Source organism: Mchenga conophoros, linkage group LG6, assembly GCF_057382185.1.
Source record: "Mchenga conophoros isolate Kocher_MC1m ecotype Shallow Benthic linkage group LG6, M_conophoros_male_GT1.1, whole genome shotgun sequence".
In the NCBI taxonomy this organism is placed as follows: Eukaryota; Metazoa; Chordata; class Actinopteri; order Cichliformes; family Cichlidae; genus Mchenga; species Mchenga conophoros.
In genome coordinates, this window is record NC_140531.1 from 36,578,842 (window position 1) to 36,710,631 (window position 131,790).

General features: G+C 39.3%; 4 protein-coding genes across 4 annotated transcripts; 3 read left to right on the forward strand and 1 right to left on the reverse strand.

Annotated features, from left to right (window-relative positions):
- Positions 1-13,743: 13,743 nt before the first annotated feature.
- LOC146573211 (neuronal acetylcholine receptor subunit non-alpha-3) lies at positions 13,744-26,869 on the forward strand. The gene is made up of 8 exons (XM_085277872.1): positions 13,744-14,229; positions 20,476-20,627; positions 22,034-22,078; positions 23,250-23,359; positions 23,503-24,016; positions 25,524-25,714; positions 25,867-26,083; positions 26,288-26,869. The coding sequence occupies exons 1-8, from the start codon at positions 14,154-14,156 to the stop codon at positions 26,420-26,422; spliced, it is 1,440 nt and encodes a 479-aa protein (XP_085133998.1). The 5' UTR covers positions 13,744-14,153; the 3' UTR covers positions 26,423-26,869.
- An 8,471-nt stretch (positions 26,870-35,340) lies between these two features.
- LOC146573212 (neuronal acetylcholine receptor subunit alpha-7-like) lies at positions 35,341-82,771 on the forward strand. The gene is made up of 10 exons (XM_085277871.1): positions 35,341-35,639; positions 43,864-44,003; positions 52,506-52,550; positions 58,120-58,229; positions 69,104-69,183; positions 70,285-70,452; positions 73,484-73,678; positions 74,217-74,303; positions 75,953-76,062; positions 76,866-82,771. The coding sequence occupies exons 1-10, from the start codon at positions 35,570-35,572 to the stop codon at positions 77,466-77,468; spliced, it is 1,608 nt and encodes a 535-aa protein (XP_085133997.1). The 5' UTR covers positions 35,341-35,569; the 3' UTR covers positions 77,469-82,771.
- Positions 82,772-95,670: 12,899 nt separating this feature from the next.
- On the reverse strand, positions 95,671-98,826 carry LOC146573213 (retrovirus-related Pol polyprotein from transposon 412). Its single transcript, XM_085278522.1, has one exon. It carries the CDS (start codon positions 98,824-98,826, stop codon positions 95,671-95,673), a length of 3,156 nt encoding a protein of 1,051 aa, XP_085134648.1.
- Positions 98,827-102,805: 3,979 nt separating this feature from the next.
- LOC146573214 (E3 SUMO-protein ligase ZBED1-like) lies at positions 102,806-105,355 on the forward strand. The gene is made up of 4 exons (XM_085278523.1): positions 102,806-102,915; positions 103,129-103,724; positions 104,349-104,698; positions 104,954-105,355. The coding sequence occupies exons 1-4, from the start codon at positions 102,806-102,808 to the stop codon at positions 105,353-105,355; spliced, it is 1,458 nt and encodes a 485-aa protein (XP_085134649.1).
- Positions 105,356-131,790: the final 26,435 nt, after the last annotated feature.

Here is a 131,790-nt window from a genome sequence, read left to right on the forward strand (position 1 = left end):
GCACTATATAAATCTGAGTTATTATTATTAATATTATTGTTATTGACAGTGCCATCATCCTTCAGGCTTTGGATTATCTCCTGGTCTTCTTTCTCCCTTTCAGTGTGACAATCTTTCTCTGTTTGTTCCTACTGGGTATCTTTCTCCTTTTCAAACTAATTATTCAGCTCTAGTCTGCAGCTAGCTCTTTTTGTAGACCACTGGTCATTTGCACTACCTATAGAGATCTAGGTGAACTCACCATGACAGGCAATATATTTTTCTGTATCCTGCATTTTAATCTTTGAAACCTCAATCTGGGTGCGCAGAGCCTCATTTACTGCCTGACTCTACTTTAGCTGCTTGGCCCACTTGTGAGAATGTAAAGAATGTGAATCTAATAGTACTATTATTGTTTTGACATGTGTCACCTTGTGAAATGCTTGGACTGGCATTCTGCCTGGAATATTTAAGGAAGTTGTGGTAAACATGAAAATATTTGAAAGTTCTCCTGCTTATTTCAGTTATTTTCTAATATTTTCACCTAAGTATAATATAAGCGCAAACAGCCACAGTCCACTAAGAGGCAGGACCCAAGATTAAATAATGTATGTTATCAAACCCCAAGTTTCTTACTAGTCAAGTGTTTGTTATATTTGTGGAATATCTATGGTATGACTGCCCATCCTTCTAATATTACTAGAGCCTTTGTAGCTGAATGGGAGAAAACCTCAAAAGAATCGATGCTGTTAACAATGCTGATTAATGAACATGATTTTGCATTGACATGTTCAACAATCACAATAAGATATAATATTTTCCATGCACCACATTTTGTTTGTGACATATTTTAAGTCTTTTAACTAGAAAGCAGGCACAACAAGCTCTACCCTAAACTGTACTTCACCAATTTCACTGATTTTCTGCATTGCTGTACAGGAATGTGTAAAGCACAACATTTCTATATAAGCATAATGCATGAGGGAACTTGCAGCACACTCACACTAACATGCAGCCTTACAAGAGATTTTGACTTACTCGAGTCTCTTCTGGTGCCATCAGAGCATGAAACACATGACCGTAGTTCAGAGGTTGCAGAAGCCTCAGTGAGGCCAGCAGCTAGGGACAGAGCTCTGGGCATGCAAAGGCTTGTCTGGAACATACTGTACATAGTGAGTGGCACAAAAAGATTGAACAAATGTTTATAGAGATTAACTAAGTGCTACAGAAAAATTAAAGATTATTTGGCCGGTATATTGTTTGCATATCTATGTTAAAGACATCATCCTTAGTGTTTAGATTTGCCTACAGTCAGTCAGATGCTCGTATTATGTTGTGCAAGGCTGTTATTGTTAAAGGATCGTGACCAAGTTGGATCTAGAGTTGATCTTTTTGTACACTGTCCAGCAAAACTATGTAACAAAATACAAACTTCAACTTATTCGTCACTAAGTACTTGTTCAATAACTTTTCTGACAGAAAAAAAGATTTAAAAAAAAACTATGTATTGTTGATAATAATCTAAATCAATCAAGAAATCAAGCAGACATTTTAATTAAACAAGCAAAATATACAAACACATGCATCCAAACAATCAAATGACTCATAGAACCACAAAGGCGATAAATGGCCAAAGGAGATAGGACAACAGCCTGAACTGCTCCCTGCGGTTGTATTCACGCAAAGTTCACTGAATTTTTTTAAATAAATGAGACAAAATGAGAGACAGAGGCAGGGCAGCTGGTGATGATGGAAACGTGGTGATATAAAGTTTTACTGCTATTGATTAACGTGATCATATTTATTTCTTCTTTTTGCATGTAAAAGAAAACATAATGCTATGTAAGGATTATAATGCGTCTTCATTTCCAAAAGTGGATGATTGGTTCAGAGAAAAATCATAGGTAAGCTTGATCTGCATTGTACTCCACACATGAGATCCATCGTTTTCCACTGTAAAAACAGATGTGCAGTAGGGCTGATATTTCAATGACTTCACATATTGAAGTAATTTCCTCACCATCCCCTTCCGTGGGCAGTGCTGCACCACTTCCACTTCTGACAACTTGCAGTTACACATTTGTATGAAGCTCACTCTATAGTATGTCAAAAAAAGGCCCCTTCCGCTTGACTTTCATTTGGGGGAAGAGTAAACGGTCACATGGAGCCAAATCTGGCCTGCAGGGTAGGTGGTTAAAAATTCTGGTTTTTAATGAACTGTGACACATCGTGGCCATGGTGAGATCACAAATCTGCACACGTAACTGCACATTTTCAGAAAGAAAATAAAGAGACTGCACTTTAAGGAATGCAGCAGTGTGCCAGTTTTAAAAATCTAACCCAATCTGACAACTTCTCAGCCTATAGGCTAGGCACATGACTTGCCACTGGTTCAAAATGTATATCTTTTAAGAAGACAGTGTTGATGAAGGTGGTGGGCAAATTTAATTTTGGTATCTTTTTATGGTTTTTATAGTCACAGTCAATTTACTTCCTTTGGAAATCTTACATATCTGTAAACACTTCTACTGAGCAGCTATTTCATCTAAATTATGTGACTTTATTTTATCACATAATTATGCCGCAGGTAACACTTCAAGCCTGTGCTTGTGTGGTTTCTCTGGATGTTAGTAACATTAAATATATGATGTTGTGCATGAAAAATAAAGGTAAAACATTGCGATTAAAGGAAATTTGAGTTGGCACATTGATCCTGTCACGGTCGTCAGTGACCCAGTGTTTTGGATATATTAAGGTTTGATTTCTGTTTTGTATTTCTAGCTCTTAGGTTTTGGTTCCTGTGCTCAGTGCTCCCTCTGTTTAGTGTCTGGTGGGTGTCTCTGTACGTGCCCTGGTCCCGCCTTTCCTGTCTAGTCATCCCTATCTTTATGTTTTTGATGTACAATATCTGTATCGTGTGTCTTAGTCTGTCTGTAAGTTCTGTCTGTGTGTTTCCTATTTTACTTTGAAGGTCCGTGTCTCAGGTTAGTGTATTATGTATCGCTTCCCTTGTCTCGTTTTGGCCAATTAGATTCAGGTGTGTCTCCCTCCTGTGCACCACTTCCTTGTTGCCGAGTGTGTGTATTTAGTGTCCGTGTCTGCTCCTACTCATCGTTGCATCGTACCCTCATGCTGTGTGTTTCCCAGTGTCTCCCCGTATACTTAGAATTCTCCCAGTTTAGTTTTGATATTGTTTTGTATTACTTCTGAGCCTGCAATAAAGCAGTGTTTTTGAGTTCACATTTTGCCTCTGTGAAGTCTGCGTTTGGGTCCTCCTCTCCTGCCTGCACACATCGATTCATGACAGATCCAGTGTAGTTGTTTGGGTTTTGTTAGTGTGAAGCACACTAACAAACCGCCCCTCTGGTCACAAGGAACAGTTGGCAGCACAGGAAATCAAACTCGAGATTTATGTTTCATTTTCAGTCTAGGTTTGCAAATTTCATGCACGTAGTGGTGGTTCTGGGAAAATGCCAGCTTTATCAGAAGCATTATCAGAAATCAAGAATTTGTCGCAGGAGCCTCATAATCTGTTTATCAAAGAAAGAAAAACGCTTTTAGCATGATGAAAATGGTCACAATCCAGTTTGTGATCAGGTCATAGCAACACAACAACATAATAGGCAGATATGATATGATTTGATATACAGAACATGCACAAATCCTCAGTTACTGATTTTTTTGTAAGGTGTCATGCATAAGTCAGTCACTCTTTGTGGACTCTGATGCAGTGTATTGAGTCATCTAGCCGCAAAGTATCAATAACCCATGCTTTGGAGCTGGCAATATTTTCAGGTTCGGTGCCATTTGATTTCCCTATTTGCATAAAATTTGATTTAGATTTAATTCATAACAGTTTAGCTCAATGCTTAAAGGCAGAAGAAAGAGAAATGAAAAACATTAATGGAGCAGCTTAACACACTACTATGAAGTGCCTTCTACAACAGGAAGCTCTTAGTAATGGAGGTCAAATGAAATTGGGATGTCAAGCAGAGTTGGAATTACATTGTGTGGGGTGATTCATGCTCTATCTTTCAGAGGGATTTGCAAAAGGGAATGGAGCTCAATCCTAATAGGAAATATTATGATGTGTAATACAAATTTACATCCAAGTCCCTCTAGAAATTTTTTCCTTTCTGTACAGTGCTGGCACATTAAATCATGGCACGACTTACTGAAAAGCCTGGTTGTGGGAATGTATGAAGCAAAGAAACCCTGAGCTAGGTTCAATGTGGCTGGTGCAATATTCATATACATAATTAGTTTTTTATGCTGCAAACGCTGCCAAGGATTTATGATATATGTGAAAGATTTTATTTTAGGAATAGTATGCAGAGGGCAGAAGAAGCATACTCGGTAAACTGTATGAGAGAGACGATGAAAGTGTTGAAAATTATGTAAAATGCTCTAAATTTACCATTGTAATAAAACATCTTCACCAATTGTAGCACTAAATCATGTTATCTGAGGCCTTACCGCTTTGAGAGTGATTGCTCACACTGATAGTTGGGCTGGTACTGAGCATAAAACAGCTCAGTTTCAGTTTTAAGTTCATTTTCAACAGTTGATTTAATCTTGCAAATATTACAGTAATGTGGTAATAAGTTGGAGATAGAAATACTGAACTATTCTTCAGTTCAGTTCAGTTTCTTGTGTCTATAATGCACACAAACACACATGCCTGTTGTTTACATAAACATGGATTCACACAAATACATGAGATCTCTGAGATCTTGATGCAGATGAAATAAAAATAAAAAAACATTACATTTCTATTTCTGAAGCTTCACAACACATGTTTTAAAATTGGCACTGACGTGTGTGTGGAAATCGTTCAACTTTTTTTTAGCTGCACTTATGAGGGCGTTGCTGACATTCCCTCTTTGAGAAAAGAGTTTGCTTGTGGGATACTGGAGGAGGAAAAGGGAAAAAAAGACAGAGATGTGGTCCATGGTAGCAGAGAGGTGTTCCTTTGATGGCTAGCGGAGGCAGGAAATCACAAGATTTAACGTTCGATGTTAAACTGCATAACTCTCACAGGCACACTTCAGACAGAGCAGTGGGAGGGAGATGTACAAAAACACTGTCTATTGGTGTTAGCAAAATTATATTATACTGCTGTTTCGTAATGGACAATTGCAAACCAATGAAACAGTTGTAGAGATTAAAAACTGCTGCTTCCAAATTAAGTAACTAGATAAAGTGCTTATCTTTGTTATTGTGTGATATGAAACTAAAATTCATTAGATTTCCTGAAACATGAGTTCAAATGAATGATTGTGTTATAACTCTACATCACGGTGGAGGAAATCTTCAGATTTTGTAGGCTATACAATGTGCACTTTATTTTTTTCCTTGTTGAGAAGTGACTCATTTGATTAACTAACTTGATCTATTTTGTACATTAGTGTATGTTTTAAAGATCACTATATATGTTTTATTATTTATATGGCTTTCTGTCAGCACCTGGTTACATCTGTTCTCGTGGTTTTAGTATGTTTGCTAGAGTCATGAGATAATCTGAAATCCTGATCTGAAACTTTCTGTATTGCTGGATTCCCCCTGCAGACCAACACCTCTGAGCACCTGTTTCTTTGTTTTTCTCAGTCTTATTAAGAACATGGAGAGGGTAGTTGATTATATCAGTTGGATTATGTGAGATGTTATTTTACATTTACAAATATACTCTTTCAGTAATTGTAAAATATTTTGAGTAACTGATGGCGAAATAATATGCTCATGTTACTGACTTGTAAATACTTTGCACTGTTTACACGTTTGTTTCTTTCAGGCATGTTCGTTAAGTCCCATGTTGGCCATATTAGGTTTTTTAGACCAACAACTTTTTTGGTTGCTACTTGGACACAATCTTCAAGTCTTAAATAAGTTTCTCATGTGACATGAAAGAAATCTAACTCAAGCCTCTTAATTACTACACAGTAAACACTCTGATGTTTCCCACTGAAAAACCTATTGAAGTGGCTTTACTAGAGAAGTACTTTATATTTTTAGCAAAACAACCAACAAGGCTGAAATGTTTATTAGTTTGATCTATATTTTTATTTTGGAATAATACTCACAAATGCTGTGAGTCTATGCAGAATAAACTATCCCGGGTAACAGTAAGTCCCAAAAAACTGCAGAAGAGCAAAGGGACTGCAAAAATCTCAACAATATGTCAGTCAAGCTGATTGGGTGACTGGTCTTATATAGAGGTAGGTGCAGTGGTATATGCATGGATATATACAGTGTATACAGTGAAGGCTAATGTATACTTACTTAAAAAGTCACTGATACAGTAGGCTATGTATCACTGGACATCTTGCAGTGTGAGACAGCAGACAGTCTTCCTCTTAGGCAACACAAGAAACAGCCATGAGTTTTGGGAGAAGTGCAGGATGAAATTTGTCAATGAGAAAAATAAACATCTGCCAGTACTTATACAGATGATTGCCACAAGCAGATGGGAGCTGAATCTCCAGAAGGAGATAATGCAACTGATTTAGTGTTAGGAACATTACACCAGCAAATGAGTGGGTGGTGAGAAATGGTAGAGGATTTCTTTAGATTTTGTAAGTTACAGCACTGTATAAAAGTAAAGTCAAGGTATTCCTGCACATAAATAACAATACACACCCTCAAAAAGCAATATATTTATTTACTTCAATTCACTATAATTAGCTGTCAGGGTTTGGGTATACCACCTACCAAAACACCAGTGCACCAATGATGAGTTTAAATATGTAGAGCAGAAAAGTAAGATATGAAGATTACAAAAGATTAAAATATGCACATATCAGAAGATCTGAGTAGCCTTGAATGTGGTTGATGCGTGTGTAAATATACTCTTTATTGCCAAAAGTATTCGCTCATTGTTCAGCTGCATATGAACTTGAGTATGTATATTGAAGGATGAAGTGACCCTTTGACTGTCAAACATTTTTGTCTAACTAAAGTACCTCTTAAGAAAATGTAAAAGCAACACAAGAAGACATGCAAAAACAGCCAACTACACACAAACCCACACACACCCACAAAGACAGTCACGCACACAACTAACAGGACAGGAGCTTGCAATAAGTAAAACCAAGACTGTCATTTCATCTCTAGCTCGCTGTCTCTTTTCTACAGAAGCTGTCACAAAAATATTCTAATAGAGAGACAGAGATCTGACTCAGTGCGACTCACTGTCTGCCTTCGTGGATGGTGTATACCTTGATATGTGTACGCATTTACACACACACATATGAACACAAACATACACACTCCTTCTGCTCTCCTACCACTAAAGTTGCCACAAAAATGTTCTGGATGGAGAGTTTAAGGTATGACTCAGTCAGACTCCTTCACTCTTCCTTATTTTTCTCTCTCTGCTCACTGCATTACGCACATGTATAACAAAGTGTTTATATACATATGTGTGTGTGTGTGTGTGTGTGTGTGTGTGTGTGTGTGTGTGTGTGTGTGTGTGTGTGTTCTCCTCCACACCCCTCTAGACACCCATGCAAGAAATGTTAAAGTTACATTGTAACAAATACCTTTACATCCGACTCACCTAGCCTGTATCCCTGTCACCATGTGACCTCTTTTGAAATTAATCTCTCTCTTTCTCTCTCTCTCTGTCACACACACAGACACACATACATGAATCCACACACAAAACCCCCATAATACCACCCTGAACGCTCCAGTATCTGAAACTTCTGAAGCCCTCTGGGTGGATAACTGTGGCAGCTATCAAAGAATAATGATTCACCAAGGCTCCCTTAATATATTCTTTTCTATATACTTTCCCACACACACCGTAGTACTGCATGTATGCTGAAAATAGAAAGTAGCACTTGATTTGTAGAGATTCAGACCAAGGAGTTTTGTATGATTAGTTTATCGACAGTATTGCATGTAGGGAATTCCACTTTAATATCTTGCATTAGAAGTTTTTGTTCCAGTAAGCAAACAGAGAATTTATAGTGAACACTTTGGGAAATAAACCTTGTTCGCTGTAAATCTATCTGGTAAGTCCTAGCAGATGTCATGACTGAAGCAATAAAATACGTATCAAAGAGTGTAGTGAACACCGCTTTTCATTTCAGCTTAAATAGCAGAGGCAGTGTAACACTTATTCTGAAATATAAAAAGAGGAAGAGAAGACACTCAGAGATGATCACTGTTATTATAAAAACGTTTCTCTTGCCTGCTTCTGTTCTCTGAAGAGCACTTTAATGAGATTGCTAATGTGTGGGTCATTAAAGAAACATTATGATGTCACAGCGCTCTCAGAGCACCATGCTGAGTCATTACTGACGACAAAAGATACAATTCTAAAATCTTTGCTCCAGAGCATACTGCAGATCACGTCAATTCATCCCCCTCATATCACCAAAATATATTTACCCTTTCAAAACAAAGAGTGCACAAGTTAGTTGCAAGGTGAGGCAGTGAATTAGACATAGTTTCCCATAAATTCCTACAAATCCTCAATCAGTATGATATGTGAAATGTGGGAAATGTATAATATGTAATATATTATGTTATATATTTTAAAAAATGAACTGAATAGAATAGAATAGAATAGAATAGAATAGAATAGGGTGATACAGCAGTGACAACAACCATTTGAGCAGATGTTGTCCCAAGCATCACACTGCCTGTATATGCACATAGTGAATCCTGCTGCCTTTTTTCCCCTTTTGTGATTCAGTTCAGACCACCTTCTTTCACTTATCCATGATCCATGTTTGAAGCTTACATTTAACATGTACACGTACATTTAGGCAGTGGATATGGATCCGTACAGCCTTCTACATGTAAAACTGCAACAATTCAAACAGTGCTATAAACAGTACTTTAGCCAGCCTTCTGTTTAGCTGCACATTTGCAAGCTGCTTTGCAACACATTGTGCTTTCCACATATGCGTGTGGTATGACACGAGTTCCTGGGAAATAACAATGTTCTATGACAATAGTGGTCCTCACAGAACTGCTGTTTTGGTGAAACATAGTCTCAGTCGTTCGGCCACCACAGTTAAACATCACTCTCATCTTTATGCTTACCCATTTTCTTTAGATTCATCTCTTTTAAGAACTCATTGTCACCTGTCAGATAACATATCCTGAGAGGTGCTACTGTCAAGAAGCAGGCTACTGTCAATCAACGTTACTGTATTTGTTTCACCTGTTGGTGATTTTAATGCGTGATTGGTGTGTGGTTAATGTTAGTACAAGTCTCCAGGGAATGAATGCTACATAATTTGATTACTTCCTGAGGGGAAAAAGCAAGTGTGAGAGTGCATCTGTGTATTTATGATCGTTTTTTCTTCCCTTTCTAATCTGTCCATGATTTTAACATCAGCTATAGGCCAACCAGACAACCTGTTTTATTCTCTGTGTGTGTATACTTCTTCCCCCTCCTGTGGCCCCAGCTTGTGTCAGGCAGTGGGCCCAGCAGGATTTTCCTTGCATTTCCATATCATTGATAATTGACTGGCTCAGGGAATGAAGGAGTGGAATGGCAGAGCAAATGCTTTCCTGCTACTGCAGCTGCTCCTGGCTGCCAGGGCAACTGGGGCAGAAAATCGGAGCTATCGCTTTGTCATAATCAACATTCTGGTTTCCAATCTACCCAAACCTATGTGTCTTCCATCCTTTCTTTTTTTCCTTGTCAAATAGACTTTTCCAGTGAAAAGCCTGTTCCTTTTAAGCACCTGAGCCTTCCTGTGCAAACATACTAAGTCCACCATCCCTTGCAGGAACCCTGAGTCTTTAGCACTAAAGAACTTTGTAAGTGGTTTTAGTGTTTGGGTCTTTAAAAACTGTGTCCCTTTTTTTGCATCTAAGATCTATTCTGTAAACTCAGTCTGGCAAGACCTTTTGCATGAGAAACAAATAGACAATTGCTGCTCTGTCATTAAAATAATTTCCATGTAGTATTCTGTTTTACATTTCTGAGACCAGGGAATTTATACTGGCATCACAATACACAACCTGACCATAGAATTACAAAAAAAAAAAAATGGATTTAGCATGTCTCAGAACATTTCTCTTTGATATTTACAACTCACCCTTTATTAGCCATTTAGTTCTTTCGCTTAATGTCCCACCTCCTATCCTTTTTTGTGTCTCATTTTTATCTCCATTAACAATAGCTACTGAGGAACGCTACTTCCTTCATTCAGCCACACTGGGTAATTGCTGGCGTGTGAGATTGTGCACCAGCCTTTCAATGTCACCCTTTTGCTTAAGTTTTTACTTGGATGCTTCTTTACCCCGTGTGTCTGTGTGTCCGTGGGTGAATATAGACCTCATGTTCAATTTTCAAAGATGAAACCCTATAAGTAATCTCAAGACAGAAAGAGTTATATGTGCATGAATTGCTAGTGATGTAGTCCAATACAAGTAGAAAATAAAAATAAGAAATGTCCTTAATATTTACTGTTTTATGAAAAAAAATATGAAAAGGTGGGGCAGTTCTATTACCTCATGCAACATGAAGTCATCATTAGGTCAGATTTTTCTATAGTGCTACTATGAGTCGGAGGCATGTTGGCATCAACAAAGGAGATGTCACGGTCTTTGGAAGCCTATTTGAAAACCATTTCATTTGTCACACTCTTTAGTGACTTCATTATGTGACTTTTGTGTTTTATGTACATTGAATGAAACATTAGTTACCATAAAACAAAAAAGCATAAATAAATAGAAAAAAATACATATAAAAAGGAGACATACAGAGATTTCTAGTTTTATTGATCCAGTTTGCTTAGGTGCAATGAATCTGGTTATAACCTGTTTGGTCAGATATTAAGCTAGCTAATGATGTGGAATAACTCTAAAAAGAATAGCTTATAGCTAAAACATACTCTAAGGTAATTTAATTCTTGGGCAAATTCAATATTTGCCCCCAAAACTCTAGAAGGAGCTTTTTTTTTTTTCTTTTTTTTTTGTCGATGTAAAGATAAAGAAAGAAACTCATGGGTACACAGCCAGGGGCAAATGTTCTTATTTTAACTCTCTTGCTGTTTGGAGTGAAAAGGTCACTGAACACACACCAAAGCGAAGCTGCTAAATGGATGTGAAAATGACTCCAGTTTGACAAAGAGGATTGATATTTGTTAGCGAATTTGTCTGTAAGTGTGAGTAGTCAGATATACATGCCGTGCATTAAGTTTTGGTCTATTACCTCTGGCTTAAAGGGCAGCACTGATTCCACGGTGACTTAGCAGTCAAGCAACATAAAGTGATATACTCATTCATAAGAAAAAAACATGTACTTAATGCATTGCAGTCAGGGATGAATACCATCATTTAATGTGATGGATTTTCCACTACAGTCAACCATTCATTTACTCATCAAAAGAGGGGAAGATAGAAATAACAGATATAAAGCTGATATTAAGCGACAGAGAAAAAAAAAGAAGAGAAAAAAACTGTGGACTCATCTGTGTATTCCAGATCCTCAAGAATTTTGATAATTTCTTGTATAATTAAGGCACAAACTGCTCTACCGACCTTCCCTCAGCACTCATGACCTTAATGTGAACTCATTTTCTTAATTAACTTGGATTGGGAGTGAATGAGACTAATTACTGAAGTAGTCTGCAATTTTAAGTCCATCCAGAATCTACATTTACAACCATCGTTGGATAACAAGACTCTAAAAGCATCCACTTTCAGTTTGTTTACATTGACACAGAAGAGGCATAGGTTGTTTGTGTGTTAGATAAACATGAAGGTTTTCCTTACTTGACAGGAATGTGTTTATCTATGTGTGTTTGAGACAGATAGGCTGGGCTGTCCCCCTGGGCAAATCTTGGCAATACCAGAGCAGTGATCAGGTGCTGGCATAAGATGGCATTTAATGAGACACACAAAGCCAACAAAAGCAGCCGAGTGGCAGATTTTCAAGCATGTGACCTGCATGTGTGTTTGTGTGTAGGTGCAGGATGATTCACCTTACAGTTCTTCTTCCAGCTGCTGTTAGCTCAAACTTAATTAGCAGAGAGAGTGGGATTCCATCTTCTTCACTAAATCGCCATGAGTTGTTTACGAGTCAACCGACTGCTCATTTGATTGCCTGCATAAATGACACAAAGCAAATGAATCTGAACTGTCTGCTCTGTGTCAGATGGGCTGGCTGCTGGCCTGTTGTGCCTCAATAAATCAACCCCATTCTTCACACTCTATTTGTTTTCTACTAGTTGTCTTTTAAACAGTGACACGATGCATTTTATATTACATATGAGAAAGGTAAAGTTGCTTGACCGATTGGGAAGCCTGGTCATTGTCAGTTGGTCAAATTCTCTGTCTGTTACACTGCTGACAACTGGTAGTGATGTGATTATAACTGAAGGCGATAGATATTTCTCAGTATCCAAATACTGTATGGAACATTTTAAAAATCGATAGTTAGATCATCTCATCTGCTCAGCTTGTACTGCAAGTAATTAGATAGATTGTGCTGCAGTAAGTGCTTTTCTCCTACTTTACCTTTTATAAGTGAAAGGTGATAGCTTTGGAATAAAAAAATACATAAAAATAATTGCGTGAGTATCTTCAGCCTTGTGGATTCAGGCTCTAATCAAGGTCTACGATGCCCACATACATTATAACCTCTAATCAGATTTAGTTTCAGGAAGTGATGTGCCAGAGTCTACAGCATAGTTCCAGTCACTGGATGCTTTTATCATCCCCTGCTCAGTGTATTTATATTATTATGATTGATTCCGTTTCTTTGTGTTATACAACCACACCCAGCCAAAAAGATCGGAGCACGGCATGCATATGTATATGGACATAACATGGCTTGCATAGCGTAAGTGTCTTTTTCTGTCTAGTCGAATGAATGAAGCATCAGTTCCGCTCTCTGATGAGTAATGATAATGCACTACCTATAAAACTGTGTAATGCGCTTCTTGGAAACTTACAGGTCACTGCTTCCTGAAAGATTATCTTAAGCCATTAATCATAAACCAAAGTGCTTCACCACATCAGCACTATTGCAAGTAAAGCAATAAGTACTGCAGTCCATCACAATTATTTGCTCCTTGTGTGAACATGTAACTTCAGAAGGGTTGAGGAAAGGAAAAAAAAGTGGGTCGCTTCAGCAGCTGGTGTGTATCTTAGCGTGTATCTTTTAAAGTTAGTCTTCTCATTATTAAATTCCTTCTTTGTTGTACTATTCCTGTCATGGCTTAGCAAGCAAACACTGTCTGTTAAAACTCAAACAGGATTTTATGTACTAGAAATTCAGCTCTGGAACAACCTACTTGGTATTTATTTCAAGTTTTGTGGTTTATATAACGTTTTTAGAGTTACCTTACTTGTTGAATATGCAAACCACCGCTCTTTCTTACACTTGCAATATTCGTGTAAGTGACGATGAAGTGCAGTCCGTGCAGCATGCCATCGCTTTGTGGTGGGGTAACAGATTCAAGCGAGCATCTCCCCACCACACTCATCACTGAATAAAACATGTAACAACCTGTAACTCTGAACTGGAGACAACACAGCCAAGTTTAATCTTCTTTTTCATTATGCTTTTTTTTTTTTTTTTTTTTGGCATCATTCGTATTTGACGAGTGTCGAATTGCACTGAGCTGCACTACTTTGGAATATTTAACATTAATAATAAGACCATGCATGTAATTTCCTAATCATAGAGGCTAGTACTGCTCACACAGAAATGTATTTTATTTTTTATTTCTTTATTTTTTTCTCTGATTGGGGACCAGATCTGTCCTCCCCCCTACATCCCACAGTATGACAAGCCAGCCCTCTTCTGTCCCGCCCTCAGCCCATCTCAGCTCGGGCAGGATCCATCTCTGCGACGGGACACGCACGAAAAGAAGGTGCAGAGAAACCCAACAGGCGACAGAACCAAGACAAGGAAAAAAACAAAACACACACACACACACACACACACACACACACACACACACACACACACACACACACACACACACACACACACACATATTCGACACAAGGTGGTGTTTCGCAGCGTGAAGGCGGTGCGTGTTGTACAAAGCCACCAACAACCGACCGTCCTTCATTATTTAAACTGCACATCACGGCGGTGACACTCCGGAGGTCCCACTTGGCTGCTGAGATGCATGCAGGGATGAACAGTCAGATAATTTGATCTTCGCTGTGGAAATATCCACTCGGTCTCGTTGATGACAGGAGGAAAGATGAAGTTTGCGGTTGCGGTGTTGTGGTTCTGCGTGGCTCTTGGGAAAGCTACGATGCAAGGTAAGAATCTGGAAACACTCGTCTTTAAACTGCTGAAGCTGCACAACTGTCAGGACAGAAAATCTAATTTGTACAAAACAAAAGCTCAAACTGACAGAAGATTGAGCAGGAGAATTGCGTCTAGTTAAATCGAAACACGTTATATCCTCAATATTCACACTAATTGGCTAACGTGCCACGGCTCTGCCCAGTGAGAAAGGTGTTTTAAAAAGAGGCGATCATGCTATGTAGTTTAAATATGATTATAGTTTTTAATCAGGGCGCAGGACAAAACGATGGGGTCAGGTGAAAGAGCATGTTTATGATTTATTAAAGAGTGAGTTCACAGCGCCCCCCCTTGGGATGTGTGACTAAGAATGGGCTTTATAACACTACAGTAGAACAATAAGGGACGGTATAAATACAATACATATTCACAGCAATGGGAGAGAAGAATTCCCTTACATAATAAAGCCGTGAGCGGGCTATGCCTCATAGAATTTGATATGAAATATATTGAGCAAAATACTGTGACACAGAGATGGCAGAACAGAAGTCCACGATCAAACTGCTGTCTCTTCTTCCTGCTGTCATGTGTGTGTGTGAGCGTGGGCAGATATTACTTTAACACGCAGACACAAATTAACAATCTAAAGTTGTTTATCTGTTTGTGTGTTTGTGCACATGCCTGTGTAAATCCACTTCATCTCAGTGGCCTTGACCTTTTGCCTTAATACTTCATGGTTTAGACGGACAAGGTGCTGGAAGCTTTCTTCAGAGATTTTGGCTCATACTGACATTATAGCATCTATTACATGCTGCAGATATGTCAGTTGCGCATCAAAAATGTGAATCTCCCATTCCATTATATAACAAAGGTGGAATGAGATCCGATGTATGAACTTTGTGACGTGGCACATTATCCTGCTGGAAGAAACCATCAGAAAATGGGTACACTGTGGCGATAGAGGTATGAATGCAGTCAGCAACAATGTTTAGGAAGGACATAGTGTTTAAATGATGCTCAAAGTGTGCCAAGAAAGTATATTATAAGATGCTCTTTGCATACTTTGGTTGTAATGAATGGTTAGTTGAGTTACTGTTGCTTTCCTGTCAGCTTGGCAGTTTTACTCTGAGAACTGCTGCTCACGGGATATTTTATCTTTTTCATACCATCCTCTGTAAACCTTCCCTGTAGATCAGCAGTTTCTGAACTACTCAGACCGGCCTGTCTGGCACCAACAGCCATGCCACATTTAGAGTCACTTAAATCACTTTTCATGGATAAGGGGAAATGCTGAAATTACCCCTCAGCATTCAAAGCTCGCTTCCTACTTTTCCATTATTATAACAATGAAAAGATAATACTTCATTAGTCCCCTAGTGGTTAAGTGATACAACCTGTAGTTTCTTTAAATATGATTCTTTAGTATGTGAATTACCCCCCCCCCCCCCGAAAATCCTAGTGATTACCATATATGTCATGAGTGACCTGGTGAATGTTAAGAGGTTCAGCTTGACTGTTTTTGCATAATTCTGTTGACACACAGACAGACCAATAAACATCAAAACCTCTGTCAACTTGCTGAGACTGAAACAGTGACAGTGGAGTTAGAATATAAAGTTAAAGTGTTGTTCATATGCACTGGTGTGTGACCAAAAAAGATGTTCCCCTCCAGTTTCCTTCTCTCATATTACCCCTCGCAGTGGTGCATCCTGCTGTCGCTCTATGTGAACAGATGGTAGTCACGTCAAGGTGATCATACCAGTTGTCACCCATGGGGTGCTTCAAATTGAGGAGGAGGCAGGGTGCATGTTTGCATGCTGGGTCACTCCTTTGTCTCTATCAATCATCAACAAATCTCTTTTACTCTCTCAGACACACACACACACACACACACACACACACACACACACACACACACACACACACACACACACACATTCGACCTAATGCATTATAATTTCCCCACAGAGACGCAACCGCATCCTTCCAACCATCACAGTGTGTGTGTTCTGATCAATACTTTCCTCTTTACCTTTGCTCAGTCAAATATGCACACACTCACATAGTGCAGGGTCAGTAAGCGTCTCTCTGAGGGAGGGCGTTGGCCCTTGTAGAGGAATCCATCCCTGTGGTGTTTGACTACAGGGGCTCCTGGGTTTTTGTTGATGAGAATCTCGAGATGGGCTGCTTCCTGTTGTGATGGGAGATAGATGGATTCAGCTGAGTGTGTTGTTGCCCCATTTCAAGTCTTTACAAACTGAGAGCGGATCTGATGCAATAGTAGGTAATCTGTCTGCATATGAACACAGCATGTGCTTTAACTTATGGCAGCACACCCAACAGAGAACAAGAGGAATCTAAAAATGAAAAAAATACACGGTATATTTGTGTCCATGCACACACACACACACACACACACACACACACACACACACATGCATGCACGCACACACACCCTTCACATTTTACCCACACTGTATTTTTTTTGTCCTTTGCATGTTTTTTCCCTCAATTGATGACCAATAACTATCAAATGTTTGCATAATTTTTTTAAAAAAAAAGCAAATTTATATCTGTTATATGTACAAACATTCAGAATGTTCATTCATATCCTTATAGATTCAATGGCAGCTTTGAGTCTGTACAGGTAAGTCTCTACAGGACATGTCTGAACTGGGGCAATTTATTGAAATACTTCCAAGGTGTTCTTCTCAGGCACCATTATATTAAATGGGAAGCATCTGTAAACTCTCATCTTTTAGTCTTTCTACAAATATTGCATAGGGTTAGGTTTAGACTCTTGGTAGGGTTAATGATGAGAAACCTGTCCTGAAGCCATGCAAGTGTTGACCTAGCTGGATGCTTCACTTCACTGTCATGCTTTAAGTTTCAGCATCACCACTTCATGAGGTATTTACATTTCAGAACTTCTTCAAGGACCTCTCTGCATTTGGCTGCAATCATTGCTATTCTTTCACCCATTTCTCTGTCCGTGACACAGAGACACATTCCTACAGTACAGTTAATTGCATGGATTGTACCCACCAGATAATGAGTAGGGATGGGAGTAGAAAACCATTTCCAGATTTTCTAATTAATCTGAATGATATGACTCCAAGCTTTTATTATTTTTACCAGTGCCAGCATGCATAGTCATATACAAGCCTTTCATTTTCCTCATTTTCTTTATTGTGTTCTGGCTCAGAGATGATTGATAAGGAATCAACAAGGGAGTCAATAAAGCATGGAGTGAGCTTGGAGCTTGGAGTTCTGCTGAAATAGTTCCGTTTGTCTTTCAGACCCACTCAGTCTGTTTCTTTTATAGATATTGCACAAATACAAGAAAGCAGTCCTACATATTAGCTTAATATGCATGTTGAAGGACATGTCCCGGTCAAAATGGACTCCAAGATTCTGCAGAGAATTACTAGAGGCCAATGTAATGAAATCTAGAGTAAGTATCTGGTTAGAAACCAAGTTTGTAAGACCAAATAAAATAAAAAGAGTTGACAGTCTCACAAGTCTCTTTTACTCAAGTGACTTCTGTCTAGGTATTCTACCATAAAAGCTTGAGCTGTTGAAAGCGTTGTCATTCTGGCAGGTTTTCTCTTCACTTCAGGACTTCTGAACTTTTGTTATTGCAACTGTCAGGTCTCTAGTCATCTTTCATTACAAGGCTGTTCTTGCTTGCTAAGTCATTTTGGCTCGAATTATTGTGGCCACTAGATCATTATTTACCATAGCCCTCCCAAAAAGCCAAAAACAGAATAAATTATTGCAGATTACATTTTAAATGCAATCTAAAATAAACCTAGTTTCCTATATTATTTATTAATAATTATATAAATAGGGATGCCCTTCTTATCTCCCTCTCCAGCTAAAATATTATATCACGACTGTATACCAAAATGTAGGACGAAAAGAAGATTGCATTGCTTAGCAGAGAGCAATGTCGCTGCATTAAGATGCAAGTGGAAGTGGGAGTTTGTTTTCTCACTTCTATCTTTTTTTCTGCCTGTTCTCATTCCCCTTGCCCCAGTTAGTGTACCCTTCTGTAGCAACCTCTCCCCTTCCCCCTGTTTCTGTCTCTCTTATATTCTAGAGGGAATTGCTTTGGGTCACTCTGTCTCACTCTTTCTCTTATCAGCACTCTCCACTCCTCTGCAGCATTCCTCTCATTTTAGAGGCTGTTGATTCAAACTTCTCTTTTCTGTCTATCAGCTTCTGTTGCAACACTACCATAGGCTGTGCCAAATATCGGGCTCTTATGCAGACAATTGCTCCAAGCTTTGAGCTGATAAAGCCACAGAGTTACTGTGGGAGGCTCTTGTGTGACTCTCAAGTACAAATACCACATAATGCTCTGAGCGTCCAATGGATGCTGCTGTCATTTGCATCTTACTTACACACAAAGAGTAGTTTTTTTCTACTCAGTCTAGGTTTCAAACTCATACATGTATATTTTAGCAAAGATGAACTAAACTGAAATTCACATCATAATCTTGCATGTTCTCCTCTATAACTGTTTACCTAAAAAAAAAAAAAACATCTCCCGGCTTGTTGAAATGAATGCACTGTTCCTTCATTGCACTGTTTCCTGTTCAGCATGAGCGTCACTCTTTAACTGGCTATTATGTCTTGTGCCTGACTGCACAAAGCGCTCTGAGCTCTTTTTGTTTCCCCTGGCGATTGTTCTGTCTGAGGTGATCATGTCAGTATGATCATCTTGTCAGCCTTGGGAGCTTAGATGCATTCGCTCGGCCATGACCAGCTGTCAGTCCGAGGCTGACTGTGTGTTCATGCCTGACTCTAAGGCCCTGACTTAATTTTTTATCCCACTTATTTTTGAGACTCCGGAGACATGTGGTAGAGCTCGTTCATGCATAACTTAAACATGTAAAACTTGGAAAAGTGTGACAGTTATGTGCAGATCTGTTTTGCACATGAATGTTGAGTGTATATGAGGTAAGTAGCCATTTGTTTAGAGGTTCAACTAGTTTTACTTTTAAGTAATGCACTTTATGATGTACAATCAGGTCAACAAAGTTTGGGCCTTTGACATTTTTATATATAATTTTGCCACCACAGTGGATTAATTCAGAGGGTCTCACACAAGTGTTAAATTAACTTGCTAGCCCATGACAGCCATTTTTACACATAGGCCTCTATTTTCAAAAGTAATTTGACAATTAAGGAAATAAAATATCTGGAAATGATTCCAAGTGCTAAACTTGCTATGACGTGTTAGTGTGTAAATGTGAACACTGTAAAAATGAAACCTGTTAAATATCATCATATTACCACCATCATTTTGAGCCTTACTAAGCTGCTAGTGTGGCGGTGTCTTATACAGTAAAAGGTTTGCACAGCTGCACAGTAATGAAACAGCATGTTAGAAGAGCAGCATTGAAAGCCACAATGGTCAAAAGAATGTGAAATCACTGAGTGTAAATGACCTTAATTTAGGTAAATAAAGAGCTGAGTTTAATCATTGTACTTACACACATCAAAAGGAGAGGGGGGGGGTCAAATGTTAAGTTCAGGTACAGTCTGTGTGAAATATGAGTAATTATTGTTGTATTGTATTGTATCTTTATTTGTTTCAGACATATAAAACAAAAAAACAATATATACACACTACATATATTTTCATTTACAGATACGAATATATATGTAGATATACACACACACACACGTATGTGTTCAGATAAACAAAAAAAATATATAATGAAATAAAACAAAATCGTCTGACATAATGTAACACTGTTTGGTCTGAAAAGGAGTAGGAAGAAGTATGAACATACTTATTAATTCCTACCCCTGCTCAACATCTTATTGATCCCACATAATTCACCTAATTCCCATCATCACATACTCCACACAATACACGAGGAGAACCTATATAAACATGGCTACCGTGATTGATATAATTTGGATATAATTTGATATTTTTATACATACAATGGGTGATCATCTTTATCGGTATCATATTCTTCCAAAATCAGTTTTCGAAGTATTTTCATGAACTTACTAATTCGTGAGCATTGCTGTAGATCTATAGTAAAACTATTCCACAGTTTTACCCCATAAATAGTGACACAAAAGGTTTATGTGATGTGTGTACTGATCTGCATTGATTCCAGAAGCACATCTATTCCTTTACAAGTGTGTGGCAGCTGCTCCTGCTTTTTACGACGTACAACAGTCTTACATTTTTCCTTTCTGGCCTTATCCCTACTACCTTCTCCCCCTCCTTCCAGTCCAGGAAGATTTTGTGTCGCTGGCAGAGTTGGAGGATTCTCTGCTGAGGAACCTTTTCAGAGGTTACCAGAAGTGGGTGCGGCCTGTTCAGCACGCCAATGACACCATCACTGTACGCTTTGGACTAAAGATCTCACAGCTGGTTGATGTGGTGAGGAAATAACATGCACATCCATAAACCTGCAGGAGGTATACAGTGTGTATAGTAATGCCAAGTTAGTTAAATTGCTCTATACATTGCCTCTGCTTGTTGACACTGCTTACTCTACCCAATATTTTTATATAATATTAGGTCACAATTACAAGGATTTGGGTAATTTTGTCAGTTGGTATTGATCAAATTCTTGAGCAAAGTAGATTCAGGTGAATACACAGCTGTGTCTGTGACTCTGCATAAATTAACATAGATTAATATGTAATATGGTTAATACAATCCTGTTATAATCGTCTGAGGAGAAATGGGTTATTCACAGGAACAAGAGAGAGGAGTGTGTGGAAATAAGAAAAGAGGAGAGACAGCAGCAGGAGAACTAGAAGATAGGTAAGCAAGGCAATAGACAGATGGAGCTTACAATAGGTGTAAATGTTATATATGGAGGTAAAAAACAAACTATTGTAGAGATGAAGCCTTCAGTGAGGATAAACAAGGAGAAGGGTGTCGAGAGGGATTTAAAGGACCTCAAAAGGAAGAGAGAGTAACAACAAAGAGAGAAGAAGAAAGACTAAAAGTGAAGTCCAAAGTGGACTTGTACATGCAGTGGGAGAGGAAGTAATGAGGCCATCAAGCTGAGAGGAATCAGATTTCATTTATTATTCACACAAGTATGTGCTCACAAAGCTGCTTGTCCCAAGTCTAAAGAGGGCAACAGTTTTACTACATCAGCATTTCACATTTGTACTTCTCCCTGAAAAGATAACATTTAGAAGAGTGCCATCTTCTGGTTTTCTGTCTAAACTGCAAATATTTATACCAAATTAATTAAATGTTGCAGTCAGGTATGCCTCACAAGCTCACGAGAGTAGACAAAATCGATTTCATAGATTTTCATCTTTCTTAATACTTTATACTTTTTCTGCTCTCAAACTCCACATGGAATGTATTCTGTCTTTGACCTTCTCCTGGTAATCCTCTACCACCCTCTCTAATGTGTTTTTATACAGTGGGTTTCATTATTTTGTATAGCACAAGATAGGAGTAAGATTGCAGGAATAGTAAACCATGTCTTTATTATATACTATTTTCCAAGTGAAAGTGTCATTTGGAGTAACCTATCTCTTTTTTTTTTTTTGTCCAATATTGTTTGTACTCAAAAGTGAGAAACTCTAAAATATGTGCGAGACCCCAAAAGCTGTTCCACTGCACTTATTAAGTAGGAAGCTGAAGAAGCAATTAACCCATCAACCTTTTTAGGCTTATGTCCTTTCTTCAATGCCACTCAGCTTTTTGTCTCCAGCTTTGGGTTTGCTGCTCACCTCCTCATTAGCTTCACTTATCATTTCAAGTAAGTAGATTTATAAATAATGAACTTGGTATTTTATTCTTTTTTTGTCTTGCAGGATGAAAAGAACCAGCTAATGACTACAAATGTTTGGCTCTGGCAGGTGAATACTAGCTCTACTGCTTACAAATTATAGGATCTTTAATTTTCAGTAAGCTAATTTTTACTGTTATTATTCACATTTTGATAAGGGTTTTTTTTGGTGTCCATGGACAAGAAGATATAAATGAATGAGACTACATGATTAAATAAAGGCATAAATGTACCATTGTGTATATATAAAATAATGATTATTATGGAGTAATTATCGATTTATTATTATTATTTTTAAAAGACAATAAAACTTGAGCACATGAATCTCAATAAAACATTTTCCATTTACGCATATTTCCAGAGGCACATTGTGAGGAGAGGCAAGAAATGTGCCCATCTTTAACACACTGTTAAATTTTGCTTTTGTATATTTTATTACATTTGGAGAGGTTCAAAGTCCATTTAAGAGGAGGCTGGATCCTGAATGACTGCACTACAGCAAGAGATGATCTTTTGAAACCTGTGTCGGACTCACGGAACAATACATCTCTGGCCTTGGTCAATAGTAAATTGGCTGACACAAGATGTATAATAGATAAAGATAATAAACATGCATAGATATATAATAGATGGGGGTAGCTTTAACCTTTACATACTGCTTTTGCCTTTTTTTTTTTATTTTCAGCCTTTCAGTAATAACCTTTTAATGATTCCCAATCCATCCTTTAAAATGTCTCACACTAGTGTTACTTTCTACAAGAGATATCAGACGTCAGATCAGCAAAAGAACAGCAAAAAAGTATTAAGAATTGGTCCCATTCTTATTACTGTTTACACCTGATTGTAAACATTACTTTATATCTGCCGCATTGTACAGTTTCTTTAGTGTTAATTATTCTAATTATAAATTATTTAGTAAAAATTCTGCGAGTGAGCTCTTGATAGAAATAGAAAGTCGTTTTTTTAAACCACAATGACAAGGGCAAAAAATAAATAATCTTAGATTGTATTTGCAAGTAAAATCACCAGTATACTTCTCCTTAAAAATAAGGAGAAGTATACTGGTGGAAAACATATTCTAGTGTCCGTTCCATTCCTGCTGAGCGAGCAGCCTGGTGATGTCCATGGTGCTGCGCATGGATGGTACCATGGACAGTACCATGTGTGCAGAAACTGCATGCACTTAGCTTGTAGGCTTAATGTATCAGTGGGTCATTGTGGTATTGTTTGTGTTTTTATAGGAGTGGGTTGATGTGAAGCTGAAGTGGAACCCTGATGATTATGGGGGCATTACCTCTATCAGAGTGCCTTCGGAGACAATATGGCTGCCTGATATTGTTCTGTATGAAAAGTGAGTTGCACAACACTCTACACACATTGGTACCACATTCTGAGGCATTGCTCAGTGGCTTTGTTTTTTGCCTCCCTTGCCTCACTTTTGTGACTTCAGCCTTTTTTCCTCTCTCTTTTCCATTTCTTTCCATTTTCTCCCAGTGCTGATGGTCGCTTTGAAGGTTCACTGATGACTAAAGCCATTGTGCGCTGGGATGGCACCATAACATGGACTCCACCCGCCAGCTATAAGTCGTCCTGCACCATGGATGTCACCTTCTTCCCCTTTGACCGACAGAACTGCTCCATGAAGTTCGGTTCCTGGACTTACGATGGAAATATGGTGGATCTTGTCCTGGTGGACCACTACGTGGATCGTAAAGACTTCTTTGATAATGGCGAATGGGAGATCCTCAATGCCACTGGAGTAAAGGGAAGTAGGAGGGATGGGGTTTACTGGTATCCATTTGTCACATACTCCTTCATCCTTAAAAGGTTGCCCTTGTTCTACACCCTCTTCCTCATCATCCCCTGCCTTGGCCTGTCCTTCCTTACTGTGCTGGTATTCTATTTGCCATCAGACGAAGGAGAGAAACTTTCACTTTCAACATCGGTGCTGGTATCGCTCACTGTGTTCCTGCTGGTCATAGAAGAAATTATCCCTTCATCCTCAAAGGTGGGTAATCTATGTCAGTGTTTCTCCATAGTCAAGTTTTTACTGGGCTATATTATGATTATTATTTATTTATTTTTGAATCCATTTTTCTTTCTTCTGTGTTCAGTTATCCTAACTACAATCTTAATTACAGCATGCTCTAATTAAAATGGAGCACAACCCCAACCTTCTCAATTACCTGCTGTTTGAACTGCATGTCAGCTCTATTAACCAAGCAGCAGAGAAAAACAAAAAAGCCTTCAGAAAAAACTACTTTCAAAGGCAATGACAGAATCAATGACTTTTCAGTCTGTAGCCCACTACGAGGCATATTTCATAGACTATTATAATGTTGCCTGAATGTTTTATTCAGGGTTAATATGTTATTACAGAGGATAGTTTAAACAAGAAGTAAGTAGAAATGCTATAAAAGTTCTTAAAATGTGTACCATGCTTTTTAAATGTATTAGACTAATTAGTATTTTTTTGCAAATGAATAAAATCTATATTTAACAAGCTTTGAAACACATCAGAAATGCACTTTGTTCATCATTAAATATTTTTAAAGCAATTTTTGTTAAATATAAACAAATTTCATCCATGACAGCAAAAAAAGAAAAAAAAGGCATGAAATTGTATTTTAAACATCTACACTGGCATCTTACAGTGTTAAACTATAGCTCTTCTCTGAAACATGTGGGTGGGTACAGTCTCTGCTTCATTAACAGCTCCTTGAATCTCCTGATAGAGTTGCTAAGGTGAAACGACTTATACATCTTGGAGTCTAGGAGGTACACTGAGTTATATGATGTCACGTAATTCCAGTCATTTAGTAGCCACGAGCCTGAGCAGAGGTCTTTTCAAACATAATGCACAAAAGACTTGTAATCTTCTGCAGAGTACATGAGAAAAAGTAAATTCTACCACAAGGAATCAAAAGAATTTATTTATGTTATATACAGTGCATCCTAAAAAGCCAGTGAAACAAACTCAGGTCTCTTAAACCACTACTACATGACATAAATTTTTCTTTAAATTTGGATAATATTCCAAATTTTGCTGATTAGTGAGTGGAGGAACTATCCTACAGTCTTGTTCATGAGTAATGATAATGGGGAAGTAACGGACAGATTGGGGCCACTGCTGCAGTTATATGGATGCTGCACCAGTCCAAAGTGGTGAAAAGATAGTTTAGGGGCGCTCTTGATTTACTGGTCGACCTGCGTCCACACCCTCACCTATGGTCACGAGCTTTGGTTAGTGATCGAAAGAATGACATTTACAGCTGGGGATGTCCTACTGGGGACGGACCCGGGGTAGACCCAGGATATACTTTGGTGCTCCCCTGGATAAGCTGGAGGAGGTAGCTGGAGGAGGTGGTTCGGGAGAGGGAGGTCTGGTATCTGCTTAGGCTGTTGCCACCTTGACAGAGCCCCAGATAAGTGGAAGAAAAAAGATAGCTGGATGGATGGAAGTATTACTGATGTTTGTACACAGCTGAATACCTGTCTCATCTTTACATTTACAGGTGATCCCACTAATTGGAGAGTACCTGCTCTTCATCATGATCTTTGTCACATTCTCCATTATTGTCACTGTCTTTGTGATTAACGTCCACCATCGCTCCTCTGCCACCTATCACCCCATGGCACCCTGGGTAAAGAGCCTCTTTCTTCAGAGACTGCCCAGACTCCTTTGCATGAGGGGACACACAGACAGGTAACAAAGATCAGCTTTAGTTAAACAAATATTAGTTAAGAGAGTTAGTTATAAAATTTCCAACTAACCTTCGAAGCCTAACAGTTTCAGTTAGCAGCTACACATGCAAAATAAAAGAAATAAAATAACAGATTTAGTGTCATTATCTGCAGATACCACTTCCCAGACATTGAGATGCTAAGCCCAGAGCTGAAGCCCCGTCGAGGTGCGGGTAGGAGGGGCGTTCCTGGGCACTGTGGCGGTCAGCAGAGAGGCCCCCATGGAGGGAAGGAGGATGAAAACCAAGCTTGGTTGGCAATGCTGGAGAAAGCCACAAATTCCGTTCGCTACATCAGCCGTCATATCAAAAAGGAGCACTTTATAAGAGAGGTGGGCGTGGCCAAACGGGAGACTAGATGTGGGACGAATTGGGTTGGATGCGTGTTACATCATCTGTTTACTGTTACAGAAGTGGCACAGAGTCATTTACATGTCCCTAATGAGGGATGTTTTACTGTGAAAAAAATGTTTGGCGCCAACACAGACTCACACCTGTGTACTTTTGTGTTTCTGTGTCTCTCTTTGTTTCATCAGGTTGTACAAGACTGGAAATTTGTGGCTCAGGTGCTGGACAGAATTTTCCTGTGGGCCTTCCTAACAGTGTCAATCCTGGGAACTATCCTTATCTTCACCCCTGCTTTGCAGATGTACCTCAGCACACCTTCATGAAGGCGCACACTCAAACTCATGAATACTATCCAACAGTTCGTTCTTGGTTTCCAGTCTGTCTTTAACTATGATTTATTGATAAAGCTCAATGAAACATTCATATTGTATCTTTCTATTGTAGAGACAAGCCCGGGCAACAAACTTTTACCTCCCTACAACATGGTTTGCAGCCTGTAATAACTACTGGAGACTGTAATGCTCTAGATGCAACTTGTCCTTTGCTGTGAAATGCATGTAGAGGGGTGCAGAGGAGTATAAGCAATAAACAGGTTAAGGTAGCGTGTATGATTTGAACATCTTTGTTTGTATAAATGTAAAAGTAATTATACATGCAACAAAATGCACAATGTCACTCCATGAATATTGAGCTGTTTTATGTGTCACATGCACTTTGTTGATTATTGTATGTTCTGTAATGATGATCAGAATAAAGAAAAAATTGAATACCACTATTTCTACGTCCTTTTTTGCGACACCCACACATGCTGAACAGGTAGAATAAAGTGTTAAATTGATATATATATAAATATGGTAAAATGATTAGTAGTAGTAATGATAATAATAATAATAAAAATAGATGTCTGGTACCCATAGTGTCCGCTAGATGGTAATCTAGCACTGTAAACTGCACCCAACAGCTTCAGTGTGCACTAGAATGTGTTATTGGTTGTAATGACACAGTATATACACTAAGTGGCAGCAGACATCCATTTTTTGTCACAAAGGCACACATGACGGTCTCTGCAGAACAGCAGTAGTCTTTGTTCAACAATGTGGTGGAATTAGCGTTGAGCAACAATGGCTGAGAAACAGTTTCTAAAAGGGTTCATTTTTTGCTTTCCAATTTGCCTACATAATAATGCAACAGATACAATTTACAATTTAAGACACTGTACATAGACTATAATAAGTTAGTAAAATAAAATCACTTGATATAATATAGAGGGATGTCTGATAGCTGCTTAGGGTGTTGCCACCTCGACAACACAGAGAGCCTCATTCTGACACTGTTGTGTCTCCCTTCCCAATTTAATGGCAAATGCAAGAGGGGATTCAAAGGATAAAACATGGACTAATATAAGAGATGTTTTCTTCTCTTATATTGTGCAAACCCTAGATAAGCAGGAGGAAAAGGATAGCTGGATGGATGGGTTGATGCCATGGTTTAGCATCAACCCTAGAGACCCCCTCACCCCCCAAGAAAAAATGGTGAGGTGCTGTGTCAGTCCTCATCAGATGAGCTCTGCACAAGGGCATATTATCATCACCATCGTCATCATTAGTAATTACACGAGGAGACAGTGACCTTAAATCTCCCCAGAACTTGTTCTCCCAGCTGACTGGGTGTGTATTTGAACCACCAACTGTAACTTTATAATGGTGGTAACTTTCTTACATTTTTAGTCACCCAGATGTTACAAGTGGCAGTCTAAGGCGATATCGTATTGTTGCGTGATTTGGCCTAGTTTTTGGAAGATGAGTTTGTTCTCTGACTTATTAAATATGACTGGGATGCTTAAGCAAGAGTCTCCCCTCTTTCCCCTGCACTTGAACAGTCTGACCTCAGCCCACTCTGCCATTATTCATAGCTACAGATCTGACTCAGGAAGACAGGTGTGTGTGTGTGTGACACAGATAGACTGTGACAGAGGAGGGTGCAAGCCCCTCAGGATTGCATACAAATAAACAAGCTTTCAGCTCTTTCAATGGAGAAAAATCTTTGACCGTATGCGAGACACCCAAAATATTTTGAACGGAGCTCTTCTTTCCAGCCAAAAACATATTTCATGTACTTGCTTTCTTTAGAGCTGCTGGGAAATTAATAATTCAAGACAACTAAACTGTATGAGAGGTGGCGTCAGTTATTTGTGTTTAAAAAACTGAAACCCACCAAAGCACTTTAAAATATACCTTTGTCTTTCCTTATTTTCTGTACTTCTGGATCTGCATGATATCACCAAAAGCAGATGACCTTAACATGGTCATTTTAAGCATATAGTTCTGGCTGTTAGCATTGCATCTCCAACCACTTGTTTAAATTTTCTATTTGCAAGGGACAGCCAATCTTAAAGCCAATGAGAAACGTGGCCAATCTTGTGGTAATAAAGGATTATTATCAACAATGAATCATGCAAAAAAAAAAAAAAAACCAACAATGGTGTGGGACTTGAGCAATTAATCCCAGGCTTGCTCTGTCCATGACACTGCCTGTGTTATGCACATTTTGAGTCAGTTTCTATGAATCTGAAACTGAATGGAAGTTCAGTGTATTGACTTGAAGTTGCTATTAGCAACACCAAATATTTATATCAATACGCTACGGCACATACCACAAATCATCACACCCATTTTACAGTTTATTGCTGTGGCATTAACATGGATGGCTTGTCACATCATACCCCCTTCTCTGGGCATACTGTCTACATCTATACTGCAAGTACCAAAACCTCGAAGAATATAGAAAATATAAAAAACAAAAAAAGCAGCATCAATAAATAGTAAAGGATGGATGATTGAAACATCATTTTTTGTTGTTATAATTTAGACAAATCATGTGAACAAAAGTTAACTGAAAAGAATAATAATGGATTGCATTTATATAGCACTTTTTGAGAACCTCAAAGCGCTTTACAATTCCACTATTCATTCACTCTCATATTCACACACTGGTAGAGGCAAGCTACAGTTGTAGCCACAGCTGCCCTGGGGCAGACTAACAGAAGCGAGGCTGCCATGTCGCGCCATCGGCCCCTCTGGCCATCACCAGTAGGCGGTGGGTGAAGTGTCTTGCCCAAGGACACAACGACCGAGACTGTCCAATCTGGGGCTCGAACCAGCAACCTTCCAATTACAAGACGAACTGCCAACTCTTGAGCCACGATCGCCACAGAAAAGAAGGCACGTAAAGGGTACTCAATATGCTTTATTCTAACTCCATATTATTATGATTATTGTCTTTGTTGAATAGCACATTGAATGATTTGTAGTTCCCTGCATGATCCTTTTTAACTTTTTTTATTGGCAACAGCTGAAGTCTGAGTTCATCCTTTGTCAGAAAGAAAGTGTTTGAGCTTGTCTCCCTTTTAGGAAAACCTCACTCTCAGCCAACTATCTTGTGATTGGCTGCCTGTCACAAACAGAAAGTTCTAAATGTCTGTGTTTAGGGAGAGCTCTGTGTCTCTGTCTTTGTCAGTATAGCTAATATTAAGGAAACTGGCTATACTAATACCACAAGACACAAGTTGAATAAGACAGAAAAACCCAGCTGAAAATGAGCAATTTGATAAGTTGTTTATACAAATGGTGAAAAACACATATGACGAAAAGTTTAGTTGATTAAATAAAAGTCAAAAATCTCTCATTTGATCCCAGGAGGAGACACAAATCTCTTGAGGGTTGCTTTAGTAAGGGCATCTGGCATAAAGAAAATTGCCAAATCAAATATGCAAAGCTACTCATGGTGATGACCCCTTGTAACAAAGGAAACAGCCAAAGGTAACTTTGACCATGTAGCAGAAAGCAAGGAACAGATTCATCTTAGTGGCAGAATTAACTCGTTAATGTTTACCAGGCAGTGTTTAACAAACTAATGATCTGACAGTCGACAAGAGGACAGGCAAGACTCTATAGCACAGATTTTACACAGGTGAAAGCAATCAGACACAAATCAATAAGCTAGGATGAAAATTGCCAAACAGGGAAATGAGAGAATGATAAACAAGTCTCACTTTTGTCCGCTGTGTTGGATAAATTACAAATGTCGGACATACATTCGTGGACACAGGTCACTTGGACTCACTAAAGTTGTCATGCAGTATTTTATATTCATAGGGATCCCGACTCGGTTCGTTCCATCTGAATGAACATTCATTGCTAAGCCAGACACCGTACAAGTAAAATTCAGCTTTACCTACCTTTATGTGTCAGGTATTTTCATTTCATTTCAAGGCAATAGGCACTGCTTTACTGTGAGACAGGTTTAGAAATACACGATTAAAGCTCTCGTTGAGAAACATTCATGGTTTCTTTTCTGCTTAGTACTGACTTGGGATATGCATAGTTTATTTTCTGTGACACCGACATACAATTCCAGTAGGAATGAAAAAGAAAAGATTGAAAAGGTGATCATAGAGGCACGCTAGGGAATTTCCTGGCATAAAGAAAGACTCAATTTTCAGCTTTATATCTGTTATCACCACTGGGAACTGCAGCTTATCTGAATGAAAAGGCAGAAACACACAAGGTTCTCTACAAGGTCAGTCTCACAACCATTCTTAATGGAACAATTCCAGGTTGTACATCACTGAGAAATTACAGGGTTGTTGCCCTGGCACTGTGGGTGAAAGTATTGGAAAAGACCTGTTCATCCATCCACTTGCTGACCTTATATTTTCATCACATCTACTGTGTGTGTGCATGTGTGTGTGTGTGTGTAAGTGTGTACACAAGCCTTGTGAATTCATGACATAAATTGTCAGTAGCACTTACAGCACTACGAAAAGCTTGTAAGGACTGCAAAACATACTCTATTGCACTCCTCAGCCTCTTCATTTAAAGGTGTGATCCTACCTTTCAAAGAAAACACAGACCTATTTCGACGTGACCTTTACCTTTCATGTCTTCTGTCATGAAAACTGACAGTCTGAGTGAAGGGCATTTGCTGTTTTCTGCTCACTGAGATATGAAAGTGAAGAAATTTATAGAAAAATCATGGCAACGAGGTAGGTTTCTCAAGAGGGGTTAGCTGTGAGAAGGTGAATAGGTTGCTATTAGTTATGGACTTCACACAGAGGTGTCATGATCTGTGTGTGCAGATCGTGTTGGAGAGAGGGTTCAAAAGCAGAAGCGTAGAGACAGGAGTGGACTTAACAAAAAGCAAGCCGTTTATTTAGGCTGGGAGAAAAACCAACAAGATTACAAAAGGCAAAAAGAGACACTTTACTAACTAAACAAAACACTAAGAACTGGACACATGGATACATGGAGTAACTGACACAATATATACACATGAGGGTGATTTAAGTGGAGACACATGGAAACATACGCAGGACAAATCAGGCATAAGGAGACAGGGGAAGCAAAAACTGAACACAATGCACATGACACAAAGGACTGCCAAAATAAAACAGGAAGTAACATGCAGACCAAGAGTCAGACAAGGACACACAGGCTTGACACCAAGACAGGGGTATACAAACATGGAAACACACAACAGACTGGGGAAGATAAAGGATGACAGAGAGGGAGAAGAACATGGAGACAGACACAGAGACATGACAAGGAGTAGACCATGACACAGAGGTACATTTACTCACTGTTAAATAAATCAGTACTAGATATGGAAAAGGTCATGCTAAAATGCTACATTCGTAAAAGAGATTGTCTGTGTGTGAAAGTCATTTATACAAAAATTAATATATTTAATTTCTAAAAGTATTTAGTGAGAAGTGATGTAAAGATAACTCATATTCATCGCATGTCCTTTGTAGAGTATTTCAGCAACTTTCAGTTCATTTTTTGTCGCCAAGGAGCAGTTAGGTTAGGTGTAATTAAAGTTTCTTCTACATGTGAATTTGCCCTTTCTAAACCACATTTCCAACTGTAACAAAGAAGGAAAACAAACAAACAAAAAAAACCTAATCTCTTCCACTCCGGGCAACAAATAGGATATTTTCCTTGGGAGTTAGTGAAGAACAAAACAGAGTGAGAAGGAGAGTGAGCACAGGAATTGCAAATTAATGTTTTTCCAGACCTGCTAAATATACACAAGTATTTGCTAACATGTTTGCTGTCTCTATTATTTAAGGTCTATTAAACTTGAAAAAGGTCAAAATGTAACTTTAAGAAGTAATTATGACATTTTTTTTTACCGGGTACATAAGATATAACAAAACATTTTCCTAATCCTGGATGGAAAAGATTTTATGGTTTATTAAGGTGCAATTAAAAAAATGAGAAAACAACAATGGGACCACTGGTCGTTTTAAGCAAATATGTTGATCGTGTTACGAAACAGTTGTATAAATAAACTCGTGAACCAGCTCTTGAGGTAAATATCCAGACTTTTAGCTGCTAAAGCTATAAGACACATGCAGGATTGTATTCAGTATGTGTTGTGTCTTCAGTGCAACCTGATTATTTACAGTGCAATGCATTTTAAAGAAACAGAATAGCACACAAATAGGAGCAGAGTACCAGTAACAAACCCTCCAGGCTCAGCCAAAGGGACCTGTGTTTAATTTGAGTTGATAGCACTCATCATATATGCACAGAACTGTGTCCAGATTGAAGCCTTAGGGAGACAGAAAGCGACGATGGGGAGGCATGGGAAGAAGGGAATTTTTTTACACTGTGGATAAGGCAATCCAGTGAGAGAGTGTGGTAAATAGTGAGAGCAAGAAAAACGCTGCAGGCTCTCTTGTAATGGTCTGAGGATATCACTGTATCTGATGTTCACATTCAGTGCTTCAAGAGTACAAAACAGAGACAAGCGGAAGCAGAGAGGAAGAAGACAGAGACTGCAGTTTGTTTAGGAAAAAAAGACAACATCACGCTTAAAGAGGGATTGAGTGGGAATAGCAGATTAGCAGCGGGAAAAAGAATGAAAAAAATTGGAGGACATGAGGGTGGGTGAAAGGGTGACTAAGAAGAAAAGAATAGGAAAGAAAGAACTATAATATAGTGAACGCAGGGGTAGCATAAATGACTAAGCTAACTGATGTGGAAACCAATCATATGTGCATCACACCAAACCAAACAACAACTTGAAAGGTCTCTATACAGGGTGGCAATGCTGCACGCAAGCTGCAACACAAAGTGCACGCACATGCAACCCAACACAACAGTCGTGCCATGCAAGGTGTGCTGCCTGTGCCCTGAAGATGTTATTCTCCCTACTGACAGCACCACACTGAAGCTCAGGCAACTGCCTCGTTAGAAGTAATTACGTGATGGAATATGCTTTAACAATTGGCCACATGCACCAGACTTACCTGACTGGACAGCTGCCATGCTGATTAAAGACATAACCAGTGGTGCATGCTGAAATGAAACTGTGTTCATCTAACCTAATTCATCATCTGCACCACTGCTGCAAAGACATGCCATGGATGATGTTCTTGGTATAAAATGTTGGTTAGTGACTAACACTAAAATTATTATTATTATTTTTAAATTAACATTGATTGGTAAAACAGGGAGAACCTTATTCTTCCAATCTAAAAAAGAGTAATGTGCAAGAAGGTATAACTGAGAGACCTAACACTGACACTCACTAGAACAAATCTAAATGAGCAGTGAACAATGAAAGCCAAGTAACTTTTGGTAGGTGCTGAGATACCTTTTTAAAGAATGTCTTAAAGACTCAGCATGGCTCCATGTGTGAGGAGTTAACAGAATCTACAGACCAGAATCATCCAAAAATATGTTGTAATAGATGTGTAATAACCTTGAAAAAACAAATGGAGTAAATTTTTTGGTCCCTGTCCTTCTTCATGGGGTCCATGATTTTGCACGAGAACAGTAGCCTAGAACAGACATCAATAATTACTCTACAGAGGATGGTTTGTGGTGGTTTTATTGACCAATGATCCTCCTCCAAGCTTGAAGTACAAGTCTAAGATGATTTTCAGGTGGTTGCGGTCTAAAACCTAACCCTCAGATTGCATTATTCATTGTACCTTGAAACAATGCTAACAAGTCTGCATATTCTTTGAAATTATTACTGACAATTTCAGAGTAAGTCATAGGGGAACAAAAGCCACATGATTCCACATGATCTGAGCCATGTCTGTTTTACTGTGAAATTCAATTTTCAAAAGGTTTCTGGGTTTTCATTCATGTACACATGTTTGTAGTCTTATTATTTTTAATGCATCAAAGCTCAAAGTCAACTTTGCCTCTCATTACCTTTATTTCCAACTCAAATTTCACTGTCTTCTTTTTGTCATTTCACAGATTACTTCAAAGGGGTCCCTCAGACATGTGTTGTATTGTGATGTAGAACGCTATGCTAATATGACCTTGCACCTACTTGTGCTATGGAGGACAATTTGAGACCTATGACAATGAAAGGGTAAAGATGGTGTAGGCATGGCCATTTGGAGCTAGACAGAACTTTATGGATACAGATATATAGACTGAATATAGACTGAATCACATTGAGAGCTACATAACTAGAAAGATCTATATTAAACTTAAAGCTTAAAGCATTTAAAGCTGTTTATTTGGCATTTATTTGGTAACACTCTATAAACAAAAAGTATTGCACAGTGAAGAACTAGTATTACCAAGAATCTCACAATTAAATTAGAATATTTAAGCTTTCCCCTGCCATGAAATACGCACAGTAATAATAATAAAAACAGCAGCGACATAGGTGCAATCTAAAAGTATTACTTTCTCAGTGGCAGGTTCCTGGCAAAGGAGCAGTGTGTTAGAAGAAATAAGGAGGAGCTGTAGGAAGTGTGACAAAAGGAGAAGATTTGGCTCTCTGCTCAATGTGTGCTCTTTTGTTTATTTGTTTCTCAGTTGTTTTAGATCCCTGTGGCATGCAGGAGGAGATCTTTTATTACACTGGGTGTGAAATCACGCTAAGCCGCTTAGTCAATCAATTACCAAAAAAAAGTGTGTAAAAAGTTTTTTTTAAAAGTTGGGTGGGGGCGTGCTGTCCTCTTTTGGAAATGTGTGCATGTTGAGATTATGCGTTCATCGGTTCCTTAGTCATCATCCATAAAGAAGATGAGGATGAGCCTGAAATGACTGGAGGGGACAAACCTTGACGAAGTATTGCGCAGCAGCAGCTAGCGGACAGGTGGCTGTCATCGTCACCGCACGCGCAATCGACCGGAAACGCGCGAGGGTCAGGCTCGAGACGTTTGATATAAAAATACGCGTGAGAGCAGCAGAAAGAGTACAAGAGAGCTGAATTCGATGTGACTTTTGAACAGACCCAAACGCAAAAAGACACGTTGGGTGTGTGCGTGCGTGCCCGCGCGTCTCCTCCAGCATCCGGCAAGGGGAAAGAGAGAGAGAGAGCGAGAGAGAAACAGAGCGAGAGAGAGCAGCACCAGCAGTCTGACAAAGCTGCACTCCCTCAAAGTTTGACATCTCCAGCGGCTACAGAAAGAGTTGTGCTCCGCCGCGACCATGGAGCCTCGGAAACGCACTGGTTTTGTACTGGTTGGAGTTTACCTGTGGGCAACATTCTGCTGTCAAGGTGGGTCACCGGAGCCTTCAGTCTATATTCTGTATGCGTGCGTGAAAAGATGGCCAAAAAGACCGAGAGAGGAGCAATGGATTGACATGTTTTAAGACAGACTTCGGATTACTTCGGATGTTTATCGGTCATGAGATTTGTATCCAGTGTGTTTAAAAAAGCCAAGCACATGAGTTGTACATACTGTAGAGACTTTTATAAAAATAATAATAATAATGCTTGATTATAATGTTAAGTCAGCGTGGTAATATCAGTCGTGTGGCTATATATTTGCGGTATATTATTATATGCGCAAAGAGTGAATCCCTAAAGATTGCCACGGTTAAAAGTGCTGTATTACTGGATTTCCATGCTTGCAGCGCATGGCTCAGTGGCTGCATGTGTCTGCGCGTACACGATAGTGAGTGAACCTTCTTTAATAGAGTGGCGACAGCTGGCCCACAATAAGGAGGGCGTCCCGGCGGTGATGCACGAATTTCATGGGGCCATTCATCCCTTCAGTGTAATCTGCAATTAAAGGATTGTTAAATGCGCGACAGTGGAACTGAGCAAGAGAACCCTCAGACGAGGTTAAAAGTCTATGTCTGAATCCCTCGTTTTATTCTGTCTTTGTGCAGTAGTCTTTTTTTTATTTTGATGCTGTTGAGAGGGTGCGGAGGTGGAGGGGGGTGTTGAACAGCCAGTTTCAAAAAGTGATTTCTTTACGTTTTAATTGCTCCAAGATTAATATCCCAACATGGTAGGACTTCAAGTAAGGAGGGTGCTGTATGCTTATGTGTCCTCTCAGCTTCTCCCAACAGGTTGCTTGCAGCTCTAAGAAGCCACATTGCTATTACAAAAGCAGGCAAACATACATTCTGTATAATAAAGTGGCTGGAGGAGGGGCATTTCCTGGAGAATGTTCAAGAGCAGTTTCTAAGAGACAAGTGTGAAGTTAAATGTTGTTCACGAGATGAGTCTGTGAATCTTCAAGGAAATTGTCTCGAGTGTAGTGCATCAAACCCTTTTCATTACTCAATGAATTAAGGGATTTGTCTTCTGAGCTCTACAATGCTGCACAAAACGTTGGTCATAATTGAAGGGGGATTTAAGCTGTCCTGAAATGAAAAGATGCTTATTCATTGATACTGGCACTTATTCCCAATGAATGAGCATCATTGAGTTGTTGTTGTTTTTTTTCTTAATAATGTGCATTTCTACCAGCAACACTGAGTCACACAGTCCTTTCAGATCATACAGTAGTTACTCTCAGTATAGTCTGTAAAATATGGCCAGGATCTAGTCCTTTCATAGCTCACTGAACATGATTATTTGCAGTGGACTTACCATAAAATTAAGGCTGCTAATGAGACAGTGTAGCATGATTGCTTATTATTCTGAAAAATCTATGTATACACCCTAAATGGGTAGCCATTTTTGTTGTTGTGTTTGACAACATTTAGGCATATGCAGCTGATTCAGAGTCGGCCATGATGAAAACAGTTCAAAGGACAATTTCTCTTTGAATAGTTAGATATAAATGATTAAGACTGAAAACAAAACTGGGATGACTCATGGGCCTGTGTTCAGAGTGACTCAGACAAATGTTAATGGCTGCTGAAAACTGAGTATTTGTCTGAATTTTGCAATTTTCAGTTTATTCTTCAGCCCACATCTTTCCTTTTTGAGTTGGGTTTAACTACCATACCATACCATCTTTATTTATGAAATACTTTAAAATAACCACAGCTTACACAAAGTGCTGTACATTAGAATTAAACAATAAACATACATAAGATATAAAAAACTATTAAAAAGTAAAAAAAATAAATAAAAGAAAAAAATACTACTTCATTTCAATTCTAGTATATCTACAGTATACAGCAGCAGCATCAAACCTGTTTCTAGGTTGATTAGCGCTGTTAAATTAAAAAAAAAAAAAAAAGAGTGGTACCTAGATGCTGACCATAGTGGAATAGTTAGCAGGCCATGAGACATTTCCCTCTGGACTTACTGGGGATCAGAATACAAAGTAAACTGTTGGTGGTCACACACCACGCCAAATGAAAAATGTTGGTCCTGGATGATAACATTTAAATCCCTCATTAGTTTTATTTTGAAAGTTTGTCTGTTTTATTTACAGGTTGTTACACCATCACCAAGTGGCTAGAAAAAAATTGATGCAGCTTTGACCTCCTAGGACCTGGCGTCCACATATGTGAACATCACATTTTGGGTTATTTAGACCAAAATACTCAATTTTGCTCTACAAGCGCCTGATATCCACTTACGAGGACATTATACTGCTACCGTTCTATCGAAATTTTAAACGAATATCCTCATATGTGGCTCTCATTTTTCTTAGAAAGAAAAATTAGGTAAAAAGAAAAAATCTTCTAATTCTTTGTTTTTACATTCATCGGGTCATCAGCCCAAATATCAAAGAGAAATTAAAAATGCATGCCATGGAAGAGTTCGGGTCTTAGGAGGTTAAAGAACATTTCTTATAATAAATAATGCAGATCCAATGCACAAATCAATGTTGCTTACAAAAAAAAAAGTATGAGACAACTTTTTTTTGGAATTATTAAATCATGTTTCTGTATTGACTAGAGCAATGGCAAAACCTCCTTAAAAACATATTTCCACTTCCCAGCAAAGTGACTTCATATTCTCAAGGAAACTTACTTGTAACACTCAGACACAGTTGGGCTGTCTTTCTTGCTTTTCAAATTCTGGATATGTATTGATCTTTTGCAGATGTTTGCAAACCATCTGCTTTAATGTGATTCGATTTTAAACTTGGCCAGCCTTCCTCGATGTTCAGACTCGCCAAGACTAATCAATATTTAATCTGTCTTTGTGGTGTGGTAATTGTCATGATATCTGTTCTTTAGTTGAATGGTATCTGCTTTCATGTACATTCCTTCATGTGCTTGCAGTTGTGATCCTAACTCTGTAGGAGTATTTAAGAGGAAAACTATAATAACACACACAGCAAAATGTACAATATTAATGTGTATTTCTACAATAAACACTGAAGTAAAATTAAATAAAACACCCAACAAGGAAAAACTGTTTGTGTTTGATCTACATATGTGTTATATGCTAGATATGTAGATATTTAGTTATACCAAAAATATGCTTCTGGGAAATAATAAAATCCTTCCATAAATTTTCTACTTACCCAGTTCATGGTTAAGTACAAGAGGAAGGATACACCCTCATCAGGTAGCTAACACAGTAAAACAGAAAATATTCATACTTGCATCTACAGCCAATTCAGAATCACCAATTAGCCTAACTCCAAACATGTCTTTGGACTGTTGGAGGAAGCTGCAGAGGAACACATAAGTCCACACAGAAAGGCCCTAGCCAGTCTGTGGATTTGAACCCAAGACCTTCTTGTTGTGAGGCAACATTGACCCAATACCACTAAAGTAAGTGCTCAGATACATTAGCAGGGAAGTGTAATATCACTACAACAGAATTCCAAAGGTCCACAAATTCCACTCAAAGGGAAAAAAAACTTTGATGTAGGAGAGTAATATGTGGAAGCATAATTTTTCACTTTAATGAGTTTTAGGTTTTGTTTTTTATTCACTGCTTAGTTTTGTATTTACTTACTGTTCGGTGCAGGAAAACCCTTTTACTTTCACAAAGTAACCACATTTAATTGTCTATTTTCTGGGTTACACAGAAGTGACAAGTAACACCCTATTTAATATGTGACTGGTCGCCTGACAAGAACTGACAGAAGAAAGGCAACCACTTGAACAAAGATATATTGAATACAAACCTATTTGTACAATGCCAAAAACAAATGTAATGTCTGATAACATGGAAATGCAGTTTGGGAGCACAAGTTTTAGAAGTCAGGGCTCAAAATGCGAGTGACAATTTTCTGGGCAGAGCTCATACCTCACAAGAAGGACCACTGATAGTTGGTATGAGGGCCTTTATTCCACCAGCTATCAGCTTTTTAAACAAGGTTCAATTTTCCCTGTCGGTTGTTGTAAACACTGACAACAGATTGTTTTCATTGCAATCTCGCTGACGGTCACACTTAAAGTGGTACAATGGTCTTTTATTCATTGTCCTGTGAATTTCACTTTTTACTACTCTGTGTAAACCAACCTACCTTTTGCAGGCATTAAAGATTGACTCTCCTCTGCTCAAGCCCGTCTTTGGCCTGCTGTCCTCAAGTGTCCCTTTTATTGCTGGAAGCCAAAAGCTGTTAGGGTTTCCCTTTGGCTGGCAAAAGCAATATGGTGTACAGTAAGATGAGAAACCCAGATAAGAATTTGCTTCAGGAAGTATAGTTTCATTTTTCCCCCAATATATTTTCAGTTTGTAAAACAAAGTTTTTAGTGTCGTTTAAGGAGCGAAGAATATGTGGTTTTCAGTTCAGCTATGGCAATTACAAGATTTTGGACACAATGACAGGAATAGATTTTGGGGCAAACTTTAGGAAATGACATGCTGTACTTAATTGCTGGATTTCCACCTTATGAATGTAATATGTAGATATTACATTCATAAGGTAGATCCAGCAGTTCTACTGTCAGCTGTGTTACTTTAAGCCTAATTTTAAGTACATGAAAATGAATAATGTCCAACATGCATCAGGTTTGTGTGTAACTGAGAGATTATGATTTGTTTTCTTTGCCAAGAAGAATGACAACAGTACAGATGCCAGTATGTGTAGTATTTTAAAGGCAGCATACAACTTCAAGGGTGAACCACTTATAAACTAAATTGTCTTTCTGTCTACTGCTGTAGAATCCAGACAATAAAAAAGAAAAAAAATATTTTCATTGCCGTTAACTACACTGTACTGGTATGTCCTGTGCATCTGTATCATTCAGTTCAGAATTAATTAATTAAAACTGAAAAAGAGCTACAGTTGCAATCTGGGTGATGGAAGTATGACTTGACGATGGAAAACTGGGGCAGAATCCTGTATGTCAGTGGCAGGACCTGAGGGTAAGATGAATATTTTGAGGATGTAGCTATTTGTGTAAAAAAAAAAATTGAGGATAAGACCACCCACAGAGCATGAGAAAATATTTCCCTAGCTTTTGCTTTTAAAAGCAAAACTAACCTAAAATATTTCTTATTTTAAGTTAATATTCTTTCCAAAGTGTTTTTTGGCATTGTTCTCTCAGTGGGTAATGATCGACTTTTTTGGACTGTATTTTTGGATTTATCGTGATAATAGAAGTAAACATCAGATCTAAAAATGTAATTCTGTAAAGATACTAAAAAAAACATATTTAAGGAATTATGAAGTTACCATAGAGAAAAATGAACAACATGACTTTTTTGAATCTTCAGCTAAAGCTTTGTAGCAGTTCAGGGAGGTTAATATACAACATAGACGTTTTACGCTCCTTGAAAACTGCTGCCTTTTAATTCTCCCTATGTTAAGAATTAACATAATTAATTAGATTTGTATGCTGCAGCAACACTAGAAAGAGTGTAAACATTATTAGATTACAATAATTAACACATGTACAACATCAAGCATTTCTAAGATCTTACTATAGGTTTTACTGTATGTGCAGTTGTGTATTTGAAGAAAAAGAAGGACAACAAAGAGGCATTTCATAACTTAAAGTGAGCATTATTTGTATTTTAGTCAACCAGTCAGCCTAGTAATCTCTCTAGTGTGTTCTGGAGAGATTAGATCTCCATTACATGACTGAAACACTTTACCTAGAAAGTGCCTAGGAGGCATCTTGGTCCGATGCTCAAACCACCTTAAATGGCTCCTTTTGATGTGGAGGAGTAGCAGCTCTACCAAACTCTCCACCCTTAGCTGTTCCTAGAAATTCTGTCCATAAATATTATGAACAGAATTGGTGGTAAACGGCAGACCAACAGGCACTGAGAACAAGATTTTTTGCTGCTAGTGCAAACTAAGCTCTCACTACAGTTGTGCAGGAAACAGAAACAATTACAAACAGCTACAGCTAAATAAACTATAGCCAATTATAACACACAATTTAGCTCGTGCTATGTTCAGGATCTTTGTTGCTTTTTAACACAACATTTTTCAGGGTTTTTCTTATAATGTAAATATGAACCTATAGTTTTGTTGTGGAGATTTCATGTTTGCAGGATGCCCATTCCTTGAAGGAGAAGCAACAGTCCTAAATGTTCTAAATTTGTAGATGGCATGCAGCTATTACCATTTCATTATTTTTCTGAAGTCTGCTTTCTTAAGTTTGCTGTACAATAACACATCGCAAGTACACACATACACATACGCATGATATTTCTGTCTTATTGTGAAGGTTTATAGCAAGACAGATTTCATTAATTGCCATGTTGACACCCATTTAGAGATGTATATTATTTGTAGTGGCTCTTTGACAGGTCTCTTTACTGTTCAGCTTGTTTTTTTCTTGGCTCACTTCATTTTACTGACTCTCAACATTTTTGCTGGCTGCCACTTTCAGCCATTATGCAGATTTCCTGTCACCCCAAGATTTAGGAGTGGCCTATCACTCGCCAACACCCTCACTCACAAATGAACAGCTAGATGCCTTTGTTTATTTTTGCCTCATTAGCTAATTAGTCATTCACTCAGTCATTGTCGGTGCACTCACGTCTTGGCTGTCACTTGGTAATTGCTGGAATATGTTAAGACAACATCTAATTTGGACATGGATCACTGGGGAGAGGCAGACTGAGACCTTTTCAACTGTGACTGAAAATGACACTGAAGTAGAGAAGTTTAGAAAATTATCTAATGTCATCCTTTAATGAGAGAAGCTGCTGCTCTAAGGTTTTGGGGAACTCAGAGAGACTGTGAGAGATATGCAACCAACCAGGAATCCTAAAATAAAATATATGAAGTCCATATATTCTTCCACCAATAACTCAAAAGAGCCAATCAGAAGCTTTAAAACAGCTGAAATGGGAAGCCAGTGTTGTTGTTCTGCAGAAGAAGGTATACACTTGATGTTCACATCTGTGTTGCGCACACATTTCTACATGTTAATATAGGAAGAACACAGTCAGGATTTTCATTGTATGTTGCATGGCATTTATTCAAATGCTATGGTAGGAGCCCGAAACAGTAATTATATTGGTACTCTGTATAATTTATGTCATTGTGACATAATCCAAAGTCACCAAACATTATTGAAGTTTTTTCATCAGATTTTTATGTCTTGGTGTTCACTGAACCTAAAGTTATGGCTCTCTTCCATTCGTTTTACCAGAGCCTTGATTGTGTAAATCCCCCCTTGTTCTATATTTATATCAGTTGCTGTCTTTTTCAAAAGCAACACTGCAAGGCATTATAGCACAAAATATTCACATATTCTAAATAATACAGCTGAACTGTGAGATTCAGATTAAAAATTCTAACAAGTATATAATAATGTTCAACACAGGTTTACTTCAGTTTAAGCTTTGACTGTAAAGACTAGTTTGATAACAATAGTGGGTTTTTTGTTTTTGTCTGGTTACACTAACAGATACACACTTAGAGCTGCAACCACCAGAGTCACACTTGAACACAAAAACTGTTTGAAATGTGGACTCAACAGCTGTGTGACATGACAGCTCCATCGATTTGACCATCCATCATCACTCTGCTTACCCTGCTCACCCTGCCTGCTGTGAAAGGGCCTTAACAGCAACTTGGTTAAAGTCACTGCTTTGACCGCCACTCAAAGTAATTATATTTCAAATTACGACAGCAGCACTGATAAAAAAGAATTTTAGCATTGTGGATGTGCGATACCCTCGTGGCTGCCTGGGCTTGCTTTTGCTTGAGGGACTGTGCTGTAATACTTGTAATTGTTCAGTGTAAACCTCTTGATGAGGCATAATGAATACAGGAGAGAAAAAAGGGAAACACAGTCAACACAATTAAAGTTCAATGATTTAATGTGCTCATCACATTCACCTTAGTGCGACTTAATCAGTATTTATTGCAGAATTTGACACTGCATGAACAATGTTGGTTGTAACTGCAATAACAGTGCTGATTAGATTTAATATGGGTGGAGTAACTGTTTGATTGTTTTATAAAGTTACTGGATTGAGTGAAAAAGAAAAAGGATGTGCACAGCAGAATTTAAATTGATCAGTTCCTTGCACCATTGTTCCTTTGGTTTCCTTTGCTAGTTCATTTTCCTCTTTTACCATAGGGCAAATCTGTACAAGTTAAAAAGTGAGTGACTATCTTGCTTCATTTTGGTTATAATTCTCAATTTATTCCCTGCAGTTTGTCATGGTGGAGTGTACCAGAGAAAGCTGTATCGTGATCTGATGGTAAACTACAATCGACTTGAGAGACCAGTCCAAAACGACTCTGCACCCATTGTGGTCGAACTCGGCCTCACTTTGCTACAGATTATTGATGTGGTGAGTCTGTGTGTGTTGTGAAGTGCCGAGAATATCTGAAGACAGTTGAAAGAGGATGAGGGTTTTTTTAAGACAAGTTGTACAGCAGCACACTGCCTGCAACAAACACTCATCTCGCAGCCAGTGGCACATAGAAGCCACTGCTGTTAGTTCAGTTTGAGAGGATGATTACTTTTACTGAAAACAACCTTGAGGTTTATTGCCTACCCTAATAACAGGATTACAAAAAGGTGTTGGTCTTCTAATAATGGTTCTTATCTCTTATTAGAATCAGAATACTTCATTAATCCCAATCCAAAATAATGAAAAATAACAGAATGGGGAAAAAAACAGGGGTAATAGCAACAGGCTGCATGCAGGTCGGTGCAAATGTGCTAAATATTTATCCCAAAAGATTGATTACGTGAATCTTTTCCAACTTATACTTGAAAATGAAGCAATAGCATTCCTTGATTAAATAAAAACGTTTTCTCATCTATTTGTCACTTTCTTTCCATACCTCCCTTGCCCAGCGTTATATGTGTTTTGGGCTTATAATGCTGTCTTACTTTGTGAAACTTGAGGCATGTCTTTTAGGCTTTTTTATATTGAAGGTATTTCATCTTTCTTTATGCATCTTTTGTACTTCTTTAAAACTGTGAAGTTGAATTTCAAACTATTATTCCCACAGTGTCAAACTCAGTCAAGGGGGAAAAATTAAAGATTGACATGCTGAAAATGCTAACCATATCCTAACTAAAGGCAGTATAGAGTGCCTCTCTAGAAATTCCTGTAGAAGGTTTTCAAGGTAAAACTTATCTACAGTGTCAAACACTGTCAGTTTTCAGTTTGTTGTTTTTGAAAACAACAATAAAGATCAAATATTGTAAGATATTTTAATTTCGTCTTCAGCTATTTTCTCTTTAAAGAACTCTGCTCTTCTATGCTATGCTAAATTGCTGCTTATATTTGTCACCAGAAATAGGAGAAATAACCTCTAAAACAGAGGTTAGAAGGTTTCATAATGGTGACTCAGCCTAAGAATATATTATTACTTGACAATTTTTAAAATTGTTTTGTCACCTCAAACACTTATTACCCCAAAGCATCATTATATTAAATTAGAGCTGATTAACAATGTCATCATGTCTTCCTAACTAGTCAACAAGCTAAGGCATATGGAAAAATATAATTCGAGTGCTCAACAGACAGATTTAGTTATTTTTGACTGCATATTTCGATCCCAGACAACATTTGCCAGCCTGAATACTTAATTAGCCACCTAACATTAGCTGGTTGCCACTCCTTTAAACACTTCCTGCACAACACAATACAATACCTGTGTTTGTCTTCTTCATTTTATGGATATCATTTGAAGTGGTACCCTGAGAGAAAAGCTTGACTTAAAGCATCCATTCTTATTTTTGTGTCCTACATTTTATACCCACAAACACACACCCATACACACACCATTTAGCTCAACAAGGCACAATCCTCCCTTTCTCTGACATTCTTCACTCTTTTTAATGTTAAACCCACAACTCTTAAATTGACACTTCTGTGGTTTGAGTAGATTTTCTGTCACATCTCATATTTTGCTCCTTCAGTGTTTGCTCTACACTCAGTCAAGTGTTTCCTCCTGTTCCCCATCTCATACACCTACTCTTGCACAAAAACACACAAACCTCCTGCCTTCTGGCCCTACCACACAGCCAGGGCACTCAACCAAAAAAGCCAAGCTGACACCCTGTCACTTCCCAGAGTCAGCCCTGTGACAAGACATGAGGTTTCCTCATGATAACTACATGGTGGTACAGTAAATCTCATACACTAGACTCCTATTCTAATTCTATTGTTAATATGAAGTCTCAAACAGCGCACACTAAAAACATTTTAATGCATTTTAGATCTTGAGCTTCCATATGGAGAATCAGAACCAAGCAGCTTCCACATGGAATCTCTGAAGAACTCGTCACATAGTTACATGACTACAAATTTCTTTTCTTTTAAAACTATTTTATAGTTATTGTAGTTTATGTTATGTAAATATGTATAGTGTGCATGTATGTGCATGTACACTGAACAAAAATATAAACGCAACACTTTTGTTTTTGCTCCCATTCCCCATGGGATGGACGTAGAGACCTAAAATTCATTCCAGATACACAATATAACCATCCCTCCCAAACAGTGGTCACAAATCAGTCCAAATGTGTGGTAGTGGGCACATCTGCTATATTGAGATAATCCATCCCACCTCACAGGTGTGCCACATCAGGATGCTGATCTGACATCATGAGTAGTGCACAGGTGTACCTCAGACTGCCCACAACAAAAGGCCACCCTGGAATGTGCAGTTTTGTCTCACAGCAAAATGCCACAGATGCCACAAGCAATGAGGGAGCGTGCAATTGGCATGCTGACAGCAGGAATGTCAACCAGATCTGTCGCCCGTGCATTGAATGTTCATTTCTCAACCATAAGCCGTCTCTACAGGCGTTTCAGAGAATATGGCAGCACATCCAACCGGCCTCACAACCGCAGACCTCGTGTAACCACACCAGCCCAGGACCTCCACATCCAGCAGGTTCACCTCCAAGATCGTCTGAGACCAGCCACCCAGACAGCTGCTGGAACAATTGGTTTGCACAACCAAACAATTTCTGCACAAACTGTCAGAAACCGTCTCAGGGACGCTCAACTGCATGCCCGTCGTCCTCATCGGGGCCTTGACCTGACTCCAGCTCGTCGCCGTAACAGACTTGTGTGGGCAAATGCTCACATTCGATGGCATCTGGCACGTTGGAGAGGTGTGCGCTTCACGGATGAATCATGGTTCACATTGTTCAGGGCAGATGGCAGCTGAGAATGTCCCAGTTCTTGCATGGCCAGCATACTCACCGGACATGTCACCCATTGAGCATGTTCGGGATGTGCTTGACCGGCGTATACGACAGCGTGTACCAGTTCCCACGAATATCCAACAACCTCGCACAGCCATTGAAGTGGAGTGGACCAACATTCCACAGGCCACAATTGACAATCTGATAGACTCCATGCGACGATGTGTTGCACTGCATGAGGCAAATGGTGGTCACACCAGATACTGACCGGTTCTGGGTCCCCAGACCCCCAATAGCGCAAAAAACTGCACATTCCAGGGTGGCCTTTTGTTGTGGGCAGTCTGAGGTACACCTGTGCACTACTCATGATGTCAGATCAGCATCCTGATGTGGCACACCTGTGAGGTGGGATGGATTATCTCAATATAGCAGATGTGCCCACTACCACACATTTGGACTGATTTGTGACCACTGTTTGGGAGGGATGGTTATATTGTGTATCTGGAATGAATTTTAGGTCTCTACGTCCATCCCATGGGGAATGGGAGCAAAAACAAAAGTGTTGCGTTTATATTTTTGTTCAGTGTATGTGCATGTATGTGTGTTTGTGTGTTGGTTGTTTATGTATTGTTGTGCTGTTAGATGGCTTGATAAATAATGAATAAGCTGGCAAAACCAGATGAATTAATGCTTACTGGGCATCTGTAAATAATGTAAACCTTGCTGTGTCTGTGTATATGTATGTGAGTATAATTGCAATGTGTGTGTAATATGGCCTTTGATTCCTCCATCTGCTCCTGGGTAACTCTCTAACCATGGAAATAGGGCAGGTTGATGCCCACTGGGTCCACTGCCATGAATAATGCCATACACAGACAGACTGATGGACAACTGGTAACCATATAGTTTAAAGTGCCACCATGTGTCTCATGCACCTTATTAGGAAACCAGTAAAGTTCATTGCAGATATGTAACAAAGTATATTTAATTGAGGACAACACATATATACCCTGTCATTCTTTTGAGTTTCTCTTTTACCTCTGAGTGAACAACTATGAATGAGAAATAAATATTTGCAATTTTACTTTACCGCACATTTATACTTGAATACTATAGGTGTTGCGTTCTTAACTGATTAGGGTTTTACATTAAAAAATAAATAAAATTAAAAAAAAAAAACATGTACTATGACATTATTATAAATTTAAATATGAAATCAAATAAATAATGAGCTCTAATCCGGCTATCAACATTAAATTTGCACAATCATCGTATTGCCTCAATGAAGATGATTCAGTGATAAAATATAACAGTCACAATTTTGATGTACCATGGCCAGTTCCACTGTTAAAAACTCATCTGCAGGATTTTTGCCAAAAACGCTTCATTGAAGACACATTCTCAACAAGTTTTTGTTATAAAAACATACTTTCACACAATGAGAATTTGCTGTGGTGATAATTTTAAAAAATATTAATACTAGTCATAAATGCTTAAGTAAACCATTTTGAATACTACTTCTTCAGTTGCCAAGTATGCTCATGCTACATTCAAAGTAAGATGGAAGTCTGTTTGCTTTGGGATAATAGTATTACTTAACAACTCTGGAGGAAGATTCTTGACTCTTGAGGAAGATTAAAATAGTCAGAAAAAATGCTTGTAACAGATGTTTCTTTGCACAAGAGCAGGCACTTCTTTGCTTCTGCTCATGTTTGATTCAATCAACCCTGAGATATAAAGTATCTGCAGAGAAATGCTCCTCTTTCAGATAAACTGATGCATTGCAGCAGAAGCATGACCGTATCCATTGACCTGTATATAAAAGAACGAATTTTCACTATTCTTTGTCCCGATGAAGCTCTATTATTCAAAGAAACTGATGGGAAATATAAAGTCAATGCAAGTACATGAAGCACAATAGAGTTTTCTAAGAAGATATTATTTATTTCAGATTTTAGAATTTGTTGTCTTCCCTGTTTGGTGATTCTCTATCTTTGAAATATTGATCCTTTCATCTGGATTGGAAGAAAAAGAGGTAGGAAGTTATCCTATTGTTCCAAGCTGGGGATATAACTGAATGAATTCCACAGATGAAATCCTCTTTCTGGGGGAAAATGCACATGAAGATTTCAAACAAAGAACTATTTCATATGTGTATTACATTTTTCAGCCTTGAATGCTATATCGCTTGCAGTGAAATACAGATAAAGAGCTGTTATTAAATGCAAGTGTCCATCAAGCACAGCCTACAAAAACCAATCACAGTAGATTTATGAAAAGATTAGAGTGTTTATAGCGGGTGTCACAGAGCTGATATTGCAGCTCAGTGAAATCTCACAAAACACCAAAAAAAGGGAGGTCAGCCACAAAATAGAGCAAAAACACAGCAACCTTAAAGCAAAGCCAGGTCTCCAAAACTGTACATTAGGTTGCACACCAGAGGGACATAAAATGTTTCTTTGTAATGTATACAATAGAAGGCTGTTCCATTTCAACTGTGGAGAAGGAAGCCTGTTTAAAAGAAGCAGAGATTAGAAAGGACAGGTGGAGATAAGATTGTAGTTTGGGGGGAGTTAGGGAGGAATTGAGGAGGCAGAGGGATAGGGGGATGTAAACTGTGAGAATCGATTTTCACTACAAAGAGAAGTAAAAGCAGTGCTTTGCTTGGCTTGTCGCTGATGACACAAAGTTAAACCTTTGGAAAACTGTGGTAGTTGATTATACATCCTGATAATCATGACGGAGAATGTTAATGAAATTCGATGTTGTATGGTGTGTGCTGCTACATTTACAATTTAGAATAAGAATAAAACTGGTAACTGTAAAAAAAAATCTCATTTACTTACATTGTTTTTTTTTAATTGAGGTGACCACAATCCTGAGTGTGTGTGTCTATGTATAGTAAGTATGTTCAGAATTTCCATTATATACCTATGTGAAAAAAAATCCTCTTTTTAGTGAAAGACTGAAAAAAAAACATGTAGAGACAGGGTAGCATAGTCTACAGAATTGTATTTTGTCAAGACCAGTATCCTACACATTATAACTTCCTTTTTTTGCGTATGACTTAGGTTTAGTTATGAATTCATGAATTCCTATGTAAGTGCATTTTCACAAATGCACTTGTGCCCTGACCTTTTTCAAGATATTACAGAATGTAGCTGCGTGTAAAAAAGCAAGTGTCCAACCTTATCAGATCAGATATTAGACAGTTTTGCCATCAGCCCCTTAGTAGAAAGTCTGTGTAATATATGATTGTACTGCATATGAGAATAGGTGAATCACTGCATGCATTTGCTTGCTCCTTGCAGGATTCTTTATATGCAAAATATGTTTTAATTGATTTATATTGGTAAACACAAGGACACGATTCTCTTCTTTGTCAGTTGCCTATTTTATATGGTATATTTACTTTAATTTACTTTAGTTCTAGTGTAAATGAGCATCTGTAAATGCTTTGTTAATACATTTATTGTGCCTTTTTATTGAAAATAGAAAATCATGGTTGCCAATATTAAGTGCACTGGCAGTAGCTTTTAAATTTTGAGTTAGATTTTGGAGGGCCAAGTGACAGGTATAATTTTCAACACGTCCTGTGATTGCCCTGGGGTGTCTCTCTGTTAGGATATGCCTGAAACACTTCACCTAGTAGGTGCCCAGTAGGCATCCTAGTCAGATCCCTGAACCACTTTAGCTGGATCCTTTGGATACTGAGAAGTAGCTGCTCTACTATGACCCCTTTCTGGCTGAGCTCCTCAACCAATCTCATAGTCTGAGCCCAGAGGAAACTCATGGCCATAGGTGAGAGTAGGAACATAGATTGTCTGGTAAGCTGGCAGCTTTCCTTTCACGCTCAAGTCACTCTTCACAACAAACAGATCTGTACAGCAGCCACGTCAGTGCTGACACTACAACAATCAGTCTGTCAGTCTCTGACTCCACTCTTGGGGTAACAACTCATCCTTCTAGGTGCATTACCCATTTCTGGCTGAGAACCATGGCCTCAGACTTGTTTTTGTTATATTTTAATCCTACAGAGAGGAGATCCTGAGGCCACCAAACCAGAAACCTTGCTCTACTTGCCTGCAAATAGAAAGTCTGTACACAAAAGTTGTGAACAGGATCAGTGACAAAGGACAGTTTTGCTCAAATAAAGGACTTAAAATACCCTCAAACATCCTCCAAAATTATTGTGAAGAATATGTCAACGCCTCTCTAAAACAATTTAATGGAAACATTATCAAAGTACTATTTACTGTTTGACTACCGTTTTTAGATTATACTATTAGGCAAGCAATATTCAACAGAGGGGATATATGTGACAGTGATTCATTTCTAGTATTTCAAATCTATTTAGCAGTAAAATATAGAATCAAAGTTTACAAGCTACTGTATACATCTTAAAGAAGGGTTTTCCTAACATCTCAATGAAAATCAAGAATCATTCCAAGCAAATATTTCAGTGTACACGTGGTCTCCCAACTAATGTTTAAAGATAGTCTTAAAAACATCTGAAGGTGACCTGTAAGGTCATATCTAACCATACTTCACCACTTGGACTGTTTCACAAAATAAGAAATCCTGAACATCCAGAGGGAGAAAAATAAAAGTAAAAGCGTGAAAGAGTCTGATAAGACAGAAAACTGTTCAGAAGCTTAGTTCTGACAAACAGAGAAAAATAGAGAGTACAGTAAATTGATTTCATGATTTTATCTCAGTAACTTTAAAGGGAAAGTTTTGAAAGGGTTGAAATAACTGTATTATTCCAGCTTCAGTCATGGGTAGAAGATAATGTGATAAGTCACTTCAATGAATCCATGAATGTTAAAAAGGGGCTATTCAATGAAGAAACACAGCACGAGATCATCCAGTTACCCACAAGCAGCTTGCAAGTGTTTCAGATCCAAGGCAGTGATAAAACATGAACCCAATGTATCAGTAATAACACAAGGAGCAAAATGTGCTGCTGTCATGTAGGATTTCACAAAACAGACTCTAGTTCATTCACATCTCAGTTTCCCCCCTGCATTGTTCCTGTCTCTCTTTATCCAATACTACTACTACTACTATTTCTTCTATGACTTGCTTTGTTGAAGCATCTCTGAAATCAGTTTTCTCTGAATATTTTTTGCATTTATTGCTCTCACTCTCATCTCACTACTTCTAGAATCATAAAAGAATCAACAGCCATCCTCTCTGTTTTTCTCCATCTGAACATTTGACCATGAGTTGGACTTTAGGAGCTTCTGTGTATTTATACTTTCACAATATGGATAGAAATGGCTGTATGCTCATCTCTTTCTTGAAAAGCACTCACCCTGTCTATTGTCAATGGAAATTGTTGCTTGACCCTGTTTCTTTATTATTTTTACTTCTGTTTAAAATATTGATATATGTTACTTCTTTGACGTGGCAATGGAAAAACCTTGTAAATAAGAGAATGCTGAAAAAGTACATCATTGTCATTCAGTTAGCCGGCAGCTCAGACTCGTATGAGATGCTGTTTGACTTCATTGCCAATCTGTCTCATTATTGTGCCTTATGTTTACCAGAATTGAATAATTTCTTTCTTTCTTTTTTTTTTACTCTTGCCCTGTAGAATATTGTCATTTACTATCTGCCTGCACCCATGTCAACTCACTGCTGATTATTCTCTCCGTCTCCTTTTGTTCCCCTCCAGGATGAAAAGAACCAAGTGTTGATAACAAATGCCTGGCTGCAGCTGGTACGTCTCACTTTTAAGTCCTTTTTTGTGTGATCACTGCACAATAATTGTCGTTTAGTATATTTTTGGAAGCCATATGTGGGCTGTGTCATTCATATTTTCAATAAGTGTACACATCTGACTGCTCTTGAAGGCATAGCACAAGCTACAACCAATAACCTTTTGTTTTTAACAAAAACAATTTCTGGGAACAAACAAGAAACAGCACGATGCAGTTTTATGGCAGACATCTTTAACTGCCAAGTATAAAGGAAAAATTATGTTAAGATGGATCACAAAGGATAATATGATATTATATAATATTTAATAATAGCATGGTATCATAAGGCTATTTATTGTCAGCAATATAGCAGGGGAAGGTGATAGAAATATATTTTCAAAGATATTCTTTCAGGACTCAAGATTTAAAACACTGGGTTACTTTATTTTGCTGTTTAAGCTTTTCTATTTTACCTTTGTTTTACTCTTAAAAATTATATCTGATTTGACATTCTCAACATTTAAAATACAAATTTTAAATCTTGGTTCCTAAAGCCACAGAAAAATCAACATCCTCCTCAACTAATACAGTCACACACTAAAATACAAAAAATAGTGCCGTTCCTACAGACAGGTGACAAAGAAAGACATTACTTTTTAAGTTTTTAGGCCACTACATGCCAGTCTCTGGGATATTCCTGGACTTATCAGCATTCCCATATTCCCAAAGATATTCTCCCACTTTATATTTTGATAATGGTAGGCGGCGTCTGTCTAACACATCAATCCAAAATCAGTTCAGCTGGGTTGAGTTCTAGTGACTGTGAAGTGACTCACATCCATTTCATACACATCAAACCACTGAACCATAAACCCCTAGTGTCTTGTGGATAGGTTCGTTGTCAGCTTGTCCAGGATCACTGCCGTCAGCACAGAAAAATGTCATCATAAATTTGACCACTCAGAACAACTTTGTATTGATCTGTATTTATCGTGTTCCTTAAGGAGGTAAGTGGACCAATCCATGCTAACTAAATACTGCCCAAAGCATAACTGCTACACAATATCTTCATTGTAGAGAGTCAACAGTTCAGGTTTTTACTTTGTTGTGGTGTAGAGGTATTTAATACAAAATATGTAGATTCCTGTTAAAAGTCCATCTGTGAGACTCACCTTTACTGAAAATAACTTGCACTAAGTTGAAGTAATTGTTTCCTGTATGACTTCATTAGTCTCTCATGTCATTGTGGGACAAATTTGATATTGTTGATATATTCTATTTTTTTTTTTTTAGTTAATTGAGGTTTGCAGATATTCGTTAATGCTGAACCCTCCATGGTGGCTGTTAGTCAGGAGGTAGGACAGGTCATATACTAAAAAGAAGGTTGGTAGGTTTGATCCCTGGTTGCACCAGTCTGCTAGAGTATACTTGAATGAGTTACTGAACACTGAGTTGCTCTTGATGAGTTCATCGGAATATGAATGTAAGACAGAAAACACTAAGATGTAGAAAAAAATGGTTGTATGAATGTGCGTTTGAATGAGACATGCTGTATACAGAGCTTTGAGTGTTCAAACAGGCTAGAAAGGTACTACATAAGAACAACTCCACTTATCTATCCTAAGCACTGCCACATTTTAGATTGTTGTCTGGACTTTGACTGAGCCATTACCCATTGTGGATTTCATGACTGCAAGTTGTCCAAGTCCTTTGGTTTCAAAACAAGTCCAAATCAGTATCCCTCCACTATTGTGCTTGACAGCTGGCATGAGGTGTTTGTACTGTATGTTGTGTTGGTTTTTTTGCCAAATGTGGATTAGGAACTTTATGGTCACACATCTCCACTTTGATCTCAAGTTTCCTAAAAACATTGTTACAAAGGCCATTTGGCTTAAACCACAAACTTAAGCTGCTGCTGTGTTCTTTTTAGAGAGGAGAGCTTTATCTTGGCAAACATTCCAAACAAGACATGCTCTTTACAAGTCCTTAACATTTAATATGTTAACTGAGGCCGGTAGCATCTGAGATGCAGCTCTTAGGTTTTTTTGCAATTTCTCTGAGCATTTCTTGATCTGACCTTGCGGTAAATTTACAGGCACATCCATTCCTGGGGAGGCTGCATGTGTTAGAATATGCCTGAATGCTCTAAACCAGCAAACTGCTAAAACCGTTCAAATCTATTTGATAAGTAGCACCTGTCTTTTAATTCCCATGTAAGCAGTAAGGGTGTACTTTGTTTTCACATTACTCTATGCAGTCCAGTCAAAACATTGCATGACTGTATGTGTGAAGGGAAACATGGATTAGACTGTTGACTTAGGTTGCAGGTTGCAGCAAATGCCACACTATCTGTGGTAATTTTGTTTGCATATATTTCCAAGCACTACTTTCATAATTTCTTTAAAAACTTTGCATTGCTTCAACACAGTCCACCAAAACCTGTGTGTGGTTGCTATGCTGTTGTCAGACAAATTCCTATCTCTTATCCACTTAAATAGAATTTCTATATCAGAATAGAAACTGGCAAAGAAGTAAATAGCATAAAAAATATGGATTGCAGCGTTTAGTAGCTCTAGGAAAAGTGTTACATCAAACCAGGTAGGTACAACAGTCTCATTATAACAACAGCCACACTCAGAAGATCCCATTAAGTATGTCACAGCCGTCACGTTGAGTTGGCTGCTGCCTACCTTACAAGTTGAATAAATCAATTATTCAGGAAGCCTCCTCTTTAATACTGGTATCTACTATGGTTCAGTGGCTCAAGGGGGCTTTGCAGACATTGCAATTTTTGAGAGAGACCTAAGATTTACATTAACCAGCTCATACAAAGTCAGCCAGACAGTCAAAGAAAGGACAAGTTTGGGATTACAGGTTTATCAGTCAATGATTGTTCTACATTCAGATGTGACTGAAATACTCAGCACTGAAAATAAAAAACAAATAAACAAATAAAAATAGTGTATCTGAAATTGTGTTATTGTTAACAATCCATTGATTATGAAACCAACATTTTGTAGAATATTTATATAGTAATATGGCCATTGCAGTGCAAATAAAATCAATTCACCCTTGCAAATAACGAAAATCAGATTAGTGCTACATTTTCAATTACCTCTGTTACCTCTTTGGATTTGCAGTTGACTCACATGTGTCATATATGAATTTGAAGAAAAAAAATCAGCCTTTCATACTCTCAAATTAGTGATGCTGTCTTGAATTTATGTTATGCAACTCCATACCTATTCTTAGACAGCTGTTACCTTACATAGCTTTCAGTCCTCCTCATCTGTTCCTGACAGACTACAAAGTTAGTGAGCTGTGATTAGTTCTGTTGGCTGTTAGTTGTGTGTTTCCAGCCAATGAACATGAAAAGAAGCACCAAACCGCCAAGGCCCACAGATGACAAGTGTAGTGATTAAGTCATTAGCTGCGTGAGTGCAGACATATGCAGCAGGCCCATTTGAGATGGATGGAATATCTTTGAAATCATTTTCTATTGTATATTTAACTGACAGATGGTGTGGAAACATGCTGACAGTCACAAGGACTAAACCTTTTAAGTGGAAGAAAAAAAACACTATAAAAATACATGCATGCACATATACATACACACAAACAGATGATCCCAAATATACTGTTGCTACTTTAGCTCTGGGGATTTTTGTTGGTACATGAGGAATTTGCCCTGTGCTTTCAGCAATTGAATGCCTCCACCATATATTTATATACACACCATATAGCTTTCATGCAGCAAAAACACATCCAACTCATTGGAGCATGGAAAAACTATGTCTTGTAGTGTCTGTCACTCGGATGTTAGCAGCAGATTCTTTGATTGCTGCAAGTAGTGGGACAAGACCTCAATGGACTGGGTGTGACAGACTAATTTATGGATTTTATTAAGTCTGAATACACTTGGTCAAGCCACTCCTAAGCCGATTTTTTTATAATGGCGAAGCACTGTATCCTGTAACCACCTTCGCCGTGAGTAAATGTGCTTGCCATGTAATGTTTGGGTGAATGGTCTGTCCACATGAATACCCTGACAACTAGATTTCCAAACAGTGAATTGTATTGTAAAGACATGCTCAATATTGTGGTTAATCTGGGTAACACGTGTGCTTGCACACAGATTTAGAAAAAAGCATAATACTAGCATACGTTTAGATGCCAGGATGAATGCCAGTATTTATACCACTGTGGATCATATATCATCATGCTGTGCATTACAAGTAATGAAAATAAGCACAGAAGCAACACATATCACACTCACTCTTTGTGTTTTTGAACCCTTTGATGCTGTGTTCAGTTAGCTGAATACTGGCAGGCTCAAATGGGACTGCACATGGTTAGTGCCAACAACTGCTGGCCTGGCAACGTTTCTGTGCCAAGCTTCATTATCAGAGTTAGAGACAAAGTAGAAGAGCCAACAGCTGTATTAGTCTGTGTGAAGAGGAAATATTTGACTTCTAATGGGTTGAAGCTGTCCTCTTGTTAAGGACTTAAAAAGCTTCTTATCTGCAAACAGAGGAGTATCTAATACAGCAACACTTTACTAGAAGTACTTAAAAATCTTGTGGTAGTTTTACAGTGATTTGACAAAGAAAAAAAATCCATAGCAAACATTTTGAATATCATATTCAAAATGTTTGAGTGGAAAGTAGAATTCTGTATTATAGCGACAACCTTCGGTCCTTCTTTGCCGCTTCTGCAGAACGTAAAGTTTCTGACTCGTGCTCTTGTTAAGTCTCTTGGATGCCTTCCGATAGCAAAAAACGAGGCGAAGGAAAGAAGGTGCAAAACATTTATTTTCCTTACAAATCGAAAGGTACAAAACAAATGCCTCTGGTGGGAGCTCCGTTTATATTCCCTTTGTGTTACAACAAAAGATAACATTAAAACGGCGACGATCAGAAAACTGTTGCTCCACGTCCTGCTTGCTTACCTAACCTTTTACCCACACCCCTCCGCATGCGGGCCAAATACACACCCCCTTTACGACATCTACCAACACTTTACAACAACAACAGACTAACAAAGCAGGATTAATTTATGGAGCACAGCATATTACATTATAACCTAAAATGATCAAGATTATAATAAAAACTTAAAGATCATGACAAATACTTAAATATGGCATGATGTAACTGAGTAAAATATTGGCCTGGACTTGGCTCCAACATCCTGTACACCCTCATCCTCTAGGATCTGCTATAGAAAATCTATCTACAATAACTATTCTTGGTTAATCACCAAACTTTTCAGATCAGTTGAGATGAGGATTCAAATACCATGTGAAACATAAATTAATATCAATGCACATAAAACAGATGGAAATTCCAGCTTATCAGTGGATTTCTTCCTACTGCAGTTTCTGATACTTTTGGTCATTCAAGGGTAAAGCAATAATATGCATGGATATAGTTTCAGTAAAAAATGCTATGAAATACCAGTGATGTGATATATATGCAACTGTACCACGAATATATAGGGTGGGAAAAAGTTTCCTTCACATGTCACTTTTGTTGACCCTCCACTTTTCCATTGCCTTACATAATTTTTTCTAATTTGACACTTTGTTTTCAGCATTGGACAGACATTTACCTCTCATGGAACCCAGACAGCTACCCTGGGGTTCAGAATCTCCGTTTCCCTTCAAATCTAGTGTGGGTCCCAGATATTCTTCTGTACAACAGGTATGTTACATTCTCATCTTTTTGAGTTGGTCTTATCAGGCTAGTGATTGGGTCACTTCATTGCTTTCCAGTAACATTTGTTCATTTATTTTACTGATTAGAACCATGCTCATCTAGCAGATCCAACTATAAGTTAATATATAGATCTTCTAATACCATTAGAAGAACATGCCTTGCTCAAATGGCTTTTAACTATTTCAACCGGAAACAGAAAAAAATCTTCTTTAACAAACAAACAAACAAAAAACTATTCTGACTTTTGACAACTTAAAACTGAATACAATTTGATATATACTTTTTCCATTATCAGTCATAAAGGACTGAGAAAAGAAAATTGTGTTTTTGGACAGAGCGTTCTCACTCCCGAGGCGTAACATGTCGACGTTTTGTCACGTCCCGCGGCGTTCCTGAGGAACGCGAAAGGAGACCTTCGGCGTTCTTATGGTACGCGGCGGGTTATGGCTGGAATCCAGTGCAATGACGCTCCCGCGGGAGTAGACGTTCCAGCCCTGTATTCCAGCCCTAAACCTAACCTTATCCCTGGCCCTGACCATAACCTTATTCCTGACCTTAACCAGGACTTTAATGTTAAATAGCGTGTTTCTAAGCGAACATGTGTAGGTTCAGTCCAGACGGTTCTCATATTTCCTCTTTTTCCGAGGTCGTCATTTAGGAACGTGGTGGGTAGCCGAAAACGTAATATGGTGACGATTTGTCACCTAGCGTAAAATGTTACGCTTTGGGAGTGAGAACGGGTTGTTTTGGAGCTTGCAGAAGCCAAAACTTGAAAGCCATCTTCTGGCTAAAATGTCAATGTGAAGGGTAAAAAACACAATTTTGAAATGACAGCAAATCAATAATCATGACTAGAATTTGTTAGTCCAATTTTGGTAATTAGCAATTTATTTTACCATGTTAAAATACTTATTCATCAATTAATTGGCTACAACAGTAATATAAAAAGCTTACAAACTATTTCAGACCAAATTAAGTAAAACATTTCATAATGTCTTTTCAAACGTAGTTTCTCAGGCAATAGTTGCTAAATTTACCCATTATATAATTTGCAGTCCATGGGCATGACAACTTACACAGTTCTTGGTATTTCACCATTTTGTATTTAAAATTGTTCACATGGTAAAGTGTAGTGAATTAGAGTGGGTATTTAATAAAGTGTACTGACTTTAAGCAAATGATAAGGACAGGCAACCCACATTACAAAACCTCCACTTTGCTGTTAATTACATCATACTGCCCACTAGAATAATCAACACTGTTTCCTCAAATTGATTTTTACCATTTAATTTTTCATTAGATTTCATTATATATTTTGGTTTTTACATTTTCTCTCTTTCGCCATTCTTCTTCTATGTAGAAAAATATGCTTTCTTTTGTGAATGGACACAACACTACATTGCCATGTATCTGTGTATCCAAAAACACAGCAGAATGAAAGATTCTATAGATGAAATATCACTCTGCTTACAGTATCATTTAATTAAATGATCGAGCCAATTCCCTCTTTGGGGAATAAACCATAACTCCTTTTAGGCTTTGCATCTGTTTCCAGTAACAGCATAGGACTCTGACTACTGAAAGCACTGTGCCAAGTGGGTAAAATTGCCAGTGCTTTGGCTAGTTTGAAAACTAATAACGATTCAAGCTTCAGAAGAATAGAGAGAATTTAAGCTATATTCTGTACTACCTTTATTTATTTGGAGAATTCTTCTCTTCTCTTAATTCCATGTTTTAGGCCCTGTCACCGTGGTTGTAGATGAGGTTCAATTCAATAATGAACCACAGGCTCTTGGAAACATCCATCTGAACAAGCTCATTTCTTCCTTTATCAAAGAATTGGGCTTTAATAGCACAAAGGGGAAATAGTCTGTCTCTTGAACACTGGCTCACTGGCTTCTCTGATACAGAGGTCAATAGAACAGAACCTCTTTTCTTTCAGCATATTTGGCTGGACATGAGGCTCCTGTGCTCATTGTCCTGCTTGGCTAGATTGAAGAAATACAAAGCGCTTGGGCTGCTTTCACAATGTCGTCTAGATCTGGTCAGATTTAAGAAGAATTCAAGCACCTCACATTACTGCCAGTGACTGACTTGATCATTTTCCAGAGTCCTTTGCATTTTGACCTTTTCTGTGGCACCAGTGTTGTCCTCAAACATAACCTGATTTTAGACTTTTATAACATATACTGACAGCTGCCTACACAGTAAACAAATAACACAGAACATTTACCCTTTTGCAAAACAGCTGTGACATAATAAAAATCAACAGCAACAGCAACACCCAGTGTGCCTCTGTGGGGCACATCAATCATGATTTTGTCTACAAGCATTTGCTGAGAAAAATAGATAAATAAATAAAGTCAATAAACAGTGAAATAATATTCACTTCAGAGAAGAATTTGGTAGGTGTCTTGAAACACTTAAAATTCCTTTGAAAATTGCAGTAAAATATCTTAGGAGTTGCAACAACATAGACAATTTTAGGAAGGTTTTTTTTTTTTTTTTTTTAATTTATTTTATTGGCCATAGTAAGTAATCGTTACAGTTTAAACTGCAAAGTGGAAGACAGTTCTAGTTCTTACTTAAGGATGTCCACTTGCTAAACATTAATCAAAGAAATGTGCAAGGCAAGGCCACTTGAGGAAACGCTGAAGTGGTATTTATATAGTGCTCCAGTTTATGTGACTAAAACAGACAGCTATGTAATTGTGGATCATTATTAACCTGTCAAAACAGATGATATTAAACAGGGCATCAGCGCTTCACTTAACTCCTTGCAGCAATACACTGCTTCTTGCTTACAAAGAAGTAGACTTGCGATGGGAAAAAGACAACAGGACACAAGATAGAGGTAGATTTGACTCCTGATGTTTCTGTTTCAGCTTCTTTAAGTTGATTAAATATTCTTTCATAAGGGAGAGATAGTGACAGATTTACAGCTTACCTATGACTGAGTGTGTCAGGGCTCGTGTGCGGAGGCGAGGAAGGGATGACCCACATGCAGGACTCGTGGTGCAGAACGAGGTTTATTGAATATGTAGACAACAGATGATAGGATGGATGGCTGGCTGGCTGGACTTAGCGGACTGGTAGACTGGCTGGCTAACTGACTGACTGGACGGAACACACGACAGAAACAACATCATCAATGACCCGACACTGAATGGGTAGAACAGAGGGCTTAAATACACAGACTGGTGATAATGATGATAATGAGGGACCGGTGAGTACACAGCTGAACATAATGAACTAATGATAATGGGAAGAGGATTGAACATAATACACACAGACCAAGGCTAACACAATAAAACAGGAAGTGGAACAGGCAGTAGATAAACAGTGAGTGTGAACTGAAAACACTGGGTCACCGACCCAGGAACCCTGACAGGACCCCCCCCCCTTCAAAGGCCGGCACCCGACGGCCAAACGAAAAAGAACCAGAACAGGGCGGGCGGAGGGGGCCCAGGACAGAGGGACGGAGGCCACACAGAGACAGTTCGGGTGGGCGGCCACGTGGCCCGAGGCGAGACTGTTCCGGTGGACCGACCGTGCGGAAGGCAACGGCGGTGACGTGGACACAGTTCGGGAGGTCGGCAGTGCGGAAGGCAACGGCGGCCAGTCAGGCGAAGGCGGTCCGGAGGCCGGCCGCGCGGAAGGCAACGGCGGCCACTCAGGCGAAGGCGGTCCGGAGGGCGGCCGCGCGGAAGGCAGCGGCGGCGGCGAAGGAGACGGAGCAGTTCAGGGGGCCGGCCGCGCGGAAGGCAGCGGCGGCTCTCCAGTTTTAGGCGTGCTGGCCATGGCCCGGTGGGCACAGGACCAGACGAGGCAGGATCAGGCGAAGCACAGGCCGGAGCTGCAGCAGGCGAAATAAAAGCCAAAGTCGAGGCCGGGCCAGACGAGGACGAAGGCTCCGAGGCCGGGCCAGACGAGGACGAAGGCTCCGAGGCCGGGCCAGACGAGGACGAAGCAGAGCTAGGTGACAGCGAGGCATGAGGCTGGTGCGGTTCCCCTGAACCCCCAGTTGACGAAGAAGGTTGCCGGACGGGCTCCTCGGGCCCTCCAGCCGACGAGGCATGAGGCTGGTGCGGTTCTCCTGAACCCCCAGCTGACGAGGAAGGTTGCCGGACGGGCTCCTCGGGCCCTCCAGCGAAAACGGTCTCAGAACCAGTGGGCACTGGAGCCCCTGGCACACACAGGACAGGGCCAGCGGGTGCGGAAACCCCTGGCTGAGGAACGGCCGGGCCAGCGGGTGCGGAAACCCCTGGCTGAGGAGCGGCCGGGCCAGCGGGTGCGGAAACCCCTGGCTGAGGAGCGGCCGGGCCAGCGGGTGCGGAAACCCCTGGCTGGGCAGCAGGGTAGCTCACAGCAGGCTCTGGGTACTGAACAGGTTGGTGGACGGGCGACTGGGCTACTGGTGACTGGACAGGAGGCGACTGGGCTACTGGTGACTGGACAGGAGACTGAGCTACGGGTGACTGGACAGGAGCGGACTGGAGAGCAGGTGAGTGAACTGACGGGGCTGGAAGCTGAACAGCAGGTGAGGCTGACGACGGAGCTGAGGTTGGTGTGGCTAATGGCTGGGCTACAGACTGAGCTAATGAGGGAGATAAAGCTACAGCCTGAGCTAGTAAGGCCGGTGCCTGAGCAGGGGACACTTCAGCCAGCCTAACCAGGGATAAAGCTAGTGCGTGAAAGGCTGGGTCAGGAGGTGGATGAAGTGGTGGACTGATTAGCTCTTCCGTGCCTCCAGAGCGTGAGGGCACTGGCTGGAGAGCCTCAGCTGAGTCTCTAGGGGGGTCAGACTGGATCCTGGCCGTCCTCAGCCTAGGTGCTGGGACAGGCACGGGAGATGGCTGGACACCAGTCACCCCCACTCGAGAAACCGAAGCGGGTGTGGCGGTAGACTGGGTCACAGCTGCCCTCCTCCTGGGAGCTGGCACTGGTGTGGGGGTAGACTGACTGACGGGAGTGGAGATAATGACTGGGTGTGTGATGTTAGCAGGTTTATTGGGGATTGTTCTGGTTTTCCTGCCACCACTATTTACAGTCTTTGGGAGAGCAGAGCAGAACAAATCTTCCCAGTCCACAGAATCTTCCAGGAGGGAAACATCCCACGAATCAGAGATGGGGTTATTGTGCGTTTTGAGTGAATAATCAGATGGTGAGTGCGAAAAACAGTCACTGGAGCTCACCATCGGGAGTGGCTGAAAGTGGTCCGTTTTATGGCGGCGTGTGCGCCGATTTCTCCGGGAGGAGGAAGCGGGCGGGGTACACGTCCGAGCCTCTGGCACGGGAGCCTCTGTTGAGCCGAGGTGGAAGACGGAGCCGCTGTGCCGTGGCGAGGTTGAAGGTCCGGTGAATGAGGCAGGTGATGTGTGAGCGTGGAGCGGAGTGGCGAGAGAGGGAGCGGCCGAAGCGCGGCGTGAAACGTCCACTCTCCGCGGCAGATGCTCCGGTGCAGGTGAGGCAGCAGGTGGGGGAACGCGGCGTCTCCGAGGCCCGCCCAGAGCCAAGCGAGTGCCCTCGAAGACGTGCTCTCGCTCCGCGAAGAGCCGCTGTCTCTCCTTGAGTTTTTCAGCCCACAAGGAGAGCGCTACCTCCTGCCGCTCGTAGAGGTCCGAGTCCGCTGGGTCAAAAGCGTGTCTTCTTGGCACGGGGCGGGTCATTCTGTCAGGGCTCGTGTGCGGAGGCGAGGAAGGGATGACCCACATGCAGGACTCGTGGTGCAGAACGAGGTTTATTGAATATGTAGACAACAGATGATAGGATGGATGGCTGGCTGGCTGGACTTAGCGGACTGGTAGACTGGCTGGCTAACTGACTGACTGGACGGAACACACGACAGAAACAACATCATCAATGACCCGACACTGAATGGGTAGAACAGAGGGCTTAAATACACAGACTGGTGATAATGATGATAATGAGGGACCGGTGAGTACACAGCTGAACATAATGAACTAATGATAATGGGAAGAGGATTGAACATAATACACACAGACCAAGGCTAACACAATAAAACAGGAAGTGGAACAGGCAGTAGATAAACAGTGAGTGTGAACTGAAAACACTGGGTCACCGACCCAGGAACCCTGACAGAGTGAGAGAGAATGAGTGAGAAAGAGGGATGGAAGCAAGAGCTCTGGGTGTCTACAAGGGATGATACAGAACATTAAGCGGCTTACAGTAGGGATAACTGATAATGATCAATATGCTCCTGACAGAGACCTAGATTGTAAATGACATTCTTCATGGATTCAACATAAATCTGGAGTAAAATCATTTACTCTTATTTTTATGAATCAAGAAAGCAAGCATGAGAGGAGATTAAAATTATGAAAAGATGTAGTTTTACAAATCCCTAATGGGAAACTAGGTCAGTGCAGTGGCAAGGCTTTAGCACACACATTTTTTTTTAAATTCAAAGTGACAGGACCACCCTCATTCCACCCACACCAAATCTCGACATTAAACCTCTATCCCCCATGTCAGAGAGATTTACCACTTCACTGCTAAGGGTTAGTAGGTAATGGGCATTGCAGGTTTTGGTTGCATAGGGAACAATCTAATGTATTTACCAACTTGTCAGATGTCAATTATTGGTATCCTTCACTCCCAGAAGGAATCACATCAAATGATCTTTTCAAAATTAAGATACTTTTAGGTCAGGATCTGCCCACTTTGTGTCACAAATGTTTACTGTCTTTACTACTATGCCCCTTAAACACAACATGAAAGCCATGGGAATCAGGACTGTTGGGCCAGCTGACAATAAGCTACAATGGTATACACTGGAGCCAGCTGAGGTGGTTCGGGCATCTGACAAGGATGCCTCCTGGGTGAGGTGTTCCGGGCATGTCCCGCCGGGAGAAGGCCCCGGGGCAGACCCAGGACACGCTGGAGAGATTATATCTCTCAGCTGGCCTGGGAACGCCTTGGTGTTCCCCCGGATAAGCTGGAGGAGATGGCTGGGGAGAGGGAGGTCTGGGCCTCTCTGCTTAGGCTGCTGCCCCCGCGACCCGGCCTTGAATAAAGCAGATGAAGATGGATGGATGGATGGTATACATAGACCTTAAGTCAATCTTCAGACCATTCAGCCCTTTGTGCAAAAAATAAATTCTTATTTATTTATTTTATCACAGACAGCATGATGATGATGGCAGCGTAAAGTGCGCTCCTTCCCAAGTGGTGGACTCTAATGCAAGTGCACATTTCTAGTAGATTATATTCTGGATTGTGGATATTCAGAAATGCTACAAGTTCCAAGTCTTTAGCCATGGTTGACACTTCACTTGACCTTTCTTTCATCTGACCCTGGTCAGAGTAAAACCTGGATCAAGCATCTTTGCTTTGGTCCCATCAGCCTCACATCAGCCCCTAAGATTTACAAAGTCTAAGCCCAGGTCAACCATGCTCATGTTCAGCCCTCAAGGTAAGTCTGGGACTATGAAGTCTGACTGGCAATGTAGAATGTCTCCTCTCTGGTGGGGAAGACGCAGCAGACAGTATAGGAAGTGAAAAGATACCAATGATCATATTCCTTCTACTGGTGTAGAGGTGTTTAGTTGGACTTTTATCTGAGAGAACAAAAAGGGTAAACCCTATGCAGCTGCACTTCTCAAAAAGGGTGATTATTTTTTTATGCTTATGAAGCAAAAACCAGTTCAAAGAATTTCATCTTATTGGAGTCTCTGAGTGGGACATTAAGGATTCCTGGCTCAGGACTTGTATCAGATACTGTTTGATCATAAGGTAGTTCATACAACAACACCTTAGGACAAAGATCAGTGGATTGACTTTGATATTATTTCAGAGAATGTGCATTTTAATGTACCACTTTTTGTATCCTGGATAGTCTTTTTCTGTTTCTTTTTTCTAAAGAAAGTTAGTGACTTTGACTTAGTCAAGAATTTTTGAACACTAGGTCCAGAAAGTAGGGACAGTTGTAATTGTGTATTTGCTTGTGTCAGCACATAAACAAATCAATAATCTCCTCACATGAATGAAATATGAATACAATGACAATTCCTCTCTGTCAAAGACATGGATTTGAATATTTCATCATTTATAGATATCTGGAAAGCTTGAATACAAAAAGACTAAGCTTTCTACTTTTCCCATGTAAATAGTATAGACCATTTATCTGTAAAGAAGCATTACTTTTTTATATTATAGCTAGTTATCTAAAAGATAAATTGCTGACACACACTACAACAGTGTTTGACAAGAATGATATGTCAGTCCAGACCGTGTCATTGCATTTCTCCACTGACTATTGAAACCAGACTTCATATTCTATACTGCTATGTGAGAAACATATTTAAAGTTACAGTGCAGTAATGACCAATTTAATTTAAGTAATACTTTACTTCCATTTATGATTTATACATTTTCTTTTTCACTTTTAATACTGGGATATTACACTTTTGGAATTATTTATTGCTATAAAGTAAAGTTTTTGAAGAATCCCATTAAGAAAAAACTCAATAAAAAGTCAATTGGGATTTAAGACATATTGTAGTTTTCATGTGATCTTTTATTAATATGTGATCTAATTAAATGCGGTTAAAGTTATACATCAAGGAATCATTAATGCCTGGGTCTCTGTGTGCTGTACATTATTCAAGTCATTGTCTTTCATATTAAACATTTATATTGGCATTTTGAGAGAGGGTTTAGTAAATGAAAAATGAAATGTTTTTATTTCAATTTTTAATGCTTTAATTTGTCCATGTGAGGTAGATGTATTCCAGATACCATTACAAGGCTAAATGCTAAGATCATTTATTCTAGGCAATGGATGAGAGCTACTCTGAAATATTCTCACAGTCTCTGTCTTCCACCCTTTAAGTGAAATAAATGATTAGATATAAATTATGGATGTAGCATTATAAATCTGCATCCATTAAAGCTTTGTCCTGTTACACGTCTTCTGGATTTAGTCCCAAAAACTTTACTAAAATCTATACTCCACCCACAAAGCAAAAAGCTTGTCAGAAGAATTTGAAATGTTGTTTAAATGTTCCTCACTCTCCAGTTGCATATAGTCTCATGCTACAAGCAGTAAATATTTACTAATGGAAAATAACAGTGCGGTTTGAACTGTTGTCTGAGTTGCATTAACATTCATTCATCCTTTAAAATGAGATATATTGAGTTGCCAGTGCACCTCATTCAGTTTTCCTTTTTAAGAGGTCACAGCATACTGAAATATGTGAATTAAATATTATACTTGTTATGAATACATGGATAAATAGGTATAATTGTATGCCATTTACCGGTTCATTACTTTTGCAAGGAGGCTGTTTTCAGTCCATATGCTTTGTCCATTTGGTAGTTTTTCCCCTTCTTTTCCATCTCATTATCCAGCATAAACAAAACTCAAAAGTGTTTACAACCGTGATAGGGTATACTTATACACAGGAGGCTTTGAGCTAAATGATAAAATTATATGCTAATTACTCATGATGACCGTGCTAACATACTCAGATGCTTGGCAATTTAGTTTAGTTCTTTCCATTTGATGACCTCATTGACAAGTTTTGACATCTGACAAGTATATTTCAATCAAGATGTGTTTTAATGAGTCAACAGATTTTTTCAAGCTAATCCCTACCCATCCATTCACTTCCACTTATCCTTTCCAGGGTCGAGGGGGGCGCTGGAGCATATCCCAGCTGTCATAGGGCGAGAGGCGGGGTACACCCTGGACAGGTCGCCAGTCTGTCGCAGGGCTAACACATAGAGACACAGACAACCATTCGCACTCACATTCACTCACAGATTCAGTCTAGAATTTATTAAAAGCTACACTTTTTTATATTTTTCACATGCTTACTTTTACAACAATGAATAGAGGTCACTGTTGCTCGCACAGTGAAATTGGCTTCAAAGAACATGCTTCACCAAAAAGTCATAGTGATTGCTTTGATTACTCACAGTTGCCTGTGATTTTGCATGTTTGACCTCAAATACTTGGTAACTACTAGCTGAGGGACAGTAACACTTGAGTTTTACTACAACTGAGAGATTAGCTGCACAAGTCTGTCACTTCCATGGTTATTCCACTGGTCATTGACCAGTCTCTGCACCTGCAACTGTTTTCCTAGTGACACCCTCCATCAACCTCCATCATCCACTTGCAACCTGCCAGTTCCCAGATGGGTCCTGACCAGTCTGTAGAGCTGTATGACTGGGGCATTGTTAATTTTATCCCACATTGCAACCATAATTGTTAAGACACCTACAATGAATGAAGTTAATGTCACATACTAATCTCAACATAATATGAGTCAGTGGTAGCTCACTATCTAACAGTGGCATGGTTTAATTTGACTGTTAGATGTTAATTAGTTGTTGGTATATTAAACTGTCAGTGTAGAAGACTTTATTATTAGCATGTGTGTTGTCAGAAGCTCAATAGATACTATTTCAGCATGACACAATCAAATCAGCCTAACAAAGCAAAAGTATTCTTCAACTGACTTCTCAGATACTCTTCTGGTTATTTTTACTCTCTGAAAGAAACATTAATCAGTTTTTGTGTTCCAGAGATTTTGAGCATGCGAAATAGATAATCCCTGGTCTGCTTGAAGGACGTCTTGGTAACAGACGACCGTGTTTATTTAACATGATGAGCAAAATTAAACACACTCTGTCTGGATCTTCACTAATCCCCCTTGTCTCTGCCTTCTGTCACCTTCATTTACCACTTGATGTTTTTTTGTCTATCTTTACTTTTGTAGTTGACTCTGACTCAGCTTAATAACTTCTATTCTCTTCTTTCTGTGTGTTTTTCTCTTCCATTTAATTGTTATGATAAAATGCCCCATTTAACTACTCTTGTCCCCCTATAGTGCTGATGAGAGGTTTGATGCCACGTTCCATACAAATGTGCTGGTCAATGCTTCAGGAGCTTGTCAGTACATTCCACCAGGTGAGACATCCCAGATATTTCTATATTCTTACACTACCTTCCCACACTACTCCCAACATGCTAAATCCAAATTGTCATCATCTTAGGGACATCATTATCTCAACATCATCATTACTGTTATCACTGCCATCAACACCCTTCTCATTCTCACCTCACTGTTCTGGTGAACAATCTCTATTCAGATTCCCAAGACAATGTCATTTTACAATCACTGAACATTAGAGACTGTTTCCACTTCCTCCACATACCAAAGTTGTTCCATTTGATATAGATCTAGTGACTCGGGGGGCCATGGAAGATCACTGAACTCACTTTCTTGTTCACAAAGACAGAATTGGATTGCTGTCTTGCATTGTTTTACTGCAACAGCCATTGGAAGATGGTAAATTATGGGTATAAGAAATATATGGTCAGCAAAAATATTCAGACTATAGCATGCAGACATACAAGTTCAAGTTTGCAGAGAAAACTGTTATACCACTACAACCAACTTGGATTATTAACACAAGCTAGCTCTAGCCTCAGCATTGTCTTCTTGGCTGACAGGAGAAGAGCGCGTCATGGTCTTCCACTTATTATGCTTTCTAAAGGGCTTACCATCATCTTTCTGTCAGCTTTAACTAGTGTCACCATTCTCTTTTAGTCTTTTACATGCACTTTTCTGTTTGCAGAACTGCTGCTCACTGAGCAATTTTTGTAAACTCTGGAGATTGTTCTGGTGAAAATCTCAGGAGATCAGCAATTTCAGACTCACTCAAACTACCCTGCCTGGCATCAGCAAAGATGCCATGGCCACTGAACTCAAATACTCCCCCCCCCCCCCCACCCCATCTAATGTTTGATATAACACTAACTAAAGCTCTTGATCTGTTTCTAGATCAGTATTTTTTGAATCGCAAAGCTGATGTTTATTTGTATTCTAAAAGGATATCAGTGCCTATAATAAATGGCTTGGAATATACTAGATTTTAGTATCAGAGAAGCATTTATTTAAAGTATGTTTAAGTAAAAATTGTCATGTAGAAGTAACTTTTTATTATTTTAAAAATAAATATTTACATAAAAAAAACTGATTGGTTTCTAAAAGTAATTTATCTGCAGGTATCTTGAAGAGTACCTGCTACATCGACGTTCGGTGGTTCCCGTTTGATATTCAGAAGTGTGACCTGAAATTTGGTTCCTGGACCCACAATGGTTGGTTGCTGGATCTCCAGATGATGGAAGTCGATGTCTCTACATATATACCCAATGGGGAGTGGGACCTTGTTGGTAAGAATGAAAACAAAATGTCATGCATAGATGCTGAATAAGAAAGACCCTGATAAGACTCTCACTGAGATTCAGCATTAACTATGTGAAACATCCAATCAGTGTCACACACAGCAGGTGTTTCAGCTGTGTTTCTTTCTTTGTAAGATGCCACTCTCTTAGTCAATCAGTCCACAACGAAGGGGTCTTTAGATGGTGTGAATAATGCAGCTTCTATTTACTATAGTACTAAATAAATCTTCAACAAATTCTGTTTCTGACAGCATTTCTGTACAATACAGGTGATGCTAATTTCAAATACTGATCACAACAGGTAGGCTAGCAAAGCTAAAAATAAAATCCATCAGAAGTAGTTAAAAAGAACTCTCTCAGTTCATACCTTCAAGCCTTTCAGAAGCATCTAGGAAATGACTCCAGCATTTTGCCTACAGTTAGGGTTAGGGTTGATGACTCAAATGGATAAAGCATATCAAAAAACATGGAAAGTTGCCCATCAAAGTGCCGTTTAAAATCATCCTCCTAACTTTATCCCTCATCCTATCAATATTTTTACCGTATATATTCCACTGCTTGTGTCTCCATATGGAAATAAAGAACTCATCCAGGTTTGGGTGTTAATCGGAGGCCAATGGAATAATTTCCAGACACAAACTGACTAACACACAGAGTTGGTGCACCCAGCTGGCTGGGGGAATAGATGGGGGGTTGTGAGTGTGTGTGGTGACAGCTGGCCTAGGGATGGTTCACTTAATTCAGGCACAGCCAGGCAGCTAGCTGGCCAAGAACACACACTGTCCTGGTGCCTTAGAACATGCCCATGTTCATGCAAGAGTGCAAACACACACTCAAAAGCAAGCAGACACGCATTGTTTCACTGTCTCAGGGGGTAACTCATTAAATTAAGCCATTCCTGAGCCCATTAACCTAATCTGAACTATCACAACTGAATGCCTCACCCCCAACCTTCACCTATTTATAACCTTTACCCTAAAACCAACTCTTATCCCCAAAAAGCAGTCTGGACCCTTCGGGACTGCACTTTTAAGTCTCTAGGGTGACACACGTTCCCATGGGTTAGTGTTCTGTCAGGTTAAAGTCCCTAAAGGGAATGGAGGACATGACCCCATACAAGTGAGCGCACGCACACGCGCACGCACACACACACACACACACACACACACACACACACACACAAGATCTGGTAAATGCATCTGCAGGTCTACAATCCATCAAATTAATAGAAACTAACAAAGGCTATTTCTCTTCGGCAAGCGGGTGACAAGAGTTTTAAATGAAATGAAATTGAATCCGAGCAATCAATTTAAACTGAATTCCTATAGGAAGTAAGGCTCACACACGCAGTGATAATATCAAGTGTTTTCTGTTACTGACTTGAAAAAAGTTGTGCATTTTGACTGTATTGTTGATTGTGTCATTTTCACAATCAATTAATTGCTATTAGAGGGGTATAATGCTGGGTAAACCATACACAGGCAGCACTCTTGTGGGTTGACTTTTATTCATCACTGATTGTTGATTGTAAGCTACACATGACTGCCTGGCAGTCACACATACTCACACAGAGGTCCTTGATTGATGATATTAATCCAGAGGACAAGCTAACATTGTCTGCATTCCACCTTAAAATGATTATACATATGAAATAGATCTGCTATTGTTACTGATCATTTAGCTATACAATTGTTCTTGTACTTGTAGTTTTTCTGACTATGGCCAGGCCAATGTGATGTTGATTTCTGTTACTGACCTTTTAAAAATCAAAATATATCTATGCCAACAACAAAGATAAAACTATAGTGTTGAACATGGCAGATGACTGCTTTTTGGAGATGTAGCTGGGTAATCTGAAGCATTTACTAACATTTGCAGGTTTTAACATTTTGTGGCAGTCCTTTACTCTTGCTCGGCATATAATACAACCAATGATCATGGCACAATGCATTGCAGCTACAGCTAACTTTCCACAATCTCCAAAGATAATTTTATTTGAAACTATTTAAATTACAGCTAAAGATAAATACACGCTCCTTTTAGTTTTTGTTTATTTGTTTTTTACAAAAACAGAGTTACTGTTCAGATATATATTCTATATTTTCACTTTTTAGTCACCATGAAATGAACTTGAACATAAAATAAACTTTAGTGACTGCTTTTTAATGTCATTTTACTGTTTTCATTTAATTTTTTGTCTACCCTTACTTGTTTTGATACGTTGAACTAGTACTGTGTACAAAAGGTGCCTTTCAAATATGCTGTAAGGAACAGGAACTGTTGTTTGTCTGTAAAATAGATGTGGAAGTATTCATAAATTTTAATAGTTTATATTTGAAAGTTATCAAGCTGGTTTTGATCAAACAAATTCCAATAACAGGATGAAAAGATGGCCAGCTGGTCAGCAAACAGATTCAAAAGCCAATTACTGCTCTCAACAAATGGCTATCATTTTAAAGCCATGAACTTGCAACTTCTATTTCAGTCTCTACTGTATGAGCAATTCTTTATACTGATTATAACTTCCTGCTAAACAAACAGGTGGAATGGATTTGAGATTATTAGGCACAAGTTGATTTTCTTTTGTTTTTGTTTTTTTCAAAGCAAGCTGCTTCCCAACATGATTAACTAAATTCCAGTCTGGACAAAATAATATTAATCTGATTGGTTAAAGTCTACAAATTTATGAAATACAGAAATTGAAAGAAGAAGAAAAAAGTACTATTATCATATTCATAAGTTTCCAACATCTTCTATAAAAAGTACAAGTTGGCTTTCCATAAAATGTAAAACATTATACTTCTACAAGTATTTTGCCTGTATTTATTTACATTTTAACTAATGCCTTTTTGTTAACAAGGCCATACATGAAGTATGAAGAAATGTGCATTATTGGCTTATTTTACTGTTTATAAAAAAATATTCAGTCAAGCAGAAGAAAGAACTGGACCATTATTTCATAATTCTGTGTTTTTGACCTCTAAACTGACACCTTTTTACCCCTTAATATGTCTCCCAGGTGTACCAGCAAAGCGTAATGAGCTGTATTATGACTGCTGCAAGGAGCCCTACCCCGATGTGACGTTCACAGTCACTATGCGCCGCAGGACTCTTTATTATGGCTTAAACCTGCTCATCCCCTGTGTGCTCATCTCTGGTCTGGCACTGTTGGTCTTTCTGCTCCCTGCTGACTCTGGAGAAAAGATCTCACTGGGTACAGAGGATCACATACACATCAGGCCATCCTTGCACACAAAGACACAGATACACAGTTTCACGCAGAGGGACAATGATTCATGATTATATTCATACATGTAGACAAAAATGTGCCTTTCTCCCCTACTTTGGTCATCTCTGCCCACCAGACTGCAATTGCTTACCCATTTATTTGTCTTTGCTTTATGCTAGCGCTGACATTATTGCTTTGAATAAGCATTTGCTTTGAATTCTGTTCCTTAGCAGATGAACAAAAGCACCACTGTTAACGCAGCAAAGATAATCATGTGGACCTGAAAATGCCAGCTTGTTTCAAAATGCCATTCCGTGAGACAGGGCTGCACTAAATAGAAATGAGACAGTGCTCCTTTGACGGTGGATAAGATAGTAAATATTCCAAAAATAAATTCATAGCTTTTGTCACCTGTTTTGAAGACAACCAGCTGCATTTATTTTGAGTTCTCTCAAGTCACAATTTAACAGCAATAGAGATGTTTGATGAAATAATGTATCTAATGTGTGTCTGCCCTTTTTAGGCATAACGGTACTGCTGTCTCTGACAGTGTTCATGTTACTGGTAGCAGAGATCATGCCTGCCACTTCAGACTCAGTTCCTCTAATTGGTAAGACAATATTCAGCTCCTCGTAATGCTTTTATTGGTAATTATTTAATTGTTGGTTTAAAAACAACATTAAAGCAATTGTGAATTGTGAAGGTTTTCACAGGAACCTATGCAGTCTGAGTATGCACATCCCTCGATTCAGTGGCTTGTAGAACAACATTTAGCAGCAATAACTTGAAGCACTGATTGGTTTTCTATATGACTTCACTAGTCTCTAAAATAATTGTGAAGAAATCTTCTTTGCAAGGTTTATGGGGAGTTCTTTTAGGGTCTTATCATACCACTTCATTTGCTGAGTCAACTGCTAAAACTTCTGCTTTAATAGAAGCAATTGCAATTGTTGATAATCAGTTAACCAAGTCCATTTACACAGTAGTGCATAGAGACTGTACTCTGGTGTCCACCTAAAGACATGGATGTTAATTGGTGATTCTAAATTGGTTATGGATGCCAACACTAGAAAATGTTATTTAAATCACAATCTAATATTTCCATTTTCAAACATCCAAGAGCTAAAATGTGTGCTATTTTTAGTTTATTTTTAATTGATGGAATTGTTTTTACAATAAATAGGTAAGAAAATTATAATATATCATGACTTGCCCAAAAGGTGGAAAAGGTATAAAGTGCCACAGTGAGGGTAGTGGGTCAGTATGGAGATTTTATTTTCTCAATTTACTGTTCAGAGAGAAAACCATGGAAAGTTGCTGGATGAAAAGAATAATTTACCCAGGAGACAGTTGGCTACAATAGGTTAGAGTGTCAAAATAGATCGTTATGCCTCATACTCACATCACAGGGCAGTCTGTAGCAGAAAACATTCTTTGCACAGATGGACTGATATGTTGTGGCTGTGGGCGGGTTCTAAAGAGTGTGGGGTGGGTGTTTGCTTGCTGATGCAGTATGTGAAGATTATATTCAGTGTAGGAGATAAACAGTTGTGTTGCATAAGACCATACTGATGCAGACAGGGGAAGACAAGGCAGCAGACTTTAAGAAGGGAGGAGAAGCTGCAGATAGGGCTGCTGCCCTGCATCATCTGGCAGCTCAGTGATGTAAAACAAAGCCAAGAGAAAACACGCCTTTTAGAGTAGATGTTTAACACACTACAGATACTGTATATCAGAGATAATAGATAAAAGACAAAAATGTCTTTGACATTTACTATCAGAGGTTATCATACAATTCCAATTATATTGTGACACGGAAACGTATAATTTCATTAGCCCGCCTTTCTACTTAATCGCTGACATCACAGCTGCATCAGAATGTGTTTGAAAAACATGCTTTCCTACATGGAAAGGATATGCATTTTTATGTCCCTGTGTGTCTTCCAGTGCCTCCAAGGCTGTTATGTCTTTTGGCTACATTTTACATTAACAAAAAAGATGTTAGTCATCCTCTTAACCGCCCCTGGGGTGTTATGACCTTAGATTTGTTGACAGGGATCATTTCTTCACTGAATAATCAACCAGCTACCTTACTTGGTGACAGTGATGATGCTTTCTAATCTAATAATTTTAAAATGACCATTTCACTTATATATTTAAATAAATAAATCATTCATTAACAGACTACAATATCTACTAACAAGCCATGTGTCCTTTATTGAAATTGCAATATACTGATTTGTTCGTATTCTTCTTCAGCTCAGTATTTTGCTAGCACCATGATGATTGTGGGATTGTCGGTGGTGGTAACTGTTCTGGTTCTGCAATTCCACCACCATGACCCCCACGGAGGAAAAATGCCTAAATGGGTGAGTTCAATAAGGGGAAAAAAGAGACAATTTAATTACAGTATTATTTCAATAACCACCTCTCTAAAACTGTTTCCAAGCTTTGATGTGCCCCTCTTTAGAAGTTGAAAAAGGTTAGTTCTTGCAACAAAAAGGGTACGCATCATTAGCACAATAACAATAACAGATCCTTCTTTGTTTAGTAAAAAAAAAAAACCATAAAAAAAAAAATTGACTCTCCTTAGTTTCACATCATATTTTTCACCTGACAACCACTGCTCTAACATAATGCATAGAGGTACAGCCGCTGAGCCAGTATAAGTCCATTTTATTTTCGAGTTTGTTTGTGTAAGGACATGACACCAAGATCTTACACAATGATTAAAGGTACTTTTTAAAACTATACTCTGCAAAACTTTTCTTAAACCCTTTACCACTTGAGGCAACATTTTAAGAGTGGCTGTGAACAAGTCATTTCTGATGTATCCTTCTATTATCTTTTGATTTTTTCCTTTTAGTCCTGCTCTCATTCTCTTAAGAAGCTTTGCCTTTTTGGTAGGCCACCAAATAAATGCGAGAAATAGAAATTTTCAGGATGAAATCATACCAACTGTTGTTTCAATTCTGTTGCTAGCTTTAGTCATTTTAGAAGATTTTAGACTATTTTTTTGGTAAGTGTCAATTAAACTGTCTATGTAGATTCTCTGTCATCCAGGTCATGGTAGTCTAAGGAACACTTTCCAGTGTAAATTAACATATCAATCCAATCTTTCCACCTTCTTTCCTCCAGCTAAATCTTTATCTTTCTTATTTCTTTCTTTCAGGTCCGAGTCTTTCTTCTCAACTGGTGCGCTTGGTTCCTCCGTATGAAGAAGCCTGGAGAGGAAAGCAAAACTCCAGTGAGCTCAAGCAGTCCTCCAACTTATAAGTACTCCCATTCTCCTGCTCACCACACTAGCACCACCAGCATTCAGATGAGCACCATACCAGGGCAGCCATCCACTCAGGCAACAACAACCAATGGAAACATGAACCTATACTTTAGCTACCACTCAATGGGCACAGACAACCCTGTGTTTCCACCTAGTGTTGATTCAGGTGTGATTGTGTGCGGTGGTGGAAATGGAGGTGGAGGGAATCATCATAACGGTACCTCCCAGCTTGACATCCACTCAGACCAGACACGGACTTTGCTTTTGGAGCAGATTCCCGAAATTTGCCGGATTTTGGAAGAAGTGCAGTACATTGCGAATCGCTTCAGAGAGCAGGACGAGGGGGAGGCAATCTGCAGCGAGTGGAAATTTGCAGCTGCAGTCGTGGACCGGTTATGCCTGGTGGCCTTCTCGCTGTTCTCCATCATCTGCACCTTCACTATTCTCATGTCAGCTCCCAATTTCATTGAAGCCGTGTCAAAAGACTTTACGTAAGGCTGCTCTCTATCATCACTGACAGATAAAAACTAACAGTAGAAATTCTGACACAATTAGACCTGCACCACACAAGCCTCTCTTGTACTTTTATGTGAAGACACACAAGCTCAAGTTAATTTAGAATTGATATCACCATAGATCAGTACCCAGCCTTTACCCCTCTCATTACACGTTTGTTGGTATATAGCTGGGGTAATGTGTTTTTTCCCTGTGAAGGTTCCTCTTTAGCTTACAACATACATACAGGTACATAGGAAGTTGAAGCAACATGTAGTAGTTAATGATGTAGAAAGTCAGACTGATGCACTTTTCTTCTGTATCCCTGCTGCACCACATCATTTACTTGCCACCATTTGAGCGTCACGTCTCATCAGAATTCACTCTTTCCCTTGCAGCTTTTCTTTTCTCTTAATTTTAGAATTTACACATCCTGTCTTCACTCCGTTTTCTAGAGATGTCTTACCTAAACAACTTCAGCAGTTACATATATAGTACAGGGTTTTACAGGTGTATTCTTGTAATGCATTTGTTCTTTGTATTTTATAAATAAATCCACATTTTACAGTGCAATCTGGTTAAGCTGAAATTGATTTTTTAATGAGTTAGCAAATTCACTGAGATCTACTGAAATTATACATTTCACTAATCTGAGGTGTGAAACTACTGAGTATTTTCATTTTAGATAAATATACCATTTTCCCTCGCTAACTGAAATTTGATTTAAAATTTCAATTCAACTCAATTTTATTTATATAGTTGTCCCCTCAAGGTGAAAATGCCCATTATAATTTCCCACAGCCTGACTGTATCTGATTCATTACAACAAAGAAAGCCAAATAATTTCTTTATACCTTCATTATTACTCTTCCTTTTACAAATGGAGCTATTAGTCTAATATATATTACAGTCTTTCTCGATTGCTTAAACACTTTTCTTGAAACTATGGCTCGTATTCTCAAAACAGTAAACACAAATCCATAACGTCTCACTCAATTTCCCGAAAATTGTATTTTCAGGTCAAAATTAAGCTCTACACTCAAAACCATTCACTCTTGCTGAAAAACCAAACTTTGTCCACAGACATCAGACACAAGGCCTCAAAAACACACACACTACAACATAGTCTTACACATTGGTGCAATAAATTGAAAACAATATTTCAAAAACTGTCAAGTTATGTTGCTTGTGGTTCTTCCCCTCAAAAACCTTTTCACATCATGAAAACAAAAGATCCAATGTACATACAGTGTAGGGCTGGGCGATATATCGAGTTTTTGAAAAATATCGATATATTTTCATACGAGATATAAGATGTGACAATATCGTTTATATCATATAGTCTATGTTACGTTATAATTATACTTATGGAGCCGCAGGTTTGCCTCTCTTTCGTCCACTTTTGTCTCTACGCAACGTCACTCGGCCTCGCCTCTCCTTCACTGAACACAACTCCCCCTCCCCCATAGCTTCACCTGCAGGCAATGACAAGATGAAAGCGGAAAATCTCCGTTAGCGAGTTACCTCGGATCGCCCCGTGCGTGGGGCTGGACGGTGTCAACGTGTTAGCGAGCTAACCACGCTAACGAGCTAACCGCGCTAACGACATGCAGCCCGGAGGAGCTGCACGGCCTAAAATCCTTTCATTTTCTCAAAAACCGACAGTGCGCCTTATGTATGAATTCTGGTTGTGCTTACTGACGCGAACCGATTTTATGTGGTACACAGCGCTCAGCAATCTGTCAAAAAATGTTTTAATATGACTTTGCTAAGTTACGGAGCTGCACCACTTGATGGATTGTCGGAGGATTACGGCTACCGAGGAGGAGCCTCGCGGAGTGATACGTACTGTGTGTGTATAAGGACCACAAATGGCACCTGTTCAGAGACGTGGTGCAGCTGTGAAATCTGTCTCTTTGTTATTACGCTCAGCGTCTATTAGTTTACATTTTGACTGCACAATTGTGAGCTTTTTGTTATGCACAAAAACAACATTGTTTTCTTTTATTTATGGACCATGATTATTTAATAAATGCTGATAATTTATTTTTGAGTAATTTCTTCATGTACATCTACGCTGTATGTAAATAAAAGTGCCCGTGTGACATCTGGGACACAGTGTGACTAGAACTCTCTTTTTGTTCTTAACTTAAAACTTAAAACTTTAAAAAAAATATTGAGATATATATCTTATATCGCCATCCAGCTAAAAAATATCGAGATATGAATTTTGGGTCATATCGCCCAGCCCTAATACAGTGGCACATTTTTATTCATGTACCATACAGTACAACACACAGCAAAAACATTATTCCACCTGCAGCATCCTGTCTGTGATCTGGGTCAGGTCCGGGAATCTCATCCACATCACAGGCTATATTGACCCTGGCCAGGCAGCAGGGGTAAAATCCTCTCACATGCCTGATCCACCGCTGGCATGCATCTACTGATATGTATAGGCAGGCTTCTTCCACGACCCGGAGGAGGTGAACACGGACATAAGGTTCTCTGTCATACACTTTCTACCGCCACGCCGAAAATAACTCCTCCATCGGGTTTAGAAAGGGAGAGTATGCAGGCAGAAAGATGTTAGAAAACCTTGGATTATTGGTAAACCAGTCATGAACCAGAGCAGTGTGATGGAAGCTGACATTACACCAAACAACAGCATAGTGAGGCTGCTCTGGCTGTGCTGGTTCACTGTAGTCCCGCTGGAACATATGTTGTCTTAGACCATCAAGAAAAGCAAGGAGAAGCATAGTGTTATAGGGTCCTAGAATGGCATGGCGGTGGAGTACCCCTCGTTGGCTGATGGCTGCGCACAGAGTGACATTCCCTCCACGCTGACCAGGTACATTTACAATAGCCCAATGGCCAATTATGTTCCTCCACCTCCTCCTTGGTGTCCTAGACCTCCTTTTCCTCCTCAACCTCTTCCTTTGCATCTCTTTGAATCCATTGTTTCAAACCTGAATGAGTTTCCGATTGGTGTGTGATAAATTTTGACTCGTAGTGTTTCCACTTGGTTAATTGTGTGCTAATTGAGCTCAAGCTGTGCTGACTTAAGTTAACATTATTGAATGCAAGCGCTTTCTAAATGGCCACATGGTATAAGCACTGAAAAATGTAGGGATTTGTGTGTAGAGTTTTGCAGTAACAGTTCCCCACATCTGACTCATGTGTTAAAGCAGGGGAATAGTGTTTATAGTTCAAGGAAATGGGTGTGCTTTTTGAAAAATAGCATTATGGTTTTGAAATTTTAGTTCAAAAGATTGGTTATAGTGTTTAAGCAATCAAGAAAACCTGCAATACATCGCCTGCCCTTTATAAGGTTTATTTACTGCAGACAGAAGAACACAGAATACGTAGGCACCAAAATGTTAATATACCTCTGCTAACCCTGCCTTACAGGCCAAATCTTACCAATCTCTGCTTCTCCACAGCAACCCAGTCTGTCAGTGGCAGTTCATTTAAACTATAGGAATGATTTACCAGACACTGGAAAAAATACTCAGTCAACATTACTGTTTTGAAATGACATTAAAGCGACAAATTAATACTACCGAAACTTTTCTGTGACTGAAAACTTAACTTTTCAGGGCAGTTTATTAAAGTGTCACTTCATTACATCCATCCCTTGTGTTAATACAGTATAGTTTTGTTAGCATATGATGCACTATTTGTAAATCACTCACACTCACTTACAGTGCAATTTTTCCTTGGGTAGTAAATTCATCTTTGTTTATTTGTGTGAGCTAGACATGTTTTTGTATTCTCACACAGAAACTCACAATACAGAAAGAGAATATTTTGAAATCTATTCTGAGATGTGCATTTAGTACTCTTTTGTAGTGGTGAGTGCTTTGTATTTTACTCTCTAATGCTCAGTGAAAGGCAAACACTTTTCTTCCCTAATCTCTAGTGACAACATGTAACAAGAATTACTGGGTGACTTGATAGAACAGATTTTTGTTCAACTTTGTCTCTTTTCGCCCCCTGACTGTCCTCTGATTCCAGGGGGCAAAAGACATGAGTGAATTCCCATTTTAAAAACCCACATAAATTCACAGCCTTTTTCCACCAAGCTATTGGATATTTTAAATGGTGTTAAGTGGGGAAACTAAAGAAGAATGAAGCAACACCATACAGTATACCACACAGTGATTGCAGAAATACTCACTGAAATGGAATTCATGCTGTTACAGTTAATCAATGCACTACGTACAGACAAACAGCTTCCAACTGCTGTCGACCTTTTATGCCACTAAAGCACTGTAAACAGTTTGTTATGTCCAGTCATAATAGACATGAAGCAAAAGGTGAAGCCAATGAAATGTACAGTGTTGCTTTATTGCCAATTCTTTTGTGCGAACTTAAGCTGCATTCAAAAATCTACTTTTCTGTGACCAGGGATTTGATGTTTTTACTTGCTTTAAATGTCACAAATATGCTTTTAAAAATAACACGGAGTAGTCTTATAATCTTTAAATGAACAGGCAGACATTTGTTTCAAACAGATCAAAAGATGAATACCACTTTCACATCTGTGTAATAAAGGAGCTATAGTCAGTGCTCTGGAGTTATCTTAAGCTACCTACATGCTGATGGTAACTTACTTGACTGACATATTTCTGTCTAACTCAGAGAAACAAATCCATTTTTTACCAAGTTGAACAATTCCATTAAATATTGGTCAGTGTTCTAATTGTGCACGGTCCTAGCATATTCCAAATTGTACAGTATTTGCTTAAATATGAATCCAATCATAGATGATCTGATAACAAAACATTTATTGGGATTTATTGGAAATGCCTGCAAATGTCCATGCAGATAGAAGTGGGAAGGTATCACAAATGTGCTCCATCTCACCTACCAACGTGTTGGAACATACAGATGCAATAGTTCATATGAGGCATGAATTGAAAGGTTGCATTAGAAGAAATAAAACCATGTCAAGAATTGTTTAATGTAAAAGACAATGCAATTTACAATTCAATATATTGAAGTTCACCCACACACTAAAGGCTCGAATTGCAGTTTTTTAAAGGTTTAATTCTGCTGAATGATTTTGACAAGTATAGCTAAAAATGAGGATGTGGCAGTTTACTTTTTGCAATGCTTTTGAATTTGTCTGTTGCTTTTAATGGTTTTTAAACTGACAATGTTGTATTTTGGTCAACTTGAGTGTCTTATTCTTTGTAGTCTGTGCCTCAGTATCATTCAGAGTCATTCTACGTTGAATAATGTACATAAATGCTCAGTGTACATCACTATTTTGAGAAAAATAAAGGAGTGACTAATAATTATTGGCATTTCACTTGCTGACATGCTACAATTCATGAAATTATATAGTTTGATTAAAATGTTACCACCAGAATTTTCAATCAGTCATGATGAATTCTGGAACCGACTGGAAGTGGTCATTACTAGGTTGTTTTTTGCAATCTGAAGAGTCAGTGAAATGACAGCTTGTCATCTAATATGCCTGCCTAATCACAAGTGACTTCTATGGTATTGTTCACACAGTTTTATAAAATGTCATATTTCACTGACAGAATAATATATTATTTTTTTTCTCACAATAAGCTCTAACAAAAGAGTTCAAAATTTAGAAAAATATACACACAATCAGGTTCATAAGTATTTGAACAATGCAACCAATAATGGGTTCTGTATACCATAACAGTCGATTTAAAAAAACAGAAAACCAAGATGTGATTAATGTGCAGACTTTCAGCTTTAATTTAAGCAGAGATTTAAATCAGGTGGTAATTCCAAATACTAAACTTTTGTAGCCCTTCGTTGGTGCTTTTAAAATAAGGTCCAGACAGATGCTGATGCAACTGAAAAAGGCTATCATTACCCTGAAAAATAAATCTTATCTATCAGACAAAACAGCAAAACTGGGTATATTCTTAAAAAGCCATGCACTGGGTAGCTCATTAACAGCCAAGGGCAAGAAAGACCACAGAAGACAAACATCTAAGTATTGAGACTGGGGGAAGTATGGAGAAGGGAAAGAACACCTCATGATCGAAAGCATACAACAATATCAGTCAATCATGATGAAGCAGAGTGACCCACAAACAAATAGCAACTGAAGCCAACTACAGTAAAGGCCTAGCAGAGGCCAACAAGGAAGGTAACACAGCAATGGATGATTTTCCAGGCTTCATTGTCTAGTATAGGACTGCCACGATTAGTCGACTAGTCATGATTACGTTGACTATCAAAATCGTCGACGACTAATTTAATAGTCGACGCGTCGTTTGAAGCTTTTGTAAGATCACAAAAGACGCAGGAATAAGTAGTAGGATTTAAGAGTGTAATAACGTACTGAAACAGAAGATGGCAGCACTGCATGTATAAAGATGCCAGCTGCCGTTAAACCCCGAAGAAGAAAAAGAAGTAGCTCTGTCCCAGAATTCATAGCGCAGCCCAGCTCAGTTTCCAACAATGGCGGTAGCTAGTTTAGTTTTAATATTACTCTTATTATTCTTTCTGGGTCACAAAATAAACGTTTAACATATTTTCAAGCGAGAATGTAGCTGTGCAAACCTCAAATATCTGCTCAGTTTATCAAGACACCACATATTTTGAAAAGCACTCAAACGTCTGTTCCCCACTACCTCGATAGCTAGCCGGGGGCAAAGCTGACTAGAGCCGGTGAGAACCCCGGACTCCGGGCAAATCGTTTTCAAACCCACGGCCGTCTTTCGCTACTCGGGTTAAACATGATATGTAAGTCACTACATATGTTATAACTTAAAATGTTATTGTTTGGCTTTTTTTTTAGTATTTTATTTATTCCTGAGTAAATCGGTTTGGCTGAGATTAAAGTTATAGTTTTTACACAGCTGAATAAACGTCAAGCAGACAACTGATTATCAGAACTGTGAAATGCTCGAGAATATACTCCGGTGTCCTGTTATATTTTAGATAGCAAGGAGTTTATTAAACTTCACCGAAACAATCTGCAAATTTCATTAAAATTGAATAAACTATCATCTTGCCTTTATTTTTAATTAGCACATACCTTAAACACTTAAAGCTGTAAGCTAATGATAGTTATATAAGAGCAGATGCATGCTCTGATTAGTCGACTAATCGCAAAAATAATCTGTGACTAGTCGACTATCAAAATAATCGTTTGTGGCAGCCCTAGTCTAGCATTAAACACAATTATCAAAACTAAAAAACTTTGTTAATTTTATAATTATTTTTAGCCTCTGAAAATAGGAGAATTTCTTTAAAAATGTCTGTAAACAGTTAATGTAAACAATTAATATCTTCGTTAAATCATTTAAATTAAACATAAAAGTCTGCACTACAATCATCTTGACTGCATGACTTGAATTGCTTGATTGCTGGACCGTGATGTCATACAGACAATATTGCAATAATTCTATTATTGTCCAAATATGTATGACCCTAACTGCATATGTCTTCTTCATGACAGTGAGATCATGAAGCTTCACATGTGCAGTAAGATCCATGAAGTCAAGAGTCATTCAGCATAGCATAAAGGTTAAGCTGTGAACAAATCTAAATGTACCATATTTTTTGGATTATAAGGCGCACTATAGATTAACGGGTCTGTTTTCATACATATAATGCAGATTATAAGACGCATTAAGGGAAACAAAACAGTCAGATAAGTCAAATTTTACTCAACTCATTCTTCTTACTTCCTCCATTTCCTTACCATTAATTCATTAATGTTGAATTCTCTTGCAGCTGCTCTATTCCCATGTTGTTGCAGTATATTAATGACTAACCTCGTATTGTGGATGGGTTATCTCAGTTGTTCTCCTAACTGAAGTTTGGTTCGTTTATAGCATCCTGCCATGTGATTGCATTTGTTCCTAACCATTGGGAACCCTCATGTTAACTTTTATCGAGTCGAAAAAAGTTAGCATTCATCCTCCAGCTTCACTGTGTTTATGTTATGCTAACATTACATTATCCTAGCTGTGTCATTAGCGATCACATAGCACAGACCTTCCGAAAGTGTGGGGCCCGCCCCCTATGGGGGGCGCAGAGCCATTGCAGGGGGGGGCGCAGCATGAAAAGGGGAAAAAAACAAAACAACCATTGGGCGCCCACACAAACGCAAAGCAGGAGATGAAGCATCGCTGAATATGTTTCCAAACCAACTTCATTCTAAGCCAAAGACTAGAAAATATGGTGAAGCATATCTTCCCTTTGGTTTCACCTGCACAAGTGCCAAGGTAGGTCTCCCCTGCAGAATTGGTTTTCCCTTCATTGGGAGCACAAGCTGGGCTCTCCAAATCACGGACAAACAGCATCCCACATTCGTGATTTTTAGTTCACAAACACTTCTTGTAATGACTAAACTACTCCTGACATTTTGGAGATGTTAGCTCTTTATACAGTAAAGTTACAGTGGGGTACAAATAATATCAGGCTGATCCTGCCACGATTTGTTCCCCCTGTCTAAATCATGGACAAACAGTATCCCACAGCTGTTTATGTTTTTAAACCCATTTTGCACAGAGAGGCATTTTTTTTTGAAAAATGTATTGATAGCAATGTTGAATATTATTACACAGGAAAAAAACAACTACATGTAAAATAATTACACCGTGATGCCTCTGCCTTTCTAAATTGAGGGACAGTAACTGCGTGTTTATATGTAAGCATGTAAAACCTGAAGATAGAGACAAAATACTGTTAATCTGACTATCTGCCATTCTGCAATTCCACTCATGTAAGCAATAACGTGGTGCACAGCTGACGTGAAAAAAGGCACATACCTTTGACGGTGCGAGACGAACTGTATTCCTCATCCACACCTAAACGCAAAAAATTAGTTTTAAAAAATCTCCGTTTTCGGTGATTCGAAACGCCGTTTACGTGTGGACGAAACAGCTGCGTTTTCAAAAAATACCCGTGTAGCGTAAAGAGTTAGTAGTTTATTTTCATACTACCTGCAGATTACTTGTATTTGCTTAATTGTTTACTAAATGTTTGAGGTGTGAAATAAACCACAATTGAGCAAAATATGGGTGTGTGTGGTTGGAGGATGTGTTAGAGCGTGCGTGTGTGTGTGCGCGCGCGAGGGGGGGGGTGCGCGAACATTTTTCTGTAAAACAAAGGGGTGCGCAGCGAAAAAAGTTTGGGAACCACTGACATAGCACATCATTAAATACCAGCTAGTCCAACTTCAGTAACCTTACAAAAGTCACTGTTGTTTAGTTTTCTGTCTTCATGTATGTTGGAAGTGATAGCAGAGCTGTAAGTTTTATTTTTTTTCAGAAATCTCTCATTTAGAACATACCATATCAAGTTTAGGTGGAAACTAGGGAGCTAACTTCCTGCTAACTTCTAACTTCTAACTTCAAATCTTGCTAATTTTGTTAAAGATGAAAGAATTTAGACAGTTTTTACCTCTCATTGATGCCGCAGTGTTCGTTTTAATTTTGGGACCTGAAGTGGAAAGAGTTTTGGACCCAGATTACTCCGCTCCTGACTATGGTAGCCGTAATGCTCTGACAATCCATCAAGCAGTGCAGCTACATAGCTTACCAAAGTCGTACTAAAACATTTTTTGACAGATTTTTGAGCGCCGTGACCACATAAAATCGGCTTGAGGTCAGTAAGCACAACCAGAATTCATACACAAAGGCGCACAGTGTTATAAGGCACACTATTGATTTTTGAGAAAATTAAAGGATTTTAAGTATGCCTCATAATGCGGAAAATACAGTAATTAACTTGCTGCTGTGTCAAGCTCCTAGCTTCAATAGAGACATCCAGAACCACATGTTGATTTACATATGCCAGTATTGATAGATTTTTTTTTAAGATAAGAAATGACATTTTTTGACATTTCAAAACTCATGTTCGATGCAATGCAAAATTCAAAGATTCCCTGTTTTAGGAATAGTATTTCTAGGCTCAGGCTTCAGATTACTACACAAAATTGAGCCAGAACCTTCTCTGCACCCTGAGCTGATAAGTTAAACTAAACTCAGATATGTGAACATGTAACAAACATTCATCAGACAGTATGGTTCAGCAGCCTTCCTCATTTCCCAAGAGGAAGGAATGGAGGAAATAAACAAAGTCAGACAGTATCCAATCTCCTTACTGCCTATGATATTAGTCAGGACTTTCAGCAGCTTAGCACACACACAAACACACAGACACCAAATGCTGCTCAGCAGTGTGATAACATGTTCAAATTGGTCAAATCTAATCTCAGGCTTCACTGCACACATACAGACAGCTGTAGGTGGCTGGAATTGCACCCCACTGTATCACACCACAAACACATGGACCCCAACCTTCCATTTGCCAGCAGACCAAGGTGACAGACACAGTGCCATAACCTTTACCTGAAATTGTCCTGGAACAGGCCACTTTGGTTGTACTGGATGCTTGCACAGTTTTGGTGAGTAATGTTTTCTCTGTTTGGTGGCACTGTTGGTCTCAGGTAATCTGGAACACACCTCTGTGGGCTTAATAGTGTAGTTCAATATAAAGACCACACACCTAACATCTCCAGTGAGGTGTATGTATATGGTCCTAAACAGTTCTATGATAAAATGTTTTGCAACTTGCAGCTAAATAAATACAAGCTAACCTGAGTATTTTGAATAACTATTGTTTCTTACAATAATAAAATGCAATGCAATATAATGTCTTAATGCATCTCTATTATTTAGAATGCAAAAAGTCAAAAGTACTTACTGCATCCTGAATATGAGGAAAGCCAGCCTCTAGCCAATGATCTGAAAGTCACTGCTGTCGTGGATGTTTCATGAAGTAGTTTGCTTTTGAATAACCTGCATGACCTAGTAAGTCTAATCTGATCTCTGTAATCACGCATTTTCCATTCAAATGGCAGTTCTCAGCAGTATTAAAACAAATTGAACCCAGTGAGAACACAAGGCTTACCCGACATCAAGCTGTGCTGTCCATCATTGCTGACAATGGCTGGTAACACATGTGTTACCAGCCGTCCTCATTGTCTTACAGATGTGGCAATCAACCATGGATGTTTTTATGTTAAAATCTACACTTCACCTTGTCTATAACCAAGGAATAATAAAAATAGAAATAATAATAATTACATCCATGTTCATTTATTTCACGTATCAACCACTTTCTCTTCTCTCCAACTTAATCCAGAAGTATGGAAATGCATGTATATGTGTGTAGTGTGTAAAAAAATAAAACATATAAATAAAATGCTCTTAATCTGATTTCAGGGTGAATGGGGTATATAATCTCATTTACTCCTTCAATCCTTTTCCATTCTATTCTTAACAAATGCTCTCATAGTAACACTACGAGTACAGTGCATATTCACAGTTATTCTTAGCGCATAATCTTGGCTCATAACAGAACTGATTGGGAGAAAAGAGGTTATTAAAGGAGGTTAGGAGGTCACATGTTGCTGTTGGCGATACATGAGAAAACCATGTATCGCATGTCGTAGTTGGAGGGAATTACACATGATTAAAACTAAATTGAAAGACTGCGGTTTCTAAATGAAGAAAAAATAAACATTTAACTTAAACTTCTGTTCAGGAGTTTCTGTAATTACAACCATGAGAAAGTGATTTTACTTAATGGCAATATTTCACTTCTGATCAGACATGTTCTGATAAAGTATATTTAAATGGCACCGCAAAGCAAGAAAACCCTAACCCTAACTGCAATAGCACATGAGAAGTCAGGCAGAACCTCATAAACTGGCAGTTAAAGTTCTCTCAGGTTTAAATCACTATTTTCCCCTTAAAGCAGTCAGGGGTGAATGGTGACAGTTACCATTTGCACTGCTGCTTTTTATTGCAGATGTTTTGTTGCAGTATATTATGTTGAATATAATGTCTCTGCTTGCTGTTATCAGATCAGTAAGGTGTGGAGAGGCAGTGTGTGTGACAGACACAGCCTGTGTCTGGCCCCTGCCCCAGTGCTGCAGTGAGTTAACTTAATGTGTTTGAAGAGGCGTATTTTCTGTTTTTGCGCTTCGTGCCCTAAGTGATACAAATAGGCTGCTGATGTGTGTGGGAGCCATGGCGGAAACATTTCATCATTTGATGATCATCATTTCTCCTCCTGTCTGAACACATACCATCTACCTTGTTTTTTTTCCTCCTTTTGCATTTGTGAAACATTACCAGTTACTATATGTGCATGTCTACTCATCCCTGTTCACACACCTCTTATATCTCTTTTACACATCTCTTTTCTCCACCTCTGATTACATTTGTATTATAAAATTAAGTAAACACGTTAACCAGTAAGTTACAGTAATTAAGTAGTGCTGTGCTTCCAATGTGAAGGTGAAATGTCTCTTTTCGGAATATTTTGTTGTATATGACATAAATGAATTTAGTGAAACATAAAGTGGGGCAAAAAAGTATTTAGTCAGCCACCGATTGTGCAAGTTTCCCCACTTAAAATGATGACAGAGGTCAGTAATTTGCACCAGAGGTACACTTCAACTGTGAGAGACAGAATGTGAAAAAAAAATCCATGAATCCACATGGTAGGATTTGTAAAGAATTTATTCGTAAATCAGGGTGGAAAATAAGTATTTGGTCAATAACAAAAATACAACTCAATACTTTGTAACATAACCTTTGTTGGCAATAACAGAGGTCAAACGTTTACTATAGGTCTTTACCAGGTTTGCACACACAGTAGCTGGTATTTTGGCCCATTCCTCCATGCAGATCTTCTCGAGAGCAGTGATGTTTTGGGGCTGTCGCCGAGCAACACGGACTTTCAACTCCCGCCACAGATTTTCTATGGAGTTGAGGTCTGGAGACTGGCTAGGCCACTCCAGGACTTTCAAATGCTTCTTATGGAGCCACTCCTTTGTTGCCCGGGCGGTGTGTTTTGGATCATTGTCATGTTGGAAGACCCAGCCTCGTTTCATCTTCAAAGTTCTCACTGATGGAAGGAGGTTTTGGCTCAAAATCTCACGATACATGGCCCCATTCATTCTGTCCTTAACACGGATCAGTCGTCCTGTCCCCTTGGCAGAAAAACAGCCCCATAGCATGATGTTTCCACCCCCATGCTTCACAGTAGGTATGGTGTTCTTGGGATGCAACTCAGTATTCTTCTTCCTCCAAACACGACGAGTTGAGTTTATACCAAAAAGTTCTACTTTGGTTTCATCTGACCACATGACATTCTCCCAATCCTCTGCTGTATCATCCATGTGCTCTCTGGCAAACTTCAGACGGGCCTGGACATGCACTGGCTTCAGCAGCGGAACACGTCTGGCACTGCGGGATTTGATTCCTTGCCGTTGTAGTGTGTTACTGATGGTGACCTTTGTTACTTTGGTCCCAGCTCTCTGCAGGTCATTCACCAGGTCCCCCCGTGTGGTTCTGGGATCTTTGCTCACCGTTCTCATGATCATTTTGACCCCACGGGATGAGATCTTGCGTGGAGCCCCAGATCGAGGGAGATTATCAGTGGTCTTGTATGTCTTCCATTTTCTGATGATTGCTCCCACAGTTGATTTTTTCACACCAAGCTGCTTGCCTATTGTAGATTCACTCTTCCCAGTCTGGTGCAGGTCTACAATACTTTTCCTGGTGTCCTTCGAAAGCTCTTTGGTCTTGGCCATGGGGGAGTTTGGAGTCTGACTGTTTGAGGCTGTGGACAGGTGTCTTTTATACAGATGATGAGTTCAAACAGGTGCCATTCATACAGGTAACGAGTGGGGGACAGAAAAGCTTCTTACAGAAGACGTTACAGGTCTGTGAGAGCCAGAGATTTTCCTTGTTTGAGGTGACCAAATACTTATTTTCCACCCTAATTTACGAATAAATTCTTTACAAATCCTACCATGTGAATTCATGGATTTTTTTTTCACATTCTGACTCTCACAGTTGAAGTGTACCTCTGGTGCAAATTACTGACCTCTGTCATCATTTTAAGTGGGGGAACTTGCACAATCGGTGGCTGACTAAATACTTTTTTGCCCCACTGTACGTACGAGATGAAGGAAGCTGATAAACCAGTCAGGGTGAGCGAATGCATTTTTATTACACTGTATGCAATTCACTTCCAGCATACAGTATATTATATCTGAAAAGCAATGAAGGTTGAGAAAAAAAATTTAGCCAGCTTTTTACGTTGTATCTTTGTAAGAGGGACCTTCACTGTAACCCGCTAAAATTCCCAACAATGGCTGCCCAGAAATGATTTTATGCACTTCTTGTAGTATAAAAAGCTTTTTTTCCCCAAGCAGAATCAGTCAGAATGCACTGCTGTGCAAAATACTTTCGCTTTGCCAAAAATATGTGTGTGTATGTAAGAGAGTTAGTTGGGTTTTCTTGCTTGTTTGGGAAAGTTAATGGATCTAACATGTACCCGTGGTGGACAGAATGCCAGCTTTGGCTGAGGTCCTTTACAGGAAGCATGTGGTAGAGGTCATGCTCTGGCACTTAGTTCTGCTATGGGGCAAAGTGCACCACTGGCAGCATGGCGTTCATAACCGATGCAAAGCATCATCAATCATCATGTTAACATGATCCCAGCGACAGGCATCCATGAACATACTGAGAACAAGTACACCATCCTGTAGCTCTGGTAACTGTTTTAACAGATAACCATACTGAAGGGAATTATATATTTTTTAAATTTATTTACTGGTAAAAAAAAAAAAGTAAACACAAAATTAATTAGTTAGGGATTACAGAAGCTGTATAATAAAAAAGAAAATGTGAAATAAATCTAAAACTGTTTTTTATCTTTTATGCAATTTATTTTCATGAATAGAGATTTACAGTTTAAAGTTGGCAGGATGGCTGATAATTTGAAATGTTATTCAAATTAGTCAGGTCATATCCTGTTTGGCTGGGTTTGATGTCCACTATTTATGGGACTTTAGAGGACATGCCAAATGAATCTGTGATCCAACAAAGAAATTAACTGTGTATATCTAAACATGAATAGATGAATAAATAACTGTGATCATTTTTGTACCAGTGCTGCATGATTCATCTTAGTTCAAGTTCATTTGGAGAAATAGCTGGTATTTACAGAAAGTAATGTTTTTCTACAAACAAAATTGTTTTCTTTTTCTTGAGCCAGAAATAACACACACTAACTACAACCATATGTAGTCTAGTCAACGATAGTGGATAACAGATTTAATCTGACAATAGGTTCTATGCATGGTGCAGTCGCCACACATCAGATTTAGGGATTCAGGATAAAGGTACTTCCATAATTAAATAAATAATAAATAACCAAACAAGATAAACATACATATATAATACAAACACAATATATCGGGTTCTTACAGCTTTCGCATTAACATTTTTCTCTGACTAATTGAAATGCTTGCCTCTTTCTTTTTTCTGAAAAAAAGAAACAAGAAAGAAAGAAAGGAAGCTGACTGAGGGCTCATTATGGCTAATGGTATATAACACTTTTATCCTCAAACCAGAATTGGCAATCTTGTGCAGGCTGGTAGGTATTTTGGTTGCAATGACTCTAATTGGAATCATACTATAGTGTAACTCAGACAATTTGAAACATGATTCTGTTTTTAGTGTAAAAATGTGGCATACAAGAAAATTAATTGCAGACATTTTATCTAGCTAAGTTAAGCTAAACTAATACAAGGAGCAACAAACTTTAACCAAGTTCTGCAGAGAAGTCTAATTGAAGTTGTAAAATTAATATTTTAGCATTTTTCTTTAATTCTGGATCTTTTATTCTGCATTTCAGTACCTCTGTTGTTATTAGCAAGAAAATAATGCTTAAAATATTAATATTTTAAGGCCTGAGGAAGGAATCTTGAAGTCTTGCAAGGAGAGATGTACATAAATGTGTGCACCTTTAAGGAATGTTTTATGCTGTATGTTGCATTACAGGCATCCTGACTCTGACTCAATTTGCATTGGCAAAGTTAAGTAGATTTTCTCTTCTAAGGTAGTCAACATGTGCTGTCTAGCTCAGCGGTTACCCATTGCCTTATGAGCTAATGCGACTTTTCTCTGTTTTTCTCGTGTGTCCGTTTGTGTGTGTTTAAGTAAATTTTAGGGAATGTGCAATACACATGTTCAGACCAGTCTTACGGAAGAGCAGCTTAAGTCAGGGGAGATGAACCACATGCTGAAATAGGGTGTATATGGAGATGGAAAGAGAGCAAGAGAGAAGAGTAGGAGACAGAGAGATGTGCTGTGCCTCAGGGATGAACTAAGCGTGTGTATGTGTTACTACCATTTTTCAACCTAATGAGATAACACACATATCAAACATACACAAATGCACGTTTGCATGCATGCACACACATACACAATCAGACTAATACGCACAGCCAAGATGTTCTCTATCATATCAGTGTCTGTGAGTCACTGACAAAGAGAAGCCTGAGCTCAAAGAAGACTTTTCAGTTGGCTTCATACAACCTCACAAAATACTCACTAAACTTGTAAACTTGTGTGTTTGGGTGTAAATATGTGTATCTCTTTCAAATGTGGATAAAAGGAGTTCTGGGGACCATTTCTCTAACTGTAGAAAACAGGAGTTTGCACGGTGGGTGGGAACCTGGTTGTTCATGTGAGGGGCTACTAGCCCTGCTATGTAGGGGTAGAAGGGCGCACAGGCTGCCTTGAACGACTAGCGGGTGGTGGGATCTAAGTCCGTAACCCCCTCTAGCGCGATTGACCCGGACACTTACTTCAGTAAGAATGGGGTTAGTTACCTGGCAACAGTAGGCACAAAAGGAGGACTCCAGGCCCGGATCTGCAATGATAGCAGCGCCTGCACACGGAATACTAGCACGGTCCCACTTAACTCCGTCGTCCTGTGCCTAACCAAATAACTCAGGTGCCCCTACTCCAAGGCAACCTGGGTCGGACAAAAGCATTCAACAACGACTTTTTAAACCACGTGGCTCTTTTTTTATTTATCTGGAGAGCCCTCAAAAAAAAACAAACTTGGTTAACAATGTCCACAGGGCCCTGGAGAGCAAAGGGAAAACAGCAAGGAGCCTCCCCAGGACCAAAGAAATGAAAGAAATAAAATGAGGTAAAATAAATCAAAACAGACTGGTGGGACCCAGTGTTAGGAGTCCTCGACTCCGCACAACCCACCCTAGTCACAGAGAAAGCACTCACAATACAGAAGAACAGTAAAAGTTAACACAGCAATTATCCAGTCTAAAATGGCTGACACAGTCCCAACGCATCATTTACAATGTCCGACACACCAAAAGAACATTTCAGTCTTTACAGTTTAATCCAGTAAATTGTCTCTGGGGTGGGACGGACAGATAGTTCTAGGGGTAGGTGTCGTTAACCGGAGTTACAGTCTGTTAGGCTGTCCAGAACTTCCACAGCCGGAATAGAATGTCCATTCTCCGGTCCACACAAAACAAAGAAAAAACACAGAAACAGTACCTTTGCCCCTCCTGAAATGGGGTGTGATGAACTCACGGGTAGGCGAAGCTTTTACATACAGCCCGCTGAAGCAGGGTGAACATCCGGAGCGTCGTCTGGGTGGCAGGGTACTCCAAACACCGCCGACGTTGAGGCCCAAAATGGCGGTCCCGCGGGCTATCGGAGCTACGGCAGTCCCCAGGCCGGGCGAAGCGAAGCCGCCCAACTCCTCTCTCGGAAACTCGCTGGTCCTTCGCCAGACAGCCGGCCGTGCTGTCTCGCTTTCTAAACGTTCTTCACCGTCAAACTCTACCGGTAACGCCGGGAAACTGAGGCAGATTGGAGGGGAGCGGCCGCTAGCCCTTAGCTCTCGATTAGCCCCTCGGCTAGCGCTATCTCCGCCGACGCTTCGCCCCGGCGCTGCACCCGTAAGGCCGCTGTAGCCGGAATCAGAGTTCATACACGGACGGAAACCCAGCCTAGACTCACTGCGGTACCGTACACTGTCTCGCTAACCCCTCGTTTACACTTTGTTCGGGTCTTTCCTAGCGTCCTCCCTCGTCCGGACACGTGTGTTTTTTTTTTTGCTCCGCTCGTCTTCTCTCTCACTGCGCATGCCCATCCTCTTCACGCTACGTCACTTCCTCTTGGCTGCTTCAGGCTGTAAAAACCCCGTGACCGTTTTCTAAGGGTTGTAAATATGTGCCCTCACATTTCCCCCCAGCTAAACCCTGCCACACCAGCGACGACTCAAGCAGTTCATCCCTGTAACAAACACAGAATAACACATATTAACCCACATGTTCAGTAACACTCTATACCGCGGTCCTAAGCCTCTCATGGTGGTCCCGGACCCAGTCGTCCAGATTGTCCGCCTCTGGTTCCCTCATGTCTTTCCCTCCCAGGAGGTCCAAGGGCATTCTGGCGTCCCTCCTGAACAGGAGATAGAAGGGCGCATAACCCGTGGAAGAGTGCTCACGAGAGTTATAGGCCATAACCAACTCTGGCAAGTACGTTTTCCAATCCCGCTTCTTCTCTGGTGGCAGTGTCCTGAGCATGTCGTGCATGGTCCTATTAAACCTCTCACACTGCGCGTTCCCCTGCGGATGGTAAGGGCTGGTGCGACTCTTGGCAATCCCATAGGCCCTGCACAGCTCTTTTATAACACTAGCCTCGAAGCTCCTCCCCTGATCGGAGTGCAACCGGGCCGGGCACCCGTAATAGGTAAACCAATGTTTCAGCAAAGCATTTGCTGTCGTCTCAGCAGTTTGGTTTCTGGTGGGGACGGCAACGGTGAACCTGGTGAACATGTCTGTAAGGACAAGGACATTTTCGTATCCCCCACAAGACTTTTCTAGCACCGTATAGTCCATAGCAAGGACCTCCAGGGGTGCGGTGACATTGCTGCAGGTCATGGGGGCCCTGTGGTTGGGAAAGACATCCTTTGCCAATGCACACCGCCTGCATTGCTGAACCCAATCTTGAACATCTCTACTCATGGTAGGCCAGTAATAGCTCCTTCTCATTACCGCGAGGGTGCTCTTTGCACTGAAATGCCCCCCATGCTCATGCTGGTTCTCATATACCCTACGTTGTAAGGCCCCTGGGACAATGAGCTGCCTGATCTCCTCCCCATCACGAGGGTTGCTGACATGCCTATACAGCACACCCTTATAAAGCCTAAGGCGGTCAAGCCGTTGGTGAAGCCGCCTCGCGTCAGGTGTTAACGCGTGGAGATCGGCATGGCTCATCCCCGTGCCCCTCTCCACCACCCGATACACGGGCCCGACGACCGGGTCGTTTTTCTGAGCCACTTCGACCTCCTCCCAGCTGTGCCCACCAAGAGCTTTCCCAGCAGTCGCTTGCACTCTGGCTTTCAGATCAGCCCTACCATCCTCCTCCAACCTAGCAGGCCACAGACACGCACGCACTTCTTCTGGGCCCACTTTGATAAAGTCCTTGCCCGTGTCCTCCTGCTCGGGTTCCTCTTGGTTAGGGATTCTGGAGAGGACGTCTGCATTCGTGTTTTGCCGCCCGGGCTTGTAACACACCTCAAAGTCATACTCAGCGAGTTGTGCTACCCACCGCTGTTCGACAGCCCCCAGGTTAGCCGTTGCCAGGTAGCGCAGCGGGTTATGGTCCGTGACTACCGTGAACCTGGCGTACATCAGGTAGTCCCTGAATTTCTCGGTAACAGCCCATTTAAGCGCCAGAAGTTCCAGTTTAAATGCGCTGTAATTCTTGTCATTCTTCTCGGAGCCTCTCAGCCCCCGACTCGCGTAGGCTACCACACGCTCTACGCCCTCCTGTTTTTGACTGAGCACAGCCCCGAGTCCGTGCAGACTCCCATCTGTGGTCAATATGAAGGGTAGGCCGAAGTTGGGATAGGCCAGGATTGGAGGGGACACCAGGCACCGTTTCAGCTCATCCAGTGCCTCCTGGCACTCACCGGTCCAAACAAACGTCTGGGTGCCCCTCGACGTGTTTTTCAACCCTTTCCCAACCAGGGCATGCAGAGGCTTGGCCAACTGTGCAAACCTTGGCACAAACCGCCTGTAGTAGCTCATGAATCCAAGCACCTGCCTCACCTCTCGCACGCTCCTTGGAGCCGGCCATGCCTCCAGGGCCTTGACCTTTTCTTGATCTACCTGGACGCCTTTAGCAGAAATCACGTGGCCAAGGAATTTAACCTCCGGCCGCAGAAGGAAGCATTTGGTCGGCTTCAACTTCAACCCGTGCTGCTTCAAACGTTCGAACACTGTCTCGAGCCTCTCGCAGTGACTGTCAAAGTCCCGGGAGAAGACTATAATGTCATCCAGGTAGACAAGGAGTATATCAAAACTGAGGTCCCCCAGTACCATACCCATCAGCCGCTGAAAAGTGGCTGGGGCGTTGCACAAGCCAAATGGCATCCGAGTCCATTCAAACAAGCCAAATGGTGTTGTAACCGCCGTTTTTCCCCTGTCCCTTTTGCTCATGGCCACTTGGAAGTAGCCTGCGGTCAGGTCCAGGGTCGAGAATAACAGCGCATTGCCAAGCGCATCCAACGACTCTTCGATGCGGGGAAGTGGGTAGGCATCTTTGCACGTCACTTCGTTCAGCCGCCTGTAATCGCAGCAGAATCGAACACTTCCATCTTTCTTAATAACCACCACCGCAGGCGAGGCCCATGGACTGGAGCTCTCTTTAAGGATCCCCTGGCTAACGAGCTCCTGAACATGCCTCTTAAACTCTTGAAAGACATGGGGTGGGACCCTTCGGTGCCTCTGTTTGATTGGGGGTGCCTCGGTGGGGATACTGTGTGTCACCGTGGTGGTGTAGCCGTAATCGACTTCGCTTGCCGAGAATACGTCTTGGTGTTGGGCTAACAGCCGACAAAGCTTTTGACGCTGTAGCTCCGTGAGGTCCCGGGTGTTAGCCTGTACAGGGACCGGCAACTGCCCAGCCTCGCCACCTGTCGCTATACTCTCACCCTGACCCAGCGGCTTAACCACGAGTGCCCCCCCTCTCTCCTCTACCCGTACAACCTCTTTGGGGAGCACAGCTCGTGGTTTGCTTACAACGGCAAGCCTGGCTCTTGGCATCAGCTTGACAGCCCTCTCGCTTGTGTTCATCACTCTGAGAGGGATTCTTCCACCACTGGTTGTCGCAATAGTGTTGGCAACTAACAGTCCCCGCGGCAGCTCTATCTCTTTTGCCGCCTCTGCCAGCACTTGGCACTCAACCCTAGGTGAGACCCCGCAACGGCCCTCCACCACTTTCTCGCTCCTCGGGGGGATGATAACGGGTTCCCTGCCAGCCACCTTGACGAACCCGATTTTGCCACCCGGACCTGTGCGCGGGAACTCCTTCCTCGCTCGGGCTATCAACCGACGGATGGTGGCCTCTGTCTCGTCTGGAGCGTGGGGATCCATGTGGACGCGACCCCCATCTGCGATAAAGAGCGCTTCGAGGTCTTCTATAACATTCATCCCCACAATCCCTGGGAGCCCATTAGCTTTGTCTACCTGAGGGTGAGTGTCGGTGAGTACAAAAATGCACTTCTTACCAACCACTCTCCCGGCGCATTCAACCTCCGCCTCCAAGCAGCCCAAGACAGGAATATCGAGCCCGTTTGCGGCTGTGAGCTCAATCCAGTCTGCTGACTTCAACTCCTGTGGCCCAAAACACCTACGGAAATGGGACTCCGTAATAGCCGTCACATTTGACCCCGTGTCCCAGAGGCAGGTGGTGTCCACCCCCCCCTATCTTAAGGTGGACTGTGCGACACCTCCCAAGAGCACTCCTTTGGAGGCTTTCCTCCACCTCTGTCAGAAGACACTCGGCTGCTTGGCGCCCTATGGCCGGTGTGGTGGGGTGTTTCTTGGGACGTTGAGGCCCAAAATGGCGGTCCCGCGGGCTATCGGAGCTACGGCAGTCCCCAGGCCGGGCGAAGCGAAGCCGCCCAACTCCTCTCTCGGAAACTCGCTGGTCCTTCGCCAGACAGCCGGCCGTGCTGTCTCGCTTTCTAAACGTTCTTCACCGTCAAACTCTACCGGTAACGCCGGGAAACTGAGGCAGATTGGAGGGGAGCGGCCGCTAGCCCTTAGCTCTCGATTAGCCCCTCGGCTAGCGCTATCTCCGCTGACGCTTCGCCCCGGCGCTGCACCCGTAAGGCCGCTGTAGCCGGAATCAGAGTTCATACACGGACGGAAACCCAGCCTAGACTCGCTGCGGTACCGTACACTGTCTCGCTAACCCCTAGTTTACACTTTGTTCGGGTCTTTCCTAGCGTCCTCCCTCGTCCGGACACGTGTGTTTTTTTTTTTGCTCCGCTCGTCTTCTCTCTCACTGCGCATGCTCGTCCTCTTCACGCTACGTCACTTCCTCTTGGCTGCTTCAGGCTGTAAAAACCCCGTGACCGTTTTCTAAGGGTCGTAAATATGTGCCCTCACATTCAGACAACTTCTGAGGCGATCTGCACCAATTAAATGTCTGTATTTACATGGGATTTGACTCTCATGCTGAGAACTCTTGAACTGGGGTGCTTCCTGTCCCGAAGCAGTTGTGTGGGAGTTAAGGTGGCCATTATTGTCTCGGATAAACAGTGTTTCAATGGCTTCATTCATGTCCAGACACTCTGCACAAGTCAAGCACAAAGAGACAAAACACAGCATGGTGCATTGAAAACATGGGAAAAAACATTTTGAAATTGTCTTTAGCACAATACAAAGTCAACAATAACTAAGACGTATGTGGAGGTGTATCTGTGTGAGTGTCAATGTAAATGGGTACTGCACTTTGGCTAGCATCCGTTCGGCAACCTCGTTAGTTTTAGTTCCATGTTATGCTGCAGAATGAGGAATAATATCCACTATGGTACTAATGAGAGTTATAGTTTCTTGGGATTGTAGAGGCAAACACACACATGCACATACTGATGTATTGATATTTTACAGTAGCAATCTCTTACTGTCTTAATAAAAATGCGTTTATAACAATCCATAAACTTGGTGAGCCACTCTACATTAAATTATAAAAAGGACCATAAATAATTTCTTGTAATCCTTGTAAAGTGAAACATTCAACACATTCCCCATATCAAAACAAACAACAAACTACGTAAAACATTTACCCATATGATTCTATCATGAACTATAAAAATGACAGCACGCACAGTGATATTGTCATGATCCTGGGTCCTTTTGACCCAGCGTTTTGTGTTTTCTCTTCGCGATTTTGGTTCTGTTCTCTAATTGGTGTTTACCCTGTTCCCCCCCGTGTGTTCCTGTTTTATTGTGAAGGTCTGCGTCTTATGTGAGTGTTTTCAGTTTGCCTCCCTGGTCTCGTCATGTTAATCACTCCCAGCTGTGTCTCCCACCTGTGTGTAATCTCCCTGTGTTCTCTGAGTGTATTTAAGTTGTATTTTCTGTCTTGGTAATCGCTGGTTCGTCTGTGTTGTTTCCCCTCGGTCTCCCTGCGTCTCCCCGTATGTATTTCTCCGGACCTCCCTGCATCCTCATTCTGGTTTGTCTTATTAGTTTACCCAGTTTAGGTTTCCGGTTTCATGTTTTGTCGCCACCGCTGTTTGTACTCACACCCCTGTAAATAAACACTCATCTGCACCAGAGCTGCCGCATTTTGGGTCCTATTTCATATTCCACACGGCTTGCCCCGGCAAACCGTGACAGATATATTTAGATGCAGTCATATAGTATATCAAGTATTAAGTGTTCCTGTATAGAAACCCTATGTGTACATACACATGCCTATATATATGAAAGAGGGGGGAAAAGGGGGAAGGAAAATGAATAATACCTGAGGGGGAGTAGGTCAGGCCAAGCAGGAGAGTTTCTGGAGGTTAAAAAAAACAAAAGGCCTTTGGGGATTGCCCTGAGGTAGCGTTGGTTCCAGGCACTTGTGCTCCACATGTGATGTCACCTGGTGAGAACAAAGGGCACATAATGCACAACGGTCTTGTCGCGTTTATGGATGAAAATGATAGTTGCTTTAATGACAACCCCTGCTACAGTGTCAGCCCGAGTCACTCATAATCTTATTCAGAATCAACACGACAGAAAAAAAGGTTATTCGTGGCATTAAACAAAAAAAAATTAAATAACACATTAAATAAAAATGTCAAGCAAATATAGATATATTTACTCAGACATATGCAATATCCATTTTTATGAAACCCAGACTTTTGAAAGAAGTTGGATGCAGGTCATTCAATTAAAGCTCTTCTGACTTCTAAGTTTTTTTTTTTCCCTCTTCAAGGACTTATTACATCATTCTTTTTCTTCAAATCATCTTTATTTTATCACCTTTGGAAAGCTTTTTGTTTTTCAATTTGTGCATGCTTTGCAAGTTATATCGGTCTGCCTGCAGTGTATGCTTGGTAATTTTGCTTTGTTTCCATGCTATAACTCCATAAGTGTGTGTGGCCCATCTACCATATATTTATAATGACGTAGATTGGGGCCCTGGGTTCTTTTCTCTTATTACAGTATGAATTGAAACTCAAGATTATGTAACTTAAATTACCCCCAGAAAATAAATACAAATTAATAATGCACTAGGATCATATGCTTGAATGACTTACATCTCATAGCAATACGCAAATATTTTTCACCATAAACAAAATGAACCTACTGAGTACTTAAACTTAAAAGTGTCTGTTCACTGATTCTAATTAAAAAAAATAAAGTCCACTTTTGTTTAGTTGTTCAACTGAAATTTCAGAGTAATTTCATCAATTAACAATAACTATCTTATTTTAAGCCGTTAAAACAACATAAGGGAAAGTAAAAGTCGCAGGACTGAATCATAGCTGGGGATCGTTGTGACCCCAAACTTAATGGTCACTTCGCTCCATCTGAAGTAAACAAACGGGGTAGTAGCTTTGGAAAGTCACGTGTCCAGCAGAGAAGACTCTGGCAAGCAGGCCTCAACTCCGAAGCAGCGCAGAAGCTCTCAAGAACAGCTGCAGAATATATGGGGTGTGTCTGGGCCACTTTGGGCACTGCGTGTTTGCTGTCCACTTTCAGGCCACCAAAATGTCCAAACAGGGCAACTAGCTGCTCACAGTCTGGATGTTCTGCCAGTTAGCCACCACTTTATCAATAAACAGTAAACTTCCATGCAGCAGACTTCAGGTCGACATTCGCTGCTTTGCAATGCCAAATAGTTCCTGGGTTATCTAACCGACAACCCAAAACGTTTGCAGTAGAGCTGGGCGATAGAACGATAACGATATGTATTGCGATATAACTTCTTCTCGATAGGAAAATACAACTATCGCGATAGACCTCATCTCTCTCTCTTCCTCTTTAAAAAAAAAAAAAAAAGGAACAGCCAATCCAAATTAAGTAGCACAGAGCCAATCCACGTCACGTGCCTTGTTACGTACAAGTGCCAAGCCGCACGTGCGTATTTGTTTGCGAAGCAGCTAACCACCGTGTCGACCGGGTAATGGAGAAAATGAGTGTACCAAGTAGAGAAAAATCGACCGAGAGCTCGGGTGACCACGTTACCGAAGAGAACACGGATGACGGTTCGAATGCCGAAGAGATTGTCGAAAAGTAGGGCCAGAAAAGTTCCGTAGTGTGGAGATATTTCGGCTATTTGAAGTCTGACAAAAAACAGAGTAGCACGCACTGTAAGTTGTGCCGAAAGCATGTTCCCACTAAGTCTGGAAATACAACAAACCTTTTTCATCACCTGAAGCAGTGCCACCCACTAGAGCACGCTCAATCTCTGACTGAAAGTGCTAATTTGTCATCGAAAACAACCAGGGGAATCCCTGCGAAGCAGCAACAGTCAATTGAGTCGGCTTTCTCCAGCGTCTTACCATATGACAAAAAAGCTAAGAGACATAGCGACATAACGAATGCCATAGCCTACTGTCCTGCTAAAGACATGCTACCAATAAACACGGTCGAAAATGAAGGATTCAAGCAGCTAATTAAGGTACTGGATCCTCGTTACCAACTCCCTGGACTTAAACATTTCTCTCAGACAGCGCTTCCAAAGCTATATAGAGAGTGCCGTGAGGCTGTTGAGAAGGAGCTACAAACTGTATCGTTCTTCGCTACTACATCTGACATGTGGTCAAGTCGCACGTCAGAACCTTACCTTAGCCTTACTGCCCACTATATCGACCAAGACTGGAATCTGAAAAGCAAATGTCTTCAAACTGCCTACCTTCCCGACGACCACACGGGTGAAGTAATTGCATTAGGACTGTCAGAAGCGCTTGCATCCTGGGGACTGAGTGAAGACAAACAAGTCTGCATCACAACCGATAGTGGGACAAATATAGTGAAGGCCACATCCCTGAATAACTGGACCCGGCTGCAGTGCTTCGGACATCGACTTCACTCAGCTATCGGTAAGTTGGGAAGCAGAATAAAATTAAAAATGCCTTTTTTAATTGTGTTTTTGAGCCCATGTAAATATATTAAAAGCTAGAGATCTAAATCACTTCCATGATTATTGTTAAAAAATAAACATCAGAAAGAATATTCTTCATGTCAGCCTATTTATTTGAAGTAACAGTTGCTGTTGGCATGCATAATAGGCAAATATTCAGTCACTCTTCAGTGTAAATCAAGTTGACAAAATGTGCCAAATAAAATTTAGAATTTTGGGATTCTATCAGGATCCCAATTGGCTAATACAGAACCTCAGCTCTTTTTCCTATAAAGAACATTAAATTATGATTCCACCAAATAGGGCAATTCAAGACAAAAAGAACAAGTGATGAAAACGTCAAATATAACAATGATGTTGATAACACCAGCCTCTGTCACCTTTTTAAATATAAGAAAAAAAAATTTGGACAGTCTGTCAGAAAAATTTAAAAAAGTAAAAGTACAATAAAAAAAAAGTACAATCATAGCAAGTAAGTGGGTTTTCAGGGCAGTGAATTTTATTTGTGACTGAAAAAAAAATCAAAAATCTTAAATTAATTTCTGAGGTTAATATGTGCTATTATTTACCTTTTTATCCACAGAAAAAGCCGGCAAAGACAAGAGGGTGGAGCGAGCTGTGGCCGTGTGTAAGAGAGTGGTGGCCGCCTTCAGTTTCTCTTGTAAGAAGAAAAGGGAATTGGCTGCTGCTCAGGAGGAGCTTCACCTCCCCCAGCACAAGTTAGTGACAGAGTCACCCACCAGGTGGGGCTCACGCCAAAAAATGGTTGGGAGGGTTCTGGAGCAACATAAAGCTATCTCTCAGGTCCTCAGTGCAGATAAGAAGACCAGGCACTTGGTTCCCTCCTGGCAAGATCTAGATGTTCTGGAGTCTGTGCATGTGGCCCTGAACCCACTACTGGAATTCACAGATTCACTTTCTGGAGAGTGTTACGTGAGTGTGTCCTACCTCAAGCCGATGCTTCACCTTTTCAGAACACAGATTCTGAAACCATCTGAGGATGAAACACAACTTACAAAAGACCTTAAGATGACAGTCATGACATACCTTGATGAAAAGTACAATCACCAGATTACAAATGAACTGCTTGATGTTGCAACCCTGGTAGATGTAGTACAATACATTAATGCAGAACACGTTGATGCCATCAAAATGAGAGCAGTGTCTGAGATGTTGGGGCAAATTGAGCACCCGTCCACTTCAGCTGGAACGGAGGAAACAGAAGATGGTGGAGCTGCTGCAGTACTACCAACCCAGAAGAAACAGAGAAAGTCACTGGGCAGCTTCTTTAAGAAATCCCACCCCACCAGCACAGGGCTCACTGAGAAGGAGACAGTTGAAAAGGAGCTTGAAAAGTACTTGCTGGCACCTGATGCAGACAGTGAAATGGACCCACTTGAGTGGTGGAAAATCAACGACAGAAGCTTCCCAAGAGTTAGCTGCCTGGCAAAGCGCTACCTGTGCATCCCTGCAACCAGCAGCCCCTCTGAGAGGGTATTTAGTACAGGGGCTAATATTGTGACTTGCCACAGGGCCGCTTTAAAGCCTGAAGCAGTGGATAGACTTGTCTTCCTGTCCCACAACCTGTAGGCTTTTGTCAGACTAAAGTTTTATTTTTATATATATATATATATATATGTTGCACCTTGGATGTGTACCTAGGATTTAAAGAATGTTCTGTTAGCATCTTTATTTTAAAACTGTTTGAAAAGCTAAGCTATACAACAAGGAGAGTGAGAATTTCCATTTAGTTCTCAGTTCATTTGATATTGACAAAAGTTAGTTAGTCAATTTTGTCTGTTCTTCTGTAAAACAAACTAAGATTTATTTTTAGAATTAATATTTTGTTTCTAAGTGGAATTGACAATTTAGTCTGTTTTGTTTGTTCTATTTTCAAACTTAAACGCTTTAGCGGCTGCCTTTTGTGTAGTTTGCAATATTTGCCTCTATTTATCTGAAACTGAAGTTTCATTTTCCTTAAGTACATCTGCCCTGTTTAACTTATTATGGGAAATAAATATTTAAATCAAAACAAGCTGCTGATTATTTCACATTTTACTTGTGAGCAATGGCACATTTAAATCTTACAAATTTAGTTATTTGGCTTATATCATGATAGATATCGTTATCGCCTGAAATGAAAAAAACATATCGTGATATGAAAAAATCTTATATCACCCAGCTCTAGTTTGCAGTCATAAACTGTAGCTTTAAATCACCACAGGATGCCTCTCGCTTCTGCGTTAGCTCCTCTAGTCGTCTCACTTTGCCTGCTCCGAGACGCCACACGTCTGCACTTGTGTCTAGTTCACCTCCACTGGGACAAAACTGAATTATCAAAGTAACACGTTTTTTTAAACAAAATAAATATAACCTTTACATTCTTATCATTTTAATCATGGATTGCATCACACAACAAAGCATACATTTAACTCTTTTTAACTTTGCAATATTTATCTTTTATGAACTGCGTATTTATAACAGTTTCCTCTTTCTTTCTTTTTTCTTTCTTTCTTTTTTTACTAAGCTACATATATATTCTGTCTTTGGTCCCTTTGAGCAACAAGATGCTCTAAAAGATGCTCTATATTGCCAAGCCTTTCAATATCTTAAAATTCAAATGAATGTCTGAAATCAGGAGAGAAGTAAACCTAAATAGGTACTTTAGAATTCGTGTAAAGAACGAAGTGTGTTAGATAGGAGGACATGGTGGGTATGTTGAAAAAAATGGGTTTTATTTACCCTAAAAATGAAAAAGAAATATACAAAATGAATTAACACTGGGCACTTAAAAAAAGTCAAATGAACAGAACTAAACTACAGTCAAAATAAAAACTTCACATAACTTGAAGCTAACTGCTGTACAAAATAAATCTGATCTAACACACAAGAAATTAAGGGGATTTGAATACTGGCTGATGAGACCAGGTTGATGCATAAGAGTAATACTAACAAACTATTTAACAGTGAAGAAACAAAAACAACAGTTAGTCTCATAGTTACTTCAAATAAGTAAAACTAAACACAAGACTAAGCAAAAAATGCATCTCACAAGTCAAAGAAAATTTAAGATGAGTCAGCAATCAGCGATCAACACTTCCTGTATATAACTGCACGGCATTCCAGAACACAATTTTTGCTCTTCATAGCACCAGCAACCCTCAGCAGCCACATGGACCCTCAAGCACCAGTAAAAGAAAGAAATTAAAAAATGAATGTAACTATATTGAATGTAAAATACATAAAAAAGGACTGTGTGCCATTATATTTGTGTGTCTAAGACATGTTACCAATTTCAGAGTTGTGTGGCTGCATGTGTGCCAATCACAATTCTAATTACATTTATTAGCAAAAGTAAAGTAATTAATCTTCTACTTCTACCATGTCTCTTGCAAACCATGATCTGATTTTTTATTTATGCTAAAATGTTTTAAATCATTTTAATTGCACTACGTACACTTAATTGCAACTGAACTTAACGGAATTGAAAAAAAGATTCCTTCTGATTGAAATCTGGAAACAAAAAACCAAACCAAAGAGACAAAAAACCAACTCAATCTCCGTGTACAAAGAAAAGAAGATGGAATACTCAAAACAGAATTGGCTATATTACAAAAAAGATCAAAAGAAAACAATTTTATATTATATTTAAGATTCAAACACTTAAAGTCCACAGTTTTTGTAAAAACACTCAGTTATGTAAGGCAGTGAGAAATGGAATGAATGATCAGACTAATCTCTGCAGCAAGCTGCAGGCATGTTGAAGCTGGCAGTGTCTTTTTTTCTTTTGCACTGCTCCTTCAAAAGGAGGAAAGGCAATACACCATGCTTTGTTTGAGCCTAAATTCTTCCCCTCAAAGGATGCATGGCTCTGGCAATGATTGTTAGAATTAAAGATTAAACCAATAAAACAGGAGTGTAATAACAATGAGAGACATCAATTTGATGTGGTGCGCTCTACTGAGACTGAACCACATAATTATTTGGAGGTGTAATTGAAAACCAGATTAGGGAAGCAAATGAACATCAAAAATATGATTAGAACTGTTAATGAAAGGGATGCCAACTTCTTTTTTATAATAACTTTGAAAGTGTCTGTTATCATTAAGGACAAACAATATGAAAATGATATGACTAAATCCAGCTGAAACTTAATTTCTGTCTGTTTTCAGACGATATTAGAAGATTAAAACTACAATTAATGAGTTTCAATGAGTTTGAAAATTCATAACTGAACAAATGATATAAAGAGAAAATAAACAAATATATATATAGAATTTAGAGCAAAGCCCCGTTCGAGTGTCCTAATGCAAAAAGCTTCAAGCAGGCTTTGGCATGTATGGGGGCATCTGTTTTTGTTTGTTTTTTTCATTTTATTTTTATAAACACAGTCAAGAGGAAGAGAGCAGCAAAAGTTCACTGAGTGAGAACTGAACAAACACGGGACCACAGCTGCAGAACAGAGTGAAATTGTGTTACAGAACTGTTCTGCTTTGTGAAATCAGCAAACACTTTGTATTGTGATGCTCATAATCTGTGGTATTTACAAAACAACAGTGTAGTGTCTGTTCCACACAACACAGCAATGATGGGAGCAAATATAGTGATCAAAAAGAGCCTGTTTCCTTTTGTTTAAAGCTGAACGATCTAAAGTTTCATATCATTCTTCCCACATAGGACTTTGTACATATTTTTGGGATGTAGCCTCAAAATGCAACCATGGTTGAAAATTTAAAAAGGTTTTCTATTAATGTAAAATAATAATAATATAATTCAAAATTTAAAAAAATACAAAACTACAAATAAGACATGCATTACATCTGGGAATGATCACACATGACAGCATACTTTAGAAACCCTGCTGTGCACACAACTGCTAATTTATTAGCTTGAACATTAAACTTATATAATTATTATATAAGCCAACTTTTCTGTGAATATTTGCTACCTACCAGTGACACAGATCAGAGCATTCCAAGGGATGCTGTCCTCTTTGCAGTACAGTTGAGGTTGATCAGAGCACATTCTCTGTCATTGCCAGTGAACTCATAGCAGATGTTTCTTTTTCCAACACAAGACACACAATAATCAGACAACAATTCAACCACATATACAAGTAAAACACTCAAGAAAACAAAGCACTAATGACCAGGTTCTTTATGTGTGAAGTGAAATGAGGCCTTCAAAGCAACTGCTGGTGATCTCAGTGAAGCCTCATTTTATGTTGGCTTGCAGGCCTTTAGGAGGGTCATTAGTCACCTGGCAATGACAACATAGATACCCACTGAGAAGTCTATGAAAAATCCAGGACACTTTTTGGGATCAGTGTTTCTTCTTGTTGTTTAGGCAGTCTTAGAGTGCAGGTATGATCCCTTGCAGTGGTTTTCACAAGAAACTAGTGTACTGTGTAACTTAAACATCAAATTATTATGTCATTTGAAAACAACATTGCTAATAAAATAATCCTAACACTAACAAACCCATTAATTTCTGTTGTATTAGTTCATTTATAGTGCTGCAGTATGTATAAATAAAAATATGGATGACCATGATCTGTTATATAGAGGATGATAAATCAGGTACTGGCAGGATTTTACAGTAGTTAAATTACATTTAATGCATCTCAAAGATGCAAATTCATATTTATACAGACAATGCATAGTATTGATTAAACAGCCACCCAAAATAAGGTTTATGCCAAAGCTCCCCTAAATTTTGTTTGTTTGTTTCTGGATGGTTAATCCATCACTATGCACACGCTATTGGATTAAAATTATATTTTAAGTGCTAAAATATAAATTATGAAGTTATCCATTAATTATGAAGTCTACAGTTTTACACAAAATGCCAAATTACATCTATTAACATGCTTGCATGTAGCATGTTGGAAAAGAAAAATGTTTAGTGTCTAAATGTTTTAGTGGTTGATGTGATGTGGTGCTTGATTAATTTCTGAATTCTCTGAAAAGCCTGTGCAGAGCGGGTACAAAAATGACTTCAGTAAATCTTAGTTTTAAACAAGTTTTTTACAGATTAATTTTAAAAAAAGTGTTTTTCCTTTTTTATGACAGCTTCTCTAATTAAATTTTAAGCACTATATATATGAAGGTAAGCTAACACACTGTTGCCAAGGGTAGACTGTCTAACTACATCTGTGGGACACAACATTATTTAAATGGATGGTTAACTCGTGAAGAAGAGACCAGTGAAGAACACAGCAGCAAGAGCAGTTACAGACTACATATGGTACTATATATTTGTTTCACAGTATGTGTGTATTTTAATATTGTGGAAACTTTAAGATGGATTACACCTCAGTGAAACTGCTTTGATTAAAACCTCACCTTGGACTGAATACACAATGCATTTTACAAACATAAAGGAGGTTAGATAACTTCTACTACTGAATATCTGAGATTCTTATCAAAGTTTGTTTACAAAGCTGCTCAGAATAACTTTCACTACAAAAAGGACCAGGGAAATTCCTAATGTTATTACTGAACGTGAGAGTGACCTTGCTGTTGACAACATCATTTATAACATCAGCTAATCCAGGCAGTTAAAAATCACATATAATTATAAATGTGTCAGACAATGCAAAGTCTAAAAAAGTGCTTTCACTTTTCATTTATTTTGCAAGTCCAACTGCTGTGGCTCATTTTGGGTGCAAATTGTATACACATTTATTTTCTTAGAATACTATAGTAACTAATAATAGTAGAATAATGAAATCTTTTAGCGTTACAAAGCAGATGTGTTTGTAACTTATGCTCTAATCATTGTGTTTGCAGCAGAATGGGCCAATGGACAGGTAAAGACATTACAATGAATTAAAAATGAATCTTAGAATAATCTTTGGGGAACATGCACATATAATTCTTTAAAATCATTGTATTGCAAACAGCTTGGCTTCAGAAAATGTAGAGGAAACTGATTCTGCCTTGTATTAAGTTAATCACAACAAATACAAAATGTCACACATAAAAACTTTACAATAAATGAGTTGCATTACCATTTATCCTTATTCTTATATTTCATAGTCAGGCTGTCTTATCCCAATAACCCAACTATAATATTATTATCTAATGCCCCAGAATACAACCAGCAGTTCTATGTAATTAATGAGTTTTTTGGGCATGTCATCTACTGAATAGCCAACCGTTTCAGCTATAAGTTACCCACAGAAGTCTAAGTGGTGTGTGAATACACTATGAAAAGTATGATGAATGTGCAAAGGTAGCTTATACTGCTGCCTGCACAGAACGCAGATTTGTTTGAATTTTTAGTTTTCCACACTTTGAAATGCAAAAAACATAAAGCACTCATACAGGGAACATTAATCCTGTAAAGCAATCTTAGACAGACAATCTTCATATCAAATGAACTCAACTATAGTTTTATTATCGTGTCACAATCTGTGTGTGTGTGTGTGTGTGTGTGTGTGTGTGTGTGTGTGTAAGAGTGAGTGAGTGAGAGTGAGACTGCCTTGACAGAGCTCTGGAGCACTGTAACAGGAAATACTTTGGTAGGCATGGAACTGAGAAAGAAATGGAAGTTCTCAGGGATTGATGTGTCTGCAAAGAAACAGAAGGAACATTACTCACAGCCATAAAAAAAAGAAAAGGACTTACAGAATATCTGCAAAAATGCCCTGCAGGACTTTTTCAGTAATACAAATGCTCTGAAAAACCAAAGCATGAAATGCCACGTTAGTCATTTGTATTCATCTGAGTGCAATGCAACTAAAAGTATGTTTTAAAAGTCATAAATTTTAAAAATTAGTAGTTCCTAAGCAGATCAGTGCATTTAGGCTTGTAGACATGGTCAAGAAAACCTAAATGATGAAAATCAGCTTCTGTACATAAATCCTAAGACAAAAGACAGCTGACCCCAGGAAAGAGGTGCAGAAGGAGGAAGGACAGCACTAGCATGAGGATTGTAATCACTAATAACAAGTACATCTGGTCTGGTGCCATAAAAAATGTGAACCAAATGATAGGTTAGCACAATAAACGTACCTATAGTTGACACTGACTAATCTGTGGTATCAAAATTGTCTGAACTCTTCAAAACAAGTGCAAACTTGTCATTTATTGCTTTTTCACTTGTTAATTGTCTTAACCAGCATTTACACAGTGTTGAGTGGAGAAGATAAGAATTATACAAACAGATAAAGTGAGATAGGAGAAAAGACAGTGGAAGGGTGATTATTAAAAAAGAAAAATCATTAAAATGCATGCAAGTTGGGATATTCTGATGTCAGCTAACTTCCACCTCTGAAGGTGTCCTGTGTTTGACTGTGATATTAAAACTTTTTCAGTAATTGCTGAAGGACCATTAGCATTCAGCATGCGTGCTGAAGGGACAGCTGAAAAACAGAGATATTTCATATTGCTCTGAGAAAAAAAAATCCTCATACTTTAGCCTTTTGTCTCTCTCTGTCATTGTCTGTGGTTGAGAGAAAGACGAGGACTGTTTGCTTCACATCTACTCAACCTCGAGAACTTGGGAGACAAATTAACTACAGACCAACCTGTGTGAGTGTGTGTGTGCACGCGTGTGTGTGTGTGTGTGTGTGTGTGTGTGCGCGCGCGTGTGGGTGTACGTGCGTGTGGGTGTGTAGGGAGGGGTTAAGGGAAAAATAAAACAGAATCATGTTTATCTGCTTTCACCAGACAGCAAACTGTTGCTAATTTCTATAGTTTCTTAGAATTAGAAGAATACCTGGGAGCCAAAAATCTGAAATTTTTTATGCCTTTTTTTTTTTTAATTTAGAAAAACTAACACTGTTGAAAAATTGTCCCTTATCTCTAGTTCTGCAGGCTTCTGTGGTCAAATCTCACTGATAATTGGCACTTCTGCTATAGTCAAACACAGAAGAGCTAACTATTGAGGAGGCTTAGTTTATATGTAGTTATAACTCTGCTGGTTGGCTATGACAAATACTTTCCCCAAGCAGACAGAGGAGGCCGAGACTTATTATAATATATTTATTTATTTATAATATTAACTGTAAACCTAGAATACATTTGCAGAGACAGATTGAATTCCTTTACATTTATAATAATGAACTGCGCTAACATGAAAATACAGTATTGTGCAGTTAGCTTAAAATGGCTTGGGTAGAGGTTTCCCAGACAGTTTGCAGTTCTCCTAACCCTAATGCGGAAAACATGCACAATGTTGCACTGGGTAAAAATTTCTTCTCAATCTGCTGCTATGTTGTAGTTAGCTTAATGATTATTTTCTCAAACAAGAGATTGCTGGTGCAAAGTGACTAAATATCATGACTGGAACGTGTGTTTTTTTTTAACAATTCATGCCACTGATTAATCAGTGTATAGTTCTTAAAAAATGTATATATCCATTTCTTCTGTTGAATCTATAGTTACTACACCATTGTTACAGCCTGCAGTAACCTAGTGATGCCTTTATGAGCTGGTGCAGAACATATCAATCTCCTGTTTTCAGTCAGGTGTAAATATCCCCAAATTTGTTCATCATGACCTGAACTGAAATAAATGCTGGCATTTGCAGTGACCCATCTTACACTGGGTAGTTTACAATCTTTCATTATGTTAGCTGATTCATAGATTAACTAATGAACAGGGCCAAATTGAGCATCTCCCTCTTTGGACCTCATTATTCCATCCCACTGATATCCGGTGCATTGGCAATATGCCTGCTAAACACAGTGAGGTGCTCTGTGCTTATGTAAAGTAGCTAATAAAGACCACAGTAACTCTTGTGCATCAATGTATTTATGAAGAATACTATGTTTGATTTAAGTGTTAGCAGTCACAGTCCTACAAATGCAGGTGTTTTTCTCTGCTTTAAAGTCTACTACAATTACTAAACTAAACTAAAAATATCATGGTCTGACCCATGCGCATTAGATACCTTCTCCACTTAATAAAAGCAACACAATAAGAAATTCAGCCAAGTAGGAACATACTGAGCTGTAATGTCTCACATTTCATAATTTCTGCTTGGTTATGCAATCAGAAAACCTTCAGTGTGACCATACATTTAGTCATAATGCTGTAACAAGGAGGTGTTATTTTCACTGACTTGGTTTGTGAAAATAACAGTGTTTGTACGAAACTGCCAAAATGTTTAACTACAACATTTGTATTCTAATCTGACTCCAGCTAAAAAATGTTCTGGGCATGAAATTCAAACAGATCTTTCCAGGTATGAAATCAGGGTTGGTGACGTATTTGTGCAGTTTCAGCAGGAGCTCGGGTTTGATAATTTCCTTGTCATATTATGTCAGATTTTTAATAATTGCTTAGCACTAGGCCAGTCTGGTCTACAAAGAGAGAAAAGTGTTAGCTTGTCAACAAACGAGGAGGGAAAAACTGTTATTGTTTATTACATGTGTGCATGTGTGGTGGAATTTATAGTTAGTTAATGAATCTGTTAAAATTATTATAAGCTATGTATCGTTACAAATTTAACTGACGCTGTCATGTAATTGTAATAACGGACAGCTCTGAGATAACGAAGCCATGTGGTGATGTAAAATATATACATTGAATTGCGAGCATAATTTAGGGATTCAACTTTGAAACTTCAACTTTGTATTGGTTAGAAGACACAAAATGTCATTCCGGGCAAATTCTCTTATTAGGCTTGAGAGCCAAAATAATATATTCATCACTGAAACTCCTGCAACTCAACAAGAAAGTCCTGAAACTCTGAACATCCACTCGATACAGGTCGATGCAACAAGGTGCAATGAACTGAAAGTTGTATCACAGTCCTCACATAGCCATCTTTAAATCTTTCCACAATTGTTCCACTCCAGCCCTTCTTCCACATTTAATTTGGAGGTTAGCTCTTACTGCTCTTGCTCATTGTTATAATCAGCATTGTTTGCTTCATAGGTGAGTGGTTATAAGGCTGTGGCTCATCAAGTGCTTGATGCCTTCACATTTATTCAAGTACTGGCCCTCACTGAAAATACTACAGTTTTACACTTGAATTGTGTCTCACAAAAGCTTAAAGTGGATAGGATGTGTTCAAGATTGAATTTAGATCAGCAACCCAGTAGATTAGTGAATAATGAAATTTTAGTGTTGACAGATTAATGAGTGCCAAGTCATGGGATGTAAGAGTAATCCCTGCTGAATGCTGATTCAAAGTAGGTAGGATTAAAAAAATGTCCTGTGGGAATGGTCAGGTTATTAAGTAAAAAAAAAAAAAAAATATATATATATATATATATATATATATATATATATATATATATATATATATATATATATATAATTGTGACTATAATGGTAGCTGAAATTATGATAATAAGAATTATGCAAATAGCATCATAATCTTTATGAACAATTATCTTTGATGAAGACAGAAAGGATAATTATGATTACAATGAAAGATAATTGTGATTTTAGGGAGCCTGATGAATTATTTTTGGTACAAACAACATTATGTAAATACATTTTACTGTTTCCTATATTTGCTATTTTGTTTTCACTGATTCATTTTTTTTTCACAGAATAGACTCTACAGATGATTATCTGTCTTTGCTGTTGAGTAAAATAAACTGCTGAACAAATTAAATATATCATGTATACAGATTAGTTCTCCTGTTCTGACTTCATTATAGAAAAGCATGGATGCTGAATTTCACAGTGTATAGTTTTGGAAACCAACACCAGTGTTACAGGAGTAATGATTACCTAATGAATAATAAATTTAATTAAAACAAATAAGTAAAAATTGTTTTGGCTGTTTGAGTCTCTGGAAATCAGCCTTAAGCAGGGTGCCAGCATGACTCCAGGACAGTCATGACTAGTTCTGGAGGTTTGATAAACACACCCCATTCCCTTTAGGTGTCATCTGCAATGGCCTGGTTGTCTTCAGCCTCGACTGGCCAACCCCTCATCTGCTTTATGTACCTGTAGTAAGGACCAGTATTTGAATTATGCACAAAATAAATGTAGTAATATGAATAAGTGTTGTGATTTTAGGCACAATAAAGGCAACATCAGTGACACTTTTGAAGAATTAAAACACATGCACACACAAAACTCATCAGCCTTCTTTTTATCTACAGTTTTACATCTCCTCCTTATCTCTGCAAGGAACATATGTATATATGGATATTATGTTTGACATAATTTATAAATCAGCATACCTGCACATACCAGTAATAAAGGAAACATACAACAGTGAGACCTGAAAGCCACAGCCAAAGTCACCCACAGGGCTCATATATACCAGAATGTGTAGTTTTGCCTGTACACGGGAGATGAAATACTGGAACACCTGAAGGCAGCACTACAGACACATTAAAAAAGCTAAGCACACACAGATGATCACATAATTTCAGGAGGTCTAGTCTCAGCAGGCAAATAACTTGAAATCTGCTGTGTTTTTTCCATTCATTTGGGGGCACTGATTGTAACTGAATGCTTTAGCCCAGATTCTTTTCTGCCCATTGTAAGAAACTTAGATGTTTTACAAGGTTTTTATTATCTTCTTTAACCAACTCATAAAGGCTTCATATTTAGTTCTATTATATTAGATAGTAATATAATAAAACATTAGATTTTATTGTAGATCTTGGTACTGTCACAGTGAGTGCCGTGGCAGGCAGACAGAGCAGGCCTTACAAACACAAAGAGGTGAACTAAAAGAGGCAGCTTTATTGCGCTGTACAAAAACCCAAACACTAAATACAAGAAAACTAAGCCAAAAACTAGAAACCAGAAACAAAGAACTAAAATTGGAACAAAGAACTAGGAGTTACAAGCAGTATGGAGGAAACACACAGCAATATGGGATGAAGCAACAACAGGCAGCGTAAGAAACAGAAGATATAAAGCTGGAACAGATCTAACATAATGAGACAGGAAGGAAGCAAAACTGAAAACACTGAACACAGGACTTGGAACTGTCCAAATAAAACAGGAAACATGAGACACACTAAGACACAGATGTGGCACTGTAACCGGGGAAATAAGCAGACATGAGAACATAGCTGACTGGGGGAGACAAATGAATATGAAGACAAGTGAGACTAGAAAGAAACGTGGAATACAGGAGAGGCATAGTAACAGAAAACTAATGGCTAGAAACTATCAAAGCAGAAGCAAAACACAAGCAGAAAAACAACCAAGAGAACCAGGAGCATGAATAACAATAAATCAAAGGATATTAATTCAACCTGAAACACAAACACTGGGTGGCAGACCCAGTACAATGACAGGTACTACTGGTATCTTGCTATGTTAGGCTGCAGTTACAGGACTGGTTTCCTACCTTAAAAATTATAACCCATTAAAAAAAACAATGCTTCTCAGGATTTGGACATGAACATGTTTTATGTTAGGTTATGTGTTATGTGTTGACACAACACTGGTTTATTCCTTGAGTAGGGGATGGAAGAAATTAATTAAAAAGCAGCCGGTGACCAAAGAAAAAATTAGAAAGACCTTCAGAAATCCTGGAAAACCAACAAGACCACTCAAAAATTATACGAAAGTCTGGCTCTTTGGTAGCAAAATATAAAGAAGAGGTGACTCAAAACTTTTGCACAGTACTATTGCTAATAGAAAAATTGTCAAACAGAATAAAAAACACACAGAGAGAAAAACAAGAGAGGCAGATTTGCTGTTCATGAAGACAATCTTTATGTGTCAAGCTCTTTAGTAAAACAAAAGTTACATTTGTGCTGTTGGGGATAATAATTAAATGAGTAAATTGTGGCATAAGTAGCCTGTGATGATTAATTTTGCTCTATTTTATGTAAGTTTTCACTTTTGCCTTATCTTGTCAATTTAGTACATTTGACAAGATAAATTTCAACGTCTTAGCAGTTCCTTTATTGTTATATAGTAGTTGTGACTGCAACTGGAAACCTGGGTGTCCAATGATCCAGTGATTATCTGTCCCAGCAATATGCATGCTTATGTCTCACCTTAGACACATTTGGAGATGTCCCAGAGAACAAAACTTAGTGGGACTTGGCTGAAGTAGGCAAATGATCCACACTTAAATGGTTGTAAATCTCCACAGCTGCATCCAGATTCTGCCGGCACAATCCTTCACTGCCAGAGAAAACTAACCGCTCAGGATAGCTTGAAAGGAGGTTGGGTATGAAAAGATGTTGTAACACGCATGATAAGATAAGATAATTCATACTGCAATGGACAAATCTAAGAAACTGTAACTGTCAAAAAATCCAACGTGAGAACTCACTAAAGGAAGTAATTGCATATATTCATGTGTGAGTGCATTTGTGTGAGTATTTTGGGGGACTCCTGACTTTGAAGCTCTGTTTGAGGCTATTTCCCAAGGATGTTGGCAGGCACAACATGCTGAAGTGGCAAGTGAATCTGGCCATCACAGGGCTGTGTCCTCCTCGTGGAGAACCACATGCTGCTGTGAGGAAACAGAAAGGATGGAGGGACTATTGAAAAACTGACAAAAAGCATCAAATAGTTTTCCCCCATGAGAAAATTCACAAAACTTCCCCAGTAGTTAGCAACAATAGCACTGCTGTTTCTTTAAAGCCTGACATTCCACCGAAAGGCTACTAACCATACACCTTTCTACCAACATCACACTAACAGTGTTTTACTTTTTCTTGACAACATGTCACCAATGAAAATGAAACGATGTTCAATTTGAGGTACAACTGATATGGAGCACTTAAGGACAGACCAGAAATGTTCAAAAAATCTAGGAAAGCAATCTAAGGAAGCATCAGTTGTGGTGCATGTGTGCATGTGCGTGTGTTTGTAGCACAGGTTAAGGCAGCAAACGTCCTTAAAAAAAACAAACCAACAAAAACCTCACACATAGCACACAAGATAAATGGGTTTCCTAAATAAATTGGCAGTCTTCATTAAAAACACCAAACAAAACAAATAAGGTTCATGCTGACTGAGTAAAAGCAAAAACAAAAGAGCTATATCTACACTTTTTAACTGAACAAAAAAACCCAAATTTTAAACAAATCTAAAGATGCAGAAAGGCCAAAGGCTGTGCTCAGCCAAAAAGGCCCTCTGACATTTTTTCTACGGTTAGATGAGGACATTGATTTCCATTTTATCTCTGTGAGGTAAATACAGTTTCTAAACAGCTTAGCCTTGCTCAAAAACTGGAAAGAGGGAAGACATCCAGACTAGATCTGTCTAGAGAGATTTCTATGAGTTCTAAAACTGGTCTACTTGTAGGCAGTAGTTTGGGGAACTATATATATATATATATAACCTGTTTAATTCCCAAAATCTCAGAATGCTCCTTTTTGTGGTCTATCTAAAACATCTTTACACTCTTTACACTGTTTGCAGAATTCTGAAAGAGGGGACGTTATACCAGATACTACCAACCAGCTGGTGGTAACTACAAGCAACAAGAGTCTCATATATACACATATATACATATTTTCAAAGGTCTTATTTTAGTGTAGCTCGTCTTACTTATATCCCTGGATCTCCTTCTGGAAAACCATGTTTTGGTCATTGAATCCAGGAAAATTGAAGACAGAGAAAGTCTGAGCAGAGAAGTCGACGAAGACAGGAAGACAGTAATCCTGTAAAGAGAGCCTCAGCTAGCACAAATTTCAAGTCACCCAAAAATTCTCTAGAACACCCTCATGAATAATTGCATACAAAATTTAACTCTGGATTCCAACACCAAAAGTATCATCTTTGGTTTGAACCACCATTAAGCCTTTCTGACAGCAGCCATGAAAACTAGTATTCGTTTATTAGGGCCCGAGCACCGAGAGTGCGAAGACCCTATTGTATCTGCTCCGTTTCTTATTATTATTATTCAGGCAAAACAAGGGCCTTTTTGAGGGCCTAAACATCCTCAAAAACTCATGAAATTTTGCACACATGCCAGGTCTCGTGAAAAATTTTGTATTTTAATGGTTTTACATATGAGCACTGGGAAATGGCTCTAGAGCGCCACCTATGCCTTGTTAAATGCAGCCCTACGACCACATCGTTTGAGCTACATGTATGAAATTTGGCACACATGTGTATCATGCCAAGACAAACAAAAAAGTCTGTGGGCCCATTGATGCAAACCCAACAGGAAGTCCGCAATTTAGAAGTGAAGGTGACATTTTGGCTCTAATTTTGCCATTTCCATGCCTCGAACTTTTTCAAACTCCTCCTTGGAATTTGGTCGTATAAGCTTCATGTTTGGTCAGTGTCAACTACACACCTGGGCCATGTTAAATTGCGGAGCTTTTGAGTTTTCGTGATACGGTGTGGCGGTGGCGCCACGGCGAATTTCGATGACTCGCCATGAAAATCTTATTGCCTCTCATTCCCTCATACATAGTCCGATCTGGACCAAAGAGCACACATATGATAAGGCTCCACCCCTGAACATATTTCAACTGCCATATTTGACATCAAGGACAGCGCCACCTAGTGGGAACAGGAAATGTCATGTTTTACACTTTGGGGTACAGTATTGTGATGGGTGACATCTGCAGCCTCAAATTTCTCCAGGTAAGCCTTAAGGAGTTGGTCTTGGGTTACAGTGAAAACTGTGACTTTTCGCGAAAGGGTGTGAACCCTGCAGCATGGCGAACTTTGATGTCTCGCCATGAAGAAACAAATTAGTATAACTCAATGAAATCCAGTCTGATCAGTACCAGACTTTACAGGCATGATGTCAGACCCGCCCTGAATAGATTGATGTGCCCATTGTCAGGAATACGCAGAAGGCCACCTAGTGGCAACAGGAAATGTCATGTCTTTCATTTTGTCGTACTGATTTTCACAGGTTCATCGTGGCCACCTCAAAAGCAGTGAATATCACCATCAGTTGCTCATGATGCTTCAGTGTGAAAATTGTGACTTTAAACTGAACGGCGCACCCTGGTGGCAACGCGGTTCACCTTGAACAATGAAGTGGCGTTTGAGGGGCTTGGAAAGTTTAAAAAGTCTTGAAATTTGGCCCACACCTCCAATGGGACGAAGGCTTTGTTGTTATGTGATCACCTTCCTTGAATAGCGCAAAATGGCTCCACAGCGCCCCCTACAAACTTTCAAATCATCAGCCCCTGCTCTGTGTTTTATGTATGAGTCTGAAAAGGGAAGGTTATAGGAGAGATCAAGATGTACAAAAAAAGTCTCTTGGAGCAAAATCCCAAATCCAACAGGAAGTCAGCCATTTTAAAATGAATGTGTAATTTTGGCGACATTTTCCCCTCTTTTCAGGCACCGTTCTTTGACGAACTCCTCCAAGGGATTTCATCAGATTGATGCGATTTCCTGTGTGTGGAATCTAAAGACCTTTGTGATGTTAAATTGCGAAGCTTTTTACGTTCAGGGAAACGGGGTGGTCATGGCGGCATTTGGAGTTTCAATCACTCGCCAAAAAGCAGTAATCTGCTGTCACTCGAAAACACAATTTCCAATCTCTCCCAAAGGTCGTAGGCATGATTAGACTCGAGCTCGGATATGTTTGTTATGCCATTTGTACATAATGGTTAGAGCGCCACCTAGTGGGACGACTATAATCCTGGTTGAATAAGATGAAATGTTAGCTGGTGGTTAAATGCATGAAATCCATCAATGTCACATCAGATCGGACATGCTGGTATTAGGTTTTGGGCGTGGCTCGACACGCCAGGGTGCGAGGGCCCTCATAACGCTGCTTGCAGCTTTAATTTGTTTGTTTTGTTTTTTATTTTTTAATTTTCCAGCTCTCATAATCAGATGTCTGAACCACCTCAAGCGGCTCCTTTCAACGAAGAGAAGTGGCAACTCTATTCTGAGCCTCTCGCAAATGCCTGAACTCCTAGGAATGTAACAGTTGTAGTTCCTTTCCTGAAGGGAAGTAGCTCTTGATCTACTGACAACAGCTTCAGCCCAGTCCTTGTATATTTCTTCCCAATTTCTTAAACTGATAAGTCTCCCAAGGCCGAGGTCATCCCTGTTTCATTTGCACTGTTCCTGTTGCACTTTCCCTTCAGGTCAATGTTCCATTAATATACTTTGGTACAGTGCTAAACAGCCAGCCTTTTCAGTAATGACGTTCCCATTCTTGCCGAAGATGTGGATTCTGCCATCCACATAACTCTAAGTTCTAAGTTCACATAACTCAATAATCTTCTCCATTATTGTGGTTGGATGTACTGACCTTTCCCAAAATATAAATGGTAACCTTTCACAATATTCAAATTTAGTTTGTGTTGTCAAAGTTTGCAGTTCTTTTCAGCTCAACAATTTCTGTACGTATTGGTGGATGTAAGCACAGGTCCATACCTTACCATTGCTGTTGTCCTCAAACTGATCTCTGATAACTGTGAAAAGCAGCAAAAATATAAAGGTTTGATATAGTACACTACTGAGGTGCCTGGGGTTCTGCCACCCAAACAAAAATAGGTACAAAAAATAAAGTATCTCAATTAGTAAGTAACAACATGGTTAAAAATTAAGTAAAACCTAAACCTAAAACCTATTTTATTTGATTGTCAAATCTGTTTTACAAAATTGTTGTTTGGACCAAATGACTGATTTTTTGAGGCATCATAGAAAAGATGACAGTTACATTTTGTGTTAAATATACCATATTGAGGTCTGGCACTCTGTTACCCAGCAGCAAAGCCTCCAGCAAAGAAGACAGAGTAGTTACTTTTTTGATGCCCACCTGATAAATTGCTTAGCGCAATGATTCAACATAGACTGCAGACCTTTCTCCACATACTGTTTAAACACCTCCATCAGATATGCACGCTGGGTGTCGAAGCTGGGGCCACAGCAATAAGTTAAATGAAATTAAATGAGGTTAAATGTAACTAGAGATGGACCGATCCGATATTACGTATCGGTATCGGTCCGATACTGACCTAAATTACTGGATCGGATATCGGAGAAAAATAAAAAATGTAATCCGATCCATTAAATATCACGAAAGCACCTCACAAAACTTGCAACACGCCGTAACTCGCCTCAGAACGTTAGCACTCGGAGCAGTATGCATCACGTGATAGAGCGGCTGTGGCATGCGGGACCTGTCGGTGGTCTGGATAGCATGTGGAGCTTCGCTAGCTACCCGGCATTTCATCTCCGACAAAGTTATCCCCGAGAGAAGTAAAGCAAGTGTGTAAGTCCATCTCTGAATGTTTGTAAAGCATTCCTGCGTTAAGCTTAACAAGCGATATATGGAGCGACTGCCTCTTCTTGCTGCTACTTCAATCATGAAACTGATCAATGATCAGCTGATCGGCTTTTCTGTCGCGAGTCTGTGTCTCTTGTTTGCTTTTGGCCCACTTTGCACCAGAAAGAGCAAACCAGCGGTTGAACAACAGCAGCACGTTTAAGCTTGATCAGCTGTTGTTAGAATTTATTTAATATTACTTTCTACTCGAGGATCTTTTTCTACGTAGCTGACGCTGGTAGCTGTGCAGGGGCGGATCTAGCAAAGTTTAGCCAGGGGGGCCGATAGGGCATTAACAGGGAAAAGGGGGCACAAAGACATACTTTTCTTTCTTATTCTCATTTAAAATGTCTTGTTTTTAATAATTAATTATCTGACACCCAAAGTTTTAATTTGATGTAAAATGAATAGAAGTCAATTACTGTATATAGTAACTATTAAGTCTAATATACCCTAGTAAGCTATAGTACTTTTTCCTTTGGGAAGGTACCATCTGTGCAGTCTGCAATTTTGTTGAAGAAAGATGTTGAATCTATTTAATATTTCTTGAAAAATAATTGATTTCTGTGCATTTTTTTTTCACACTGCATCAAATTAAGGTTGATTACGTTGATTAAGCATCATGAGGTGGAGCGTGAGGGGTGGTTCCCTATTTTTTATTTATTTATTTTTGTTGTTGCTGGGAGTTGGAACCCTATTAGTTAGGTTGCTTAATATTTATGCTAAGTACTCTTTAAAATACCAGAATAGGGAGGATGGTGTAGGTTTAAGTTTATTAGATTGATCAGTATTGCTGAACTATGAAATATTCTCTTTTGCATACAGGTATAACAGAATAGCTTTAGTGTAGTTGTTGTTTTAAACTTGAGTATGAACTTATACAAAATGCAGCAAGATATTTAAAAAACAGTTTTGTTGATTAAAAAACACTATATCGGATTCATATCGGTATCGGCAGATATCCAAATTTATGATATCGGTATCGGTATCGGACATAAAAAAGTGGTATCGTGCCATCTCTAAATGTAACAGCATATTAAATATATTCATAAACCTATATTTACAGTATCTACATATTTTGTAAACTAAACATGTTCGTTTTGGCATACTTAGACTACCTGGTATCTGCTTTTTCCCCTGTTTCTTGTCTCAATGCTTAACTAAGATAACGGTTAAACTTGAAAATGACTTACATTGTAACATCTAACCTCTCCCAATAAAGCAAAAAACCCTAAATTTCCTAAAAGGCTGAACTATTCCTTCATCAGGTATAGTGTGTTAGACAAGACACAAAGAATTAGAATAAATACACCATTATCTCCCAAGACAATGAGAGAGAGTCTCCCAGTAAAAATAGCTACAAGAAAATCAATAGAAAATGAATTTAAAACTCTAATGAACTCCAACTACTCCACACAACTGATGAAAGTTTAATTAGTTCCTCCACACAGAGAGCATTACTAAAGCAACACTTAAATAAAAAAAAGAAAAGTCACTTCTTAAAATATGTTTGTCAAAAACTGATTAAAGAAACCGAAATAGAGAGGTTGAGTAGATAAACAAAAATTAGAAACAGTAAGAAACAGGGAGAGAGAAACAGCGAGACAGAGAGAGTTGAAGATTGATATGAGAGATGACCCATTCTAGTTAAGTCACAAAAGGCTCAGGGCTATTGCTGCCATTAACTTTGATGCAATGGGTTGCCATCAAACTTTATACTGATGCTGAATTTCTGTGTCTTGCGATGCTTGGAAGACATGTACCAGTAAATACACATAGAGGACAACACATTCACAGCTCCACACACACTGAATACTGCCATGATATAAATGGGAAAAGGGTGCTTGATGTGTAAATAATACCCTGAGCTTGGACTATAATCAAGGGTGCAGAACTATGCTCTGAAAGAAAAACAGCTACAACCAACAACAATTTGGCTACACTGTAAAAACTAACCTATGGAATAAAACAATTAAAAAAATTGAAGATATTAGTGCGTCAAACATCAAACATAGTTTCTCCCAAATGTCAAGAGCAAAGTGGCTTTTTAAATCTAGATTTAAAGGCCAAATGACCATAAAACCAGCAAAAGGGGCTGTACTTAGTTTTACCCTTTGGTATTTCTCGGTTCTTAGTTTTTGTCCTTGTACTTTTAAAACTTCTCAAGTTTCTTCTTCCTGATGTTGCCATCAACTGGTATAGCAACTTCTATCACTATGGACTTCTTCCTCTGCCTGCCCACCACTACTCTGTTCGGCTGGTTAGCCATCACCTGTTTCTCTGTCTGTATCTGAAAGTTCCACAGGATTTTAGATGATTCTCAACCATCCTTAGGAGATTATCCCATTTTGATGTCAGGACTTCCAGGCCATACTTGACTCAGTTGTTTATGTATACTCTGGCAGGTTATGGCGTTAATGTATGCCTTGCCTGATAGCGTCTTGCATCCTGCAGTTATGTGCTGGATTGTCTCAGGGACATCTTTGCACTGCCTGAACCTGGGGTCTTGCCTGGTGTGGTAGACCCCAGCCTATACTGCTCTTGTGCTTATAGCTCATTCCAGTGCTGATTAGTGCATCTGTGCTGGCTTTCAGTCCAGCTTCATCCAACTATTGGTAGAAGATTTTTAGTATCAGCCATTTTTTCTGTCTGCCATACCTGTCTTTCCATGATGTTTCCTTTTAAACAACAAACAGCACAGCATAATCAGTGAAGACCTTTGTCAGGTTGAGTCTCTGTGCTCTAATAATAACCACATTCTTACTAATGTTGAGGGTTATCTCTCTTCAGTGACCTTCAGTGAACATTATCATCATTCATCCATCCATTCTCTTCCGCTTCCCAGCTACCATAGGGCGAGAGGGAGGGTACAGCCTGGACAGACTGCCAGCGTGTCACGTCCTAAGAACAAACATTATAAATTATATGTATTTCTTTGTGTCATTACCATATCTAAATGTCTACTATTCCTTAAAAAAATAAAAAGTTTCCAAATAACTGATATACAGTGGAAATTGTTTTAAAAAACAGTTTTTTTGTTTTGATATATTTTTGCTTCATATTAGTCATACTGAGTTACAATCCATAATTTTCAGTTCACATGCTTTTTACTTCATAACTGCATCAATTTGATAACCATAATCACCAAAATGGAATTAAATCTTAAAGCCAATCTGCTTGAAAAAAAAAAAAGAACATCATTGCAAAAGAGCCTGTATGAGCCTCTTTTCCAAAGTAGCTGGTGAATTCATTTAAATATGTTTAACTTAATGTTATAGTGTTAAAATAAATCAGTGAAAAACCCTCATTATAGATGTAATAAAGATGATAATCAATAAAATTCCGCTATTTACAAAAAGTTTGCTTAACTGAAATGTAAAAAAATTGAAGTGCGAGATAATGAATGTTTACTGATTGTGGGACAAGCAGACTCGGAAAGGTAATGGCAAATCAAAGACAGACAATGGCTCTTAACTCTTTAACAACCAAAATTCATACACTCCTAAAGGACTTATTTTGTAATTTTGGCTGTAAAATTAATTTATAATTAATAATAATTAATTTTTCAGGAACTATTTGATTTTTCTCTCTGTCGCAAAATGGTTGAGGAGTAAGGTAATGTGAAGTGCACATTGTAAAATCTATGTGGAGCTGATGTTCATGAGAAAAAAAAATATTTTATGCCACACAGCAGGCATTCAGTCCTATACAGAACCCAGACATATAAATAACAGCATTTTTTCCCATTTCTAAAATTTTCTTTATCTCCTTTTATGTCACACTATTCAACCATGACATGCATTGAACTATGTAAATGAATTTCCAAAGTGAAAATGACGCTGAGAAACTAGAGCTTAATGTAAAAGGGGTTGGAAGATCTTAAGGTCTTAGCTGCTAATCTGCGTCATCATCAATATAGTTTCACTGTTCTTGCTGTGGACTATAGCATGTTGTCCCAAAAAAACAAGTTATCTACTTATAATAAAAAAGGTTTCACTGTAAACATTCTGTACATCTAGCTTCAGGGTACACAAAAGCTAAATATAGTCAACATATCCATGTGTATGTGTGTGTGTTAAAATCACAGCAATCACACTGGAAATTGCTGAAAAGGCGGATGTCTGTCTGCCTAGATAATTGAATGCACATGTGTCATTGTGATGCTCTGACCCTGCCTTGACCACAACAGATTTGGACAGCTCTCATCCCAAAGTCAGAGTGGTCCTGCTGGGACAGTTGCTCTGAGCACAGCTTGTACATGTGGGTCATTTTCCTTGCTAGGATACTGGACCCAAATCCCTCTGGGTAAAAAATCACCTGGATGGAGAACAGAAAAACAGTTATAGTGATTATAGATGCAGCTGAGCTTAAGTCAATAAAACAGATCAAAGAAAAAAGAATTGATGAATCATTTTATAGAGACACAGTATATATGAGAAATTAGGATAACACTAAAACTGCCAGTTACTTCTGCAATATGAAAAGAAGAAAGAAAGTGTACTTTATTGATCCCCATGGGGAAATTCCTCTCTGCATTTAACCCATTCACTCAGTGAAGCAGTGAGCAGCCATTGGGCGCAGTGTGTAGGGACGGTACCTTGCTCAGGGGTACCTCGGGGTAGCTGTTCAGGGAATCGAACCCCCGACCTTCCAATCATGGGGCCACCATTCTACCTACTGAGTAGTTTACACAAACTTAACATTAAATAATAATTGCTAATCATTTGAAATGCTGATTTATAAGCCATAAGTCAGAATCAGGTGTGCGTTTGTTTTGTGTGTACCTTTGCAGCTTTGGCATTTTGCATGTTTATGAGTTGCTGAGCAATGACAGAGAACACTTCAATATTCATTCGGTTAAATTTGTCAAAACAACACCAAGCTCCTGACAGAGCCAGCCCACCGAAGAACCGCCCCATTATCTGTACAATATTGTGATTGATTAAAAACAGATCTGTCTGTGGAAAACTGAGACTAGAAAACCTGCAAGACACTCACGCTGAATACAAATACCTGCAATTCAATTGCTAATTTTAATATTTCAAAGAAGCTATTGCACAGCTTTGTGTGTGCGTGTGTGTGCGTGCGTGCGTGCGTGCGTGTGTGTGTGTGAGGCATCAGTAATTTCCACTTGTCTCACAGACAGTGGAATAAAGTATTACAGATCGCCCTATATGTTGGTAAGCCACACAGGAAGATCTGGACGAAAAATGGGATTCCAGCCTGGATAAATCCAAACACCTGTCCAGCTTTAATCTACTTCAGGTGTTGTTTAACAATAACAAACTACAGAAGACAGAGAGAATGCTTTCCCAGCTGTCTTGTCAGTATGGGCTTTCAGCAATACTGACTCCAACCTATCTGAACTGCAAGAGAAATAATTGAATAGCACCTTAAATGAAAAGCACAGTAGGTTTCAAATTAAAATTCGGTGGGGCATTTAGAAGTTTGTGGGGTTTTAGAATAAAGATATATTCAAATATTCAGTCAAAAGGTTATTACATATGGATTAATATTAACAAGTTGTGTTATTGTTAACGGATCGTAATTGATGGGAAAAAAATGATGAAACAAATAAACAAACAAACAAAGAGAAAACAGTTTAAATATATTTATCAAGTATGCTTGAATCTTAAGTTTTGAATTTTCTATTTTGTAAGACAGAGTCATTGTTTGGGTCCTGTACTAAATTTATACTCTAATTAATGCAAATTTAAAAAAACAAAATATTTATCGTCTTAATAATACATGTTATCTATTATAGCTACAGTTGAATTCCTACCACTGATTTCCGTAACTCAAACAGCTACTAATCAAGAGGTAAACAGACAATAGAGAACAGTTACATTAAATAAGAAAGATTAATGCTGCATAGTTGCACACGACCATATAGTTTAACTGCCACAAAGCAATAGTGCCATCTAATGGTACATGGTAGTAGATTCAGTCAGATTGTCACAGGCAGCACTCTGTTAAAAACATATGTTTGCAATGTAGTACATTCAAAGTTATTTAAAAAAGACACAAAAAATATTCCTGTATTGACAAAAAGAGATAACAGAAAAAGAATGGATGCATGTTTCTATGAAACTGAAAAAGACAGAAAAAAACTTACTCGAAACCCTAACCTGTATGGGATTCAAGAGAAGTCGAAATGAAACAACACACCATTTACAAAAATGTGCCACAATGTAAGTGTAATTTATGCAACCAGTTTTACATCAATAATACTTTATTTACAAGTGTATGTGTCATTTTAAACCAAGGCTCAGTCAGTGTAAGGCAGGTATCAATAGATATAGTCCACATTATTAGAAGCTGAACAGTTGCACCTTTTTATTTCTCCAGGCCCTGTATTTCAGCACTTTTAATATGTGTTAAATTTTGACAAAGCAACCTATCGCAACTGTCAAAACTGCATCTGTTATAGCTTTGGTATGTGTGTCTGCCGATGGAAGGTGTACAATAACATGTACAGATGATTTAACTGTTGAGCAAAACAACAGAATGTAAGCAGAGCAAATATATGTATTAACAAACTCTCATTGGTACATTCAGCAGAACAATAATCCTAAAATATGAGTTGAAAGTTGTTACAATCAGATGCAATAAAGACTTCAAAGAGTCTGTCTAATTGAATTCACCATCATTCTGATTGAGCTTGTTTGTCAAACTAATTTGTAAACTCTGCATTTTAATGTGCTGTATAAATATCTCTATTGAATATGATGATTAACTATTGCTAATAATATATGATGATTTTGTTAGTTGTTTTGTGCTCTGTTATATTTGACTCTGTTTAATCTCTCACATTTTTAAGCAGAGCACCAAACAAAAAAAAATGGAAAACTGTTTAGATACTTAGAACTGGAACTCTACTCTTTTCTACTCTATTTGAGCACTCAAAGCATTTTCTTACTACAAGCCTCATTCACACATTCACACAAGTGCTTTTTTCTATGCCTAACCACTTTAACCTAAAACTCTACATTCAGATAGATGCACTGGGAGGAACTGGGATATAACCACCAACCTTTTGGCTTGTGGACGACTGGCTCTCTATTACTGCGAGTGGTGTGATAACCATTCTAGGAAGGTATCCCAGATATTCATAGCCGTAAATGCATGTGGACAGCTCAATTGTTGCTACACAGTTGTTTAAGTTCATGTCCCACTTGAAGGATAGTTGTCTCTGCCATTCAAGTCCAAGTTGTACCTGATATCAATCAAAAGAAAGCCTCGAGTCAAGTCAAGTTTTAAACCTAAGTTACACTGATCACAGGAAAAATCTCCAGTTAAATCTTGTACGTATTATACGTATTATATTAAGCCAAGAACAGACGTTTATCATTGGTCAACTGACGCTGGTCTATCGTACCTTTTCCCAAACTAGATAGGTGACAATGTCCCTGGCATGGATATCGATGGTGACAACATGGCATTTGTGTCAGTGGTGATGTCATTAAAATGTGCAGGCTTGTTTGGTCAGGTTAAAATTTAATCACACAATAAAGAAGGCACAGTGAGAATTTGTACTGCCAAACGGTCATGGTCTCTCTCCAAGTGTGTTTCCACGTCCCTGCCCTACATCATCTGTGATATGGTCAGCACCATCTGGTGGACGCAAAAACAAAGTGAAATTAAAATCTCGTATAAAGAAAGAGTAAGCAAGCACACACGCACACACACACACACACACACACACTGGACACCCATCCCACTAATCACAGATACATAGATTAATGTACACACACACTCTCACAAATTTTGTGTATATGTGTGTGTGTGTTCTATGTGTGTATCTGCGATGGGTATCCAGCCACCACTTATTCCTCCGTAGACTTCACCTGGTAGGCTGTAATGGCCTCCTTGCTAAGCTGTTGCTGTGAGGAAAATCTAGCATCCTCCACACTGCAAAGCCAATCTTCGACGTTCCCTCATGCACAGAGCAGCAGAATCACTTGGGGATGAGGATTTGATTACATCTGTTGTGTCTTGTTATGATATACTGTAATTTCCAGAGGAGCAGAGAGTGGACTTCATCTGAATACAGCTGTCAATTATAACACTCTTGCCAACAAAGTTTTCGTGACAATACCGCTTTTCATTTTCAAATGTTTTAATTTTGGGTACAAATTAAAACTGGGAATGTCCGTTTTTTGCTTTAAATACTGTCTGTAGTAGTTCTTGCATAATGCAAAATAATTCTCACCACAGTGAGAGAGCTGAAATTTAAAATTCTGCAACTGCAATTAAAAATTACATAAACTTTATGATTAGAATGACTATTATTCAAATTAATAATACTGTTATGCAAAACTGTTCACTTGAAAGATGTGCACGCAGGCTTTTTCTTGCTTTCAAATTACTGGATACCTAACAGCAACTGGTAGCTCAATCGGTGGTCCAATCTAAGGATTCTAATCTGCCAGATAGATGAGTATAAGCGATTTTATGAGATATAAGGGTTTGTTTGTTTTTTTTTTTCAATTTCTATCTACCCTTTTAGTAAGGACTGGAACAAGAAAATAACAGGCTGAATAAAACACAGTCAGAGAATAATGATCACAAGTGTGAAGGTTACTCAAACCTGACCTTTTCTCCCTCAGGGAAGGCCATATTCAGGATGTCTTTGCTATATATGGTCCTCTGTTCTCCAGCACCCACCATTTCTGGAGCACCAGAAGGTTCTTCGGCCAATAAAGCAAACTCTAGTCGTGTAATGGCATCAAAACACTTCCTGAGGTGAGCCTGCACTGCTTGAAGGTTATATGTCTGAGCCAGAATCTTTAGCAGCTAATCACTGGATAAGAAGCAAAATCTATACGTCTGAGAAAAAGCATAAATACAAGCAGAGTGTGCAAATAGTTAGA

Bases quoted from the DNA above. Each gene is read 5' to 3' on its own strand.
- LOC146573211 (XM_085277872.1), top strand. From the start codon at position 14,154: ATGACAGGAGGAAAGATGAAGTTTGCGGTTGCGGTGTTGTGGTTCTGC. The intron at 24,017-25,523 runs GTGGGTAATCTA...TTACATTTACAG, and splicing joins TTATCCCTTCATCCTCAAAG to GTGATCCCACTAATTGGAGA. The intron at 26,084-26,287 runs GTGGGCGTGGCC...TTGTTTCATCAG, and splicing joins AGGAGCACTTTATAAGAGAG to GTTGTACAAGACTGGAAATT.
- LOC146573212 (XM_085277871.1), top strand. From the start codon at position 35,570: ATGGAGCCTCGGAAACGCACTGGTTTTGTACTGGTTGGAGTTTACCTG. The intron at 52,551-58,119 runs GTACGTCTCACT...CTTTGTTTTCAG, and splicing joins CAAATGCCTGGCTGCAGCTG to CATTGGACAGACATTTACCT. The intron at 74,304-75,952 runs GTAAGACAATAT...ATTCTTCTTCAG, and splicing joins AGACTCAGTTCCTCTAATTG to CTCAGTATTTTGCTAGCACC.
- LOC146573213 (XM_085278522.1), bottom strand. From the start codon at position 98,826: ATGAATGTTATAGAAGACCTCGAAGCGCTCTTTATCGCAGATGGGGGT.
- LOC146573214 (XM_085278523.1), top strand. From the start codon at position 102,806: ATGGAGAAAATGAGTGTACCAAGTAGAGAAAAATCGACCGAGAGCTCG. The intron at 102,916-103,128 runs GTAGGGCCAGAA...GAAAACAACCAG, and splicing joins GCCGAAGAGATTGTCGAAAA to GGGAATCCCTGCGAAGCAGC. The intron at 103,725-104,348 runs GTAAGTTGGGAA...TTTTATCCACAG, and splicing joins TCGACTTCACTCAGCTATCG to AAAAAGCCGGCAAAGACAAG.